The sequence below is a fragment of the Anolis sagrei genome, chromosome 4 (genome assembly GCF_037176765.1).
Source record: "Anolis sagrei isolate rAnoSag1 chromosome 4, rAnoSag1.mat, whole genome shotgun sequence".
NCBI lineage: Eukaryota > Metazoa > Chordata > Lepidosauria > Squamata > Dactyloidae > Anolis > Anolis sagrei.
In genome coordinates, this window is record NC_090024.1 from 150,059,751 (window position 1) to 150,181,646 (window position 121,896).

The 121,896-nt window shown below is 38.9% G+C and overlaps 3 protein-coding genes across 3 annotated transcripts; 1 reads left to right on the plus strand and 2 right to left on the minus strand.

Annotated features, from left to right (window-relative positions):
* Window positions 1-20,790: 20,790 nt before the first annotated feature.
* RPAP2 (RNA polymerase II associated protein 2) lies at window positions 20,791-75,568 on the minus strand. Its single transcript, XM_060773918.2, has 13 exons — window positions 75,476-75,568; window positions 75,085-75,130; window positions 74,498-74,612; window positions 73,423-73,521; window positions 71,624-71,689; window positions 70,558-70,646; window positions 66,279-66,314; window positions 62,633-63,578; window positions 62,145-62,239; window positions 59,608-59,688; window positions 52,639-52,707; window positions 24,459-24,608; window positions 20,791-21,170 (listed from the first exon to the last, which is right to left on the minus strand). Coding segments are annotated over exons 1-13 (1,851 nt in total). The 5' UTR covers window positions 75,534-75,568; the 3' UTR covers window positions 20,791-21,169.
* Window positions 75,569-75,586: 18 nt separating this feature from the next.
* On the plus strand, window positions 75,587-109,772 carry GLMN (glomulin, FKBP associated protein). Its single transcript, XM_060773919.2, has 19 exons — window positions 75,587-75,676; window positions 79,949-80,009; window positions 81,854-81,979; window positions 84,380-84,499; window positions 85,832-85,940; window positions 88,152-88,398; window positions 89,448-89,550; window positions 89,991-90,181; window positions 90,481-90,534; window positions 91,508-91,538; window positions 94,192-94,281; window positions 96,112-96,153; window positions 96,248-96,321; window positions 96,481-96,565; window positions 97,815-97,924; window positions 98,866-98,929; window positions 104,178-104,301; window positions 105,918-106,000; window positions 106,152-109,772. The coding sequence occupies exons 2-19, from the start codon at window positions 79,971-79,973 to the stop codon at window positions 106,236-106,238; spliced, it is 1,779 nt and encodes a 592-aa protein (XP_060629902.2). The 5' UTR covers window positions 75,587-75,676; window positions 79,949-79,970; the 3' UTR covers window positions 106,239-109,772.
* C4H1orf146 (chromosome 4 C1orf146 homolog) lies at window positions 107,988-118,370 on the minus strand. The gene is made up of 5 exons (XM_060773920.2): window positions 116,204-118,370; window positions 114,880-114,973; window positions 113,408-113,576; window positions 109,759-109,837; window positions 107,988-108,164 (listed from the first exon to the last, which is right to left on the minus strand). The coding sequence occupies exons 1-5, from the start codon at window positions 116,270-116,272 to the stop codon at window positions 108,039-108,041; spliced, it is 537 nt and encodes a 178-aa protein (XP_060629903.1). The 5' UTR covers window positions 116,273-118,370; the 3' UTR covers window positions 107,988-108,038.
* Window positions 118,371-121,896: the final 3,526 nt, after the last annotated feature.

Genomic DNA, 121,896 nt, shown 5'->3' on the forward strand with positions numbered 1-121,896 from the left:
AGTGTCCTGGCATTTTTGGGCTCTTGGAATCCAGAAAATTTAAGACATCTACCAATCCCTCTCAAAACCTCCTAAAACCCTTAAAAAGTAAAAAACAAAACAAAATGGCTTATCCAGCTGGCATTTCCCTGCTGCCAGCACTCTCCTGGCAAGTAGAAATGATGTGACAAGAGAAGTGGGGGGAGGATAGCTTCTGCCTCCCTTTGTCTTGGCATGCCATTTCTACATGCCAGAGAAATGCCAGTCGGGTAAAAATCCAACAAATGCTACGTTCAGCTAAGGACAAGAGGGATCCTTTCACCTCTGCAGGTGTCTACCGGATACTGATACCGAGTGCAGCTTAGACCCCTGCTTTTAAATTTATTTGATCTGCAGCAGGGAGTTCCGCAGTTCCTGGGTGCAAAGTTTGGGCCAAACTGATGAAATGTGCCTCAACAGCAAGCTCAACCAGGGACTCAACACTGCCCTATTCTCTCTCTTTTCACTTTCCTACCCAGCCCCAACTTTGTAACAAATCCCCAAATAAAGATTAATGAAATTGCAACTTTTGACTCTCTAGCTTGATACTTTGTGTCTCTTCTTGCCTGAAACTATCCCAGTGCATGAAACTAACCTTTTCCAGGCCGTGGGAGACTGCAGGCCTGCCCGGGATGCCTTCCTGGAGTTCCAGGGAGGCCGAATCTGTGCTCCGCCAAACCGCGGATGCTGGGTCTCCCCTTTGGGGCCCCAGTATCCGTGAGATGGCGGATCGCCTCCATTTTGATGGCATATTTTTCCTAGCTTGATTTTAACACTATCTGCTATCTTGCTTTTTGCATTTCAGGCTTCTGCACCCGGGGAATAACCTTTTGTTTTAAATAATATATTTTACAAAAAACAGCTGATTGTCAAAAAAGCCGATTTTGTTGCTGCCGCGCTGCTGCGCTTCGCCATTTCATCACCTCTGCCAGGCCCTGACCCTGAAGACTTGGTGCGGCTACCCCATTAGGCTCTCGGGGAAGAGCCTGGCCTCGGGGCTCCAGTCCTTGGAGGGAGTTATAGTTTCCCAAGGACCAAAGACCAACTTGACCTTGGCGCTGCGGGAATCCATCCTTTGACTCAGTGGAAATAATCAAACACCTTTTTGTGACTGTTGGACTTTCTTCAAATTTCTTTTTGGCTCCAATGAACTCTTTTTCATATCCGAACTTCCCCAATATGAACTATGGAGTCATGCTTTAATGAAATTAATATTTTAATCAATTTCTCTGGTGGGTGGGTGGAGGGAGGGAGGTTTGATATGAATTTCTTCTGGATTCCTATATCTCCCCATGTTTTTTTCTTGGCACCCAACCCCTCGCTGCTTCCCCATGGGGAGTGGGGAGACTCCTCAGGGCAGCAGTCAGCTATTGAAAGGACCATCAGCGAACACAGAAAACCCCATATCCTGGAACTCTTACATGAACAATAAGACTTGGAATTCCTATTTGATTTCAGAGTTGAGGCCATCAGACTGGAATTTCCTTTGGCAAACTTTTGGGTCATTTCACAATGGGGGCGAGACGACCCTCGGGAGGTTGCCTTCCCAATTTTGTTTACTAGACACTCCTCCCAAGCCTCTCCTTTGTGCCTTATCTGATTGTAACAGGAAGACTCGGATAAGGTGATCAAGGCTCATCAAAAATCGACTCAAGGACAATAGACTGGGCATCTGCAAATACACCGGATTTCTCAGATTCCGGGCCCCTGGGCATCAAACCCATTGATCCCTTCACCAGCCCATTGTTCCCGCTCCGTCCCGCCTCCCTTCTCCTGATTCGCCAGAGCGCTGAGATGGGGGGAGTCTTCCCATTGGCTCCCATGCAGCGGAGGAGCTCCATGATTGGCCCTGACACAGGGTGGGCGCCCGCGCCTCCTCTCAGCTGGAATCGCGTCAGCCAATCACCTGCGAGCCGGGAGGAGCGTGGAGGGCGGGAATTTTGAACTTTCAAACCTGTAAATTCCTATAAAAATGCTTCTGATCTCTGTACTGGGATGCTCTGTAGGCGAATGATTGCTACATTGCATCCTTTTCAGCTGAATCGCTAATAAAACCACCTTGGTGTCTCTTCTTCAACTTTGGTGAGATTTATTCTGAATTTTTAATCTAAATAAAACTGCTGAAATCAGGCTTCTCTGGCTTGCCAAAGTAGCAATCCCTCTTTGGTGGGGTCTTAGGGTCCCTCCTCCTGGGGAAGACCCTCCTAAAGCTTTTATCGGTTTCAATACCATGCAGCTGTGGACAATTCTACATAGGGACCACCAAACAGAGCATTGCCCAAACACATGGAGTGGTAGCATTCCCATAAGCGGTATTCTTGGGAATATGGATCGCCAATCCTTTTTTTAAAAAAAATGTCACTGACAGAAACTGTGCGATAGAAAGATATCAGTACTCGGATGTAGCTGTGTTTTCTCCTTCTGTATTATGCTTTGCTATCACAATACTACTATTGTAAACTTTTATTTTTTTTAAAAAAAATCAAGTGCTGTCAATTTACAATTCAGCATGCACTGACTGCCATGACTGCCAAAAATAATGTTTCAATTACTGTAATTTTAAAGATAACAGAGGGGAAAAGGGACAAATTTTGAACTTGTGATAACAGAGATTGGTAGTTCCTCTTTTGAAGTCTTGCAATGTTTCAAAGCGCCGGGATTTTGAAAATCTTCCCATTTTTAAATAAACGGAGTGGGAAGGGAAAGAGCTTGCCCATGTGATTGTTCTGAACACAGAGAAGCATGGTGGTGGTGGTGGGGGGGGGGGGGTGGGAGTTGTGTGATGAGAGCTGTTAAAAGGAAACAATTTGCTTCAGGATAAAGCGTTACCATTTGCTGTGCTGCCGAGACTATTCCCCCTGCTTCCATCTGCACCAAGAGGTGGGGATGGGACAGAGAGGGAAATAGAGGCGAAGAAAAACATTAGAAAGAGTGAAACCAAAAGGCAATGAAGTGCAAGATGTAAAACTATGGCATTTCTGTCATGGTACGGTTTAAATATAGAAACCTGAAAAATTCTCATACATCTTTAGAGCAGGTTTGAACACAATGAGATAAGATGAAACCAATAGTTGGTTGATTCTCAGATATAGGCAAAGCATGCGGCCATCAATAGATCTACAATCAGCAATAGGAAAGTGAGTGAAATGGTGCTGCTGTGTTAATGTTTACATGAAATGGTTTAAAAAATCCAAACACTTTATCTTTACAATGGGCCCTAGGTATCTGCATGAATGTGGTTCCAAAACCCCCTGTAGATAGCAAAATCTGTGGAGGTGCAAGTTTTATTATATACAGTAGTGTAGGAAAATGGTGTCCCTTGTGTAAAATGGGAAAATCAAGCTTTGCTTTTTGGGATTATAAAAAAACTCAAACTGTGATTGGCTGAATCTATGGATGTAGACTTCATGGAGACGGAAGGTCAATTGTATGTTGGAGACATCTATTCCACTTCCCCTGACCAAGAAATGCCTATATAGAGAGGTTTCTAGCTGCAAAGAAGTAGATTGAGCATGCAAGATATGGGTTCAAGATGCAACTGCCTGGTCAAATTTTATGATTTGCCAGTGCAATGCAAGAGCTTGGTTTTGGTTTAATAATACTCAGATTGGTTCAGCGCCTTATAATCAGCTATCTTGTTTGATTCCCATGCTGGGAGAAAGGTGGAATATATAATCTATATAAATCTATATAAATAAAAATGTAATATTCATTTGTGGGATTAACATAACTCAAAAACCACTGGACAATTTGATACCAAAATTGGACACAATACACCTATCAGCCCAACGAGTGACCATCACTCATAAAAACACAGAAAAACACAGTGGAAGAGACTTAAAAAGCAAAAAAAACCAACATTACAACGCATGCCAAAAACCACATATATACACATATACACAAATATACACACACACATATATATACACAAAACACATATACACAGACTGGGCCACAGCAAGGCATGGCAGGGGGTGGCTAGTCAATAATACAACATAAGAGATTGCTTTCAAAAAAATGAAAGATTGGTTCTATCTATCTGTCAATGGAAATATTTTAATCTATTTGTTCTCTGTTGCTGGCCAAAAATACACTTTCTAAAATGTAGAAAATAAATTGTAATGCCAATAAAACAATCCCTAGTTTTATGAACATTGTTACCAAGCTACTTGCAAAAATTTTGACTCCCATATTAGCCTGAATGCTAGTGGATAGTCCAAACTAGAGTAAATCCATGGCATAAATGCTGCGTCAATATGTAGGTAATTCCCATTGGATCAACAGGCCTATTTTGTCTGGGGCTAACAATTGGATTCATGCCACTGAAAGCTATATCCATGTTGGCACCCCTGTCCAACTTGCATACTCTTATTTTCACCTGTTTTGGGTAGGATTGCCAGAATGAAAACTTGAAAGGATTCTTGTGCCTAGGTGATTTTAGTAGGAGTTGCTCACACTAACAGGTAATAAGCAATACCTACTCAAATTCCTTTGACGCAAACATTAAATGTATGGGATGTGATGCTACTTGTAACCCTGCAAATTGTTCATATTCTCCAACTTCGTACATTCTTTCTTTTCTGTTTTCTCTTCTCCTTTCCTTCTGCCTATCTCTTTCTCTTGTCCAGGTCTTACCTCTCTATTATCTTTCTTCTTGTGTCTCATTATCTGTATAGCTGGCACTTCTCCCTTTGCCCAGAAGCTTCCATGAAGTGACACAGCATGGCCTTTCTGCTTTTCTGTCTTTCTCCCTGCTACATAGGACCTATTACACTTTACACCTCCCACTACTGCAACTCCATAGATTAAAAAAACTCCATGAGGATGGTAGGTGAACAGTGATGATAAGGACACCACAAATGACAATGTTATTTCTGCTCACACAATTTCCAACCTTGTACAACTGGGGTATATGTACCATTCCTGGTAACTGGATAAAACTGGGATCCACAGCAGTGCTCTCTTTCACCCCAGCCAAATTTATTTGTGTAACTTCCTATGAAACAACTGTTAGTTGCATAATATGTTTCTTCCATATCATTCCTGTTGTTGTTGTTGTTGTTGTTGTTGTTGTTGTTATATCACCCCATCTTTCCCTCCAAAATTCAACTCCGTTTTTGAAATCTACGATCTTTTTTTTTAATTGATTTTTAATATTACAAAATCTACGATCTTGATTGTAGATTAATTACTATTTGAGTTTTAATTATATATATACACACAATCCAACTGCATCTCTGTCACAGTTATTAGCCTCAAACTTGCAAATATTACTCCTTAAGCATCAGATTCAGAGAACTGTAAGTACCTGGGGAAAAATGTCTTCACTGAATACCACTAAAGGTAATGTGCAATAAAAACAGTTGGTGTTAATGGCTTGTGGGACAGCTTGCAGAACAGCTTCTACAACGGATTGTGGGGCAACTTGAGCAATAGCTTGTGCAAGTGGAATCAAAGTACTGGATTTGCCTCTTGAGCAAATATTGCAAACACAAGAAGCTTTGCAAAAGCAGAACTAAGCTATTATATGCAACCATATACCTGAAGCTCCAGAAGACAAAAGAGATGCCGTTTACTCTCTCATATCTTCTTCTTCTTCTTCTTCTTTTTTTTTTTTTTGCTGTTGTTGCTTTTCATTTCTTAATCTCATATTATCCAGCTTAAGTCTTAAAACTTCTTACTAGGAAGTAAGATGCACCATGTAGATACAACATTATGCGTGGCTACAACCATGGGCCCTTCCAGACAGGCCCTATATCCCAGGATCAGATCCCAGGTTTTCTGTTTATCCCAAATTATCTGGCAGTGTGGACTCATATAATCTGGTTTAAAGCAGAAATCTTGGGATCAGATCCTGGGATAAAGGGCCTGTTTGGAAGGGGCTTAAGATCTCTGATGCAAACCGATTGAGTGTTCCTTCAAGCAATACAGTTCATTGTAAAAAGGATTATGGTAATTTGGGGAAATTGTTTCCTGGAGTCCAAGGTGTGATGAAGCACCATTCCAAAGAAATTCATGCAGGGTTATAACAGGGCGAAACAGAAAAGGCAGAACAGGTGCACTGTATGTTCTCATAGAGTTGTGTCTCATAATTCATAATTGGGGGTCCGATCTTTGGATAACAGCTTGCTAAACAGAGATTTTTTCCTTTTTATAAAGTACAACTGAATTATCTTTTGTAGAGTCCACGGTAAATAATGCACAACATATTTGTGTAAATGTCAATAATAATAATAATAATAATAATAATAATAATAATATTAAACCATCTCCCCAATGGGGACTTGGAGCGGCTTACATGGGGCCAAGCCCAGACAACATAATACAACAAAATAAAACCAGAGCATAAACAATAAACAACCTCATCAAATTACACTAAAAAATACCAGTCATAAAATAACATTCCAATAAGCACAATCACAATAACAATGGGCGGGCCACATGTACAGGATAAAAACAATTCTAAAACTCTAATGAGATAAAAATAGGAGTAAGTTATCTGCAGGGAACTAGTAAAAACATACATAGTTGTGAAGCTAAACTTCCTGTTTGGAGGGTGTGTGTTCCAGTGGGAAGAGCGTTGAGGGGTGTAGTGGTGTCATATTGTGCACCTACTCACCAAAGGCTCAGCGGAAGAGCCAGGTTTTAAGGTTCTTTTTTAATGTTTCTAGAGAATAGCCAATAGGTGAGGTTCAGAAAAGTTTTTCAGGACACCAACTTTGAGCTAAGGGGACCCTATTTGAGGCTGGGACCCACAGTTTAAGAAACCTGATACTTACAGTTCATATGTTTTTCTACGGCCAGTTTTGGAGCTATTAATGAATAAGAAATCATACCTCTATTAGGAATATGGACAAAAGCATTTCTAAAAAAAGGGTGATATTCCAGAAAGAATTCCTATCTACTCAACCACCCAGGAATATTTATTTTTTCTCAGATTTCAAAGCTTTTCAATCTTAGGACCACAATGTCACATCTGGTGATATTTGGCTTTCTCTTAGGCTACAGTAATACACATACTTGGCTGGATTAAGCATTACTGAATTCACTTGGAAGACTGAATAGATCAATATACCATTGCACCCCAGCACATTATCAGTAGAACTGGGATTGTTATCAGTTATATTAAGCCGGAACAAATGTAGCTGGGATCTTTGCAAGCTCAACTCCAAAAGGAACATCCTTATGAAGAAAGAATTAGCCAACAAGCATGTCTAGACAAGTTAAGAAGGTGGTCTTTGCTAATGCTTGCTGGTGTACCCACAATTTGATGCAAATTGCTTCATACCTAGAGAAAAGGTCAGATAATTTTCCAGTGTTGTGCAGGCATGGTGGCAAATCTTTGTCCTGTATTTTGGTGTTGTGGAAATATTCCTAAACTTGTAATACTACTCAAAATGCTATTCTAAACCTGATTTGGCATACACAGTTCTGATTAATTTGCCTTATCCTACTTTTTGAGATGCTTTTAAAATGTCAATTTTCTCTCCTCCTCCTTGCCCATTCAACAGTGAACTGAGTTCAAAATCAAACTAGCTGGTACTCAGTAAATTAGAAGAAAGGTGTTAGCAGAGTCTTGCTCTTCCTAATAGGTTCAGACAAAAGCAAACAGTTACAGCACTGGGTTGCTGTGGGCTTTTCGGGCCTTATGGCCATGTTCCAGAAGCATTCCCTCCTGATGTTTCAACCACATCTATGGCAGGTATCCTCAGAGGTTGTGAGGTCTGTTGGAAACTAGGCAAGTGGGGTTTATATATGTGTGGAATGTCCAGGGTTGGAGAAAGAACTCTTGTCTGTTTGAGACAATTGTGAATGTTGCAGTTGGCCACCTTGATTAGCATTTAATGGCCTTGCAGCTTTAAAGCTTGGCTGATTTCTGTCAAACAGACCAAATGCTGAAAATAATTAGAAAAGATGGTTCGGGAAGATGGTTCAGGAAGATCCCTAAGGATATATGTGTTTGTGTGTACACACATACACACGCACATGTCTATCTATCTATCTATCTATCTATCTATCTACTTACTTAGCACTTTCAGATTTAGGGATCTTCCTGAAACATCTTTTCCAACAATCGGGGGTGCTTTGAATGCAATATTCCTGCTTCTTCGCAAGGGGTTGGAATGGATGGCCCATGAGGTCTCTTCCAACTCTATGATTCTATGAAATACTGAAAATAGTTGGAAAAGGTGGTTCAGGAAGATCCCTAAGGATATATGGGGATATAGATAGATAGATAGATAGATAGATAGATAGATAGATAGATAGATGATAGTTGATAGATAGATAGATCTCCTTAGTACTTTCTGATTTTGGGATCTCCCTGAATCATATTTTCAACTATTTTCAGTAATTGGTCTATTTGAATTAATATCCATACAGTATAATTTTCACCCCATTATGAAAATATCTGTGTATTGTCGAAGGCTTTCATGGCCGGAATCATTGGGTTGTTGTAGGTTTTTACGGGCTATATGGCCATGTTCTAGAGGTCTCTAGAACATGGCCATATAGCCCGAAAAAACCTACAACAACCCAAAATATCGGTGCTTAAATCCTAGTAAAATCAGTGAGACTTTAATATTTGCACCAGAAAGCAATCATTAGATCTGTTCTCCTTCTTTCATCAACAATCTACTCTTATATTAATGCCATTGAAAATGACCCATGTACTTCCATTTGTGGGTCTGCTAGTGGATTTATTAAGCTGGAGAACATATGACATGTGAGTATGTTGTTGGTCTGCAACTCCCAGAAATCCTAACCAGTATAGTTGTTGATAAGGGATGCTGGGAGTTGCAGTCCAGCAAGAAAAGGACATTCCTTGGTCTTTCATTAGATAGATGGTTTTTAACCTTTTTACCTTGGCTCGGAGAGATTGTTGCCTGCAGGAGCAAAGGGGCATAGATCTCGGTGGTTTTTCATTCCAAACTCTAGGTCATGTTTCCTTCTCTTTTTATTTATTGATTAATGATACTGATGCCTTGTTTTTACATGCGGATCCCAGTTGTCTCCCACCCTAGAGACTGATGACAAGGTTCATTCACAACATTTCAGTCTTTCTAGGGCTGGCCTTGTGCTTCCTCCTCTTTGAACCCACCCTCCGCCATATCTCTCTACATCTGCATTTTGCAAGAGCCAAGCCAACTTGTTCCAGCTCTTGCCCTGTGTCTGACCTACAGTAGACTTCAAATCAAGCTCGGTCATTTGTCGGCTTTTTTGATGTCTTTCATGTTACAGCTAGGGGAGTGTTGTGGTGTTATGTGTAACACTCATCCTGGTTTCCGCTTGACAATTATATTCCATTGCTTTGCACCACATGGGTTTCATCCATTTCTCCAGTGTGTGAAAGCTGCATGGAAAGATTCTAGCAAGCAGGAAAACGGCTTTATATATAACTCGGATCAAGCTATGAACTCCACGGATCTTTCGATTACCCTTAGAAAAAGCTAGATATGCTCTCAGTACGAACACATGCAAAAGCACTGACCCTGTGGCTGTGTCTCCTTTTGCTGCTATTGTTGGTTTCCAGATTAGAAAGGCAACACCGCATGCAGAAGAAAGGTGTGTGATTTCTTCTGGTATATATCCTCAGGATCTAATCAGTGAAGGCAGAAAAGAAGTAGCTGTCAGGTGGTAGAGGGAGAGGAGAATAAAAGGGTTTCAGAGACAGCCCCATCATCCTGCCTTGTGCACCATCTGCTGAATACAGAAACCTAAGACTGGCTAATACAAGCCAGTTCTGTGCGATCAATATTTAATGTCTATTTCAGATGGCACAGCAGAGCTCTTTTCTATGCCGGTTTGTTTATGATATAATGAGTCCCCCACTCTTCGGTGTGGTCTTGGAACAATTTCCTTTTCAGCTCCATTATGATTCAGGAATCACACATAAATATGCTCACACACACAACTCGAAAATTAGGAATAATGTTTAAACAACGTTACCTGAAAGGAGATTTCCCTGTTCTTCGTAACAAAGATACATTTTCAAAACAAACAGGAACTTTTGTCAGTGCAGAGAGCTACATTTTAAAGTTATTTTTCAAAGTTAAGTTTAAAAATAGTCTGGGGACATCTTTAGAGCCATTTGGATGGGATTCGCAGAGGAGGGGATTTAGTACCATTCAGTTATTAAATCCTAAGGGGTTTATTTTCAGGAATGAAAAATGTATGAGCAATGTAATGACTAATACAAAGCATTTCTGTATAAACATTACCACAAATAACTGATATGGAAAACACCAGTCACCTCTTCCAGTGTGTGATTTCTTTTGCATAGGTGAATCACCCAGCCTGAGTGTATTGAGGCATACAGGAGATGTATTGTCGAAGGCTTTCATGGCCAGAATCACTGGGTTGTTGTAGGTTTTTCGAGTTGTATGGCCATGATCTAGAATGCTTCTAGAACATGGCCATATAGCCCGAAAAACCTACAACATACAGGAGATTTTGGAAAGGGTGATTTTGAAGTGATCTGTATATTGAAATATTTTGTATGAGAGGTTATCACCTAGATATAGTGCCAGATTAAATCAAGGTGGTTCTACACAGGCACAAAATGCAGCCTCAAGCTCTGTCATGGAGGAGCTCTGTCAGCCACCTCCATGGTGGGATCTCAGTATTGTTGTTAACTGCCATCAAGTTAACAACCTATGACAACCTTATTAATGGGACCCCCCCCCCCCCGAAGCTACCCTATCAGTAACAGCATAGTGCAGTTTTTGCAGACTCAGTCCATAGCTTCCTTTGTAGATTCTATCCACCTGAAGGTGGTCTTCCTTTTTTTCTGTTGTCCTCCACTTTACGAAGCATTATGATCTTTTCTGGTGAGTCTTGTTTTTTCACAATATTGCCAAAATACAGCAACCTTACTTTATTTATCTCAGTTTCTAAGGAGAATTCAGGCCTGATTTGTTCTAGGGCTCACCTGTCTTTTTAGCAGTCTGTGGTAATCTCATGCACCATATCTCAAATGAGTGAATTTTCTCAGCTGTCAGCTTTTTCCGCTGTCCAGCTTTCACTCCATACATAGAAGTGGGAAACATAATGACATGGGCCATCCTACCTTTAGTAGCCAATGATATATCTTGATACTTCAGGATCTTTTCTAGTTCCTTCATAGCTGCCCTTCTAAGTCTTAGGGCCTGTCCAGACTTGGAAGGTGTGGGATAAATCCACTATTTCCAGTGTTTGGACTACAGTCCAGACACCATTCCCACAGTTTACCAGGCTAAATAAGCCCGGTAAACTGTGGGAATACCCACCCCCTCCTCCAAGCCCCCAGATCCCTTAGAAAAGTAATAAAAACTTACCCGTATTCCATTAGAAGCCTTAGCTGGCTCTCCCGGTGCATAGAAATTGCTCCCCCCCCTCTCCTGGCGCATCATTTCTACACGCCAGGAAAGCTGGCTGAGGCATGTAATGGAGGATGGCAAGTTTTTATTACTTTTCTAAGGGGCCTGGGGCTTGGGAGGAAGGGGATAGGGCCTCCAGATGTTCTCTCGGTCTAGTCCTGAGAGAACGTCTGGACACATACCCCCCCCCCCCCAGAAAGCACGTACTCTCTGAACAGCCTCCCAGAAACATCCGCGTTTTTTTAAATGCGGATGCTTCTGGAATAAAGGCCTGTCTGGATCCGGTCTAAGTCTTCTGATTTACTCTATATGGAAAGAAAAACTTTCCTATCTTCAAATCCCTTCTAATAAGGGACAGCTGGCAAATCTACTGTTTATATCACTAATCAGCAATGGATCCAAAGATCTGACAGGAAGCTCCGCTCTGTATTCCACAAGTACTCTAAGAACAAGGACAGGAGAGAAAGTTTGCTAATGAAACAAACATTCCAGCAACTATACTAGTCCATTGCATTCAGTTCAAAACTGTCTGAAAGAACAACTGAAATGATGAAACTGTTCAGGGAGGAAGCATAAATATTTTGTTATCTTGGAATATTCACACATGAAACATATTGGTGGCATATTATAATTGTATCAAGAACTGGCTGTAAGCGATATATGGGTCATGACTTTGGACCTCATTAGAAGGGGGGGGGGGGAGCGTAGGGGACAGTCTTACACCATTCACTCCCATCTTTTCCCATCTCCAAGGGTGGCCAACCATTCCCCATGCTTACCCCCGTCTTTCATGTGCTTTACTCAGTCTTTCTCTCTCAGGAGTTGATTGACACTCAACTCCTGATAGAGGACTTTGGATTCTGTTTCCATGCATTTCGGATATGGAGCAACACAGAGTCCTACAGGAAGTGCCCATTACGTCATCTGACAGCCTCCGAGGGACTTCCATGGGTCTCTGTTTCTCAAGTGCATAGAAATGGAGCCTGAAGATCATGGAATGAAGTCCTTTGACTGAGAAAAGAAAGAGGATTGGTGAACTGGATGAACCCAACCAGCAACTAGCTTGTGGCAAGTATTGTTCAAGATAATGTTGCTTTTTAATTGGCTTGCATACAAAATGAAACAGCCCTCAGCCCACATCCTATGCCTGTACAGCATACTTTGATGCAGAAAAAGCCATTTCAGGAGTGGTGTGTATGATTCCCCCCCCCCCCCATCTCCTTAGTTATATGTCATCCTAAGATCTAAGATTTTTTGAAAACAGCTTGTCTGTTTCTGCTTGGAAAAGTTTTCACAGTGTACAATCATCCCTCCGTATTCACTGGAGTAGGGGCACTTCTGTGAAAGTGGGAAAACCATGAATTAATAACATGTGACAGCTCTTCTCCGGGAAATCTCTAGGTCCTCTAGCATGACTCTGGTTGACAGTGGTCACACTAGAGGACCTAGGGCCCTTCCACACTGCCCTATATCCCAGAATTACAAGGCAGAAAATCTCACATTATCTGAGTGTGGACTCAGATAACCCAGTTCAAAGGAGATACTGTGGGATTTTCTGCCTTAGGTTGTAATTCAAGGTCACTTCCAAGATTACTGGGGCACACTAACCCTAACCACAGTCCTTTGCCTTGATATTCTGGGACATAGGGCTGTGTGGAAGGGCCCCTAGAGATCCCTTGAGAGAATATTCATATCAAATTCATGAGCAATCAAATTCACAAATATTGAAATATTTATATATGAAGATCTGAAGATCTTAGGGTGACATAGAACTAAGGCCCCTTCCAAACAGCTGTATAAAATCCACATTAAACTGGATTATATGGCAGTGTGGACTCTGATTATTGTGGATTATCTGCCATAATATTCTGGGTTATATTACTGTGTGGAAGGGACCTAAATCAACTTGAATAACTGAAATTGTGTAACAATGAGATGTTTTTTAAAAGTTTCAAAAGACAGGTGCACAATTATTGAAAACCATGTATATACAAGAGATTGTGCAAAATCAATTAGGCCTAAAATCCTTTCATGTATAGTTATATCATCTCTTGATGAGGAAATAACGACAAGATTGATGTCAATGAGATCTCCAAAGGGAGGATACTCATTGGTGGTTTGGTGCACTCACAATCAGCTTTGGCTGTTATCTCAGCTGCAGCCTTTTTTAGAGTTTGAAGATCTAGAGATGATAGTGCATGCATTGGTAACCTCAAAGCTGAACTAAGGCCCCCTTCTACACTGCCCTATATCCCAGGATTTGATCCCAGGTTATTTGACTTAAACTGGATTATATGAGTCTTCACTGCCAGATAATCTGGGAAAAGAAGATAATCTGAGATCAGATTCCAAGATATAGGGGCAGTGTGGAAGGGGCCTTAGTGTGTATTCACACATGTTAAAAATAAAAAAAAAGAACTAAAGCAAAACAACATTCCGATTTAAGGATCATTTATGTTCTCGGTATAGTTTTCAACTGCTTTTGCCACAACCATGTGTAGAATTGTACTATGGGATATCTTAGCTTTCTTAGGCACCTTCTACATTGCCATATAATCCAGATTATCAAAGCAGATAATCATATCATCTGCTTTGAACTGGATTATATGAGTCTACACTACCATATAATCTGGTTCAAAGCAAATAATCTGGATTTTATATGGCTGTGTAGATGGGGCTTTAATTTTTCTCAACCATACTCTGAGTGAATCAGTTCAACTTTCGGCATTGTCAGCAGGTGTGTTTTGTTTGAAGGTTCTGCTTCAACTTGGTTCACGTAAAGGTCATGCATAACCACAACTGAAAGAAGGAAAGAGTAAGAACAGCACTAAGTAATTGGCCTTTCATTTTTAAGAGATACCAAGGCCTTGGGGAATTAAAAATCTACATTTCAAAAAAGACCTTCTGAATTCCGAAATTGACAACAGGCAAAGGTTACATGTGGGGAAAAGTACATAAAATCATATAGATACATGTGTGCCATTGACATGTGTGGCTCTTTATTTTGTTCCAGTTTTGAACTTCTAGTATTTTCACTTGGAGAGACATCTGAAAACACTAGGGAACAGCAGGTACAGAAACTTGGAACAGGATGGGACTAGTAATACAGATTTTTGCATTTTTGCGTTATATATTTATTTATTTACAGTATTTATATTCTGCCCTTCTCACCCCGCAGGGGATTCAGGGAGGGTGACAATGCACATATACATGGTAAACATTCAATGCTATAGACACACAACATATATAGACAGACACTCAGAGGCTATTTAGCTTTCCAGCTTCATTAGGGTATACTTCAAATTCTGGCCACCGGGGGAGCTGTCGCTTCACTATCCACTTGTGACACCAATGGGGTACTTCTTCATTCTTTTGCATGCTGCTGGAGATTCTTATGTCATCATAAATTAGTTAAATTAGCCTCCCCGCATACGTGGTACCTTCATTTCCTACTTGACAGCTGCAAATGTCTTTTGGGCTGCAAAGGTCAACAGCAAGCTAGACAGATGGTCAGGAACTGCGCCACAACCGAGACCTGCAAAAATTCATAGGGCTACACAAAATCTGCAGTAAGCAACATATTAAAGATATGGTAGAACTCTTGTCTCCCCACAGAAACCTCAGTCCTTTTTTGAGTTCCTTATTCTTTTGTTTTTAAGTTTATCTTTTCGAACACTCATCTGAGCTGGAATGTGCTCTCCAGTTAAGCACATAAAGACTATCAGCCACAGCGTGAACACAGTCATGCAAATTCTAAGTAGGTTTATATGCCTTCCATCCTCTACCTACAGTGGCTTCTATTGACTCTCCTTATCTAGTGCAGCTAGGCAGAATTTAGGTCCAGTGTGATGCTAACATTGTTTTGACCTCCTCACAGGGGACTAAAATATTCCATTTTCTGCCTAAGGCAAAGAATCAAGTCATTCAACTGATGGCCCATGGGGAAAGGGCCTTTAACATTGTGCTGTCTTGTCTCTATTGGTTGTTTTTAAATTTTCAATTACGTATAAAATGTAATGGGTAAATCACTTATAATTGATAGTCCAATAACATTTTTACTTTTGTATGATGTATTCTGGCATCCATGATGATGATAATGATTATAACAACGGCTCACTAATTCCTGGATTCTTAGACAGAATCCGAATCAAAGACACTCCAAAACTCCCTGTTGTTACTTTCCTTTCAACATTTGGCAAGTAGAAAAGTTTTGTGCCCAGTAGAGACAAATCTAATTGAATCTGCAGTCCTACAACCACTTCTTGGGTAATAAGCCTTGATTTCAATCGGACCTACTTTTGACAATTTGCCCAACATCATCTGCCTTCTATTCTACTGATCAGACCCAACTCTACCTCCGACAATATTCATTGTTTAACATCCTGCCTGACAAAGAGCTCTGTAGAACTTGAAAGCTTGCCCACTAGTTTCTAAAACCATCCACACTGCCTTGACTCCATCCTATGGACTTTGTAGTTTGTTTGTCAAATAGAGATATTTGCTGCCATTGTTTAGTGGCACCTGATGGTTTCCACACCAGAATCTGTTCTGGATTACAGCCCAAACTTTAAAGGAGCTATTCAAGGAGATAAGATTTTACTTTGAAGAGAAAATTCAGCACCTTGGACAGTCCCTTAAATAGTCACACCAAAATCAGTACCAAATCCAGTGTCTCCCTGACATGGAAGCCATGAACTGCCATTGTTTTTGTCTTTTGACCTCATCAGTAACCACTGCATTATTTAGCAGAAATGCTTTGTACAGGACAGAACTCTTTTAACTATATTTTATACAAAACAGAGAAAAAAGGCACCTTTGGCAGTATGAAAATTCACCTCAACACTCCAAATAAAGACCCACCTTTAATGAAATGGTTCTAACTAGAGTAGCTGCACTAAATCAATTGTTTTAAAGAGAGTAATCAAATAGGAGGATCCTTTTGATTTAATGAATATACATTAATTGGCATTAACGGTAGAATCTGGACCAAAATTATCAACCTATACACCTGTGGTTATAGCAACACTATAAGTTTGATCACAGTTGTTTCTTTCTCCCACCCTGGATATACCACAGATATATAAACCTTGCTTGCCTCGTTTCCAACAGACCTCACAACCTCTAAGAATGCCAGCCATAGATGTGGATGAAACGTCAGGAAAGAATGCTTCTAGAACATGGCCATAAAGCCCAGAAAACTCACAGCAACCTATGTTTTAATGTCCTTAATGTTGTGGGCATTTTTTGCAGGGATAACCAGCTCCGAGCCCCAGGGGAGTGGCGGCATAGAAGTTCAAATAATAATAATAATAATAATAATAATAATAATTATTATTATTATTATTATTATTTATCAGGGGAGGGGAGGCCGGAAGTGCCTTGGGGAGAGGGCTGCCTGGGCAGCCATGACACTACCGAAGTTCCTGGGCTGCGCGGGGGTGGCCTTCAGGCCCCCGCTGGCCCTCTTCCTGCTCACAGTGGTCTCGGAACCGCTCCCCGTCCTCGTCCTCATCGCTGGGAAGGCCATCGAGGGGCTCCTGGCCCTCAGTGATGATGGATGCCCTCCCATCTCCATCCAGCAAATGGCCTACGAAAAAATGAAATGCAAAGATACAGAATGGGGGATGAGGCCTGGCTTGAGAGCAGTACATGTGAAAAAGATCTTGGGGTCCTTGTGGACAACAAGTTAAACATGAACCAACAATGTGATGCGGCAGCTAAAACAGCCAAAGGGATTTTGCCTGCATCAAGAGAAGTCTAGTGTTTAGATCCAGAGAAGTCATGCTCCCCATGCTCTATTCTGCCTTGGTTAGACCACACCTGGAATCACACTGTATCCGATTCTGGGCACCGCAATTCAAGAGATATATTGACAAGCTGAAATGTGTCCAGAGGAGGGCAACTCAAATGATCAAGGGTCTGGAGAACAAGCCCTATGAGGAGTGGCTTCAAGAGCTGGGCATGTTTAGCCTGAAGAAGAGAAGGCTGAGAGGAGACATGATAGCCATGTATAAATATGTGAGAGGGGGTCATAGGGAGGAGGGAGCAAGCTTGTTTTCTGCTGCCTAGGAGTCTAGGCAGATTCTTGGAGTCTAGGCAGAACAATGGCTTCAAACTACAAGAAAAGTGATTCCATCTGAATAGGAAGAACTTTCTGACTGTGAGATTAATTCAGCAGTGGAACACTCTGCCCCAGTGTGGTGGAGGCTCCTTCTTTTAAGCAGAGGTTTTAAGCAGAGGTTGGATGGCCATCTGTCGGGGGTGCTTTGAATGCAATATTCCTGTTTCTTGGCAGAATGGGGTTGGACTGGATGGCCCATGAGGTCTGTTCCAACTCTATGATTCTATGATTCACTCAACTTCAGATCTTAGGTTTCTTTGGCAAAAACTATTTAACTTGAAGACTGGTCTCAGATTGGTTTAAGGCCCCCTTTAGAAAAACCAGGGAGAGGTGATTGCTTGAAAAACCACACCTCTACTGCAATATCTTTTTCAGCATTGCAGGCAAAGGATGTGGGTTGGGGGCTGTTTTGTTTTGTAGGCAGGCTGGTTGAATGACAAAGTTATCTTGAACAATATTTCCTAAAAACTCACGGTTCCTAAATTCCCCACATGCATCCATTTCTTTTGGAAAATGAAGTAGTTTTTCCAAACATTCAGCAGGGTTTTAAAGTGTACACTTTTTGCATGATTATATTACTTTGCCAAAGTAATATATCACTGTATTACTTTGGCAATTTGGTGCTTGCAGAGTGGGGTGACCGATATTTGAATGATTTAATTGTTAACCACTTTTCATAATATTATATAACTTTGATTTCTTTAATCATGTTTTAATGAACACATTATTTAAAAAATCTTATTATCCCCTGATGGTGCAGTGGGTTAAACCGCTGAGCTGCTGAACTTGCTGATCAAAAGGTTGTCAGTTCGATTCTGGGGAGCGGGGTGAGCTCCAACTGTTAGCCTCAACTTCTGCCAACCTAGCAGTTCGAAAACATGCAAATGTGAGTAGATCAATAGGTACCACTTTGGCGGGAAGATAATGGTGCTCCATGCAGTCATGCTGGCCACATGACCTTGGAGGCGTCTACGGACAATACCAGCTCTTCGGCTTAGAAATGGAGATGAGCACCACCCCCAGTCAGACATGACTAGACTTAATGTCAATGAGAAACCTTTACTTTTACCTATTAACATCATTTTTAAAACTTCTAATGCTGAAACAATAATTTACACATTTTAAATTTATGAAATACTCGTGTTTCATCTGTACCTTTTAAGGAATCTCACTGTCAGACGCTTTGAATCCCAGTTTTGGGGGAAAAAGGATATTATTAAATATGTAGAAATATCAATAATGAAACAACTGCCGCAATTGCTATGTCAGCTACATTGATCCTTCTTGACTTTCCAATCTTAGCATATGTGGTGGAAAGTTTAGATACCTGATTGCAACGACCTCACAGCATTAATACAGCATTTGAATATTTATTTTTTAAGAATACTTTCTTTGCATGCCATCTAACAGTGACTGTAACCAAAACTGAAATATAATAAAATTCCTGAACAGCAACAATATATTAGAAATGAATAGAAAAATTAAATATGTGTATTTGGTGGGGAAAATTTAAAAAATGAATAACATCTAAATGGTTTTCCTGCAGTAATGGGACAGAACTGAATCATGGTTGAACTCATGAGAAAATATCTGAACTTACTTTCGTAACAGCCAATTCCTGTTCTTAGGGGAGTCTTGTAACTTTAGTGTTACATGGAGGTCATGGGAGCTCTAGCAGAGAACTGCAGATTTAAAAAATGCCCTTCCCATCTCAGTTTCTTGAAGGCGACAAGGACAAATGGGTATAAACTACACAAAATTTGTAGTGCCCTTAAGAAATGTATTTTGTGGCTGATAAGCATGACAGCTCTCTGGTTTCCCCTTACATCTAGAAGGTATAGATAGAAGCATCTCCCTCTCTGAAATGAACAGATGAAATTTTATTCCCAATTGTTGCTCTTCTACTGTCATCTCCTGAATGTTCTGCTTGCATTTTGAATAATATAGCATCCCTAATGGCTATTGTATATACTTGTGTATGCATAAGTTTCTACACTTCCATGTTGTGGACTCCACATTGTAGCCCCATTTCTTAAGGTTGGCTCTGCATCTCGTGGTGCCAGAGCTCAGTCTGTTCAGAGCTTTCCAAGTCGCTCAGTCTTGTGCCCCCAGGAGGGAGTTTCTTGTCTGGTCTCTGCCACTGATTGAGGTTCCGGGTTTCAGCCTGCCACTTTTGGACTCTGACTTGCTGAGGTGTTCCTGCAGATGTTAGGAAGCTATTCCTTGATTTAAGGCACTGGCTTGCTGTCTGATAATCCAAAAAGAGGATGTGCTGGAGATGTCACTGCTTTGGTCCTTTTATTACTGGCTGCTACTTCCCGGTGGATGTCAGGTGGTACAATACTAGCTAAACAGTATATAATAATAATAATAATAATAATAATAATAATAATAATTTTATTTGTACCCTGCTACCATCTCCCCAAGGGACTAGATGCAGCTTACATGAGGCCAAGCCCACAGTACATCAATAAAACAAAGTCAATAACAAAATAATAAATACAAAACAATAAAATAAATCTCAAAACAAAAATAAATAATAAACAATAACAATAATTCTCCAGTGGTGTAGGTTGTAGACATTCTGTGATAATGCTGCATGTCTCATTAAGAGCGCATACCCCAGTTTAAAGTAGTGAGATGTGTTGCACACTAGGCATGCGTATTCAGCAGCAGAGTAGCAAAGCGTAAGGGCAGATGTCTTCAATGTGTGAATAAAGGACATGAAACTGACCCATAAAGACGCATTATTTTGCATGTCTATAATTCCCCTCAGGGCGATAGACACAAGGTACTATTTAATATTAGGGTTTTAAACCTATGAAATTCACAAGGGATTGCCTCTGATTGGTTATGTATAGGATTGGAGTAAAAGAGACTGCAATGTGAAAGGAATAAGAAATAAAGGTAACGGCCAAATGGTTGGCTAAACTAAAAATCCATGCATTACTCTGCGGGTGAGGACTTGAATCAGTGGTGGAAAGGGCAGGAAGGAAATTTCAGTAAATTATTCAGAGCAACACCTTAACAGTGTGAGCTTTGTAACAACAAAACACACTGCTGCAAGAGGTTGTGGTCTCTTCTTCGGTACAAGTAGTTGAGCAGAGGACAGATGGCTATCTTGCCAGATCTGCTCTCTTGTACCTTGCATTATAGATCTTATGCTGAGCAAGGAGTTGGACTAGAAGACTTCAAATGTCTCCTTCACATCTATGATACACTGAACCTAATCTTGCAAAGTTGAAAATCAACATTATATATTTAGCTCCACAGTTTTCCAAACACTGAGTGATATAATTTTATTACAATTTTATTATGAAAAGCAAAAGATACAGACATATAACCCTTTGACATTCCATTAGTGCAACTTGCTGAAACTACTGGAAAGCGGCTCGATCTTTATCTATACAAGAGAGAAAAGCATTTAATATTCTTGCAGTATGTTAAAGTGATTTTTTTCCATGACAGAACTTCAGTTTGGCTTGATAAATTTCATGATGGATTATTAGCCTCCATTTTCAGAAAACATCTACAGCACTTATTCATAGGAAACAGCTGATAATAGTCCAATGAGTTTTAATTTTTCACCCCGTATCATGTATCAAAATTCAGTTCTCTAGCCACCAATAGTGTCCATTCAATCTTCTTCAGGAGGTCTTGCCTAACATTTTACTCTGCAGGTTAAAAAAAAGAACAAAAGGTTTCATCAGTACTGTACGGCTGTTAATAACAAAGCATATGTTTTTCAATTGAGATGGGAGAAATGGTTTTTCTTTAGCTAAGAAGTAAGATGTTAGCTTATATAGGCTTTTTGGTATTCAATCTACATACTAGGTTACATATAAGGAATTAAAATAAAAAAAAAAGAAAACTCATATATGAAATAAATTGTATAACTTCGTGTTTTCACTAACATAGTAAGTATATGAAAGTCTTATCTAAAGTATTTTACTTACTATTTGAAAGGGAAGTATTCTAATCTTAGCTTTTTACAATCATATGAGTTTTATGCAATAATAATAATAATAATAATAATAATAATAATGTGTTGTCAAAGGCTTTCATGGCTGGAATCACTGGGTTGTTGTAGGTTTTTCGGGCTATATGGCCATGTTCTAGAAGCATTCTTTCCTGACGTTTCGCTTGCATCTATGACAGGCATAGATGCAGGCAAAACATCAGGAGAGAATGCTTCTAGAACATTGCCATACAGCCCGAAAAACCTACAACAACCAAATAATGATAATGATAATAATAATACTTTATGTATACCCCACTGCTATTTCCCAATGGGGCTCTGGGCAGCTCACAAAGCACTCAAAAGTGCAAACACATAAAATACAATAAGTACATAGACAATAACACAAAAGCAGTAACAACCACCATAACATCAGAAAATAACCCTGGTTAAGATCAATAAAATGCAACAATAGCTGCAGATATAAAATAACTGCAATCAATATCAGTCTCATAAAGTGCAAAGCAAAATAATCTCTATGTTCTCAAATATGTTAATGAAAAATGTCTAAATATGGTCAAAGGCTTGTCTAAAAATCGATGTCTTCAATTGTGTATGGAAGACTCAGAGAGTGGGGCTAGCCTATTCTCCCTCGGGAGGGCATTCCAAAGCTTGGGGGGCCACCACTGAGAAGGCCCTCTCTCTTGTCTCCACCAACCGCACTTGGGAAGGAGGTAGGACTGAGAGGAGGGCCTCCCTGGCAGATCTCAGAGCCCACACCAGTTTGTAGAAGGAGATGTGGTCTCAAAGATAGGTTGAACCTGAAGCATATAGGACTTTATAGGTGATAACTTGCACTTTGAATTGAGTCGGCGGCCAGTGGAGCTACAGTATCAGATCACTGCAATTCCTGGTCTTAGTTTTCTTTTCTCAGTAATTTTCATGGGAACTGTATGTGTACTTGACACTACAAATATCTAGTGGGAACCAAACAAGTTGTTTTACTGATCTATATTTTAAAAACAGACAAAAACCCTATGGGGTTTTGCTTGCTTTTAAAAAGCTTGGCAACTCCTGCATTTCTTGCAGCTCAGGATAAGGTGTCTCCACATGTATCATAAAAAATAAATAAAACAAAAATTGAAAGGTCTCAATGAGCTGTACTTTAAATATATCAACCATGGACAAAAAAAGGAAAAGCCTTCCACTCCCCATATTCAACTCACTGGAGATTTTACATCTCTACTAGGGAACTAAGTGAACTGAAGACAATAGGATTTCTACATGAACAGGACTGCCAAACTTCCTTCAGAGGCAATGCAAAAAGCCGTTTGCCCCCAAAAAGATTTTTTTGTGGCAATCTTTGCTACTTCTTCATAGTTTCCTTTTCAATCTACTTTTTTTGGTGGGTTAAATACATGCACGCTGGTCGTATCAATCTTGCTTCATGTGCCTTGCATTCTGAAACCTTTATCACCTCATTCCTCTCCAGTGAATCTCCTTGGGCTTGTCCACATCCTTCCTACGGTGTGGTAACTTGCAACTGTAGATAAAACCTTCTCCAAAGCCCAGCCAGTGCTGGCCAGAGAGATTTCATCTTGAATATAACACTAACTCATTCTAAAGCTCTATATATTTGATTGTGCAAACAAGCTCCTGATAAAGCTAGTAGGCACCTTAAAACACAACTACAACCAAGCATTTTAATGGGGACAGGACACACGTTTAATTGAGAAATACAACTTTCTTGGTAGATGTAGTAATCTTTATCTTTCAGTCACAGCCATTTCCTCAAAATTTCCTCACCTTTCCTCACTCTAATAAAACTGCATCTCTATATGTTAAATGGAAATATTTTGTAGGATTCTGACCTTTCTCTGTTGTCTAGTGTAGCCCACAGAGGTTTTTCTCTAGTAGTGATATGACACCTCGCTTTCCAGATTGATTTGAACCCCACCCTCCTTTTGCATTTGTACTTGCTGGATTGTACAGCAAAATCAATTGTTGGTCAAGATCCAGCATCACTGCATCTGCACTGTGGAATTAATGCACTTTGACACCACTTTAGCCACCATGGCTCAAAGCCATGGAATCGTGGTAGTTGTAGTTTCATGAGGTCATTAGCCTTCTCTGTCAAAGAGTGCTGGTGCCTCACCAAATTACAAATTCCAGGATTCTGTATCATTGCACCATGGCACTTAAAGTGGTGTCAAACTGGATTATTCTACAGTCTAAATGCATGCTTAGTTACAAATGGGGAACTAGATATTGTCTGCTTGAAATCTCATCTTGTTCAATCCAAAGGATAGCTGAGCAGGCCTACTCTCTAAAGCAGTGGTTCTCAACCTGGGGTCCCCAGATGTTTTTGGCCTACAACTCCCAGAAATCCCAGCCAGTTTACCAGCTGTTAGGATTTCTGGGAATTGAAGAACACATTGAGCCAATTATGGTGCCTTTCCAAATCTGCAGTTCTGGACTACGAATTCAGGATGTCAACTACTACCCTTTTGGACTACAACTTCCAGAATAGTACAATTTGAAAGGGCAGTCCAAGCTCCACCCCCATCCATACCCAGAAAACCGACGTTTGTGTGTTTTCACAAAACTAAAGTCAATGCTTTTAGATGCCAATGTTGATTCCTTGGTAGTACATATGATTGCTGAAAGGTATACATCAGTCTTCTCCAACCTAGTGGCTCTCAGTGTTTAAGACGATAACCTCCATAATTTCTGACCAATAGTAACACTTGCTGAAGGTGATGGATGTCTCAGTCCAAAATACCTGGAGAGCTCCTGATTGGAGAAGACAAGTCTATGCATTCTATAAATGATGATCACTCATGGATTTCTTTCTTTAATTACAGTCAGATATGAGTTCTTCAGTCAGAAAACATTTAAATTTTAGCAATATCCTGTTCAAGGTTTTTGTTTTGCTAATAAACCCCATGGCTGGGGATCTTATAGAAAAAAAATAGAAATTGAAATTATACAAAATTGAACTTACCAGTAAGTAAGATAATGAATTTTAAATATTCTTGTCAAGCTTTCTAAGTCTTCATGTTTGAAATGTAATTCTTCAAGCAAAGTAGCTAGGAACTGTGTATATCCTCGACTCTGCTGGCAATTTGCAAAGATAGGGATATGTTCTGACAACCTGAAACAAAATATGCTAAAATAAATACATGCAGGCATATCTATTTGTCATTATCAATAGGAAGTGGAGAGAGGGGTGAAAAGAATTAAAATAGTCACGACGAAATATCAACTATTAAATTATTCCAAAAGTTACTCACAGAAGCAACATCTTTCTATCTCTTTTAGAAGTACTGCAACAGTCAATTATGACTAATCAAATGAAAATGCTATGATAACACATCCAAAGGTAGTTCCAAATATAAGTCAGTGCAAAAAAAAATACACCATGGCTATTTGCTAAAAATGGATATTTAAAACCAAGTTGTCAGTACAGAATGACTTGTGCACGTAGCTATATCATACACAGCTAGTAATTGAAGGGTAGAAACAGCGGGCCCAGATGCACACAAGCATGAACCACAAAAAACATCTTGTGTCACCTTAAATCTCTGCAATTGTTTTCAGCAAGAAACATGTAGGCCAGACACCTGTGCCTGAGCTGACTTTTTCAGAAAGGAAGTCTGGTAAATAGCAGTGGTTACAGATGAAATTCTAGGCTACACTGAAAAAATGAAACATCAAGAAACTAGATGTCAATGCGATCTGCCCAAGAGTTTTGGTTCAGATGACATATTCATCTTACCTCCAGATAAGTTCACCCTATTCCACCTGTATTCATTCAATCACTTTGAATTAATACAGTGATAATTTCTCTTTGAGACAGGACTGAAAAATATACCTCACCCTTGATGTTCTTGGATTCCAACTTTGACAATCACAAGCCTACATGAGAACCGTAGTCCAACATCTCTCTAAGTTTGCCTTATAGGATCCCACTAGCACAATGTATACCTGAGATTTTAAAGAGCTGTTTCCAGAGAAGACTAAAATGGGCCAATTGTATATGGCAGCATGGTAAGTACATACAACACATTCCCTTATTCTTACAGCAACTTTGTAAAAATGTTGACAGCTGATAGCTGACTCAAAGTCATCCCCTGAGTGTGAAGGCTGGGTGAGGAGTTGGACCTAGACTACTAAGGACCTGTCCAATGTTCTAACCACTACAGAACACTAGATTACTTTGCCATACTATTTACCAGCTAAAAATCCTTTAGAGAAAAATATCAAATTTCCAGTGTACACAATTTCGTCATTACAGTTGCTAAGTGAAACACGTACCCTTTTCAGTTTTCAGTTTGAGTCACTTTGGTGATGTACTGTGGTGTGCAGAGCCATACACCAGCTCTTGCTAGCTATATCATGACCACATGATGAATGTGTTGATGTAGAAATGCCCCTTGTAGCTGAGCCAGAAACTCTCAGCTTTCAGAAATCTGGTGAACATCTATATTAGGGATGGGCAACAGTGCCTCTCCAGATGTTTTTGGTCTGCAACTCTGATTAGTGCTAGCAACAATCACCATAGTTTCTATAATACATTACTTCATATTCTGCAGTCTTCAACTTGCATGCCAGTCTTCTTACTGGGACAGAACATCTGGGTCACTGCACCTTCAAATAGATATAATGGTCAATCCATCAGGGTTGACTTTGGGGCTCCTTGTTTATTCCCTGTGTCCTAACCTATGTAACATGTCTAATGAAGAGGTTTGGGGAATTTGAAAGCTTGCCACATTCAAGGCATTTTGATAACTCAGGAAAGGTGTCTCTCAATTCAGAGGCAGACACCTGTGCCTATGTTTTGAATAGGGAGTTCAGCCCATAGAAGTCTTCCTTTGCTTAAGCCACCACCTTCTAGTTAAGTCTCAGCTCATAGAACTAGTGTAGCAGAGCAATGGAGGTACATATGATGGATAAATCACATGACACCTTCATCGAAGCATTAAAGCTCATACCCGCTTCTGTTCTTTACAATTCTCAAATTTAAAACAAAAACAAGGATGTAAAGTGTTCCTGTTCTTTATTTATATCCTGCCTAACAAAAGCAGGAGGGACTCAATCTCGACCCATCACATGTGTGAAATGAAGGCTTTTAATGCACCAAACTTGACTTGTTGTGTGTTATGATTTCTACAAAATGCTTGGACACTTTACCGCAGAGGACTTTCAGATGATTATTTAATTTAAACTTTACCCATTGCCAGCGGGCACATAAAATATGAATCAAACAACTCTCGAGAGCTGCAGATCAATGCGAGCAGTGCGAGTAATCAGAGCAGTGCATTTTCTCAGCTAGTGCTTCCCGTCCTTGAAGCAGGACTAATAAGTGGATTTTAAAGTAAATAAGAAAGTGTGCTATTTGTGACGATTTTGAAGAAGCCACAGCAAAAGGGAAACAGTTAGATACCACCTAGTTCAAGTTTTTATTTTTTGTGAACTCAGGAACACACATCAAAATATGCTGGGCATTTTGGAAAGGACAAGCAGTTTTTTTTTTTCCATTAGTAAATGGCCTTTAAAAAATACCTTAAGACTACAATCTTTAATGTCTGCTGCTGATGACTGGGACGGGTTAATGGTAGTGTACCTCTGGTGTAAGTCTACCACTGAAGTTCTGCTAACACTGTATAATTGTAGGCAAAAGACTACAACTATCCATTTCCCGCCAGAAATGCGCCAGAGATTCCTCAAAGATTAGAGCCCATAGACATTGTGTTGACAGATCAAAATGTTGTGTATCTGCTGGAAATTTTCCTCCCATTGTGACCAATGATGCAGCCATGTTTAAGCAATTGTATCACTGTGATAGCATTTTGCCCCACAAAGCTCCATCATATGGAATCCTAGGATTTGTAGTCTGGTGAGGTACATAGATATCTTTGCCACAAATCAAACACAGAGAAATAGGATTGTTTTCTATCAGATAAGGAACATCTCAGCAAGTGAGAGTCCAAGAGTGGCAGGCTAAAACCCGGAACTTCAATCAGTGGCTGATACCGAATGAGAGACTCCCCCCTTGGCACACAGAAGACTGGGCAACTTGGAAGGCACTGAACAGACTGCACTCTGGCACCACGAGATGAAGAGCCAACCTTAAGAAATGGGGCCACAAAGTGGAGTCCACGACATGCAAGTGTGGAGAAGAGCAAACCACAGACCGTCTATTAAAATGCAGTCTAAGCCCTGCCACATGCAAAACGGAGGACCTTCTTATAGCAACACCAGAGGCACTCCAAGTGGTCAGCTACTGGTCAAAGGACATTTAGTATAATACTAAGTTTTGTAAACTTTTTGTTTTTTAAAAACATTACCAACTGTACCCTCAGTTCACTTCTGATACGATAAATAAATATCGGATAAGTGCTGGCTTTAGCCTATAAAGCCCTAAACGGTTCCGGCCCAGCTTATCTATCCGAATGAATCTCTCCCTATGAATCCACCAGGGACTTGAGATCATCGGAGGAGGCCCTGCTCTCGATCCCACCTGTTTCACAAGCATGTCTGGCGGGGACGAGAGACAGGGCCTCCTCTGTGGTGGCCCCTCGGCTGTGGAATTCCCTGCCCAGGGATATCAGATCGGCACACTCCCTCCTAACCTTTCGAAAAAACCCTGAAAACTTGGCTCTTCGAGCAAGCTTTTGGAGCCTCAGCTTAATCAGATAAACCTGAATTGGAAAATGACCTAGGAATGGCTAAGACGATAGAACAGATGACAGGACGGAACATGATGACATAGTTTTAAAAAATTTATTGTTCACTGTTTTCATGTTTTTAGATGCATTGTAATGTGATGTTTTATTTTTATTGATGTGTGTATTTTGTATATGGCATCGAATTGTGCCGATTGTTCGCCGCCCTGGGTCGCCCTTGGGCTGATATGGGCGGGGTAAAAATGATGTAAATAAATAAATGAATAAATAAGTCTAAGTATCTCAACAAGTATCTGTTGGACCAAGTCATGTACGTTAAACTGGCATCAAACTGCAAACAAAACAAAACAAAACAAAACATTGTATAGTGGGGATAAACTGCAATATCAGGGAAAGTGTAAAATAAAAATCTATTCAATTATGACGGTGGCTCCAATGAATTCCCTTTATCAAGGCCAACAGGAGCAAGATGTCTATAGATAAGATCTTATTGCTCCTCCACCACAGCAATGGCCTCATTGATGACCACAGCTTGAAAATTTATTTTTGGGCAACAACTCCAAGATAATTTATGCTGGCCAGGGAATTCTGGGAATTCTCCAAAATGTAACTCCCCTCCCCCAAATCTTATTGGGAAGGTAAAATGCCAGTGTAAAACTGTATGGGTAGTAGAATAGTATTGTCTTTCTCTCTTCTGTACCTAGACCATTTAAACATGTTTGTTACAGTAGCAATAGTAGATCAATGGCACATTTTGCACAACTGAGTAACATTAATGGAATAAAATTCTCAGCAAACCTCAGCAACTTTGACTACAACCTGTTATTTTTCAATTCAGTCTCTTTTATTTGAAGCCGCCAGCTCACCGTGGGAGAGACAGCAACACCACAGAGGTGTGGTTTTCAAACCTTGTTTTGAGGAAACTTTGGGGTTCTTTAGAAGCCTAACAGGGATTTCTCAATCAGATGACAAGTAACAGCAGACAAAAGTATTTCAACAAACTCTCCTAGTGTAGCAGTTAAGAGTGCTGGTTGAGGGCAAGGATGAATTTCCACTCGGCCCAGAAATTCACCTGGTGGCCACGGTTGCAAACACCTCCTACACGTCTAACCTATTTCATAAAGTTGTTGTACGGATAAGATTTGCAGATTGTAGGAGTGAGAGAGAAGAGCATAAGCTTGCTGCTTTTAGCACTTTGGTGGAGAGGGAAATAAATGAAATTGAAAAAAACACTTTAACACTAATTTATGAACAAACATAATTTTCTTTTAATAAATGTTGTTGTTGTTGTTGTTGTTATTATTATTATTATTATTATTATTATTATTATTATTATTATTATTATTGAGCCAGCATAGTGTAGTACTCTGGGTGTTGGATTACAATTTTGGGAGACCAGAGTTCAAATTCCTACTCAGCCATGGTAACCGTGGGCAAGCCACGTTTTCTCAGCTTAAAAGGAAGGCAGTAGCAAACTTCCTTTGAGTAAATCAGTAGTTCTCAACCTTATGCCAAGACCCCTTAATACAGTTCCTCATGTTGTGGTGACCCCAAACCATAAAATTATTTCTGTTACTACTTCATAACTGTAATTTTGCTACTGTTATGAATTGTAATATAAATATCTGATATGCAGGATGTATTTTCATTCACTGGAACAAATTTGGCACAAATACCCAATAATGCCCAAATTTAAATACTGGTGGGGTTGGGTGGGTGGAGGGAATTGATTTTGTCATTTGAGAGTTGTAGTTGTTGGTATTTATAGTTCACCTACAATCAGAGAGCCTTCTGAACTCCAGCAATGATGGAATTGTTAACCAAACTTGGCACACAGAACTCCCATTACCTACAGAAAATATTGGAAGGGTTGGGTGGACAACGACCTTGAGATTTGGAGTTGTTGTTCACCTACATCCAGAGAGCACTGTGGACTCAAACAATAATGGATCTGTTGGACCCCCATGACCAACAGAAAATACTGTGTTTTCTGATGGTCTTTAGCGACCCCTCTGATGTCCCCTCGCGATCTGCCCAGGGGTCCTGACCCGCAGGTTGAGAAACACTGGATTAAATCTTATCAAGAAAACCCCAGGATAGGGTGGTGGTGGTAGTAGTAGTAGTAGTAGTAATAATAATAATAATAATAATAATAATAATAATAATAATAATAATTTTATTTGTATATCGCTCTGTCTCCCCGAGGGGACTCAGGGCAGTTTCTAGCATAGGTAAAGTATTCAATTACCAACACAAAATCATACAGAAAAACCATTATAAAACATAGACATATTACTATAAATCAGTCATACATATTTTAAATTAAAAGCCAGTTCTTGTACTAATTTCCATTGGGGAAAATTTGACTACCAATGGCCAGAATTTCAGAGTGGGTCTAGACAACTATGAGAGGGCTGGCCTAGGAGAGTGAGTAAAGTGCAAGCAGGGTCCTACCTGATGGTCACGGTGGGACCTGGGGTTATTTATTTCCAAGGTCTGCTGAACAGCTATAGGAGGGCTGTGCCATTGGGGAAGCATAGGGCTGGGGAAGTGGGTAAAGTGCACAGGAGGGTCCTAACTAATGACCAGGGGAGGCCTGGGGCTACCCATTTCCAAGGCCTGCTGAATAGCTATAATAGGGCCTGGCCAGGCCTAATACAGTGAAGTAGCAACAAAGTATAAGGAGGCTGTTATCAGTCAGCACAGATCTGCACATAACAATTTTTTAAAAGTTGAGCATTTCTTACGCAAAATTCTGAAATCTGACATACTTCAAAAGCTAAGCATTTTGGATAAGTACTTATTTTAAACTAGCTGTACCCGCCACACATTGCTGTGGCCAACCTTCTCTCCCTCTTTTTCTCCTTTGTTTCTCTCTCTCCTTCCTTCCTTCCTTCCTTCCTTCCTTCCTTCCTTCCTTCCTTCCCTTTTTTCTTTCCTTCTCTCTCTCCCTCCTTCCTTCCTTCTCTACCTCTTTCCTTCCTTCCTCTCCCTTTTTCTTTCTCTCATTTCTTCCTTCTCTAACTATTCTTGGACTGCAACTCCAAGCAGTCCTCCTGATTAATCTATCTACCTACTATCTATCCCTATCTAATCTGTATATCTTATCAGTCTGGAGGATTGGTTGGAGTTGCAGTCCAGGAATAGGAAATAGGAAATATGTATGGATTGGGATGCTCTCAAAGAAATCCAAGGAGAAGCAAGCTTGCAGCTTGGAAGTAGTACATTTGGAGCATCCTCTTCTCCTAAAATGCCTGGTCTAGGGGATGCTGGGAGCTGTAGTCCAGAAGAGAGTGTGGCTAAGCTATTGTGTATTTTGATTGCCAGGGGGAGTTATTTTTGCGCATGCACTGTAGCATTTTTTTTGGCTTTTTAAGTCTCTTCTGGTGTTTTTCAGTGTTTTTATGAGCGACTAGCCATCCCCTGCCACACGTTGCTGTGGCCCAGTCTGGTGATCTGGAAAATAAAGTAACAGGAAAGTGTTGGTTTCTAATATATGTAATTTCTGTATTGTCATTTAGCTTTTTTGGGTTTTTAAATCTTTTCCGCTGTTTTTTGGGAGGGTTGTATGAGTGCTGGTTGCTCGTTGGTCTGTAAGGGATGTTGTGTCCAAATTTCATGTCAATTTATCCAGTGGTTTTTGAGTTAAGTTAATCCCACAAACAAACATTAAATTTTTATTTATATAGATGAACACTTAAGGTTTATTTATTTTCAATAGAAAAGCAGCCTGCCTATCTCTACTGATTCTCCCCTGAAATGTGTAGCCATAGAGAAGTGCTGGGAATGTTCTAGGACGAAGCCCCAAAAGGAGAACCAAGTGTGCCCCCTGGAGCACTACCTGGATTCCTCATGAACACACAAATGTTCTTCTACAGCAGGCATGGGCAAACTTCGACCCTCCAGGTGTTTTCGACTTGAAGCTTGCCCATGCCTGCTCTACAGACTTGTCAATGCTGAAAAGGCTTCCCTGGAAGGAAGAAAGATTTGGCAGCCACTGTTATGGGCAACATGGGCAGAATGACACTCCAGCTGGCATGCAGAAGCCCTTTGGGAATTACCACTCGTTCCCTTACAATAGTCCACACTTCCTTTGATTGTTTGCCCAAAGTAAGGCAATACCTTAATTTGCCTGAAAGAGACCAACTATGCCTGATACCCAGAGTTCCAAGACTGCATTATATAACCAAAATGTTGCACGGAACAGATTACAGATAAAGAAAGAAAGACCACAGCAGTGCAGCCTCCACCATCCTTTCATTCAGCATATGGTCAGTGGCTCGTCCTAAAACTAAAGAAATGGAAAAGAAAGCTAGAGTGTCAAAAGTACATCAGAATGATAAATCCCTATTAAGCCGGCTACTCCACATATGTTACACAAGGCAAAGACTTGAGTGAAAATTCATGTTCCAACAAGCAATAGCACGGAGCAGGTCTTATACAAGCTATTAAAAGGCATCTGGTTAACAGGAAAGACATTTATAACATCCATCCACATCTTTCTCCCGAGCCAAACCGAAGAAATGAAAAATCCCTAGCTTAGGTTAAAATAGTTTCCCTGTAAGAAAAGAAATGACAATGCAGTAATAAAATACCTTCAAATACTCTGCTACTGGAATATTTTAATTATTTCTAACTGAAAGTTAAATGTGCAAGCTTTTTGCACACAAGCCTTTTAGTCTGACATGAATGTGCTGGCACGTGCGTGAAAGCACACACGTCACATTACTTGTCCAACTCTTGGATTTTAACATTGTTTACTTAAATCATGACTATCATCATCAACAACATCATGCCATGAAAGTCTTTTGAGAAGTTATCTCCAGGGCCAGACTGGCTGCCATAATATGGAGCAGTTACATGGGAGAGATGAAAACTCTTCCAATGGCAAGTCAGAGATTAGATCGGCCAACATGATGACTCAATGAAATGCTAGCCATGTCCAACTGCCCCTTCTTGTGCATTCAGAATAATATGGACAACAAAGTTCAGGACAGAGCCCTTCTCCATTATATCCTCAGCACTTGAGGAGTCCTGTTTGTCCATGTGATTCTGATTTTTCAGAGGGTGCTCAATCACATGGAAAGAGTAGCTTGGAAAACCACTCCAACTCCAAACTCACCAGCATGGTTTCCTCTAGCTCCTAACTCCTTGGTTCCTAGGGTCACTTGACTTCACTGGCTGGGCAATTCTGGGAGTTTTCATTCAAAATGCTTGGTTTTTATAATAATTTTACTACACTATTTGGCACTGAATTTTTCTGGTCCACGACACATTTCCCTACACCTTTTGTTTATGCCATGGTTAGATGTAATCACTGAAACATTTGCATCTCTGTAGGAATGCTATAAACTTCCAGTATTATTAAAACACGGAGAAAGTGAACTTCAACAATTCTGCTAGGTCCATGAATGAACCTTTCCAAGATGCCAGTAAATCTGTGAAGAAGAGGAACTGTCACACTAAATACTAATAGTAGTTTCAGTTTTTCCATGTGGAAAACACATGTTTTGGAGGTTTTGGAGAGTCTTAAGAGTTAAAGAGTGGGGAGACAAATCTTTAGGGGAAGAAGCTAACAAAATAGTGTGGCAAGTGGGCATGCTTGGTGTGTAGCAAATGCTGAATGAATCATTAGAGGGGAGTAGCCTGGAAGAGGGCAAGAAAAAAGCAATATGACTAACATTTTTGGAGGAAACATTTTTGGACTTCACATTGATATGCAAAACAGTGGATAGTAGCGAACCCTCTTGAAATGAAAAACTCAAAAACAAGATAGAAAAAATTAACATAAAAACACAATGGAAGACCTAGATATGACACTTTTAGTTGGATATGGATAAATGATATCCTGGATACCAGTCCCATGGATACAGGTTGTCAAACTGCATTTCTAACTTGTACATTATGAGCTGAATCTGGATTCAATTATCCTTCAAGCACACTCCATGAAAATGAAAGCTAAATTTTGTGCAACCTTTCTTAAAGCCATAGGTTTTCCTTGAAGTTTAATATCTGGAACATAGGAATCAACAATCCATTCCTATGTGTATCTATGGAGAGGAATACCCCATTGATTTAGTGGACCTTACTGCTGGCCAAGTGCCTACAGGATTGCAATCTCAGTCTCCGGCAGTCTTACAAGATGAGATTTGTCAGCAAACATGATGATGTTGGAGAAAACAAAGCTGAATAATTGATGAAATGTGATTATGCAGAAAAATGTTTTCCCCTGGGACATGACATTTAGCAACACATGTCTAAGATATTTAAAAAGCATTAAGAATTCAGTGTCATCCTTAATGCATAAACAGAGAAAAAATCCAACAACAACCTAGACCATGTTTTCCTGCCTAGGGCATTCAATAAATCATTTCCCTAACAACAGTGAAGCAACAGCACAAGGGAAGTTTTAGAAGGGCCACTTACTTAAAATGCACATTTCCATCTGAAATCTGACATCATGGCATTTGTTAGAAGCCTCCCCAGAAGCAGAGTGAAACAGAAACCCCAAATGACCCATTATGCCTTGACTTAATCATGTTAAAAGGATGTAATGAAAAAGATCCTGCACCTTGTTTAATGTTTAAAAGTTCTGCTTTTTCCATGGCACCCTTAAGCCACAGGTAGAAGAGAGCCAGTGCAATGCTACTCTAAATCTATGGCAAAGCTTGGCACATGGTGTCCTGCTTTGATGGCAATGGTCCAAAGAGGACACTACAGAACTGGTAAATGATAGGGAACAGTCAACATACAGCTCAGTCCTGAAAATCCGGCGCCTCAAATGGTCAAGGGGCAATGGGATTTTCAGTTTAGGAGAAAATGAGATAAAGCAGAAAGAATTCACTGTTGAGGAGTCCCACTAAAAGGAGTGGGAATGTAATCTACACAGTAGGATGCAAGGATTAACAAACTGTCCCCCACTGTGCCTTCTCTCTAACTCTATCTCACACACAAACACAGATACACACAAAGATATATGACCAGGACATTAATTGTTGTATGTAGTCAATATTGTTGTAGGATCTAATCCACTTAGGCAGAAAAAAATGAAAAGAAAAGATACAGAATGGGAGATGCCTGGTTCAACAGCAGTATGTGTGAAAAAGATCTTGGAGTCCTCATGGCCAACAAGTTAAATATGAGCCAACAATGTCATGTGGCGGCTAAAAAAGCCAATGGAAATTTGGCCTGCATAAACTGGAATACAGTGTCTAGATCCAGGAGAGTCATGCTACCCCTCTATTCTGCCTTGGTCAGACCACACCTGGAATACTGTGTCCAATTCTGAGCATCTAAATTGAAGGGAGATGTTGATAAGCTGGAATGTGTCCAGAGGAGGGCGACTAAAATGATCAAGGGTCTGGAGAACAAGCCTTGTGAGGAGAAGCTTAAAGAGCTGGGTATGCTTAGCCTGCAGAAGAGAAGGCTGAGAGGAGACACAATTATGGCCATGTATAAATATGCGAGGGGAAGTCATAGGGAGGAGGGAACAAGTTTGTTTTCTGCTGCCCTGGTGACTAGGATGTGGAACAATGGCTTTAAACTACAGGAAAGGACATTCCACCTGAATATTAGGAAGAACTTCCTAACTGTGAGAGCTGTTCAGCAGTGGAACTCTCTGCCCTGGAGTGTGGTGGAGGCTCCTTATTTGAAGGCTTTTAAACAGGGGCTGGAAGGCTATCTGTCGGGGATGCTTTCAATGTGATTTTCCTCCTTGTTGGCAGAGGGTTGGACTGGATAACCCACAAGGTCTCCTCCAATTCTATGATTCTATATTACTGTACACAACTAAATATCACCAAAAAAAAAAAAAATCTCAAGAACTCCATTCCTGTAGTGAATGAACCAAAGGCAAAAGAGTGGGGCCAAAAGTCCTGGCCAAGTCAATACTGTCTGAAGAGAGACTCCTCAACTATTTTGACAAGATGATGATTGATTCGTTTAAAAGCTGGGAAATTCCTGCACAATGTCATAACAGGAGAAGGGGGCATGGTTATCTGAAGAACCCCAGATACAGACTCCAGAGGGGCTGGATTTAAGTTCCATATTGCTGCTGCAAGATGTGAGATGAATACGGCAACATAGTTAGAAGAGCTAATTGGAACGAGGCTTTGCACCTTTCTGTCTCACTTTATCTTTGCACTACAACATGGAGAGTACTTTTGCAAAACCAAGAGCCCACTAACTCACATCTGGAGTTTGTAACACAAGAGAAGGAAATGGGCCCCAATTTGTACCTGATATTTCATACACTAAAAGGTTGCTATTATTATACGTACATTCCAGTGTCAGTTTCACATTCACATTTTCGAACTGCAAACACAAAAAAAGCAAAATGTACTCTCCCTCCATTTGTAATGGAAGCAGCACAGATAAAGGCAAAACTGTATTTATAAAGAACATATAAATCTCAAAGTGGAGCTGGAAAGATGAGATGTCAAATAACGGCATGCCATTTCTTTGTTATACAATATTGCAGGTTATTTACACTTTTGCAAACCTTATAAACAGATGCGGGGTATACACACATACATTAAGTGCTTTAATGGACTAAACTCTCTAGCAAAAGAAAGGAATAATTTCCGGAGTCCAATGAAACTCTCCAGACAGCATCTTCAACTTTTGCACAGAGGGGAAAGTGTAATACAGTAGTTCCTCTCAGGAAATTCTTTAAGACCAAATTTATGTACTATCCACTGTTATAATTCTATTGTGAGTTGCTGAGTTTTATTAATCTGTCTTTTATTTTACCTTGGAGAGTCCAGCACTAAAGTGAGATACATTGCTGTAAAAACCTACATGTAGGTCAAAGTATTTCTTTGATTCATAGTATATACAACATTTAGTTGTTTGGGGGAATACCATGCTGAGTAAACAAACATTATTTTTAAAGACACATCACCACTGAAATATTCAATCCAGTATCAAGAAACAGGTACACTAGGCAGAATTTGTGTTTCTATTGCTACTGACGATACTCCCTCATTTGTACATTTTTGCTATTAGGGGCTATTTTTAAAAGATCCCCTACTCAAAACCTGTGTTTGAGTTTTAAATGCAAGCTTGACAAAACACAGGAAAAAAACTTGTTAAAAGCAAAAAGAGGTGCCTCTAGAGTGAAGATTTTCCATTAGAACACATTAATATTTGATGGATGGACTTGAATTGGACGCATCTAAGTTTCCTACATCAACATGCCACACGTTTTAAAGACAGACCAAATACAAGGCTTTAGCACAACTTAATAATCCCAATCAAACCTATCTTATCTGAACAAAAGATATTTGCACGTTTTCAAAGTGAATATTTGCATCAAATGCTTTAATCCTGGCCTGAAATCAGCAGAGGAGGGAAAAATACCTGGGTTGATTTTTACATCATCTCCCAAATTCAGGTTTCATCAGTAGTAGGACATGCTTGAATTTGCAATGATGGATTTAAGAACAGATTGGCCTACATTTAGATATTCATAATATCTAACATCTATTGTAATAGTGGATCCTCTTAAAGAACAAAAGGACAGAGGACTGGCTTATAGTCCATTTCTAAGTGGCAGCCAAAGCTCCTTTACTTTACAACAAAGATAAATTTGGAACTAGAGCACAGCCTATGATTTATTTAAAATTTCATTGCATTCTTGTATGCTGATGGATTCACACAAAACAGCAGTGCGTTGACACAGGTTCTCTTATCACTTTGATGGACGCAGAAGCTAAATGATTCATATATATATAGCATACAAGTAATACACTTAAATCAATGCTACAAAAAATCAACCCAAGACTAATACTAACCTGCTCCTTGAATCCTGCAAGAAGCTCAACATTAACTTAGCTGACTGCTCCCACTGCTGGCAGCCTCACCCCATGCAGGCTTGTCAAGCTCTGATTTAATCGCACTGTTATTTTCAGAAAGCCTTAAAAACAAAACTGGGCTGTCACTGGGAGAGATATTTATTTTACTTTTCATTTCTGAAGTCAACAGCCCAACTCACAACTGTAAATGATACAATGCCTACTTGCTACATAGAAACCAACTTCTTTGCTAACCAACACTTTCAGTCATCTCTAGATAGTCCAGACAGGGATGTATCAATAATTAGCTATGACAGAAAACTTGAATGGTTTTTATGCATGTCAATGAATGTATCATGTGGAGGTGGTGATATATCCAAGAGTTTTGAGGAAACTTTGGAAAAATAATCTATTTTCCTTATCAATTAAAAAACTGGCAACCTTGTCGTTAGGTTCCTCAGGCCAGAAATGTGTCCCAGTAGGAATAGACAGATGGCAGGTTTTTAAAAGAGCTGGGTAATCTTACTTTTTAAGACAGTAGCCCTCAGAATCCTGTCAGCAAGCAGGACCATGCTTCAAAACTTTTACTACACATCCAATGAGTACAATGTGACCCCCATATCTACGGAGTAAGTTTCCCATCCTCCTTTTCTCTTCTCTGTATTTTGCAGCTTTCAAGTACCTGGTGTGCCTTCCAGAAAACTTTAACATGATACCAAAACTATGAAAAATGCTATTATCCAAATATTTCCAGAATCTGAATTACTGGAGCATAGTTCTTAATGGGCTTTCCGTGGATATGTGAAATTGTGGATAAATAGTGAAGCCAATTATCTTCAATGGCATGAAAGATGGCAGTACCAAGAGAAGGGTATAGCTTGTATGGTAGGTGGTCATAAATCAATAGGTGAAACTATGGATAAGTGAAACCATGTATATCATTTCCACAGATACTGAGGTTGTATGTATATATTCTGGGCTATGTTCCAGCAGTGAATATATACTTTTTCTCCTTCTCCTTTTTTCTTGCTCATTTTTGAATGTTTCAGTTCCCCGTAGGCTGATCTTGCCCAGCTCTTTTTCGTATCCAATGCTCTCAAAATAAAGAACCATGTTGACATCTGGTTTGTGCAGAAATCAGTATTGGATAGGTGCTGTTCTTCCTCACTCGCAGTTACTACAGCATGTTTGACTGGGTTGTGATGGTGTATCTCTTAATTAACTATGAGGTTATTGTTTTTAGGTAAGTGTTAAAATGGAATAGACACCAAATTTACTAGATAAACATCTGTAACGACGGCACAAAGCTGCAAGCAACCAAAGAGGGGCAGGCACATTGACTACACCTGGCCATATCTTCATAAAAGTAAAGGCAGCTCTTTAGTGTCTGTCAGCTGCTGGTTATTCATAGATAACAAATGTAAAGAGCTTACTTCAAAGATGTTGTATCAAGGGAGCGTTGTAATAAAATCCTTTTATCGACAGATAGACAGACAGACGGGGGGAAGGAATTATACAGGAAAAACTTCCTTATACCATTGATATATTGAGAATCAATAAAGCTGGGTAAACAATCAGCACAAGGCATACAAAAACATCCTACAACACATCCGGCCACAAGCCAGAGATTGCTTGTAGATGGCATTATTAGCGATAGGATTCATCAGAGATATTTTAAAAAGAAGGATATCTCTGTCAAGTGATTGTGGTGGCCAATACAATCTTTGAAGGTATGGAGCAAAGTAACTTCTGGGAATGGAAATGTATAGAGGTTGATGTGGTGGAAAGGATTGAGTATTGGTCCTGGACTAAATGTGTGACTTGAAGCTATTGATCGCAACAGGCAAAAAACAATTCAAGAAGGTGTGTAGGAACCACAAAGGCCTTAGTGCAGCCAGCCCAGGGATCAAAGGCGGGGGGAGATAATAGATGTGTAATCTGGTTTATCTTGCCACCTAACATCTTCCGAAAAACAGTGTAAGTCTAAGAAACAAGATAATATTGTGAGGACTTATCCATATTGTGGGGACCTAAAGTAGATGGAGACTAGTTTTCTCTACCAGCAACTAAATGCTTGAGTGCATGATGACATCTGAGCTCTCTTTTTTTCTAGATGATATGTTATCTAGGTCACAGAACAGAACAGAACAGAATAACTTTGTTGTCACTGTACATCATACAATGAAATTAAATGCCATCCTCAATCACATTATATATGTAAAATTAAAAAACAACAACACTCCTCCTGCTACATTCTAATCATTATTGCACAATCCCTAATGCCACCATAACATTCAATATAGTCACAGCTGTAGAATAAAAGCTATCTCTCAGGCTATTTATTCTAGGTTGGAAAAGTTACCATTTTGAACTACATCCCTCAATGTTCTAACCAGTACAGATTTAAAGGCGGCATTGTTCAAGAAAGTGGCCATTTCCAGTTCAATCTACAAGGAGTCCAGCTACAGGACTGGTTATATGACGGAGACAGCTTTGCAAGCTTCAGTGTGATGCCAAAATAATGGATAGCATACAATTCTATTTTCCTTTACATGTATATATGTAAGAACAATAGATATACATGCAAAGGTATCTGGTATTTATGATGGGTTGGATGAAGGTTAATGAACTGAAGCTTAATTTATATATGATAGCCTATAAATCAGTGGTTCCCAACCTTTTATTGACCAGGGACCACTTTGACCAGGGACCACTCTCCAACATTAGTACCAAAAGCATTATGAATCAGTTCTTGGTCAATTTTAGATTCGGTTTGGATCTAAAATTGACCAAGAACTGATTCATAATGCTTTTGGTACTAAACTGATTCATAACTGCTTTGGATAGACCACATCAGCTCTAGTTTCTGATACAGAACATTTGCCATCCAGTAGTTGCCATCTGCTTGCCCACAGAAAATCATATTTAATCATCTAGAGCTGATGTGAGCTATCCAATGCCGTTTTCTGAATTGGCACTCCAAATAAACCCAGAAACAGGCCTAAAAATGAAGACACCAAGGTGTCCCCACCTCCAGACACCACATGGAACACCTCTTCTCAGGAGGAGGGACGGAGGGAGAAGCAGTAGTCAGGAGGCTTGTTGTCGGGCCTTTTGTGGGTAGTAAGCTTCTCCCCTCTCAACATCCTAATTACCTCGGTACTATAAGAGGGTTTCGTGAGACCAATCATTCTCATTGCAATGGTGTTGTAATGGTGAGGCTGTGGACCATATTTTAGTTCTTGGGGTGCATTTTTATAAATAAATATTATTTTCAATTTAATAGCTTAATGTGCTTTTGTATAGGTGGCAGAGCGATAACCTGTGATAAATAAACAGGATAAACAATGTATGTGCCATAAATTTAGGGTTTTCTTAGATAAGGAATTCTCAGATGTGGTTTTGCCAGGTTCTGCCCTTGAAATATTGCCTACAGCACCTGGCACTGGGTGCCTTTGGGATATTTAGGCCAACAAGATAAATTATACACACCACAGTGTTCCATTTTCACTTGAGAGGACTTATCTTGACTTTTCATTACTTTTAATAGTGCTCTGCTTTCTTGTATTATTAAAGTTTAGGAAAGTCAAGATCAGCCCTCTTATGAGGCAGGGCAAAAATACATATGGAACACTATAACTGCTTTTATACAGGGTCTGAAATACCTAGTCTTAAAATGTCAAAACCCAAATGTACGTGGATCTATCACTGCAGAATACAAATGATCTTAAACACTGATTTACAGTACATTTTATTATGTTTAAGTTATCTGTTAAAAAGAGCGAGTTGATTTTATGTCATATCATTATTTTGTTGCATTTCATTATTGTCTTTATTTTTAATATGTTATATTTTTTGCTTCTATGAGAACTCAAAGAGCATACTTGGAGAGCTGGGCAAATAACTTTAGTAATAAATGAAATTATGGAAAACACTTAGGAAAATATGGATTCAGAGAACGAGCAAGCATAAAGCAGGTGAAAGAATGTCAGACTACTCCACTTAGATAAACATTTAGTAAGAACTTGACTTATGAATTTACCCACCTGCACTCAGTTACTATGGAAACTGTGGTCATAAAATTGATCACAGTTTAGTTTAAAACTTGCTAAAACAATAATCTGATTATCTCAATCTCTGTACCAACACCAGGCACCTGGAATGAAGCAGCTGAATAAAGAGATGACTAAGGGGAAAACCTGAATACGCATCAAACTCCCAAATACAATCATTTAAAAACCTCCAACATGAAAAGGTATTGGAAAAGGTAAGCATGTCTTCAGTTCCAAGGAACAAGTGAAGGTGTTTAACACTGGCTACACTGTCAACTTTTTTTTTATTAAATTCAATCAACTACCAAGCTTGCAAACTTTGTGTTTTGTCTGTTTGTTTTGTTCTGTTAGAAATGTAATACAATGGTCTGGTTGCCCCTGACACGATAAATAAATTAATTAAATTCAATATATTAAATACATAAAAACATATAGGATTAATAATATAGAACATATCTAACAAGACCACAAAGCACAGCCAAACACAAATGAAGAGAAAATAAAAGAATTGTGCTATCTAATACAATCCTCCTACTCAGTTACATAAAACAGAACTACTAAACCCACCTCCACACACTCGCATATATCCCACATCTTAAGAAGTTGACTTCCCATTGTCTGGAAAACAGCATATAATTTTATTCTTTAATTTTTCCCTTTCATACCTTACATTCCTATATTAAGCTCGTTCATAATTTCCACAGTTTCTAATTTACACAAGAAACACAAAATTAGTAGACGTTGTAGACATTGTAATTCTAATCCCATCTTTTAAAAAAATAATCAAATTTAATGAAAAGTCAATGATTTTTCAAAACCTGCTATCACCCCCCTCTTTCTCTTAGTAAGATACAGAATGTAAGCGGGTTCCATTCTTACGCAGACTTCTTATTATAGTTTTCTTTCAATAGCTGGATTAAGTTTTCATTTCTACAATGTCTACTAATCTGCTAATCCACACATCTCAGATGGGATCTTTGATTATCTTCCAATATTTGGCTTTGAGTATTTGTGCTGCCGTTACCATATGCTGAGCTAAATTACCGATCTCTTTGGGTGGATCTACACTGCCATACAATGCAGTCTGAACTTAATTGAGATGCATTACATGGGTCTATCCATATAGTAGTAACCTATGGATGTGAGAGTTGGACCATAAGGAAGGCTAAGCTAAAGAAGATAGACGCTTTTGAACTGTGGTGTTGGAGGAAAATTTTAAGAGTGTCTTGGACCACAAGAAGATCAAACCAGTCCATACTCCAGGAAATAAAGCCCAACTGTTCATTGGAGGGAAGGGTATTGAAGGCAAAGATGAAGTACTTTGGCCACATAATAAGAAGACAGGAAAGCTTGGAGAAGATAATGATGTTAGGGAAAATGGAAGGAAAAAGGATGTGGGTCTGACCAAGGGCAAGATGGATGGATGTTATCCTAAAAGTGACTGGCTTGATCTTAAAAGAACTGGGAGAGGCGACAGCCAACAGGGAACTCTGGCTGGGTTGATTCTTGAGGTCAGGAAGAGTTGGAAACGACTTAACAAATAAACAACAAAACATGGATCTACTCTGACCATATCATGCAGTTCGAATTGCATTATTTGACAGTGTAGATCCAGCCTTTTTTAGTGTGTTAAAGTCAAAAAAGGCTAAGAAGAATGTTTCCAGTTTGAGACCAAGTTTTGCTTTCAAAACTTTTTGCGTTCTTGAATCTTCTTAGCTTTATGGCAGTTCCACCACATCTCAAAAAGAAACTCAACTTCCTTGACACATTTTCAACAAATTGTTACTGGCTTCTTTATACAATTTATTTGATGATAGGTACTATCGAACCATCATTTTACAAAAGTTTTCCTCTCAGTTATAACAAATCACATTAGAATATCTTTGATTCACTGTCAACTCTGACTAAATTTCTCAAGGTTTTAGCCAGTATTACTTTGTAGCTTCTCCTGGTATTTTTTGATACACTCCCATTCATGTACTAACAAGGATAAACTGCACTTAGATTCTAAAATCAGACCAAATCAGAGTTTTGCAGTGTAGTTTGGAGATTTGTTAATTCATATTTTGGTCTGCTTACATATCCTGTACTTTATTTAGGGATATTATTTCAATATTGTACAAAAAAGGACTTTCTGCATGTTCTCAGAGAACTGGGCACTTACCACTGTTTATAATAGTTCTATTTATTATAAGACCCTTTGAAGAACCATTCCAAAAACGAAAAGCAAGATACAAATATTGTTATGAACAAATAAATAGCTGTATCCCAAGTTTCATGGAAATATGACAGAGCTTTGGAGAGCACAATGAATGGGCTCAACCTATTCATTTCAGGGACATGTTGGTGTATCTGACTGGAACACTTAAGTAGAATTAACGGGACAGAAATCCTTGAGCAAATGTATGGTGTGTTTTGTTTTTTTTTTTTACCAGGAGAGAGACTGGGTATAAATTAAATAAATAAATGTATGGGTTCACTCATCACCTATACCTACATTAGCCTTTCAAAACAGGGACAGTGTCATTTCTTCTGTATAGCAAAAGGGTATGCTGAAACATCTGCAGACCCAACATTTTTATGGAGGACAATTCAGTGACTTACAAATACAGTACGATAAACCCATTCTAGTCTCTCCTTAATAGAGTCCTTAATCTGGAATTGAGATCACTGAAGTGTTTAGAATCTTTGATGAGTTAAGTTTTCTTGGTAAGTTCGGTAATAAAAATGAACCAAAAGGTTATGGCTAGCTAGCATGTTTTCATTTTAACAGATGGACAGTGCTTCAAATGTTTGTGCTGAATATATATTAAGGTTAGATATTAATAGGAAATAGATACAGTTCCAAGAGCTTTACCCAATCACAGATACAACAAATGCTATATAAATCATCCTGTTGTGATACTTCAAACAGGTTTGTTGAATGAGCATTTGTTCAATGACAAACTTTATGTCTAAATCCTGTTAACACCTCAAGAGAAACACAATGACTTCACTTGGTCTTTCATTCTGGTTACGGTGCAATAACAGTGCACGGCAAAGGGGCAAAAAGGGATTTTTGAAATTACACAAAGCATTGCTTCCTGATTTGCTTTGCCTATACAACACATGTTGCTATATAAAACATGAAACATCAAAGAAGTGGGTAAAGAATACTTCAAACTGTTATTGAAAAAAGTGCTTTCCCTGTGCAGATGATTACATAGGAAATCCTGGAACCAGTTTGAGGCCCAGATGGTGACTGACTACACAAACCACAGATCACTAATGCACATTAAGGGCTTTTATTCATTCACTTTTGTGATCTGGCTAGCTTCAAAGTGCGTCAAATGGTCAGTATAGATGGGACCTAAATCGTCCCACTGAATTCAAACAGCTTGGGTTGAAACATGACTAAGAGTGGATTCAATTGGGAGTGAGTTCATTGCTGTGGGAATAGTAACCTACACTTGCTTTTATAGCAGCTTTGTTCATCTCACCAGGTGCCAAATTTCCGGCAAGGTAAGGCCCAGCACCAGAAGAGCCTCCATCTGACTTGGAACAGATGGATTTAACCCACAGTATCTTTGAGATTTCAATAACACTATGTAACACAATTTTTGCTCATAGATTATAAATGTCATTTCCTAACTGGTTCCCACTTTTCAATAAGTTTGCATAGGACCACATTGGAAGAATGTCAGATACAAATTAATGTCTCTGTTTTTTTAAGCGACATTGTGATTTTTTATTCATCTTTGTGCGATATTTGTGAAGGTGCGATATTTTCATTCAGCAACAATTAAAAAAATCTCTTCGGTCTTTCTATATTTCACGTATGCACCTTCAAATGGAAAACACCCTTTTTACTATTTCTTAAAGTCTTCATTTGTATTGCAGCCGGCCCTCAGGTTCTTTCCCCAATTATTCTATTACAAGAGTAAATAGTGATAAAAGTTTTGCATACTGCTCAATATACCTTGATCTGCAAGACTAATATCAGCTTAAGTGGAACTAGTAAAATGTCATATCAATGCCATCTGGCTGCCTACAAACAACTCATTCATGGAGTTATCCCCAGTTCATTGACAGGTGTTTTAAAAAACTGAAAATTGAAATGATTGCTCTTTATAAACCAAGACTGCAAAATATTTAACTTTTTTTTTTAAGATTTTTAAAAAGATCTTTTTCAACACAAGGGGTACTTGTTTTACAGTTTGTCACTATATAGAAAGCACTTGTATGCAGATCTTTCAGTCTCCGTGTTGCTGGCTCTTGCGAAGCAAACCTCTAGAGTCCGCTTGCCATATGACACATCTTCCTAAAGTGCACATGTCTAGCAATGGCTTTTCAGTAGCCATCATGGACATTGGGAGTTTTAACTGCTGAGTCCCAGCGCTTTACCATGCTACTCCCTGAACATTTGGGAAGTCTCTAAAGCTTTTAAAGAGGGGGAGGAAAACTGTTGCATAGGCTTCGTTGATGAAACTGACCACAGTTCACTGGAACCAGCCTGATCAGATAAATAAAATGAAAGCAGACGTTTCTGGAGATTATCTTGAAAGCTTTCCATTAGACTGTACCAGGGGTATTCCCTAACAACAGCCAAGTGCCCAGGCTGGTGTAGAGTAACCCTTAGCCAATCTCAATACGCATCTCCCAAACATTGTAAGGGTATCTCTACAGCTACTTCATTTGATACTGAGTAAAGATCTTGGGGGGGAAATCTTCTATTTGCCAGAAATGCTTCCTTTATTATTAGATTAATTCTTTTAATACTGCAAAAGAAAGTTGGAAGGACATTCTAAGCACTTATAAGGGAGAAATGCTAACCACTGCCACCAAGTAACAAGAATGATGAACAGACCATCTAGCTACTATATGATGTTGAAAATGTTTTCTAAAGCAGCAGATTGACAGGCTGCATTAAATTTGGAACCAAATATAAACTGGAGAGCATCTGACAGAAAACAAACTTACAAAGTAAGAGATTATACCTGTAACTGCGCTTTTTCCAGTGCCCATCTATGCTGTCATGCAAATGGATGAAAACTCCATTTGTATGAAGCACAGAGACCACTAAGAAGAATCATAAGAGTGGATTATGTCAATGGCAGTCTCCAGTCTTTCAAAAAAGTAATTTTTCTAGGCACTGGATCCAGCTGGTTATCACAATGCTGAGGATGATAAATTCTTTCTACTGTTATTGAGAAAATTGCACTGGCTAATTTGGTGCCATGATCAAGGCATTGGTATAAACCATTCAGAGGCAGAAAATCCAGGAAAAATACAGACCTGTGACCTGTCCAACTTTTGTGATTATGATCCGAGGCCCACTTAATTGTGCCGTATCTATAAAACCCATTTGCAACAACTAAAGCAGTGGTTCCCAACCTTTTTTTTTTTTTTTAATACCAGGGACCACTTGACCAGGGACCACTCTCCAACATTGGTACCAAAAGGGTTACAAATCAGTTTTTGGTCAACTTTAGATTTGGTTTGGTTATTTGGGGTTCTGATTCAGAAAATTGCATTGGATAGACCACATCAGTAGTTGCCATCTGCTCACCCACAGAAGATCATATTTAATAAACCTTGGCACTATGGAAACCACTGAACTAAAGAAACCGTATGGATTACACTGTTGTAAGTACTAGATCATTTCTGATCTTGGAAGCTAAGCAGGTCAGGCCTGGTGAGTAGAGGCATGCCTCAATTAACAAAGCCTCTGTCACAGAAGCTCCCTTGTACGCATTCAGTATATGTTCATATAGCACCTCTTTTTCCTCTTATTCTAACTGGAGAACTTTTTTTTTAGCACTGGAAGGATAGAAAGGTTTCAGCATTGTGTTAGCAGTGAATAACACAAAACTTGAGATGGGAAGAAAGCAGAACTATATTCAGGCCAATCCTATTATGGCTGCATTTGCCTGTCTATGACAAGCAAGATAAACAGCAGCTGCCTTCAGAAGTCTTTACATATATAAACAGCAAACACAGAGAGTAAAGCGGGAAAAGATTCACCTGCTTCATCAATTACACAACACATATCACTACGTTTGGCCACCAAAACGGAAATTATAAGTAACATGGGAGGGTAGTGAAAGAAAAAGCAACATTCCTTGGTACATTTTGGAATAATATTTCAGGTGTTCTCTCAGCAGTTCAAAACGTTTCTGCTTACTTATGCAAATCTTACCTGACCTATACATGTGTGTTTTCAATTAAAAAAACTTGCTGTAACATCTTGAAATGCTCTGTTTTTTTTTGTGAAGCAGGATCACAATCCTATTCTCTCCATATTATTTCTGCCTCTGGTACCAAATTTTTGTTAAGGACATAATGCCCACAAGACATCTAATTTGTTAACTGTAGTACCATATTTACTCGTCTAACGCTCACCTTTATTGGCTAATTTACGTTGCCAAAATTGAGGTGTACATTAGATTCAATGACTCATCAGAATCACACACATAAACCCACATGTGTGAAAAGGCCCAGAGGAATCCGGAACCTCAGAGATTGGACAAGGAGGAGGGGGAGGAAAGGTGAGGCTATTCCCGGTGATGGTGGCAGCCTCACGACAGCATGGTGACTGGAGAAGAGGGAGTGACCAGTTGCTGACCAAGTAAATCATGTCGCTTATCTATGGATCCTGCATCCCAGGTGGCCCTCGGGGTCTCTCGCCCACTCCCCTGGCTCGGTCTTACATGGTTCTCAACTGGCCTCCTTCACAAGGAGTTCTAAACCTCCCCCTTTACAAGATTACCAAATTGTCCTTCCGGATTTGCATGAGTTTATCTTTTATTGTCCCTTCTTCTCTTTCTTCCCTTTTCTTCTCTTCCAAATCTGTGCAATATTCCTTCTCCTTATTTTATCACTTAACAATTTTGAACAGTTTTTTTCTACCCTTAATGGACGTCAACTATATACATATTTAGTTAATTTCATTTGTTAATAGAGTAGTAATATTAGTAAAAAAAATTTAGTAATATGAATGTTAAAGTCAGAATTTTTTTCTTTGCCTTTTACATCACTTCTTTCTTTTATTAAAGAATATGTATAATGATAATTTCCCCCACCCCTAAGTCTCTGATGATACAATAGACTTATTATAAAACTGATTAACATGGCTCTGCAACTCACATATGATATCTTTTTGTGGTCCTCATTTTCCCCTTCTTTCCCCCTTTTTGTGTTGTTTATTTGAGTTTTTTCTGTTCTTTAGAAAACAAAATAAACCTTATTTATTACAAGAAAAAAACAACTCCCCGTTGATTTTGAAGGCCTTGTGAATGATGCCAGTTTGGAACTGCATAAGGCTGGTGAACTCACCAGTTTTGACCTGATGGTGGGGTGTAGACTCCCAAATGGCCTTATTCATGTGTTGTCAAAGGCTTTCACAGCTGGAATCACTGGGTTATTGTGTGGTTTCTGGGCTGCATTGATGTGTTCTGGCAGCATTTTCTCCTGAAATTTCGCCTGCATCTGTGGCTGGCAGCTTCAGAGGTGAAACTTAAGAAGAAAATGCTGCTAGAACACGGTCATACAGCCAGGAAACCTCACAACATCCCAGGCCTCCATGCTGTCATGCTCCCTGATGTGCTATGTGGGCAGATCCATTTCTATAATGTGCACTCTGAAAATTGAGATGATCATTACATTCAATGGCATAATATAACTTGAGTAAATATGGGTACGGCTGTATTTGGGTACTGTAGGTTATACTTCAGAGGAAGACAACGGCAAGTCACTTTTGAATATTCTTTGCTTTTTGTAAAAAAACTATGAAATTGACGTGGGGGTCCTGGTGGTGCAGTGGGTTAAATTGCTAAGCTGCTGAATTTGCTGACCAAAAGGTTGGTGGTACAAATCCAGGGAGTGGGGTAGGCCCAGTTTCTGCCAATCTAGCCGTTCGAAAACCAGCAAATGTGAGTAGATCAACAGGTAGCACTTCTGCGGGAAGGTAAAGGCGCTCCATGCAGTCATGCCAGCCACATGACCTTAGAGGTGTCTATGGACAATGCCAGCTTTTCAGCTTAGAAATGGAGATGAGCACCACCCCTCAGAGTTAGACACAACCAGGCTTAATGTCAAGGGGGAAACATTTACCTTTACCTTATGAAATTAATGCAGTCACAGATGACTTGAAGACACATACGCATGCATACACCTTGAAACAAGTCTGAAAAGTAAGATAGATTAAGGAATAGTGACTAGCACAAGACGGCCCAAAGAACTTCCGCACAAAGCAGCTCTTTGAACCTAGGTCTTTGTAGTTCATTATTTATGATTGCAGAATCTGCCACCAAGGAAAAAACAGAGGTAATACCACCCAATTACAACAGATTCATTGTAACTTGGCAAGTCAGGCTTATGTCAGTCACACGGATTCAAGAGATTGCCTCTAAGTGAGAGCCGCAATTGGATTTAGGTTGAGGTTGTCAATTGGGCAATACAGCCCATTCCTAGTGAGTTTAATGGAAAGGCTTCTTTGGAGGTAGGACGGGAGAGAGAGGTTGGCAAGGTTAAAGCATTTCAGTTTGGAAACATTTACAGTTCATCATCGAGACACACATATTTACTTGCGAACAAAACAGGAACCCTTTTATTAAATGCAAAGACACCACTTGAAAAATTCATAAGATCTGTTTCACACATTAGGAATTCAACCAGAAAAGTGTAGAGTGAAAAAAAATGACAAAAGATTTGTTCTTACAGTTGATAAAAAATTTATACCAAGGCATTCAAGTAAAGTTACTTTCTGTGTTCTGATTTAATGAATCATTTGAGCAGTATCTGGCTGGGGTGACACTGATGTAAGGCTCACTGAAGCCTGCTCTAATGCCTACCGGTATAGCCTTCCTTGGGACAACGAAAGCAGAACAATGTGTCAGACTGAAGCAAGATCAAACTAAGTGCAATTCTGGGGATGCTACAAGGTTGGCCTACAACACGGCCAGGTCTGCGAACCACTGGCAAGCACATTCGCCCGCCTACGGACTCCAATGACCCATCAAGCCCAAAAGAAGGGGAAAAAGCAGCAGTGCGGCAATAAAGAGCCTCGGAAATGAGATTTTTGCAATCTTGTAATTCAAGCTGAAAACTGTACAAAGATTGCTTGATGGTTTCACCTCAACTAAATTGCAGGGTGTGACACTTTTTTTCTCAAAGCCACCAGTGATTCTTTCATTTAAAAAACACAACACGATACAATACAACATGCTAGTAAATAACTAGTGCTCATTTTAAGGTGTTTTACAAAATATTGTTGAATGCTGCACAATCTTTTTTCCTACTGTCATTTAACTTCAAGAGCAAGAACCATGAAAAAAGACGCACAGGTTGTTGTTTTTGTTGATTCGTTCAGTCACTTCTGCCACTTCATGATGCATAGGTTAAATATTCCTTATCTATAATTCTGCTCCCTGGTGGTGCAGTGAGTTAAACCGCTGAGCTGCTGAACTTGCTGACCGAAAGATTGGCGGTTTGAATCTGGGGAGTGAGCTCCTGCTATTAGCCCCAGCTTCTACCAACCTAGCAGTTTGAAAACATACAAATGTGAGTAGATTAATAGGTACTGCTCACACTGTCCACAGATTTGAACCTCCAGTCTTCCAATCAGCAAGTTCTGCAGCCTAGCGGTTTAACCTGCTGTGCCACCGTGGCCCCTACAATGTATCACTAGAACTTGGAATATTTCGTATATCACACCACATTTGCATAGCTATGTGGAGAGCAAAACAAGGGATCCACTATGGAAACATCATTTAGATACTGTTCTACAACTACTGATACACACTGAAGTCTTCAGATTTTGGAATGTTGTGAAACTTTTAATTAAAAATCAATTGTTTTGTCCACAAGAAGGCCCCATCTACACTGATCATTTAATGCAGTTTAAAGCTAGCTTTAAACTGCAGTGGCCAAATAACAAATACGTACAAAGGCTCACAAAAGAAAGCCCTTAATGTGCATCAATGTTGTGTGGTTTGTATAATAATCATCCAAGCCTCAGTCATTCCAGGATTTCCTATACAATCATCTGCACAGTGAAACCACTTTTTTCAATACTGATTTGAAACTCCATTAAATGGTCAGTGTAAATGGGGTCTTAAGTCTCACTAGAGCTTAGCTGCGGAATCCGTCTTGAAAAACCAGGCTTATGTTTGGAATACATGAAGGAAAAGAAAAACAGTGATTTGGAGCACACACAGATTGCTAAATTCAATCTGTCATTACAGATATGGAGTGGGTCAAGGAACTCTTGGGAACATTTTCGATGCTGGCCCACCAGACTGTCTCATTTTAGAAGTAAAGTGCTAACTCAAAGGCAACTGGAGAACACTTACATAACGCAATCAAGATGCTGATATAAATCACACAAGGGAATGCATAATTAAAAAGACACAAACATATAAACAAAATTTCCCTGGATGGCACTAGCTGAAAATGTGTAGTTGAAACCAATTATAGCCCTGTGGCAACACTGCTTTGCAAAAAAATGTGTCAACACTTAGACATGAGCTATTGAAAAAGAGCAAAAGAAATCTCTCCAGATGTGATCATTTACCAATACTATAGATTTTTTAATCATAATTCCACCATTTCTAATTATAAACAGATTGATTGAAAGTTGAAAAAGAAACAAATTCCACCAGAGTACTTACACAGATAACAACACAATGGCAATCAGGGTCCAGACTGGCATTTTGTGAATAATGTTTGTATTTGTTAACCTGGAAAACAAACAAACAGCAAAAACAGCATTAATAGTTTCAGTACTTCTGAAATTGTTAGAGCAGAGTGGGCAAATTTATACCAACATGAGCTTAGTTTTTTTCTATTTGCTTTCCTAATGCATTAAGGGCTTGCCAATACCCACCCACATACACACATGCAAATATGCATATAAAAGGAAACCAACTTCTAAGTTGTCGAAGGCTTTCATGGTCAGGATCACTGGGTTGCTGTATAGCCATATTCCAGAAGCATTCTCTCCTGACGTTTCACCCAACCTATGGCAGACATCCTCGGAGGTTGTGTGGTCTGTTGGAAATTAGGCAAGTGGGGTTTATATATCTGTTGAATGTCCAGGATGGGAGGCTTTGAAGCTGCAAGGCCATTCAATGCTAACCAAGCTGTCCAGTTGCAACATTCACACTTGCCTCAAACAGACAAGAGTTCTTTGTCCCTCCTTGGACATTCAACAGATATATAAACCTGACTTGCCTAGTATCCAACAGACCTTACAACCTCTGAGGATGCCTGCCATATATGTGGGCGAAATGTCAGGAGAGAATGCTTGTAGAACATGGCCATACAGCCTGGAAAAAACACACAGCAATCCAACTTGCAAGTGATTAATAACACCCACCCTTCAAACAGAGAAATCCAAATCACTGTAACCATATAAAATGGTCTAAAAAATTAAATTCTAAGAAAAGCTACTAAATATTGGACATCAATCAGTGATATTTTAAACAAACCTTTTAATACAATTTTCAAACCTAGAAACTCAATGAAACAGTTTTATAAAATACAGTATGGCTCAAACATTTGAATGGTTGGGTTTTTACTGCAATGGAATTGTAGCATATGTTAAGACAATGCGATCAAACCAGTGTTGAGAAAAAAGATCTGAAAATCATGCAATGCTGAAGTTGAAAGGGACCATAATCCAAGCCTCAACTCAAATCTTTCAGATATGCAGGTAGCACAGCTAGTATCTATGAAACATGGTCATCCTTTTAGAGTTAACAACTTTTATTGTAGACCTCACACTTTACATTTCTTCCATTGCTCTTTCAAAAACCATTCTCCCATTTATTAGACTTCATGTCAACCTCAGATTTACTAGATGTACCACATCAATTTGTGCAGCATGAAACAACCTGAAGTCCAAACAGGGATGCAGAACCCCCGCCCTCCCTTCACATAGATTATTATATGTGAGATTAAAATGTAATGTATCTTATTATGGCATTTTTTGGAATCAGCCTTGTGCTAAAAGATACACAAACACAATGAAATGTCTTGTTTATGACAAAATTAGACAGGTATTTGAATACAGCACACAACCCATATTTGTCTAAATGCAGCAGAAGGGGAACAAAACAGAGAAACAATCTGTAGTGCTTAAAGGTAATTTTGACTAACAATTAAGTCACGCTCCAACTTTTCCCACTGGATAAAAAGGTAAAGGTTTCCCCTTGACTAAGTCTAGTTGTGTCTGAATCTGGGTGGTGGTGCTTATCTCCATTTCTAAGCCAAAGGGCTAGTGTTGTCTGTAGACGCCTCCTAGATCATGTGGGCGGCATGACTGCATGAAGCAGAGTTACCTTCCCGCCAAATTGGTACCTATTGATCTACTCACATCTGCATGTTTTCAAATGCCTAGGTTGTCAGAAATTGGGGCTAACAACGGGAGCTCACCCCGTCCTGGATTCCAACTGACTTTCTGGTCAGCAAGTTCAGCAGCTCAGTGGTTTAACTGCGGCCCCTTTTCCCACTGAATACAGAACGATATTCCAATAAACTCCAAACATGGTACATGGAAAAGGATGATTCAATAATAAAATGTGTCCTTAGGAGGTATTTCTAAGTAATCATACTTTACAGTGTACGACATCTAATTTGCATGTGTCATCTGTTCTTATCTCTAACCAATGAGATATAATGTCAGTGAAACAGTGAAAGAAGATAAGGCACAATTTTAAAGGAATAGAAGGATTTTGTATGGAAAGTCATACAGCAAGCATAGTCATTACTTACTAAACTGTTATGCTTTGTGGCTTTGGGAATAGGAGACAAAGAAAAGGCTGAAGGTCTAGACTCAGTACTGATGACAGCGGTAAACACTTAAAGAGGAATCGCCTGATGGAATCATCCTGACAGGCAAATTCATATGTTACCTTCCAGTGAATCTGCCTGGATGAGACACAGTGGAAGAGACAGGTCTGAAATCACTGGGGAGTCCTCTGTCAAAGAGCAGGGGAAAGCAGCTTTTTTCCCAATGCTGTACAAGGAGCCATTATTGATCACAGCTCAGGAAGGCATCATTCTTGTACACAAACGGAGAGATGCAGTTATTTGTGTCAATTAACTCTCATTCAATGTCAGTATTGATTGGCAAGGTCTCAACACTAGTTGTTGCCATCAATATGCTACTTACAACAGAGGTAGCCAGAAGACACTAATAATCTGCTACATGCAACAACACAGAGCAGGCAATGCAGACTCTCCCTAGATTGGAGGAACTGTCAGGGCTTCACGGTTGGAAACCTCTGGCTACACAACTCCTGACTTACCACCGACCCAGTGGCCCCAAAGAAGCCATTTCAGACTGAAGGAAGCAACCTACAGGTGTGAAGCCTTAAATAATACGGAGCAGTGAAAGGGCAGTCACTTTCCCAAACAAGCTGTGTGTCAGTGCTAAGGCCTCAGAAGAGGGGGAAAAAGCTTTCAGAAAAAAAATCAAGAGCAAATCCCATGTAGAAATTGTTCACTACTCCTCTGTCACATCTATTGGTAATAGGACTTCTGAGTAACACTCTCTTTCCTTTGCACAACAACAACAAAAAAAAACAACAACATAGAAAATTAAGATTCCTCCCTTCCCTTTTAGAAGTGACTTTTACTAGTCCATATGTCAAATGACAACACTTAAACATAAGTATTTGTATACTGACAACTCCTGAACACATCTTCACTTTTATCCCAAGGGTGGAAGCAATAGTTATTTGGGATGACAAACCTCCCGTTTGGTTTACCTTATCTGGCTAAATGGACCAGCGTATGAACTGTCCTGAGTCCCTCTACGGAGGTTAGAGAAGAACGGTATATAAAAGTTTTAAATAATGAATAAATATATCAAATAGGTAGTCAACAGGCAAGATGGTTGAAGAAGACTTATTACATACAGTGGTTTTCAACCTGTGGTTCCCCAGATGTTTTGGCCTTGAACTTCCAGAAATCCTAACAGCTGGTAAACTGGCTGGGATTTCTGGGAGTTGTAGGCCAAAACACCGGGGGAACCATAGGCTGAGAACCACTGTATTAAAACTATATACTACAATAGACCCTCAACATTTGCAGGAATTAGGGGCAGTGAAATCAACTCTCAACAAATGTGTAAAAATGCAAATGAAAAAGAAACTCTTTTCAAACCTGGGAGAACACCTATCTAGGAATATTAATGTCACATGTGTCAAATGCAAGGCCTATGGGCCAAATCCAGCCCAGCATGTCATTTTATATGACCCGTGAGATTTTCAATATTATGGCAATGAAGTTACATTTATACAGTCTCACAATTAGAAAGGGTCCTTTGAAGGCAGATGTGGCCCTTGGAGAAAATGAGGTTGATATCCCTGATCTAGGTCTTCCATGGTCAACTTCTCTCAGATGACCTAGAGATTCTTTGAGAGAACGTATCAATCAACTCCATGCAAAAGTTATGCCTGCAAATGTGGAGGGACAACTATATACAGGCAGTCCCTAAGTTACAAACATCTGGCTTCCAAATGATTCACAGATAATAACAAGGGTGAGACAACAGGAATTTATTCTTAGGAAGGGAAAATCACTCTTGGAAGAGTTAACATGGGGAAAAGAGGTCTCCACTGAAGCGTTCTTACCAAGCCTTGTTTCCAGAACAAGCCACATTTTTCAAAATCCAATTATCACAGGTTCGGAAAATGAGGTGAAATCTCCTGAGCAGAGGCATACACCCTTCCCTGTGTGTGTGGGTTCTTTTGAGGTGGTGGTGGTGGTCTTAAACTTAAAAATTGTACCTGTTCCAATTTACATACAAATTCAACTTAAGAACAAATCTACAGAATGTGGGGACTGCCTGTGTAGACAACAACCAATGCTTATGTGGAGAAGGTCCAATAACAAAAATGAAGAATGTTTTTCTTGGTGACACTAAACATTCAAAGCCCAGTGCATACAGTACTACTACTTGGTTTTAAGTAAAGGTGCTTTGTGAATCTGGGGACAAAAATTGCTTGTGCTACCTGTCCCCAGTTGCTAGATAGCATACATAAAACGGATGATATCTCCTGTCCCCTCCGTAGATCCTTCAAAGAGTAGCATTTGAAACAAGCACATCAATAGCATTAGCAATAAATGCTAGCTATCCAGCTTTTTTGATCCACAATTCCATCAGTCCCATTCAGCATCACCAGTGGTATGAAATAGCGGAAACTACCATTTAGAGCACATGGAGGAACAAATTTTCTCCACCTCCCATCATACCTCTCAACATGGCCATTTCTCATCATTTTCCTCCCCACAAAAGCCTTAAACTACCAATGTCTTTTAAATAATCTTGTTATACATAATACCATATTCATTCTGACTTATAATCACTACATCAGGAGCCTGTTGTGGGGCTGATAGGTTCAAGCATAATGAACTACACGAAAGCATGCCTGATGTAAAACATTTTAGCAAGAGAACATTTGGGTGGGTGGGTGATTAAGGAGTTGCTGCTTAACTACAAATCTCTAAGAGCCATCCACAATTCAGGAAGGGATCAAATAGACTACACATTTGAAATATTGAAAGCACAATTCTAGCACACTGTTTCTTAAAGTGTTGATGCTTGAGCCACAGAGTCTCTGGATTGAAATTCCCTCTTGCAAATTTTACGATCCAGTCATGACTGTGATCTCCTTTACATTTAAGAACTCTGTCTCATGATTTGCAATGATAAATATGTTAGATCAATCTACAAAACAATTTCAAGTAAACAAACTGGTATTTTCGCAACACTCCACCTTCAAGGTATGCGTTTTATGAGATATACATTTTATGAGATATGCATTTTTATGCCTTAGAGGCATGTTTGGTATGATTGCAAGACAGTGGGGGCATCTACACTGTAGAATTAATGCAGTTTGACACCACGTTAACTGCTTTGGCTCAATGCTATGAAATCATGGGAAATGTAGGTCCCCCCCCCCCGCATTTTTGTGGGGGTTCTGAGTTCCTATTTGTTAAAATTCTTGCTCCACTCCCAAAAGGGACTTGGGATAGCTTACAAGACACTGCAGTGCAATATACAGGGTTAGTCAAAATGCATAGGCCAATAAGCCATTCAATTGAATGGCTTATTGGCCTATGCATTTTGACTAACCCTGTATAACATAAATGATACATGAGTATAAACCAATATCACATAAAAATTATAAAACAACCACTATCAACACATAAAATAAAATAACACAATTTAAATGCAGAACCATCAGTAGTTAAAACTAGCAGATAGAATACTAAACAGCAATAATAAAAATCACGTTTTTATTTAGCTTGGATTTCTTTGTAATACTGCCCTTCCTCCTCTGCATTAACAGCGCAAACAAATACACAGAGACACTTCACTCATCCAACAAAATGCTCCAGATGACTCTGGAGATTATTTGACATCTCAGTTTTCCTAACAAAAGCTTACAGGCACTGAGGGACTTTGCTTAGAAGGAACTATAACTGTTCTAAAACGTCTCCAGAGAACTGCTTAGTGTATTTCCCAGCAGTGGTGATTGAATAAAATGGTGCACGGACGAGGATGAACTGTAAGCATTTCTTTAAAAACCAATGGAGCTGAAAATGGCTATTGCTGAGTTCACCACATGCTCTCTTATTGCTGTTAATCTTTTTTTTTTTTTTTGGTAACTAAACCAGTCCATATAAAACCACGCTTTTTGTTTCTTGGAATACAGCTTTTCTCAAATTTGGCACCAAAGAAACACTCTTTCTATCCAAATGCAAGAATTTTGCGTTACTGCTCACACTTTGACATTATGTTATTTAGAAAACTGCCATTAAACCTTTCATCTCACATTTGCTTGCATAGCTTCAGGTGACTAGTCTTCACAAAAACTATTGCCCTACATTATTAGAAAAGAGTACAGGAACACAAATTTTAAACTTTTACTGCTGCAAATTCTGAGGCGGAGAGGACTGAATGTAATAAATCTGGTGACTTTTGGATTGATAACTTCCTTCAGGAAATATGAACTTATACGGCAAATGCCATCAACTTGGTGTCCTTCAGAGGTGTTGGACTACCAATCCTATGTGATGAATCATTGTCATATATAGTTTCATGATTTGTGGGTTGCAGAATCTACTAAAGTCTAAGACTGATAGGTCATTACTCTAGTCTAGATCCAGCATGGTGCAGAATGGAGATTCAGATAGAAATCCTTCCTCAGACACAAAAGTTCAGTAATATCTCAAACAAACTATCTAACAGGGTTGCTGTGAAGACAAAACTGAAGATATATGCCATAGAACATGTTAAAATAAATGCCCATGTGATAGGTTCTAAATCAAATCAGTAATTTGCTCCCTAACCTCTTCTGCTGAATTCATTAGTATAGTAGACTAGATACAAAAGAGATTTATCTTAGCATAACATTACTAACAGAAAAGAAGAGGACTGCGATTTGAGCACAAACATATTCACCACTCTCCTTAATTCCAGGAGTTATGTAAGTGCTGTGATATTATCATTTAGCCATAGTTTATAAACCAATTCCAAATCATGGCAACCACAGTTAGCAGACAGTAGCCCTAGCACAATCTCTGCTACATGAAAAGTTAGACCTTTGACAGCCCTTTGCAGTTACCTGAATGTTTTAATAAGTCCCTTAAGTTCCTTGTAGGCATCTCCAAGAGGAATCTGAAGAGGACCCAAAACAGCAGGCAAGCTGAAAAGAGAGTAAACCACGGTGATTTTAATGCAAAATTCCTCTACTTTTTGACATTTCACTTTATGATGTCTTACTCTTTTGATGCTTGCAAATTACAGACAAGTTCTATTAATTTGATAAGGAGAGGTTCTTTCATCAGTTTTCCTTGCCTATGACATTGCTTGTACACACATGCACAGCCTCAAGTATTTTCTACAGAAAGATTCTCCTTGAATCACCTTTGAAGGCATCCAAAACCTGCTTTGTGTTCCTTTGTGGGAGAAAACCAGGATATAAAGATTAATAATAATAATAATAATACCGTATATTCTGGTGTATAAGACTACTTTTTAACCCAACAAAATCTCCTCAAAAGTCAGGGGTCGTCTTATACACGGGAGTCATCTTATATGCTGGGGGTCGTCTTATAGAGCAGGTGCTGAAACTTCCAATGCGGATTGGAGAACCTGTGGTTGCTGCATATTGTGGGGAGAGCTCAAAAATGGCAGTGGCCACGTCCCTTCCATATGCAGCGACTGTATGAAAGCACTAAGGGTGACGCTGTACAAGTATGGTAGAAGAAAATCCATTCATCAGGATTTGTGGACTTAATGCGGTCCCAATGGTGAGGTGAGGGCGCCTCACCAGGAAGGTGTAAGTGAAGGGTGGAGCAAGCTGCAGGCGTCCGGGGCGCCCGGAGTATGGAAAAAAGAGATAGAGTGGCTCTGGGCCCAGAAAAACACACCTCTTTTACCTGTCTGGCCCGCCCTTGTATCCTATTACCATATCTCCTCCCCTGCCTCTCAGGTCTCGCTCCTGAAGACGGCAGTGAAGTGGTGCAGGTGCACATGTGTGAGATCTGAGAGGCAGAGAAGGAGGTACAGTAATAGGAAATTTACATATTGAAATCAAATCTGATGCTTTAAAAAAATTATGTGGTGTGTGTTGGAAGAGGGGTAGTCTTATACAGCGAGTATATCCCAAACTCTATATTTTAACTGGAAAAGTTGGGGGTCGTTTTATATGCCCAGTCATCTTATGTGCCAGAATATACGGTAATAATTTTAGTTTTATTGGTCATTCAAACATAATACACAAGCAGTCCCCAAGCTACAAAGATCTGACTTACAAATGACTCATAATTAAGAACGGGGCTGAGACAACAGGAAGTGAGAGAAATCTACTGCTCAGAAGGGAAAATCACTCTTGAAAGAGTTGTCATAGAGAAAAGATGTCTCCACTGAAGCTTTATCACCAATCCTTGTTTCTCAAACAAGCCAAATTTTTCAAAATCAAAATATGAGAGGGACACAAAATTAGGTGAAATCTTCAGGCCAGGGACACAGACAGCAAAACAAACACCACAGGGGTGTAAACCCTTCCCTATACTATCAAAAGTGTGTGTGTGTGTGTGTGTGTGTGTGTGTATGTACACATACACACACACACTGAGGCTACTGTTACATTTAAAAATGTACCTGTTCTAACTTGCATACAGTACAAACTCAACTTAAGAGAAAACCTACACAACCAGTCCTGTTCATAACTTGGGGACTACCTGTATAGTATGCATTTGCAAACTTAAAAAAGACTTTTCAATTAATTCCATTTTTGTTAGCACCTCAGTCCCTCACACATCAGATAAGTGGAGGTTTCCTGTACTGATAAACTAGAGATAAACCAGAGTAGTATAATGGTCTCAGTGCGGGTCTAGAACTGGGAGGCTAGAGTTTGAATTCCTCCTCAGCCATGAAAACCCAATGGGACTCCTTAGGCATCTCACATAGCAGATCACCTCTGAATAAATTATGCACAGAAAATCCTAGGACAGGATCACCATAAGTCAGAGTGGACTTCAGGACACATAACACCAAAACAGAATTTGGCTCACACTCATCAACAGTATAGGTTAATATGCTGTCAAAGATTTTCATGGCCAGAATCACTGAGTTGCTGTGAGTTTTTTTGGGCTGCATGGCCATGTTCCAGAAACATTCTCTCCTGACATTTTGCCTGCATCTATGGCAGGCATCATCAGAGGTTGTGAGGTCTGCTGGAAACTAGACAAGTAATGTTTATATATCTGTAGAATGTCCAGGGTGGGAGAAAGAACTCTTGTCTGCTAGAGGCAAGTGTGAACGTAGCAATTGGCCATCTTGATTGAATGGCTTTGCAGCTTCAAAGCCTGGCTGGTTGCTGCCTGAGGATGCCTGCCATGGTTGTGGGTGAAACGTCAGGAGAGAATCCTTCTGGAACATGGCCATACAGACCGAAAAACTCACAGCAACCCAGTATAGATTAATTCTTGCCAATTTCACTGGGTTTTAACAAAACCTAAACATTTAGTCCCATGCTTTTAAGAGTGTACAGGCACATTACCTTCTCAATCTCAAGTGTGTGTTCCCAGGTTAGCTGCACCTATGCATTCAATTTGTCTGAAAATACTGGAATAATAACTGTAAGAGGGTACTCACGCCTTTCGCAGCTTTTCAAGTACAATCTGTGTCCGAATCTGCTGCTGAGCTTTAGAATCCACAAGTGGAAAAACTGGAGTCCACTGCTGGCCATCCTACATAATTTAGAAGTAGAAAAAATACAGCTATTATTAAATTATCAGAAGAATATGAAACAAACATGTCTACATCTTTGGACCCCCGTGCTCCTCTGCAACAGAGACCAAAATAAGTGTTCTGGAGGAGTCTAAAGCTGGCACATTACTGTCAAAATGAAGCAAAATAAAGTTTGTATATTGCTTGCCTGTAGATTTTGTATTTTGTTTTGTTTTTATGGATTCACAACTCCACTGGAATTCAACTCCATTGGAAATCCAACTACAGGTCATTCATTGTTTCATGACCCCACTTTTCCTAGTTGTACAGTACTTTATGAATCATTATTTTCATTAAAAAAAAAGTCAAGGGGAGGGGGTTGAAGAGTGAGCGTAACTTTTCAAGATGCTTACTTGATCTTTGCTAGATAGCTGCTCTCCTCCTGACTCCATTGTCAGTTCTTCTTCTGCAACGGTGAGCTTTCCTTGGTAGAACTCCTTGACTTTCAGTTCTAGCTGCGATGTCTCTTCTTTCAGTTTTTCAAAGCTAGGCACAAGTTTGGCTGCTGTCCTGGGGTTCCTGAAAGGCGCAGGCTTGTTCAAAGAGTTCAGATCATCTATTATGCTAGCAGCAGCATTAGTTTCCTCAGAACTATCCAAATCATCCTCATCAAGTTCTTCCTGTTCACGATTGGTTGGTGGAGTCTGCTCCTGTGGCATGCAGGTACCTACAAAGCTGGAGCCATAAAGCAGTTTCAATGTCTCCTCAGTCTTCCATTCACTAAATGTTTGCCTGAGATTTTCTAGCAAACACTCTTTGGCAGCCAGAGAGTCCACAGGGCCTTTTAGCTCAGGGTTGCCAGGCTGCTTTGATTTAGCAAGCAGCCTTTTAAATCGCTCTGTCCCCTTTTGGCTCATACCCAGGAAAACCACCTGCGAACCTTCACAGTTGCTTCCACAGCCATCTGAGGTGGGAACAGTTTCAGGAATTAGACTATATGCAGAAGTATCAGGTTTTCCAGTCTGTGATTGATTAGGAACAATGTGTTTCTCTTCTGGGCCATCCAAAGTGCATTTGCTGAGCTGCTCTGCTGCCTTGTTAACTGGATTTTCAATAGCGATAGGCCCAGACTGGACTCTTTCAGCCGGCTTCTTTTTGAGGATACTCTTTCTGGGTACCTTCAGAGTTTCCTTCTTTGTTCCTTGCAGAATGGAGGAAACAAATTCTTGCTCAGCATCGCTGCTGCCACTCTCACTTTCTGTGCTAGAGTCGACTTGGACAGCCGCTGGGACAGGATTGTCAATGTCTAAAGTTGAAACGCCTTCAGTAACCAGTTTTACTTCCTTCCCAGCACCACCCCTGTTAATAAAAATAAAATGTCCATAAGAAAATGCACACTGTCCATTAGAATGGTAAAATATGCCATAATCTATGTTATTTTTATATAGTTGCAAACTTGCTTTTACTTGCTAATTATATTTATCTGCTGCCCTTCTTCAATTAGTTAAAGGCAGCTTACCATATGTATAACTCTAGAAATTTTAGTCAAAACTTTGACCCCCAAAATGTGGGACAACTCATCCATGAGTCAATGTAAGTACTGGACCTTAACTCTTATTTTAAAAGGTGTTAGGGAAAAATGCCCTAAAATATAGCAGCAGAGCATCCAAAAACAAACAAGATACAAAAGTTGAGAATCAGCTCATTCGCAGGCAAAGTGTGAAGTGCTCTTGGTTGTGGCTGTAAAAATTCAGAGCTTAGGAAGGCAAAGATGCAGAATCCAATCTTTAAAATCACAAAAGGTTTATTTACAATAATAAGAAATAACTGCATTTATTAATAATCAAGAATTGGATCTGAGCTACTCTAACACACATCTCTTCTAAGGTTTCAAAGAGAAGGGGAAAAAACCACCCCAACTACTACATTTCTCTAACACACATAGAGAGAGAGATCTCAAAGCACACAGCACACACTCAGAATGTAAGAAACAGAAGTCAGATTTTTAAAAGGCTTGGAGAAGAAAAGTATCCTTTTTGAACAACCAATCAAGTGAGAGCAGAAACAGAGAGTATAGAAGAAATAGATACATTCCCAACTGTCATACAGGTGACATTGGGAAAGGAAAACCCTTAGTCTAGAACAGTGGTTCTCAAACTGTGGGTCCCTAGGTCTTTTGGTCTACAACTCTCGGAATCCCAGCCAGTTTACTATTTATTTATTTATTTATTTACAGCATTTATATACCGCTTTTCTCACCTCTGTCTATACTAAACTAACTAACTGCTCCTCGTTGAGGACTTGAGACTTGGGCAGTGTGGGGTTGAATTCCAACAAAAGGACCATCTCTTCTCTGAGTAGAGGGGAAAAAGTGAGAGCTTCACCTGTCCTGGGAGAAGCTAAAAGGAGCACTGATCCCTCTACTTTCTCTGCGGTGCTATTGCTTTTTGTCTTTCTGAAGGCCTGGGTAGGGACATTGGGGCATTCCCCTCTTTGTGGAATGACCATCAATGTATCAATGGGTCATATCAAAATCTGTAATTTTGGTCCCCAAATGTGCTCTCAACTTAATCAAGAAGTCAACTGGTACATATGTTGTACATACAGTAGGTAGCTTTCCTCAAACTACAGAAAAGGAGATTCCACCTGAACATTAGAAAGAACTTCCTGACTGTGGGAGCTGTTCAGAAGTGGAACTTTCTGCCCCGGAGTGTGGTGGAGGCTCCTTCTCTGGAGGCTTTTAAGCAGAGGCTGGATGGCCATCTCTCAGGGGCGCTTTGAACGCAATTGTCCTGCTTCTTGGCAGGGGTTTGGACTGGATGGCCCATGAGGTCTCTTCAAACTCTATGATTCTATTATTCTTCCCAACTCCTATCATAACAACCTTGAAGGAGCTGGGGGTGGTAATGGCCGACAAGGAACTCTGGCGTGGACTGGTCCATGAGGTCATGAAGAGTCACCAAATGGCCTGCTACTGGTCGAAGGATATTTAGTATAATGCCAAATTTTAACTTTGTTTGTGTTTTTAAATACATTACAACTGTACCTTCAATTCGCTTCTGACACGATAAAAATGCATAACATCACATACCCATCCCATTAATGTCCCAGGAAGGGGAACATCTCTTCCAAACAGCCTAGCAAGTTGTGAATATTCTCAGTATTAGTGATAACAGCCATGTAAGGTGGCAATTCCGCTCTCGCTTTTAGTTTTGACACTGAAAGAGCTATCCAAGTTTTGAACATTTTGTGGGAAGAGGATTCACCAACATGAACAATCCTTTAAAAGTTCAAACTAAATTGCATAATACAGGATGGTCACTATAGGAACTCTCTTGTTCTATGTTTTCGTGTGCTTTACTCGTGCAGATGGAAGATAACTTCGAATGAAAGACAATAGCAGAGAGGCATACTTGATGTAGAGGCAAATTAGAAGTGTAGAAAATACAAATGTAATATACTACAATATTTTAAGGAAAAGAACACAATAGTTTATACTACACAATTTATACAACAGTACACCACACCAACAAGCATACAACAGATTTATGAAGCAGTCCTATTCTACGCCAGCAAATATTGTGAAATTGATTTTTGTCTTAGTTTTTCCTGAAAGATTCAAGCAGACACAAACAAAAAAGCAACCCACAGATTGCTTTTATTTTACACATAGACAAAAACACAAAAGTGTGAGCCTACTTCTGTAATGTTTTAACTGAGGATGTAAATAAGCTTTCAGCACATATAATTGGTTCCACTTAGATTACAAAGCAAGTCATATATGAAAACTGAGGCACTGAATCCAAGAGCAAACACAGTATTTGTGTCATGTTTCAACAAGTTCAATTACTCTACAGTTCTAGGGGCAGCTGAAAATCATACAGATCAAACAAACTTTTCATCATCACAAAATGAAAAAAACTCCACAAACAATTAAGGCAAACAGATCTTTGTAGCGGCTACAATAACACTAGGTGCACAGGAGAGGAGAACAGCAAATCAAAGACTTTGTTCAACCAGATTGTGGATGCACAAACAAAAGCATCAATTCTACTGTACCTTGCTCCTTCTTTTAGTAATTCGATGTCTGGTGGTCTGGGAAAGATAAAAATAAAATTGATTTAGGAACACAAATGATTGTTGATGACATTGGGGAGTGATTTATATTATACATGCATACAGTTTTATAATTATATAACAGCTCTAAGCTATAGATACAGAAGATGGTAGAGGGAGGGCCTAAATACCTACCATGATCATAAACCATCAAAAACAGGACCTATCCAACATGATTTTTATAACCACTGCACTGTGCAAATGAAAATGGGCATTGCAGGCATCCCCCAAGTAACGGATTAAATAGGTTCTGTATATTTGTTCTTAAGTTGAATTCGTATGTAGGTCAGAACAAGTACATTTTTTAAAGTGTAACTCCAACCAAATATACAAATGCTTTGGATAGCACAGGGAAGGGTTAAACACCCCTGTGGTGTTTGTTTTGCTTTATGTGCCCCTGTTCAGAAGATTTCACCTCACTCTCTCTCCTTGTGATCATTGAATTTTGAAAAAAAATCACTTGTTGCGGAAACAAGGACTGGTTCTAAAGCTTCAGGGGAGACACCTTTTCCCCATGATACTAACTCTTTCAGGAGTGAATTTCCCTTCTGTGGGATAGATTTCTCTAACTTTCTGTTGTCTTACTCCCGTTCTTAACTATGCATTGCTTTTAAGCTGGATGTTTGTAACTCTGGGACTGCCTGTATTCCCATCCATTTACACAAGCAAGAATTTTCAGACTAATACATTCTAGTGAGGTTAAATGGGTCTTTTCTATTATATATAATCCTTCTTTCTCACACAATCTATTTTACTCTGATTTTCAATCTTCATTTTAAAACATTATTCCAACTGTTATTACATTTCAAAAGATTTTCCCACTTGATTTTAAGGTTGGATTCTCTGCATATGTTTTATCTAATACGTTCAACTTTAGTAGCCTTTTGTTCATCAGATAAGGGAGAAATGCCTTGTGAGAAAGTGACACCCAGTGGGGACTTAGTTAGTTGCAAGCTGCTTTTTTTCCTCGGTCAAATAACAGACCTGCCGCAGCACGCACACACATATACGGTAAAGGTAAAGATTTCCCCTGACATTAAATCTAGTTGTGTCTGACTCTGGGTGGTGGTGCTCATCCCCAAGACAAAGAGCTGGCGTTGTCTGTAGATGCCTCCTAGGTCATGTGGCCAGAATAACTGCATGGGGTACCGATACCTTCCTGGAGAAACGGCAGGTATTGATCTACTCACATTTGCATGTTTTTAAACTGCTAGGTTGGCAGAAGCTGGGGCTAACAGTGAGAGCTCACCTCACTCCCTGAACTGCCAACCTATCTATCTATCTATCTATCTATCTATCTATCTATCTATCTATCTGTCACATCTTCTTTTTGACTTGGAAAAATGTGTACCTACTACAAGTTTGTTTCCAGGCAAAGGATCCTAAAGGATACCAATCAAAAGGCACTGCATTGTTTTTGCTTTCTCAATGTTCTATCTTAAAGAGAAAAAGATAAAGAGAAAAACAGTGACGCAAAGCAGTGCAACCCTCTCTTGTAAATGGAAGATGTTGACATCTGGATTGACTGTGAAATATTGTCTTTGGAGGCAGGACAACTATGCAACATAAGCTGTAACTAGAAATGCCCTCAGCACTTATTTTACAAGCAGATGTTTTCAAAGCCCAAATCAGTCTCTTCTCTTTTGGTATTACTGCTAAAATTAGAACTGCGGCCCTAATAAGATTAGGCAAGATAATCCTGCTTTTCAGACAAAAAAAGGACATGAGATGTAGCCTGAGATCCATGCTTTTAAATCAAGCAGGGCCAGCACAGATAAAAGCTGGCTCCCAACTTGTCACTCTTAATAAATGAGAACCTGTTAGAGTGGCTTACAAAAGTAACTTTTTTGGTACTATAATGCCTAGGATTTGCCAGCCAGCATAGTTATGCTGTCTTGGTAATTCTATGGGTATAGTATGAAAAAGTATTTTTCAGGATCAGCTGAAAGGCTTCACTCAGCGTCTTTATTCCTTGGAGCATATTCCTCTCTCATCTCTTTCCTCACAGATTAGAGGTCATCGTCATCTGGGCTGACCTTAATTAAAGCTAACCAGGCTATAAATCTAGTGCAGGAATATGCAATGCAGGAAGGCTGGGGATCACATTTAGGTATCCAGAACATGGGGGCACACTGCTGAATAAAATCCAGCGCTATCTGCTTTGAACTGGAATATATGGCAGTGTGGACTCAGTTCAAAGCAGATAATAAATAAACACATCTGTTTTTTTATATGATTTTGATTGGGAAGAAGGGGATAAAAGAAGGGGCTTGAGGGTTGGCAGATGAGGGACGAGATTTTAAATCAGAACTGGAAGAAGTGAGGGGGATTAAGGTGGGTCGAAAGCATTTGCACATTTGTTTTCCACAGCAAGTCAATGCTTGTCCATGCCAAGTCATGTTAAACAACATCATTGTTTAAAATACCATGGGTCATTCCAAAGGCTTGGCAACACCCTTTTGGATCTAGCAGGCCATATGCAGTCTGTGGGCTGCACCTCACTCACCTACAATCTAAAACCTGAAATGAACCTCAGATACCCCACCAGGCTGAACAGGACAGTCAGAGAAACCATAATGGCAGAGCTGACAAGTTGATGGAGTACACTTATTGCCCTGTATCCCAGGATCTGATGTCAGATTATATGTTTATCCAAGTGGAGACTTATATAATCCAGTTCAAAACAGATAACCTGGGATCAGATCCTGGGATATACGGATAGTGTAGAGGGGGGTCTAAATTACATTCATAGAATCATGGAGTTGGAAGTGACCTCGTGGGCCATCCAATCCAACCCCCTGCCAAGAAGTGGGAAAATTCAATTCAAAGCACCCCCGAGAGATGGCCATCCAGCCTCTGTTTAAAAGCCTCCATAGAAGGAGCCTCCACCACATTCCGGGGCAGAGAGTTCCACTGCTGAACAGCTCTCACAGTCAGGAAGTTCTTCCTAATGTTCAGATGGAATATCCTTTCTTGTAGTTTCATTATTTACTGGTTACATACCACTTTTCTTCCAGTGAAATAAAGGGGGAGCACACTGCTGTGCTTCTCATTTTACCCTCAAAATCACTTAGATCATGCCCCTTCCACATGGCTATATAAAATTCCACATTATCTGGGTTATATGGCAGCATGGACTCAGATAACCCATTTCAAAACATATATTGTGGATTATCTGCTGTGATATCTGTGTTATATGGCTGTGTGGAAGGGCCCTCAGACAGAATTGTGTTTGAGTTGCTGAAGGTCACCCAGCGAATGTCATGTCTTGGTGAGACCTTGAACCTGGATTTTCATTGTCCAGACCCCACATATTAACTACTGCTCTACACTGGCTTTCTTGTATTTGGACATTCCTTGCAAGAGCCACAGTAGCTCACCACTGTCTAACTAATAATGCCATTGTTGGCTGTATCACTACTGTAGAACTAATTTTTTCCTGTAACCCTACGCGTCTTTCCAAAATATTACACTTTACTATAATTTCCTCACCAGAGTTATCTGTACACCATTTTTAAATGCCATGTAATCTTCAACTGATACAGGCAGACTAAAGCATGGGGAAATGAACCCTTCTACCACCAAACTTAGTAGGACAGCTTCTTTTCTTCCAAAGAGACTGAAATGTTCAAACAGCTGTAAAATAAGTCCTTCCCAAAAGAAGGCAGTATATGTTCAGAAGGATTTAAGAGTTAATCTTGATTAGGGCTGCAGTTTTTTGAGAGAGCAGGTGTATCATATTCAGAAGATTCAAGGTCAATAGACTGGCATTTTTCATTTTCAATTGCTGCCCATTTTTACTAGCAACACGGGACACCCTGATCCAGTAAAAAAGCAACTTCATGTGTTCTAAAGAAATAGGACGTCTTCACCTTTTTGAATTTGAGCAAGTCTAGGGCATCAAATTAAATACAAATACCATCACAACTGAAAAACAACACTTCAGCCTTTGTCAAAGAATATCACCTGAAACCAGAAATTGGAAAAGTTTTTTGGGACTATAATTTCCAGAATTTCAGCATGCGTACCAACTATAGCCAAAACACACACAAAAAAAGCCAAAACCAAAAACCTTAAAATAAGGTCTTTTTATGGCCTTGGAAACGACCCCCAAAACATTTTATTTCCCAGTACATATGTACATTGCTTTTTTTCTTCCACTGTGAACAGGAAAGAAAGAGTTTTAAGGATCACTTGTTTTATTACATAAATATTTAATTACCTTTCTTCATCTCGCAGCCACACTGGACTTTGGGAAATTTGACCTTCAAAGTATTTTGATGCTTTGTAACAGAAGTTGCTGCAAAAACACTGCCACACAAAAAAATTGCAAGTGTTATGTCCTCATTTTAACAAAATAGATACAAACATGGTGTGAGCTAAAATCAATCATCCCAGGGCCCTTCTACACAGCCATATAATCCAGAATATCAAAACAGAAAATCCCACAATATCTGTTTTGAACTGGGTTATTTGAGTCCACACTGCCATATATTCCAGTTCAAAGCAGAAAAGGTGGGATTTTATTCAGCTATGTGGAAGGAGCCAAAGTTTTTTTTTGTAATGAAACAAATAATACATTAGATATTAATTTGTAAAGAATGAAAGACCAGTTTCTGAACACAGAAATCCACTAATCATAACAAGAGGAAAGGAAAAAGCTTTTTTTTGTAGGAATAAGCAAATTATTCTAGGTTCAGTATGCACAGTAAATATGAGCCAAATGAGACAACCTGTAGGAAAATATTTTTCCTGAATGTTGTTGGTTTTCTCACAGATACATGACTAGTTGTTGTTTCATCCAGGAACCTCTTGCAGGCTTCCAAACATATTTGATGGGCACTGTGCCTCTCTTTTCCATCTTGTAACTCCATAATGGCTGCTGTAGCCACAAGGAAGTGACGACTGGTTCTAATTTCTCTCTTCCTTTTGTCCATTTCAGTATGTATTTGGAATGCTAGGAAATGTAGTTTCTCTATGGGCTGTGGATGTCACTGGAGACCTTGATTAATGATAATTTACCAGTGTTCCAGGCGCAAGGAGTCTGGATGGCAATTCCACAAACTACAGTGCACTAAGGGCTTTCTTTTGCACACTTTTGCGGGATCTTGTTGTCTGGCTGCTGCGGCTTGAAGCTAACAACATGAAATGGTCAGTCTAGATAGGGCCACAGAGACCATACACATGTCTGCCATTTCATCCCCAGAATCTTTTGAAATCCAGAGCCAATGTCTTGTAACAGTGCAATAATATCAAGTGACAACCATAGGAATAATGTTTAAACATACCTTTCTTTCAGTAATATCATAAACTTTGTTTGTTTTTGTCGAAATTTTGTACTTTTGCTTTGGCACCTTAAAAGACACAAAGACAAACACAGTTTGGCAAATTTGTTAATGCCACCTGAAGCTTTAATTTTAAAAATCCCAAGTTGGCATTGCTTATTATGCCACAACATTATCTTTAACCACATATCTCAAGCTGACAAGAAGCCTGAGAATTTTGATTTACATTGTGAAGATATTTGTATTTTGAGGGGACACAATTTTAGCCCACAAGACCTTAGCCTATAGTTAAAATAGCATTTTTCTAGGTTTACATCTCTTCAGACAGATATAATAATACAATAACAACAACAATAATAATACTTTATTTATAACCTGCCACCATCTCCCATAAGGACTCGGTGCAGCTTACAAAACAGCACATAAAGATGCCATACACAAAATACATCATGCATAAAATAAAATACCTCAACATGAAAACAATAATAGATTACATAAAGCAAGTATATAAATTGGATAAAACAAGCTCTATTAAAATAGAATCAGTTAAAATATCCATGTAATCAATATAGCAGCCCAGCTGAATGCACAGAATGAAGATATAAAGTGCTAAGTGACTGGCAATCAGTTCTGATTACTGTCTAAAAATTATCAAATGCCTACTGGAAAAACAAGTTTTTAACTCTTTCCTAAAGTGCTGAAGTGTAGGGGCTTGTCTAAGATCCCAATAAAATGTGGGGGTCCGGGGAGGGGGGATCTTTAGAGCCGGGGAGCCACTACTGAGAAGGCCCTCTCCCTTGTCCCTTTCTCCATTGCCTTCCTGATTGCCTTTTTTTACAAGATATGACAGCCCTTTCCAAGGAATCCTCCTAAGTTGCATCAACTAAAACTGAATCACCCCTTTTGCTCTTGTGAAATGAGTCAAAGGGCCAGTCTGCAAGAAACAATACATTACAGTGTATTATTATGGATAAGGAGAGCCAATGGACCAGCAAACATGTAGCAAAACATTACAGTGTGTTATTATGTACGATGAGAGCCGATGGACCAGTATGCCTGTAACAATATATTACTGTTAATTATTATGTGCCAGAATATTGGCTTCTTTGGTGCCAAACTCTCCCTCTCCTCCTAGCTTGGCTGCAAGGAGAAAGGAAAGCTTAATCTCATTTTCTAAAGTTTGCCATAGTGCACAAAACCTACAATGTTTAATCTGAGCAATGATTTGTTGAAACTATCTTCTTAATCCTAAATCTGATGTTTGCTAATTTCAGTAAACCACAGTTAAGATTTAACACAATTTTTCCAGGTTAGAGAGAGAACTAAATTATGCAGAGCTTGATTTCCTCTCCTTGATCACATTGGATGAAAGCAGAGGCAGGACAAAGAGGTGGCAAGAACACTACATAGTTTTAACCCATGCCGGGGGCCAATATAGTATATACCAGTGGTTCTCAACCTGTGGGTTCCCAGATGTTTTGGCTTTCAACTTCCAGAAATCCTAACAGCTGGTAAACTGGCTGGGATTACTGGGAGTTGTAGGCCAAAACATCTGAGGACCCACAGGTTGAGAACCACTGGCATATACTATCAGATTCAAAACTGCGGATATCCAGGCTCACATCCTTACTCACAAAGCAACCCTGTAGACATTTTAAATCAGTTTTGAATTTGTAACACAGGAAGATAATGAAAATGGGCGAAAAAAGCAAGTACTGGATAATTTTCAGGAAGAAATGCATTTTAAATTTCAAAAAATTACAGAAAAAGAACCAACACATACACCACTCACAGACTCTTACATTCTGCAGCCTATTTCGACAGATGGGGTAGCCACACAGTTTGACGATAAACCGCTCTTCCACAACATCTTTATAGTGAGAAGGTGTAATGAACTTCCCCTGAAAAGAAATAAACAGATTTGCCTTGAAATGTGGGTTTTCATGGATGAGCAGGGATACAAAGAAGCGGTGTGTAAAACAGTAGAAAGGAAGATTAGGAGGGGAGTCATTTGGGTTCGACAAAACAAGTTCAATTTCTGTTTTGGGAAGAATCTTCATGAAAACAGAATGGGTGGACGGACTCAAAATTGGAAACAAAAACAGAACAGATTTCTCCTGTTTCACACATCTCTAATTTACAAACCTTGGACTACAGTTGTTTTAGTCAATGCTCAAGCCTCTACCTCACGCTGAGTCTCCCTTTGGAATATGTCCTATAGGAAATGGGAAACCTTGCAGTCCTCCAAATGCTGTGAATTAAACTTTTAGAAGCACGAACCAGCCTAGACAATAGTGGGAAATGCTGACAACAGCAGCCCAAGGTCATTGAGAAGAGGACTTCTTAAACTTTTCCACTTGTGACACCTTTTGGCCCAATACAGTTTTACACAGCCCTGGGTAGATAAAACTGGTATAAAAATCAAACATTTCCTTTTGCAGAGTCTGCTGTAAATGCTGCACAACAGATTCATGTACATGTCTAAAACAGCAACTAGGTGACATTCAGAAAATGTTTACATTTGCCAATTTTTTCAGGACCCCCACATTGAGCTATGGGGACCTAGTTTGGAGACCCCAGTTTAAGAAGCAGTGATTGAGAGGGTTATATGATTCCCAGATAATTCACATTATCTGCTTTGAACTGGATTACATGAATCTACACTGCCAGATAATCCAGTTCAAATCAGATAATCTGGATTTTATATGGCAGTGTAGAAGGGGCCATAGACTGCCAAGCTAACACACATCTATGGTGCCTCTCCAAAGATTGATAAACTATCTTTGGAAAGGAACCATTAACTGCATAACAAGCTATAGGAGACCTTGACACATTTAAACTAAATATTTTATATAAATCTGCAACAAGACGACATACACAATTTGTGAGGAATTCTTCAGTGATATCGTCTTCTAAGAGGCGTTCAACCACCTTCAAGGCTTTTCGCTCATGCGCAATCTTCTTTCGAATAGCAGCTTCAAGTGCTGCTTTCCTACAAGGGGAAAAAATAGTGGTGTGACCCACATTTTGGCAATTCATATGAAGTTGCTTAAGAAACAAGTGGGTACGAACAGATCCAGCGCAAAACATTTGATGCCTGAAGCAAAGAACACAATGGCACCCACTTTTCATTTCAAACTGTGCCAGCTGGACTAAAGACCTGCCAGTCTTTAATAGGTTAAACAGGGCAGAATATGTGTCTCAAAGAGAAGGGAATATCAGAAAGTCATGAGAAACATCTAAAAGCCCTCAAATAAAAAGAAATACATTACAATGCATGCGCAAAACCACACACACATATATATAGATACCCAAATACACACACACAAAACACAAATACACAGATTTGGCCACAGCAATGTGTGGCAGGGGACAGCTAGTTGATTCATAAACCTTTTGAAGGATTTACAAAATAGATATAAACACATAATGCAACCAAACAGTTATTCTGAGAGACAGGATACCTTTGTGCAGCATCTTCATTTGTCAGGACACTGGGCTGTTTATTACCTAAGAGGAACAACCAAAAATACAGGGAGATGACAAACCACATGAAATCACATGATCAATTCAAGCTTTTGTAGGAACAGAGTGGGAACCCGCTGTTTGCTTAGGGAGAAACTTGCCCTTATAAAACTACAACTCCCACGATTCCATAGCACTGAGCCCTGGCAGTTCAACTATATTATTCCTACAGTAGTATAGGAATAATCACAGCTATAGAGCATCTCCCATCCCTAGAAAGCCACCCCCTTGGAAGATAGGATTGGTTTCGCCTCCACATATTGAGGAAGGGAGAAGGAACAGTCCATGTGATGAAAAGGGGGGGGGATAGATACAAACAGCTGCGTTTACCCGGGCGCCGGCGCTGCCTCCTGGCCTTGGAGCCGCTGCGGGTCCTCTCTTCCGCCATCGCTGCCGGGAAAGACCTCTAACCCCTCACTGCGCCTGCGTTGTTTGGGAAAGGGGCGTGGCTTCTCCCAAAGGGGCGTGGCCTGAGAATAGTCATGAGGCCGTGCTGGTAGACCGGTCTCTTTGGAAAGAGGGAAGGCGGAGGTAAGAGGAGGGAGTCTTGCTGCAGGTTGGGGTCACAGGCGGGAGGGCGCCAGGGAGGAGGGACAGCCCAGGTCTAAGGCATAGTAGTTTAGGAGGGATTCACTCTTTGTCTTTCGTTTCTAGGGTTCAGAGAGGCTCCCAAGTGAAGCCTGGAAAGGAGTTGCAGCCTTCTTTCACTTCCAAGGCTGGTGCAAGGGGAGTCTCCCTTCTCTGAAATGCTATGGGAGCCTGGGAGTTGTAGTTTGGAGGGAAAAATAAAGACCCTGTGAAACTACAACTCTCAGGATTCCATTGACAGGAAAGGCCTAAGGCCTTGTGAAACTACAATTCCCAGGATTTCTTTGGCAGGGAATGCTAAAGGCCTTGTGAAACTACAACTCCTATGATTCCTTTGACAGGGAAGTCTAAAGGCCTTGTGAAACTACAATTCCTAGGATTCATTTGGCAGGGACGGCCAAAGGCCTTGTGAAACTATAACTCCCAGGATTCATTTAGCAGGGAAAGCCAAAGGCCTTGTGCAACTATAACTCCTAGGATTCCTTTGGCAGGGAAGGCTAAAGGCCTTGTGAAACTATAACTCCCAGGATTCATTTAGCAGGGAATACCAAAGGCCTTGTGCAACTATAACTCCCAGGATTCCTTTGACAGGGAAGGCTAAAGGCCTTGTGAAACTATAACTCATAGGATTCATTTAGCAGGGAAGGCCAAAGGCCTTGTGAAACTATAACTCATAGGATTCCTTTGGCAGGGAAGGCTAAAGGCCTTGTGAAACTATAACTCCCAGGATTCATTTAGCAGGGAAGGCCAAAGGCTTTGCGAAACTACAACTCATAGGATTCATTTTTGCAGGGAAGGCTAAAGGCCTTGTGAAACTACAACTCCCAGGTTTCCATAGCATTGAGCCAGGGCAGTTACAGAGGTATCAAACTGCATTAATTATATAGTGTAGAAGCACCTGGGATGTATAGTCCCCCCCCCCCCCCAATGTACACACTTTTAACAGCTAATAATAGCTATGGAGATTATAGACTATAACGGAAACCTTTACCTTTATGGAGATTATTTGGATGTTAAATATATATGTTTATATTGAAGATGAAATGTTATACTAATTAGCTAAAGTTATAGATTCCATTTTAGAGTACGTTTACTTGTTCCTTGTGTGCCTCCCAATTCGTTTCAGACCTATGGAGAACCATTCACTGGGTTTGTACAGGAAGGTTTGTTCAGAAGTTATTTGCCTTGGTCTTCTGAGGCTGAGAGAGCATGACTTGCCCAAGGTTACCCAGAGGGTTTCTATGGCTGAGTGGGAATACGAACCCCGGTCTCAGAGTCATACTCCAATGCTGAAACCATAGAAGGAGTTCAAATTCATGTGCGAGCGCAGCCATGCAATGACCCCATGGTCAAAGCATAGAGTTGCACATTTCATTTGAGGTTTCACTACTAATTGTGCACCACATTGGAATCTTTGATCTTGTTAAGGATGTACTGGCAGTCCCCGAGTTACAAACATCTGACTTATAGACGACTCCTAGTTAAGAATGGGGGTGAGACAACAGGAAGTGAGAGAAATCTACTCCTAGGAAGGGAAATTCACTCCTGGAAGAGTTAGCATGGGGAAAACGTGTCTCCCCTGAAGCTTTATCACCAGTCCTTGTTTCCACAACAAGTCATATTTTTCACAATCCAATTCTCACAGGGACAGAAAGTGCTGTGAAATCTTCTGAACAGGGGAACAGACAGCAAAAGAAACACCATGGGCGTGTCAACCTTTCCCTATGCTAACCAAAGATAGGTAGATAGATATATATATCTCTGGAGTTGCACTTAATAAAATGTACCTGTTCTGACTTACATACAAATTCAACTTAAGAACAAACCTGCAGAACCTATCTTGTTTGTAACTTGGGGACTGTACACATTTTAATGCACCCTCCCCCTCTGTTATAAGCGGTTAAGGGTGTATACTTTTTATAGTTAAAGAGTAATTGCCCTTGAGCATGTGCAGAGTACTTTTTATCTATGTTGTATGGCAGTGGTTCTCAACCTGTGGGTCCCAGATGTTTTTGCCTCCTAACAGCTGGTAAACTGGGATTTCTGGGAGTTGTACGCCAAAACACCTGAGGACCCACAGGTTGAGGACCAATGTTGTATGGTCTCTGGTAGATTTGAACACTTTTTCAATCTCCTTCTAGCTACATAAATGGTCTTCCTTTAAGGAAACAATTAAAATGTTATTTATTGTGTCAGGAGCAACCAGACATTTGTATTACATTTTTAACAAAACAAGCAGACAAAACAGAAAGTTTGCAAGCTTGGTAGTTGATTAAATGTCCTTTGACCAGTATCTGGCCATTTGGAGTGCCTCTGGTGTTACCGCAAGGAGGTCCTCCATTGTGCTTGTGGCGGGGCTCAGGTTGCATTGCAGCAGGTGGTCAGTGGTTTGCTCTTCTCCACACTCGCATGCCGTGGATTCCACTTTGTAGCCCCATTTCTTAAGGTTGGCTCTGAATCTCGTGGTGCCAGAGCGCAGTCTGTTCAATGCTTTCCATGTTGCCCAGTTTTCTGTGTGCCCAGGGGGGAGTCTCTCATTTGGTATCTGCCATTGATTGAGGTTCTGGGTTGGAGCCTGCCACTTTTGGACTCTCACTTGCTGAGATGTTCCAGCGAGTGTCTCTGTAGATCTTAGAAAACTATTTCTTGATTTAAGTCGTTGACATGCTGACTGATACCCAAACAAAGGATTGGTCCTTTCACTATTGGTTGCTACTTCCCGGCGGATGTCAGGTGGTGCGATACCGGCTAGACAGTGTAATTTTTCCAGTGGTGTAGGGCGCAGACACCCTGTGATAATGCGGCATGTCTCATTAAGAGCCACATCCACTGTTTTAGTGTGGTGAGATGTGTTCCACACTGGGCATGCATACTCAGCAGCAGAGTAGCATAGCGCAAGGGGAGATGTCTTCACTGTGTCTGGTTGTGATCCCCAGCTTGTGCCAGTCAGTTTTCGTATGATATTGTTAATTGACAATTAAAATAATTTTTAAAGAAGGGGTTATGTTAGCCTGTTGTAGCATAACAAGAAGAAAAGCGAGGGAAAGGGTTGGGGGAAATCTAGCCACACTTTTTAAGATTAGTTTTTATTTTAGCATCCGTTTTTGTGGGTCAATGTCTACACAAAAAAGAAAGTTATAAACTAGAAATGTATCTTACAGGTGCTGCCAGATTCCTTTAATGTCCTGTTCAACTCCCTTTCCCCTGTTTTGCACGTTAAAGACCACTTGCTAGAGACTTTTTCTGGCCCCACAAAGCAGATAGCTTCCAAATACTACAATGTGCTCTTTGCTTCGCTTCCTCTTTGCCTGCTCTTACTTGGCTGTAACTTTACTTCTTTCTTGAATGGGATGAGAATAAGAAAATAAAAAATCTCCAAAAGGATTAATATGTAAAAGAAAACAATCTTCATGGTGGTGGGAATTGTAAATGTTGTGTATGTCCTAAAATAAAAAAAATATTAAAAAAATAAATTAATAGAAAGTTTATGTATACATCCTGGCTTTTAAAAGTCAGAGTATTTCAGAGCACTTTATTGCCCCTCAGCAGAACTGCTTCCTATAATATGCTTAATGGCCAGCTGTAAAGCTCTTAACTATACTTAATCAGAAGGTGTCCTTTTTAATTCTCATTAAACTAGGGTTGCCCTTTAAAACATTCTGGTAAATGGCAATGCAACACGTTTAGAGTATCTTGTTGAGTCCCACTTTCTGTTGTATTATAATTCAATAATATTTTGTCATTTAGGATTTTTGCAGTTCCCTTTTGGTACCTAAAGGTTTTGGCACAGATAATATAATCTGTTATTAAAACGATCTAATCCCTATTCTAGGAAATTCTTCACAATATATTTCATAGTACAGATACACATTGTGTAGTGTATAAGTTCATGGACTGGAAGATTTCAAATTTGATTTTAAGAGGTTTCCTTCTCACCATCTCTTGTAGAGTGAAGCGTAATCTTCAAGATACAGCTGAGTGAGGCTTCAAGCATCCTTCACCATTAGCTGTGTTGTTAAGGTTGGTGGGAGGTGAAGTCCAAAATAATTCAAAGGGCTGCAGTTTCTTGACCTGATTGATTCCTAACTTTACTAAATACCCTTTTCATGCTTTGTTCTTATAAGATATCTTAATGATTTAAAAAAAAGGTTCTGCCAGTTTTGCAATATATTTAAAGTGTATCTCATTCAATTCTATTTTAAAAAATTGTAATAGGGCTCTTGCGGATTAACAAAAAATGGCAGAAGAAGAACTTCGAGCCATCATACATAGATGTGTAAGTAACATGTTAAATTGTGTTGGGAATTGCAACCTTCTACAATCCTCCTATACTAGTTATTTGTTATGTATATAGTTATGATTGTTTACTATCTTGACATGCAGTTTTCCTTTAACTCTTATATTGTTTGAGGTTGTAGGAGGGACTGCAGACCATGTGAGCAGATCTGGGACTATTCAGACTGAGACTCCATTTTAGAAGTCATGTTTGCATCAGAAGCAGAAGTGTTTAGAACAGGGGTCCACAAACTTTTTAAACAGAGGGCCAGGTCATAGTCCCTCAAACTGTTGGCGGGCCGGATTATAATTTGAAGAAAACATGAATGAATTCCTATGCACACTGCAAATATCTTATTTATAGTGCAAAAAACATTTAAAAACAATACAGTAATTAAAATGAAGATCAATTTTAACAAATATAAACTTATTAGTATTTCAATGGAAAGTGTGGGCCTGCTTTTGGGTGATGAGATAGGATTGTTGTTGTTATTGTGTGCTTTCAAGTCATACTTAGGTCGATCCAGAGAGAGGACCGGGTAAATGACCTTGGAGGGCCGCATCCAGCCCCCGGGCCTTAGTTTGAAGACCCCTGTTTTAGAAGATAGTACAGTATGCAATTGTCAGTGTTACTGTAAAGACAGTGTCAGTATGCTGCAGTGTATAGTCAGTCTGTATTGAGTCAATGTTCAGTAATGTATTAGATTGAAGAGAGTGTGAGTCTATATGCAGCAAAGAAGAGATTGAAACAGAATGCCTTAGAGAACTTACGGTTTAAACTACCAACCAATAAGAAATGTACCTGTATGTTGAATACATGAAGTTTGTAAGTAAATCAACTATATTTACTTTTAACGAAAACTACTTATTTTTGGTCTCTTGAGAGCATGATGTAAAAGCAACATTTTTTTGGGAGCGTAGATGTTTTTTGGGCCACTGAAATAACACTTCTGAAGGTCTGCTATAAATTTGTTCATTGGCATATCTTTATTCCTAAAAGTTCAGAGAGATAACCAAGTATATCAATCTAACAACTGAGAAGCCTAATTTGCCTTGCATGAATACTAGTGGATATTTACCACTTAGGAGAAGATGCACTCAAATGAGTATTTAACACTTACAAAAAGCTTATGATTATTCCAAATAGTGTGGATGCCAATTGTTCTCCAAAAGGGTCATGCTTCCAAAAGGCTAAGGAGATTCCTGGTTTTCCAAAAGGTTATGGTCTATAAAAGGTCATGCCTTTCCAAAAAACATTGTAACCTAGCAGCAATGTAAGTACTTCTTAATGTATAGGAGAGAGTTATAGAAGATGCTGTTGTAGGAGTCTTTAGAGGTATCAACACGTAAATAAAATCTAAACTTCCATCTCAGTTGTGTTTATTTGGGACTGTTAATATCACTTGCCATTTGCCATGAAAAGTAAGAATATTTAAAAGTTTATTAATAGTCAGTGTTGTTCGTGTTGTTTGCTATGAAATTGACTTCGACTGATGTCAACCCTACGAATAGGAAACCTCTAAGTTTCCCTGACATTAACATCTTTGTCCAGTTCCTGGAAACCCAAGACCTTATTGATTGAATCTATCAACTTGTAGAGTGGTATTCCCCCCTTTTCCTATTGTGCCTCACTTTACTGAGCAATATTGTCTTTACTAATCAGTCCTGTCATTTCATGATATTGGTAGCCATTATTGCATTCTAAAAGGACGAGGAAATCCAAGAGGCAAGCTTCTGGAACTAGTACCATAGCTTTACAGAGCATATTAATACAAAATTGCCATTATTTTTTATAAGATGTTCATGTACACTTCTAAATTGTGATAAAACATTTGTTTTTCATAGCAAATTTTAGACGAAGCAGATTTCAAAGGGGAAGACTTTAATCTCTTCCAAGTTGCAGGGCAGAAGTGCTTGGAAGAAGGGTATATATCTGAAGTACTGGAAGTTGTCCAAAATGAGAAAAATGCGGTAAGTTAAAATTTATTTATTTATTTATTTATTTATTTATTTATTTATAGTATTTATATTCCGCCCTTCTCACCCAGCAGGGCACTCAGGGCACTACATTTCTGCTGTATTCGTTTTAAGCAATTGGGTAACATATTGGTAATACTATAAATCCTTGACTATTTGTCTTCATGTTAGTATTTTTCTGCTGAAGAAAAATACATTTTCATCTACAGTATTCTCTCATGTGCAAATCCACCTAATCCACCTTGCTTATTTCCAAAGAGTTGTATTTCAAAACTGAAAAGATAATCATTCTCCATTTATTGTCCAATGATTAGATCTTTCATCTACTATGAAAGTGTATTTTATACACTTATTTAAATGAGTTCTTTAAAAATTTGGTGAACTTACATTTGTTTCTGTCTATCACATATCCTATATTCTCTGCCTCTCTTTTTTTTCTTCTTTTTCTTGTGTGCATTTATAAACATACTTGAAACATCCAGTAGAAAAACAATAAGTGTAACACGTTTAGCTGTAAAAAACTTATTGGGTCTATATTAACATCTGCCATAGATTGAAAAAATATGCAAACTTTGGAATTTTCTCAAAGTCTTTTGTAGGCCAGGTGGATGGAAGGAAGGGATAGAAAAATCCCTATTAAATTTAATGAGATTTCCTCTTAGATAAGTAATGTTTAGTTTTTCTGGAAGTAAACAGATATATGTATTTTATCTCAGATAGGCACATTTCTCTAAGGTAAACACATATAGCTAAGTCTGAAACAATCACTATAAATGCTGTGCATCATCTACGGTTTTGGAACAAAAATGCAGTTATTGAGTTCATTTCACTTAGATGAATCCCAGATGGACACTTGTGATGCTTAGACCCGTCGCAAACTAGGTTCCTGCGGGAGAAAACCTTGCTAGCACGTCCCTGACGTCACGAGACTCCGCCTCTCGCCCCGCCCCTTTCTCCACCCCTTTCTCCGTGCAAGAGTGGTTTTTCCTTTGCTAGGGCAGCATTGCCAGCGTACTCTCTCAGTTGGCAGAATTCAACTGAGAGAAAATGCGGGCAATGCTGCCCTAGCAAAGGAAAAACCACGCTGGCAAAGAGAAGGGGGCGGAGAAAGGGGCGGGGAGAGAGGCGCAGGCTTATGACGTCAGGGACTTGCTAGCAAGGTTTTCTCCCGCAGGAACCTAGTTTGCGACGGTTCTTAGAAGAGAAAATAGCTGGTCCTCATTACTAAAAAACTGTACTGTTCAAATATCCAGGTGAAAGCCACCAGGGGGAGCCAGAGAGAGAAGGATAGTCCTGGGGGGGGGGGGGGGTTTGCTCCTTTGTACCACAAGGCATCGTGAAGAGTTCCCAAGAACCCAAAAGCATTCAGAATATTTCATGATATTGTAGTTAGTCCTAAGTGTGAGAATCATGGAATTGGAAGAGACCACATGGGCCATGAAGGAAAAGCATAGTCAAAGAACCCAACAACCCTAGCCGACATAGCCAGTAAGGAGGAGTGCTGAGAGTTGCAGTCCAACAACATATAGAGCATGATTCCCACCTGCAGTTGGAGCCTGAATGTTCAGTAGTGTTAGTTTAGAAGTGCACTGGCTATTGAAGTTGGAAACTTAATCCCTACTCAAGTGTCTCTTCAGATTGCAAGTGGAGGGTGATTGAATGCTGCACATATTATATTAATTTCTTCACTTCAAATACTTCTTGAGCCTGTAATTTCAGTATAGTACCAGTTTTCCATGATAATTTATTTTTTATTTGTAGTAAGTCCATATATTAGATGAAGGCTCCATTCTAGAACCCTTTGTATAATGTGGGGGTTTTTTTGGTATATAATCTGGTTATTACAAGAAATAAACCATGTCTTGGGTTTCTGGCCAAAGCACACCAGAGAATCACCCAGAAGGACCTCGCAATACCTGGAGAAGCATTCTGTCTAGGACTCCCATCAGAAGTCTGTGATCAACTTCTGGTAGAGTTTGGACATAGAGTCATTCTGGAGTCCTAGGGAGAACACGTCTCTAGGCACAGCTAGGTTTTTCTGTACAATTCTGTGTTGTTTAGAGTAGTTTGCCTATAACAAAACACATTTAATGAGCTCATGTAATAAGTGGGCCTACTGTATCAGGGAGTGATCTGTTATGTAACACATACACACATATACTGTATCTAATCTGCAGACTTAATACCTATTAGGCCAGTTATGTGTTCAGTTTCTATAAATTTAACAGTAGCTTTGGTTCTTCAGATATATTTTAAAATGTATCTCTAGGCATTGGTATTGGGACAATTTGAATGTAGACTTCAATGCTGTTTTATTGCATATAAGTTTAATGCCTAGATACTTTTAGTATCTAGAAAAACTGGTATTTTTAAAATATATTTTTCTTCCTACAGGTAATTGTTAAAAGCATGGGCTGGAATCTGATTGGACCTTTGATCAGATGCATACTAAAGCACAAGCAAGATGAAATTGAGAGAAAACAATGCCTGACAATGCTAGAAAGGTTAATACAGGTATGTCCCCGGGTCTGTCCGCTTAGGTATCTTAGGGCACTTCTTGTATTTACTCTTTCATTATTACCTTTGATCATTATATGAAAATTAGACATTCTTGGAATTTTTGCCAAAAAAAAATCATGATACAATGACGCAGCAAAAACTTCAGTTCAATATAAGCAGCTTAGTAGCCCTCAGTCTATGAGAGGCCTCAGCGGGAGAAAGGTCTTAGTCTGAGGTAGCCCTCAGTCTGCGAGAGGTCTCTGGGAGATGGGCCTCAGTGTGTTAGTAGGCCTCAGTATGAGAAGGCCACAGTATTAATTTGTCTCAGTGGGAGAAAGGCCTCAGTGTAAGGTAGGCCTCAGTGTGAGTAGGCCTGATGTGAGAAGCTTTGGTGAAAAAAAGCCCCAGGTTGAAGGCCATTGTTTGTGAAGCTTCAGTGTGAAGATTGCTGTGTGTAAAAACTAGTATGTGAAGGTCCTATGTAAGTTTGCTGTGAGAGGAGGCTCTGTGAGAGTGAAACTGTTTATCTTCATGAGAAAGAAGCCTAGCATGGAAGCAAAGAAGGAAGTATAAAGAACTTTGTTCGTGTCATGGAAACCTTATTTTTGTAAATAGTGCAACCATATTATTTTACCATAAAGAAAAGCCTTCTATGGAAGATATAACATATGTGTTTTGTTCTTTTTATTACTTTTAGCTACTGGTGCTGGGTCACGCTGCTGCTAATAAGTTACTCTGCTGTACATTTATGAGGAGGGTCTTTTGTTAATAAGCCCACTCACCCAACAAGCCTTACCCTGAACATCTCCTGTTGGTAGAAATAAAACTTTAAAATCAGAGTTGGTACTTCATGACTGTTTCCAAGCATAGTGCAGGGTTTTTAGTTGTGAATGTGTGTTTTTGAGTGAATCAAAATGTTTGGCAGTGGGCCAACAGGGTTTTGGAAACGTCTTCATCTCTGCTATTCTGAAATGTCACAGTCATATGAATGTTGGCGCTTATTTAAGCAGTCAAATCATGTATATATATTTTTCACTAGCAAAGTTTTCATATTTTCATGAAATGCAAAACAAGCTCTGCTGTTGGAATTTTGGGTGCCATCCAAAAGCTAGTATAACCATTAAGACTTGTTTATTTGTTTTGATGGAATCGAATAAAAATATTTTAAATGAATAAAATAGTAATCCTAATTAGACAAGCAGTAGATTAAAAACAATAGCAATAATTATAATATAAAACATATATGTTTGTCATTATAAATGTGGAGGCATTTAAGATAGACTATAAAAATAAGCAACACAAGTGACTTTGCATTCCCCCCCCCCCCCCCCCCCCGCTTTCTTGCAGCTTTGCAGTCCCAAAGAACTTGTGCTGGGTTTTCTGGAGCAGATTGAACAAGCTTCTCGGGAAAATGTGTCCCAAACTATCTTGATATTGCTTGACCCCCTGCATGAAGGTAATATGTGTTTTGTTTTCTGTATGCTAAAGCAAAACAGTATGAATGATGATATTGGATAAATTGCCACAGAAGATATTATGGAATTGATCTCTTTTTTTACCTGTGATTACATGGTACCATGTAAGTCAGACAAAGGTGGGTTAAATGTGTTGAAGAATTCTTACGTTTTGCACAGGACATCTCTTTGTTGAGGTGTCCTTTCTACCGTTTATTTGTTCAGAGTGGGAAATACGGATTTTGCCCTCTCGCACATACACCTTTATCGTTAGCAACAATCCTGTGAAGTGACTTAAAATGAGAAAGAATTTGTATCATTCTCCTGATGCTTAATTGACTTTGAGGATGTTCTGGTGTCCACACAAAGGGGAGCCTCTAACTTCTTCTGTTTTCCCATTTTGACTTTAAGATACATTGAACATTGTCCCAGAGATTCCCAGATACTGCAGCATATCTTTTTAGGTATGCAGGTAGCCATAAGCAGGACGTATGGAATGGGAAGTCCTCATCCCTCAAAATCCTTTCATCATTATTGTCCTACCGAAGGAAACCAAAAGCTGGGGAAATAATTTTGTATAATCGCATTAATTCAGAGCAGAGTTTCTTTATAACATAGATAACGTCTATCTGGGTGTCAGAGCATTGTGCAAGAGTGTATGTATTTATTTACCTTCAAATTACGTGTTGACTTTGGGTGATTCCCATGAACTTCAAGAGGTTTTCTTAGACAAAGAATACGGTGAGGTGGTTTTGCCAGTTCCTTTCACCAACCAGTGTTGGTTGTGCTTAATTTCCAAGATCAGATGGAATCTGGTGCCTTAGTACCACACTAACAATTTAAGGAGAAGGGAAAACTATAATAAAAAAATAATCTTCCATCTTCCTCAAACATGAGCAGAACAGCTACTCTGGACTCAATATATGAAGGCTTGTTTGGGTGAGGCATAGGTTTCATTTATGGTCGGCAAGGTGCATTCTTGGTGAATGAGTCTGGCTCATGCTATGAGAATGGCTTAATTCTAAGAGTTGCACTGAGAGCTGGATGACGTTTGGATCCTGCCATATCATCTGAGTCACTGAAGTTGGCAGTCAGCACCTATAAGTTTCATTTATGTGAGCTTGAAATGATAGCAGTATATAAACATAGCTGCACAGAGATCCTCTAGGCCAGGGGTTCTCAAACTTTGTCAGCTGCAGAGCCCTTTTTGAAGCAAAGGTTTATTGTGGAGCGTCAAAGAATGTTTATATATTATATTATTTATTATGTATATATATCAGGCATGGGCTGGGCCACTGGCAGATGAATGGAGAGTGTTTGTGTGAACTACTTCACACAGAGCCAAAAAAAGGAAAAGGGAAAGAAAAAGTAAAACAATAATTAAAATGAAGAGCAATTTTAACCAACATAAACCAAAATTTTTAACCAACATAAACCCCCAACAGATGGCCATAAATCTTTTATTTTTGATGTTATGTTATGTTCTTACATGTTTTCAGTAATTGCAATGGTTCTATTTTAAGTTATGTTAATTTGACCTATGTAATTTTTTTGTATTGTTTTACCTGTTACTTGCTGTGAGCCGCCCCGAGTCCCTTCTGGGAGAGGAGGTGGGATATAAATAACAACAACAACAACCTTCTTCTTCTTTTTCTTTTTCTTCTTCTACTTCTTGTTGTTGTTATTATTATTGTTGTTGTTAATTATTATTATTATTATTATTATTATTATCCAGCCTTTGTAATGATAATAATAACAACAGCAACTGTAATAATAGCAGAAACCTCAGGGGGCATCCAGTCCAACCACCTTCTTCCATGCAGGAAAAATACAATCAAAGCATTCCCCAACAAATGACCATCCAGCCTTTGTAAAGAAAGCAGGGAGGAGGGTCTGGGCAGCAGGGGTGAATGGAGGTCTGTGCCCTGGGAGGATGCTGCTGCTGCTGCTGTTTCTAGCACCACAAAACTTTTAATTTCTTTGCATTTCTCGGGAGGAGGAAAGAGGAGGTGATGGGAAGCAGCGTGGTGCTGTGAAGCACAGTTTGAGAACCCCTACTCTAGGCATTTCTTCGGACCAATGGAAAATCTAGTATGCTGCCACCAGAAGTTCTTTCAATAGAGTTTGCTATTACCCATAATTTTCTAACCCTTTTACCTTTTCTGTGGATTAATGTATCTAACCTACTGCCATCTTATTTGTGTTTGCCGCAGTACTTCTGAAGCTTGGTAATAAGAAAGCATATTCAGTCGGTTTGTCGTTGTCGACCATTTTGGACCAGCTCTCACTTCTCCCAGTTCCTTACACAAAACATCAACTAGAACAAGATGAACATGGTCTTTGCCAGTGCTGTACTGCTTTACCATGTTTCGTTAGACCTTTTGTAGATGAGGTTGTCCAACACTTGGAGGACTCATCGAATAGAGGTTGCAAAGAGCTGAAGGAGGAGTTGCTAGCATTGTAAGTATCAACTTGTTTGTCAGCACACTCTGGTCTTGAAATCAGGCTCAAAGGAACAGGCTACAAAGGGGTAACTTGCCACAGCAGTTGTGGGTGGAAGAGCATGTTTCACTCTCTCCCCATTGCTTTTTCTTCTTAAATCATGTGACATCTCAGATATATACAGAATTGTATGGAACACATCTCCCGTAGACATAGGTCAGGCTTTAGCACTGGTGGTTAATCACCAGCTGCAATAAATCTTACCAGTCGAAATATTGGCAGTTCAAAGTCCAGGTCAGAGTGAGCACCCAACCTTCAGCCCAGCTCACTTCCACCTAAGCAATTCGAAAACAGCTGTGAGTAGATAAATTAGTTATCGCTTAAGCACCATAAAAAGGAAATACCAGAAAATGCTGGCTATCAAAGAAAGAAGGAAATCTGTGATGAAGGATTCTTCAACCTAGAAGATGGAGCGACAGCACTCTCTTGTGGCTGTAATTTAGCATAGTCTCCAGGACGCTGAAGTTGGGAAAATGCCTATACAGTGTATATATACTTCTGTCTGTTGTCTGTCCTATCTATTTAATGGCATTGAATGTTTGCCGCATATGTGTTCTGTGATCCGCCCTGAGTCCCCTTTGGGATGAGAAAGGTGGAATATAAATGCTGCTGCAAATAAATATTATAGTGGAAATTTTAAGGTGAAATTGGCAAAGGGATGTCATTTTCCTCTTCTCCCACTCATCAGTAATTTCTTTCTTAGCAGTTTACATTTGCTTTCTCACTACCCACTCAATGTTCCTTTCCATCTGAGGGTGTGCCTATTTTGGATAGTAAATATTTTTCTGGTTTGGGGAGATGCTTGTTATGTTTTTTGTTTTAATTATACACTTTGAGTTGCATTACATCAGTCCCTGAATTCTGAATTCTCTTCTTAGTTTTCCTCATTCAACTAGCTTCATAATGTCAAAGCCTTTCATATATCAAAAGGCTCCTAGATTTGCTTTTCGTATCAGCCCATACCTTGATTTTTTTTCTATAATGGATTCAATCTTCTTGGTTTTCAGTTGCCTGAAAAGCATAAAATATCCCCTGTTGGTGGCAGAGCTTGATCATGTGCCTGAAGAAACAGCTGAGAATCCCTTTAGGCAATTTGCTGCTGATATACTAGTAAGTGTTGCCCTGAGGATTCTCTTTTCCCATCCGCCTGTGCTTTGGTTGTAAAGTGATTTATGGTTAGGCTCAGAATAATGTTGAAAGCATTGGTTTCCTGTCCTGGTTATCAAGATTCATGTGCAGTGTTCTCTAATGTGGTGCTGATTCAGGCAAGGGCTGAGAGCAGCATTTAGTCTCTGAGGTAGAGAGAACCTAGAACTCTAAATGCTACAGATGAGTTCACATTTAATGGTCCACAATCAGCCTATGTGATGAATTGCTCCGAGCTGCTTTATCAGCAGCATTACCTGTAGGTGATTTGTCCATTGCTGTTTTCAAACTACTTGGCAAAATTCTTGTCTATGTATGTTGTGTATATGCACTCACACGCACACATGTAGTTCTATAGAAAAAATGAAAATACCCTAATATTTATTTATTTGTTGTTTTAACAGGACATTTTGCAGGACATTAGAGAACTGTTTTCAAAAGTGTTCTCTCAGCACGATTGTAGAAATGAAATCTGGGATGATGAAGAATTCGCAAAAACAGACAATGAACAGCATGCAGATTCTTTGGCGTGTTTGTCTTACTTGATATTTGTTCAGAACTGCTTTGGCCTTAACTGCTTTCCAGCAGTTTTTGAGTAAGTCTTTTTCTAGTTTTTCTGTTGTGGACTGGAAAGTATCCTCTTAACTACTGAAGTACTGAAAAATCTCTTATGAATGACCCAGAAAAAAATCATAGCAAAAAATGGCTTCCCTTTTGTTAATTATTTACAAATTAATTATTTGGACTGGTAATTTTGTTGGGCTACTAATCTTTCATAGAAGCTAACTTGTGGTCTGTTCTGGCTTGCCATATGCAGAAATGAGTTTAATTTAGTTTGTTGTTTCCCTCTCTTTCCCTCTCTTGCATATATTGATATGTGACTCTCTGTTCCAGCCCATCCTACATTCTGCAGTGCAACATGGTTCACATCAAAGTTCTGTTGAACAAGTAAGTTTATATTCATTCTTGTTATCTTTATTTTGAGTTTTAATCACACCTGTATCCCCGGGCTTAGTTTAAAGAGCAACTTTCTTTGAAAACAATATAGAAAGGCAGAACTAATAGAACTTTGTGCTTTCGGGATTCTCTTGTGTGTGTGTATGTGTGTCAGGAGCAGCTTGAGAAACTGCAAGTCGCTTCTGGTGTGAGAGAATTGGCCATCTTCAAGGATGTTGCCCAAGGGATGGCCAGATGTTTTACCATCTTGTGGGAGGCTTATCTCATGTCCCCACATGAGAAGCTGGAGCTGACAGATAGGAGCTCACCCCGCTTCCCGGATTCGAGCCGCCGACCTTTCGGTCAGCAGTCCTGTTGACACAAGGGTTTGACCCATTGAACCACCAGGGGCTCCTTCACTAGGATAAATTTAGCTTTAAAGCAATGCCATATTTGAGACAGTGAAAGCCTAGCTCTGATGAATATGAGATCAAAATTAGTTCTTTAGACCTATTATTTTAAAGTGGTTATAGTGTTATAGTGGGCTTGGCACCACTATAACACTACATTTTAAGAGGTATGGAAAATGTGATTAAAATATAGTAAAGTTGCATGACCTAGTGGGATATTGGGCAGCTTGGTCAAAACTTTCACTTACTGATTTAGCTTTATTTATTTACTTACTTACATACTTATTTACTTTATTTCTACTCCATCTTTCTCCCAATGGGCACTCAAGGCGACTCATAATTACATGACACAACCCAATATATTAAGCTGCTCTATAAGTGTGGAGAAACAGATCCAATCAGAGAACCTTTGCTGGACATCAGTTTAGAAAGGGAGAGCTAGAACAAATATCACTGATAGAATACAGTGGGGTTGCAAGAGCTTTAGCTCTTGCTGGTAACAAAATATTAATTAGATTTTTTTCTTTCAGAAATTGATGGCTTCTTTATTTATATTTATTTATTTATTTTTGCAGAAAAGAAGAACCTGCTTTATCAAAAGGACTTGTAAGTATAGTTTTTATTCATAATCTATTGTTCCTTATGTACTCAAGAAGCAGAAGGCCAGACTGGCTGGCTGGTTTGTTTGTTTTTGTCTAATAGGGAACACTAAAGCAATTCCCCTGCAAATAGTACTCAGTGGGACTTGCTTCTGAATTAACATGCATGATTGTTCTGCATCATTCAAGCCCCTTCCACACAGCTGAAGAAAATTGCACATTTATCTGCTTTGAACTGGAATATAGGGCAGTGTGGACTTAACCCAGTTCAATGCAGATATTTTTTGCCTTGATATTCTGGGTTACATGGCTGTGTGGAAGACCCCTCAGATATCACATGCTATTATTCCTTTGGCAGTTAAGCACGTGGATTTCAATAAAGTTTATTATTAAAGTCCAATTAAGTGAAGTAAATAAATAAATAAATGCTTTAGACCACACTCCTAGAAAAAAGGTATATTTAAGGATCCTTCCACACAGCCATATGACCCAGAATATCAAGGCAGAAAATCCCACAGTATCTGCTTTGAACTGGATTATCTGAGTCCACACTGCTATATTTTCCAATTCAAAGTAGAAAATGTGGGATTTTCTTCAGCTATGTGGACCTAAGTGGGATCTGATAAATGAAGTTTAAGTCTGTACCATGATTCTCTAACCCACTGTTTCCTTACTGTTTTGTATTCTGATTGATGGTAGTTTTCACAGGCTCCATGTAGAATTTTTTTCTCATCACCTGCTAGCCAATAGTTTTAATCAGGGATTAATCCTATGGCCTTCTGCTTCCAAAACACATGTTCTGCCACTGAGCCACAATCCGCCCCTGCCTAATCCATTAAGCATTGCTGCTAGGCAACCGGGTCTTCTTAATTTAAATGGGGTTTCCTGAAACACTACTCTGGAGATTTCAGTCAGGCATCTCTTGGGTTACATGTAGCCCTTGGGGGTGTCTAGCATGGCCTTCGGTCCCCCACTGACTTCCCATATTCAGAGCACCCCCCTGAACAAGCTGTTTTCCAGCTGAAAAAAAGACCAAACACCTTTTTAATTGGAATAGAGTAGTTCTTTGGGAGACTTTGCCCAAGACAGCCCCCAAACAATCCATAAAGCAACTGAGAACGATGCAACAGCAGCTCCAGTTTTTCAGAGTGACAGGTCTAACAGCTCTGGAATATGCCCAACCTTCAACAACACCAAATAATATGAAAACAATAGGTTTATTTTGACATGATAATGAGCCAAAACTATTTAGCGGTTTTGGCATATTTGGGACAGGCAATGTACAGGCAGATGCTGCCTAATTGTTTCTGATGCAGCAACCTTCCATCCATGACACTTGAATTCAGCACATTTGCTTGTCTCTCTTAGCAAGCCATGGAAAAAATCCATAATTTGCTATTTTGTCATTACCCTGGCTTGTTAGGGAAGCATCATGCCAGAGTGTCAGGTTTGGATGTCACAATAAGCATGGGTGGAAGGCTACAGTTATTTAGCTTCTGTATGCAGTGGCTATATCAGCATGCTCCAATATGTAGCCTTGTTCCCAGGAAATTGCTTTCCTGGTTAGATTTGTTGCTGTTTACAAGTTGATTTAATTTAGCATGCAAAATGCTTGTGTCTAAAATCTTCCTTTCTTGTAAGTCTCAAAGCTTAAGCACAATTGTTTGGAAATGGGTAGTTAACTATTGAGGATTTGACAGATAAATTAGTAGATTATATCCAAATGGCCAAAATGACAAATAGCAGCAGAGGAGGAAATAATGAAGAATTTGTTTAAAAATGGAGATTGGCAATTGCATATCTCGAAAAGACAAAAGTAGATTTGAAGATCGCCATAAAAGGGATTTGGTGAAAGAAGACATGTAGGTAGTTGTGGGTTAGTTATGTGATCCATACGGAGTGGTGTCGGAGGTCATGGGGGCTGGGCTAACGGGTGTGGGGTTAGAGGGACAATAAATGTTAAGGTATAATAAGTGTACAGTCAAAGTTGATTTTTCATATGTTTAAGGAGTGCTGACTGTATACCATTCTGTAAACTTGCATTATCTTTTGTATATCTTTTATTTCTTCTTTTCTGTTTTTTGTTTGTTTGTTTGTTTGTTTGTTTTTCCCTCTGGTGTCGGTTTTGTTTCCTGTGTGCACCATAAACCATTTTTTTTAAAAAAAAGTAAATGGGTAGTACGTATAGTCTATAATCTGCCAGTTGCTCTCATCCTATCAAGCGTGAATAAGTAGTACATTCCAGGATGGGATTACAAAGAAAAGTACATGCAAACTGTATCTCCAAATGGACACCCCATCTGTTACGGTGATAGGCATTTCCCAGGCTGAAATCAGAAAAGGCTTCTTATAAAATGTGAGATTTAACAATAGGGCTAGAAAATAATTCCATTGGTTTATAATTTCTTTCTGAAAGGACCCGTTTTGCATCTCCCGTGATTCATTGCAAAATAAAACTGAACTCATTGCTCTACCCATTTGCAAGTCTTGTGATGCAAATGACTACAAGTGAAAAACATGAATGATCTTAATGCATGCGTATGGAATTTTAGGCACATCCCAGTAACCATCTGTCATTCCAACAAATTGGGTAATGCACCTGTGTGTTCAGTAGATCATGACTAAAATTTATAAATAATCAATTAATTAATAATTTGTAGGCTCTGTTGGAGAATTGTCTGTTGAGGCTGGAAAATGACAGCCTTCACACGGAACACTTGGACTTCAAAGTCTTTGTTGCAACATCTGAGGTAAGGTGATAGAAACAGTAAACCTTTTAGCAGAGATTATGCTATCCCTTCTGTGTTGATTTTTCACAAGTTCTTTGGAAAGAACGTATAGCAGAATTATTATTCAGCATTTTAATGAGACTAATTAAACAAGGGATCCAAACCAGCTCAAATCCCCCTCCCTCTGTGGGCTTTTGTAAATGAATCATTTAGCACATTTTCCATGCTTTGTTCTTTCACTGCAATAGAGAATCCTCCTTGTATCCAGATATTTGCCAGAAGCAAAAATAAAGCTCTTTTTCTAACCATCGGTACAAAATGATTTAAAAAGATCGTTATGTTGTTTCAGTATAAAATGTGAGGAGAGTTTTGAAATATATGAATAGAAGTATAGAATAGAATGAAACACAAACGAACGTTCACATAATTGAAAGAGTTAATTGATGGTTGCAATTCTATATTAGCTACTTAGCTCTGTAACCACATTGAACCAGATATACCATCACTTTTGTTTCCTCTCAGCAACCAAAGATTTGACTTCTGACAAAGCCTGACTTAACTGAACACAGCTCAAGATGGGAATTAGTTGTATTGAAACCCTACTAAAAATTGTGCAGGGCAACATGAGAAGTGTCAGCAAATAACACCATGTAACATTATTTTTGTTCATGGGTTATAAATGTCATTTTCTAATGGGTTCTATCATAAAAAATATGGAAAAGTTTATTAAACTGCAAAAACTTGTTGTCAAAGTTTTTCATGGCCAGAATCACTGGGTTGCTGTGAATTTTCCGGGCTGTTTGGCCATGTTCCAGAAGCATTCTCTCCTGACATTTCGCCCAATGTGGCAGGCATCCTAAGATAGTAAAAACCTGGCTGTGGGACCAAGCCTTTGGGATAGTGCAATAAAGCAATATAAGGAAACCCACTCCGCTGACCAGAGACAGCATGGTGTTCTGAGATGGTTTGTAACCAACTGATTTTAAAGTAGATATAACTGTTTGTAGTGTTTGTGTATAGTTATAGTAATTTAATGTTCTGGCATGGAATGCTTGCTATGTATATATTGTGATCCACCCTGAATTCCCTTCGGGGTGAGAAGGGCAGAATATAAACGCTTCAAATAAATAAGAGATTGTGAGGTTCCACAGTTGTGGGCGAAACATCAGGAGAGAATGCTTCTGGAACATGGCCATACAGCCCAGAAAACCTTTTGCAGGACGTCCTTCAGCACATTTTGCTATAGTTTATCAATGAATATATGATAGAATCTTAACCAATTCAACGTAGTTTGTTGCAACCACAAAAACAAAGTTTCTGGAGTACAACAACTACTTTCAAAGTAAGTGCTGCACAATTAAACAGAAAATAACACTTTTGAACTAGGAACATTTTTTTTCAAATTTGTAATCCATATCTCCAAAGTTTAAACTTGCAAATTAGGAGGGATGACTTATCTCACATATTGCATGTATTGTTTGGAAAGTATGGATAGCAGCTGGTTATGTTTAAAGGGGACTCAATCAGTTACTGATTTTCTTTCCTTCAATACATTTGTTGCAATCATATGGCTGTTTCGGGACCATTATATCTGAGTTGATGTCTGTCACTCACTCCTTAATCCACTTCTCTCTGCCTTTATTGCAGATGGCTTACTTCCCTGACCCCTCCAATATATAATCTAAACAGTAATGTGGCTTAAGGATGGAGTTACAGCTTTTCAGCACTGTTTATTTTTGTGAGTTGGAATTAGTTCCTTTCTTTAAAAAACCCACATTCTATGAATAGAGTTTGTTTTAGCTTGTTTTCTTCAGCTTCAATAATATATATTTTTTCTATTTTTAATGGCAGGATTTGGTAAAAGTTGCTACAATGTGCCCCTTTGAACCCCTGGTATGTAACTGAATTTCGTGTACGTTTTGAGATGGTTGGGTCTGAAGCATACGTTAGTCTCATTCATTCACTCGTTACTTGTATTTCTCTGTAGAGAAAAAAGAGTTTAAAAGTTTTGCAGCTGTGTTTTGACAAATTTGAAGAAGAAGGAAAATACATATTGTTCAGGTATGTCTTAGTGTTGCACAGTTATTGATGAGTAACAAATGCTAAGATTACTATAATTTTCTTTGGTTAACTTCATGTTAGTCTTATTGCAGATGTGTATGAAAATTTGAGTGGATCTGATAAAAATACATAGAGTTTAAAATATCTATTCTGTTGCAGGTGTTTGCTGCAAAGTAGTAATCATTCTGGCATGGAAGCATACATCATTCAGAACATTAAAAATCAGATTGATTTAGCCTTAAAGGTGAGAAGTGTTATTAAGATTTCAAAGGAGAGATGAGGCTCTTTTGCCTTTGTGTGTTCATTTGAAAAAGTTCATGTACACATGCAGCAGCAACTGAATCTGTTTGGCCATCACATATGTATATGTGCTACTTTTTCTCTCCTAGTGCCAATACGACAGATTGCATTAGATGTTCCTTCAAAGGATCTATGTAACATTGATATTGCATGTACAATTGTAAATGCATCTTTCTTGTGGTAAGAAGGAGGTGACTGTGGGGAAAGGCATGCATAGACAATTTATTGTGCTTGCCTTTTCACCCCCAGTCTCTCTTTTGGAGGAATGGGAACAGTAAGGAATATAATTATTACTTAATGCATACCTAATATTGAATTCCTGTGTGCCCTTTAAGGTTTTGGCACTTTTATTTTTAGTAAGCAGCTTTCTGGCCATCATCCTATTGCAAATACTCCCTGGATTCAAACCGCTTGACCGAAAGGTCGGCAGTTCGAATCCGGGGAGTGGGGTGAGCTCCCATCTGTCAGCTCCAGCTTCTCATGCGGGAACATGAGTGAAGCCTCCCACAGGATGGTAAAACATCTGTGCGTCCCCTGGGCAACATCCTTGCAGACAGCCAATTCTCTCACACCAGAAACGACTTGCAGTTTCTCAAGTTGCTCCTGACACGAAAAAAAGTGATGGCGTTAAAAACCAGGAAATGCATACTAACATATCGCAACATGCAGGTGATGTACATGTTGTAAATCTTGTGCCTCCCTTTGCTTGTACAAACACTCTGTGCAACCCTTTCTGACCAGAACTAAGAAGCTTTTGAACACAAATACTTTGAAAAAAGAAACAGAAACCTCTTGAAATATAGCTGCAGGGCCCATGTAACTTCCAATAGATTTATGGAATTGTGCATAATTTATTCCAACTGCTTGGCTTCTTTTGACTTTTCCATTAATCAGAGATGTACCAGAACAAATCTCTACAAACTGATTTTTCAGTAATAATTTAAAGTTTAGAGAGCAGAAAATCAAAGTTGAATGAAATATTGCTCGAACTGAATTGTAGCTAAGTAGAGGAATCAACAACGTAAAACTGCTACTTCAAAAAAAAAAAAAAACCAACAAAATGTGTAGTTTGGAGATAGAATACAAAGAGATAGTCTTAGTTTCTAAATTGATTAGACTGATAGTCATATAACTCCTGACTATACAGTGGAAGCATTCACTAATTGTTTCTTCTACCGCATTCTGCCTTTCAGAAACCAGAAGGCAACAGTTTTTTTCTTGGGCACACACTGATCAAACTACTAGACAAAGTGTTACTTCTTCCAGAAGGAGCTTCAACGGATCTTCTCCAGAACTCAGACAGGTAAAACGATGCAAGAACCTCTGTAGAATTATCTGGTTGAAGTTTTCCCCCTTTCCCTCCCTTGCCATGAGTTGGTATGAGTTGTTTTCTGTTGCTTATGGGTAAATTGGTATATTTATGCAGCATCTATAATTCATGGAGCCCCTTAATAACAATTCTATAATTCAGGGAGCCCCGGTGGTGCAGCAGATTAAACCGTTGAGCTGCTGAACTTGCTGACCAATAGGTCAGTGGTTTGAATCTGGGGAGTGGGGTGAGCTCCCGCTGTTAGCCCCAGCTTCTGCCAACCTAGCAGCTCAAAAACATGCAAGTATGAGTAGATCAATGGGTGCAGCTTCTGCAGGAAGATAATGGCACTCCATGGAGGTGTCTGTGGACAACGCCAGCTCTTCCACTTAAAAATGGAGATGAGCACCAGCCCCCAGAGTCAAACATGTCTAGACTCAATGTCAAGGGGAAACCTTTACTTTACTTTTTATAATTCAGTGAAGTCTCTTTGAGTACAGGGCATTTTGGGGGTGTAAGGAATGAGGTCTGTAAAAATCTCCTGCGGATCACGTGCCCACATCCGGTCTAAATTTGCTTTATTTTGATAGTTGAGTATTTTGTTGGTAATCAAGAAGGTTTAAGTACTTAGCTCTCTTTATACCGATTGTTTTCAGCCAATGGTACCTGTTGTCAGTTGGCTCTTCAGAAAACAATTTGCTGTGTAAGTGGGTAAATCCATTCAGAGTGTTACAGAAGGATGTCAGATGTGGGAACTTTCAGCAAAATTCCTCAAGAAAAAAGAAGTAAAAAAATCTTCCTTTATAGCTCTTCTATAGATTATTTGTGAAATGTATTCATAGCATAAATTGGTTCTGCACTAAGTCCTCCACAGGGCATCCTTCTGTGAATGAAAAATGTTGTGTGTCCTAAATGAATTATTTTTATATTTGCAGGATTATGGCAGCACTAAATCTGCTACGATATTTATTCATTAAGGATAAGGAAGATGAAAATAGAGTAAGTGCAGCTGGATCTTCTTAAAATTGGTAACTGATGTAAAAGGAATGCATGAGAGAAGATATGTTTAACATTACCACTGCTTTGTGAAAAGTAGTGCAAGCATTTTAGGGATTAGTGCAATTTGAAATTAACTGAATCATTTTTAAATCTGACTTTAAAAAAAAGACATATTTTGTCTTCCTGTAGCAAGTATCCAATTCAGAACTTATAATACTAGATAACTTTGTGATTCTTTGTGTGTGTGTGTGTGTGTGTGTGTGTATGTTTGTGTATGTATGTCAGGAGCAACTTAAGAAACTGCAGGTCACTTCTGGTGTGAGAGAATTGGCCGACTGCAAGGATGTTGCCCAGGGAATGCCCAGATATTTCGATGTTTTACCATCCTTGTGGGAGGCTTCTCTCATGTCCCCTCATGGAGAGCTGGAGCTGACAGAGGGAGCTCATCTGCGCTCTCCCCGGATTCGAACATCCGACCTGTCAGTATTCAGTCCTGCCGGCACAAGGGTTTTTTAATCCATTGCGCCATTGGGGGCTCCATTTGTGCTAATTTAATATCAGTGCGTGGTTGTCCTTAATTAATAGTCTAGCTTTTTCATGAAGAAATAATTTGGAGGATTTCTAGATAAGGTTTTTATTTTCCAGTCAACCTTCCTTATTTCCAAAAGCGCCACAGAGGCTCCAAGGCATCATCATGGTTATCAATATGTTTTCTGACTGTTTCTTTTTTTCAAAAAGGAAAAGACAAAATTGGTCCACAATCGCTTTTGACTTAAGACATAGAAACCTTCTAGCTAAGTTTTAATAAATATCCCTCCAGAATGTTCAATCTCTCCCAACAAAGACTATGGGCAATTGGATGTTTCATATCCCACTTCATGTAAGGATGCTCTCTATCTTCATTAGAAATGAAATATTTATAGTAAGTACCAGTTTTCCATTTGTGAAGTCCTTCCACTGTTGCAGTTTCAAAAACAGGCACACAGTACAAAGTAATCCAGTTTGGATATATCTATTTAAACAGCAGCAGGAATGAAAACTCTGTTTGGATTTATACAAATTTGTCTTAATCAATACTTATTAGTTTCCATAACAGAAGAGCTAGTTACTTATATTAAGTCTTTTCCTTCTCAGACCCAGGTATAAGTATTTAAGAGTGAAATCCCAATATTGCCTTTGCAGTATCTTCTCTGAGGATACAGTACTTGACTTATATAAGATTTAAAATCCTGGCTTGTTGTGTCAAGACAATGAGTAGGCTAAATTTAGCCTTGCAAGCAAAGCTCTTGAAACCAGTGATGGAGAAAATGAGAGCAATGGAGCCAGGTCACATCATTATAATTGCTCCTGGTAGATATGCTTTACTGAACTGTCATCTTCAGCTAAATTCTGTTTTGCTAGAAGGTAAATAGCTCTCAGGGCCCTGAAGGCAGCTCAGTTTGGAGAGCTTTATTCCAAACTAGCAAATCATTTACTCTTTTCTCGCAACAAACAGCTTTAACTCTATCTCTCAGCTTAATTAATATATTCTGTGCAGTATTCTGGCATCTCTTCTTTTTTTTACAGGCTTATCTCCCTAACCTGCTTTCCCTGTCCATTGCTTGACACAAATAGACAACTTATGTAATTAATACAGGTTAACTATTTTTAGCCACTGTTTATTAGGCATTTGTTATTGAGAATAAAACTTAATTTGAAAATGTAATTTATCAGCTGAAGTGCAGTCTTGCAGCTGCATCCTACCGTCGTTTATTCAAAAGTAAAACTTATTATTTTTAATGGCATTTTCTCCCACGTAAGCATTTTAGGAATTAGGAATGATCCGGCTTCTGAAATCTCTGAAATGTACCCATATATACTCGAGTATAACCTGACCTGAATATAAGCTGAAGCACCTAATTTTACCACAAAAAGTGGGAAAACCTACTGACTTGTGTATAAGCCGAAGGTGGAAATTACAGCAGCTACTAGTACATTTCAAAAATAAAAATAGATCCCTATAAAATTACATTAATTGAACCATCAGTACATTAAATGTTTTTGAGTATTTACATAAACTGTAATTTAAGATAAGATTGTCCAGCTCTGATTAAATCATTCTGCTAACCTTCTTCAATGTGTTTACATATCCATCCAATAATAATAAAGATAATAAATGTAATAATATCAATGATAGAGCAAAATAATAAATGCAATAATAATAATAATAATGATAATGGAGTAAAATAAATGTAATAATAATAAATATAGTAAAATAATAAATGTAACAATCGCAATAATAAATAGACTAAAATAATAAATGTAATAACAGAGTAAAATAATAAATGTAACAACAACAATAATAATCCAGTAATCACGATAGTTTATTTTAACTATGGTATACATTTTGGGGAAAATGCTGTGTGTACATGAATAAGGAAAAGTGGGAAAGACTGGCTTGGGAAGGGAGTGGGAAAGAAAGACTGGAAATGGGAAAAAGTTGACCTTGACTCGAGTATAAGCCAAGGGGGGCCTTTTCAGGCTAAAAAAGGGCTGAAAAACTCGGCTTATATTTGAGTACATATGGTAAATGTACAGAAGGATTTAGTAAATTTTATTGATTTTAATACAATCTAGAGTGCCCAATTTTAGGTTATTTCTATATCCTGTCTTCCTGAACTTTAGTTAACTTTTGTAAATAAAATTATGAATCTTAATAAATACAATGTAATTTAGTTAATAAAATTCATAGCAAAAACCAGGCTTTTCAATCGGTTTGGAAGTGAACCATTACAATTTTATTTAAAAGTGTACCTTGCTGCAAATATAGATGTAATTACCTGACCTTGGCACACTCCCAGTGATTTGTGAGTTTTTATGTGTGAATTTCCTGCCATCCTTGGAAAGGATGGTGTTACAACACTAGAGACTGCCAGAGCGATGGTATCAGAATACGTGTAGTTTAGATAATAATACAGTGATGTGTAAGCCACTCTACAGTCCCAAGCTTTTAACCAAACTTTCTGGGATCTCTTTTGACTCAATAAATAGTGAGGTGCTGCCATGCAGACTAGTTTATGCTGTAGGGCATGCTTGAGAGCTCGTGCATACACAACAGATTCAAAAATCTGGGTAACCTAGGTGTGTTCGTTCATGGAAATAATTAGTATCCACTTCATTAACTGCTGTCATTTTTCTGATGTTTGAGGTTGGAATAACATGGCATGCTTCAGATGGATGCATAGTGTCTGTGGGAGGATTTGAGCAAAGAGGAGCAGCAAAATTTTGTTCATACAGCAATCACAGGAGCATCTGTAAGGTCGTTACAGTACTTTGAAACTTCTTAAATCCCTAAAACAAAGGGCCTGAAAGAGAGGGATGAGGAAAAATGCTAACCTTTGAGCTCTAGCTTAGTAAGTCACTTATAAAAATTATAACGACAGCTGACTCGCTGTAAAATACATTTTATCTCACTCCTGATAGTGGTTTGTTTGAAGGCAACTTCACAGATTCCATCACTTTCTCATATATTTGATCTGTTGAGGCTTAGGTGTTGTAACTTGTCAGTGAAAATTTGGATTTCAATGATTGTCCACCACCCAACCTTGCTAAAGAAATGGTTATATTTTACTTGACGTAAAATGGCCTTAATGAGGGCAGAACAATACAGATATATTAGCAAGTCCATTTCTTGCTCCTTACCATCAGACCTTATGCAACATGCAATATTAACAATGTCTTTGCAATTTAACAGTCAGTGGCAGTAGCTGCATTTTTAAAGTATTGTGATTGATCCAATCAGTTTTGTATGTGATTGATCCAGCTGCTGCATTTTGATAGATAAATGAGTTGAGATGGTCAAGGAAGCAAATTATTTTTACAATTTTAATAGGCTTGGAATCATGTTATTTCCTCTCTCAGCATACACTGTTTATCAAAGGTTCATTAAGCTTTGAAAAGTGAGTGCAACTTTGGTTTTCTGGCTGCTCCAGTTCTGAGAACAACACTAATCTCCAGAGCACCAGCAATGCCCATGTCAGTGTAGACCAGTGGTTCCCACACTTTGGGCCTCCAGGTGTTTTGGACTTCAGCTCCTACAGTTCCTAACAGCAGGTAAGCTGGCTGGGATTTCTGGGAATTGAAGTCCAAAACATCTGGAGGCCCAAAGGTTGGGAATCACTGGTATAGATGCATGAATTTAATTAACCCAGAAATGGTGGGTTAATAAATGAGACAGAAACTGGTCTCTTTTGATGGCTGTATCTTTAACTGCTCTATAATCCATACAAACAAAAAGGTCATAATAGAGAACTAATATGTCAATAGATGTGTTTTAACTTCAGAACATACACACTTTAAAACCTTTGCTTATATTCTTCAGCCTTTTTGCTAATGGATCATATCCCAACATTTGCTGTGTCTTCAGAGCAGGGCTGCAATTGGCATTTGATACTGTGTGAATGTGATAGAAAGGAATGCAGCAGAGAAGATTCCAAGTACAGACTTGTTCTGAATTATTGGGAGGGTAATCTGTGTACAATCCTAGATTAGTGCTTCCAATTGATAGACTGTTTCAAGAGTAATAATGAAAGATTTAAAGTGTTACAAATGAAAAGTAACTACCATTTGTTTAACCTCAGCAGTAAAGGGAGCAGTAAAGGGAGCCACAGTGGTGCAGTGGGTGAAACCCTTGTGCTGGCTGAACTGCTGGCCTGAAGATTAAAGGTCACCGGTTCAAATCTGCAAGACGGTGAATTCTCGTCTGTCAGCCCCAGCTTCCATGCGGGGACATGAGAGAAGCCTCCCACAGGATGGTAACACATCCAGGCGTCCCCTGGGCAACATCTTTGCAGACAGTAGATTCTCTTACACCAGAAGCGACTTGCAGTATATTTTCAATTAGCTTCTGACTTAATAAAAAGCAGTAAAGAAAGCTAACCTAAAGATACCATTTCTGCAACTTCTATAATGGAACAGCAGAGTTTTTTTAGATTGTACTGTGTTGTTTAGGCTTAGTGGCCCAACAAAAGCTTGGTGAGTTTCCAGTTGTGGTCTAGCTGGAAACATATTTATAAATAAGGCAAATGCTACATTACAATGGCTGGAAGGGCTGCAGGGATCCAACAAATTAAAATGTTGCTTAGAATTACAGGATCTAAACTACTTTCCTTCCTTAAAAGCAACAGATTATGCAATTCAGGCTGGGGGGTTTGTTTGCAGTTACAGACTGCTACAGTACAGATTTGATTTTTTCTTTCTTTTTCATGAGACCTTTGTGTGGAAAGAACTTCACAACATTCAACAGACATTCCTGAAGCCCTTATATACTGCGCTTTTTCTATCAAAACAACACTATAAAGCAGAAATAAAACACCGAAGAGAAAACAAAGGAGGTATTATCCATTATCATTATTTTCATTAATACTATTTGAATTGACAAATGTGTTTTCTGATGCGTTGATAGAAGATGCTATGATGACGATATTTTAGACAAGGTGTTTGGGCTATAAAATATTTGGGGGGGGGGGGGGAAACTCCAGATTACAGGGATGATGTATAAAATTGTCATAGACCACTTTTCCAACAACACAGTATTGTCTGCTATGTCCAAAGATTTTTCCTGAGATCTTCAAATGGAAATATCAAGGCTAAACCTAAGGCCTTACTGCAAAGCAGGTTCTTGGCCACTGAAAACAATAACATCTCTTTTTAAATCACAATAATCAGACATTGTGGCTTTTTCGAACAAAAAAAAATATGGTCGGCCTGTCATATTTGCAGGTTTAACTTTTGCAAATTTGATATGTTCTCTTTGCAAATTTCTTGGTTTTCTGGCACAACTCTATGGTCAACTTATGCCATAGAAGTTGACAATTGAACAATGCTGGAGGATCGAGAAATGTCTAGAGATAACATTTCTTTAAGCATTTGTAGGTTTTCTAATGCAATTCTAATTTCTGATTGATCATAGTTCTCCAGCACAGGTTGTTAAAATATCCACAGGAAAGCGGTGAAAGTGAAGCAGGGTTACCTCTTCTAACAGGTGCAGTGGGATCTCACAGAAATGCAAAATTGGATTTCTAATGTAAATGAAAGGTCAAGCATTAAATCCCACCCCACCCCCCATGAAATACTGGTTCACTGTTATATATAGCATAGTTCTTCAAGAGTTTTTTAAATGCTCTTTATGCGGAGGAAGTGAGTGATGTTCTGACCACTCTATCCTTCTAGTCTCTTATACTGATGATGCTTGTTACATTCATTGAAGAGCATCCCAGAATCTTGAACTCTTTCCTGATTCTGAGGGCTCCCTCACTTGTGCCTATGCCATTATCTTCGTATTTTCAAGGCTTGCGTTCTAAAATGCTTTGCTATTACCCAAAAGTAAAAATAATTGGATGCTGAAAATTGTGCAGCTGCTTGTTGTAAATTCAACTCATGCATTCATCCAAAAAATGAGGTTTTGTTTATTTTTAATGAATCACAGAAGGAAGCTCTTCAGACCCACTGTGGCCACAGCATTTAGTATAAACAGAGGTCTATACATGCACCCAGCAATGTAAATTGGCACAGTCGTTTGATTATTAAGAAATATATGGATAGTCCTTGTAGGCTTGGGCTGCAGATTTCAAATGTGGCACAGAAGAATGAAACAATGTGCTCTCCCTCCCCTCCCCCATATTTCACGTGCATGTAAAACATATGTTGGGACTGTGTACTTAAAATTCTTAGTCTCCTCAGGTTTACACATTCAAAGACAAGAATAGTGCTGCATGGAAAAACCAGAACACCTATATGACTATCCATAAAATGTAGACAAATTCGGGCTCGTGTAGCAGGGCAGCATAATTAGCCTTTGGAGACATATTCATTTCGTTCAATATTGTCTTTGTGGAACCGCTAGGCCTGGCAGATGAAATGGTGTAGAATGAAGTTTCAAAAATGACAGCTAAAATTGCTAAAATTACAGGAAGCAATGTTACCAGATCATTTCATTCTTTCCTGTTAGAGTCTTCCACTTCTGCGGCATCTACATCTATAACGGTAGGCGGGAAAAAGATGTCTAAACTGACATCTCAAATGGAGCTTCAAGTAAGTGATTCAGTTTTGGTGGAACTGTTCAAATATATAAAGACTGATTTTATGTTTCTTTTAGTGAAAGACTTGATTTAGAAATACGTTGTGGGGAGGGGTCGTTGGTAACTGCTTTGTGTATAATTAACATTTTCCCCTAATATTTCAGGTACTTCACTCAGCGCTTGTTACTTTTGATTTAATCGAAAGCATTCTGGCCAGAGTCGAAGAACTCACAGATACTTTTTCCTACTAAATTCCTGGGATCAAATAAAGCACTTTGTCTCCCTTGCTCTAAATTTTCACATCATGCACTGTATTTTATTTCTGACACTGTGATTTAAAAATGTATTTCTGGCACTGTGATTCAAAAATATAAATGTAAAGGTTACATATCCTGAGTGGTGAATGTATAGGCTTCTGAAAAGAAGTCCAAGGAATAGAATGTATTTAAAAACCCTTTGGGTTTAAACTTGTATTTAGCATACCTGTTAAATACACAAACAGTGTGTCTCACTCAGACTTTGCTGAACCAGACTGCATTTTAGTGATCCGAACTATTTTTTTCACAGACAAAACTGCCAGGAGTATGCATAACCAAGGTGTGAAAAGCATAATAAGCTTTGTGTGATGTAGCATAATACATGGAAATCAATGTAACTACAAATGGGAGTGAGAAAATTTTCTGGAAGGTCCACATAGATATTCTAATCTGGGCTCAGATTTCTTGTTACACAAACTAGAGAAAGTGGAGGAAGTAGTCTTTGCTAATCCCATCTGCTCCCTGAAAATCTGTTCCAGATGGTTGTGGGGCCCTTCTGTAGTTTCATGGGACAACAGTACAGGAGAAGGAAGAATGAGTAAAAATGCTTCCATTCACTCCCTTTCTTTTCAATTGGATCCCTTCTGATGGATTTTCCATCAGCTTCATGAGTGAAGAGCCCTTCTGTTCCCAGAATAGTTGGTCTGACCAAATCCTGTAGACTCAAGCTGCAGTGCAGATAAAAGAGCTACAAGGGTTATCCCAGTTTTTAATGCTGAACCTGAATAGTTCAGTATTAAATGGTTCACACCTTGTGTTGGCGCTTTTTATTATCACCACCAGAAAAATGCACCGGTTGTGGAAATTGAAGGTATGGTTGGTTATAAACCCTTAAGCATTTCAGAAAGGAACATCAGACAAAAAATTAAGCATGGTTGAAAAGTTCTATTGCTTTTTATATATCATAACCCCAAGACAAATAAGGGAGCAGTCAGGAATTTCCTCAATAGATGGAATGAAAAAACACAAGAAATCGGCATGTGCATCTGCTGTCATAAGGAGTATATTCCATACTTGTAGTATAGAAACAAGGAATTTATTCTGTTTAGGGAGATACAGTGATAAGTGTGAAACATAACATAGTATATGGCACTGTTCTATTATGTACTAATTTGCCTAAAACCTTTCATTATTCAAGAGTCATGGCAGTAGATGCACTGAAACCAATGTCACATGTCAAGTAACTACTCAGGAAATCTTTACACATGTTTCAGCTGCAAGTATTTTTTTTTCCTTCCTGAAGATGTTTAAACCAAAGTATCTCCATTCTAGACAGCCCCAAATAACAACACTGGGAGATCAAGATCACTGAATTGAGAATACCTCTTGAACAATGTTTATTTTCATTTGTAGGAAGGAGAATTAACATCAACAACTATAGTTATTCTTAGGAAATGATGGCTACATCTCAGTAAACAGTTATTGTACATTTGAAATTACTGGTAGTTCTTCTGTGGTCTTAATAATGATCTTTATCCCACAATATTGAATAAGGATATTAGAGTATCAATTTCTTTCCAAAGTAGTATTTGTCTTTCATATTTTTTGAAAATTGAAAACCAGTCTTCAGTGAACAGTAATATTTTTATGGTTATGCAGGAAATTAAAGTTGAAACAAATCACACACATTTTCCTTCTGAATGCATTTTGTATAAATGTGTTTTCCATTCCAAACTGAGAGTGTATTTTTGTAAATAAACATGGTCAACATTTTGATTAAAACCTTAAGTGGTGTTAATTTAAACTACAATCCAGTTGGCGTTGATGAAGCATTTTCCAAACAGGGCTTTGCTCTACAATTTGTGACTTTGCCATTAGCATTCTGTAGCGAATGTTGTCCAGATGTGGTTTTGAAGTGGTCTTTGCATGAAGAGCAAGAAATAGAAAAGGTTAAGCTAATGGCTTATGAAGACAGCACAAGATAGGAACTGAAAACTGAGTGTTCCCATTACAATGATACTTAAGGAAGTAGATTTGTAAATGACTCATTTGAGGGTAATTGATCAGATTGAAGAATGCATCAGATTTAAGACCTTTATTCTGTAGTTGGCCCCCCATGTTTGTGAATTTGATTAATCACAGATTTGGTTATATTCTAAGAATTGCTACATCTAGCACAACTCTATGGTCAAATTCCACAAGTAGGTGACTATAAAGTCATGCTAGAGAAGCTAGGCATTCCTAGAAATGTCTTTCTCAGGTTTAAAAAAAAGATTAATGGCTTTTCCACTGTCACAAGGTTCCTGTGCCCCTAACCCCCAGGAAAACGTTGGGGGCTTGCTGTATTCTAATTTTATAACATGTTTATCCTTCTCCCATGGAATTAAAAAAACCTCATGCTATTCCTATAGTGGCGACCTCTAGCCCAACCTGTTGAGATATGCAACAGAATTCTCTATGAAAGGGTTTCTGGTTGAAAAACAAAGTCTATTCTAAATATCTAAATACCCAGATCTAGAAAGCATTGGCACACAGACACACACAGATTGAAAATGGAATAGATGCTGCTCAGAATGGACTTGCTAATGGCTAAGAGCCTTTTGATAACCTAAACCAGAATAATGGTTATGCTGACATAGCCACTTTCTTAAGTGGTGGACAGCAAGCCAAGAAGTATGACAGCTGATAGGGAGCTGAAAGATTGACCTCCTTTTCTTTTCTGAGGAGAAGAAAGATGTCTTTCTCTGTTGTTGCCCTACAGCAGTGGTTCCCAACCTTTGGTCCTTCAAGTGTTCTGGACTTCATCTCCCAGAAATCCCAGCCAGCTTGCCAGCTGTTAGGAATTGTGAGAGTTGAAGTCCAAAATACCTGAAACGTCAACAATTGGGAATCAATGCCCTACAGCCATTGTTGCTTTTACTGTGGCCACATTACCTTTGCTGCTATGCTGCTGGCTATGCACCTCCACTGCTGGCAGTGTGAGTACCCTGGTGACTACCATTATCTTCTTACTAAAGATTATTGTTGGCATCAATATATTGTTCCATATAAAAACATAGCTTAAAATACAGTTAGCTTTTTAGGAAATGTGTGGGCAACTACCATCAACCCATCTCCAATTAGCTGTTCTTGATAAAGTGAATGGGAGTTGAACTCTTTATCAATATCCACAGGGCCATAAGTCTGCTTTTAGCTATGTTGACAATGGAAAATGAGACATGCAGATCACAAAACAAGAATGAAAGTATATGTTTATGTGTGTGAACTTTTAAAAACCATATTCTTGCAGAAATAGCATTTCTTTCTGAAGGATATATAGATATATCTATAGTATTGTAAACAATGAATGGTTGTAAAACTGCTGTAGCAGCATTAGGTGCTATCTGGATAGTAATGGACAAGACATTTTCAAAGAAATGTTACATGTGTGGAAGCCTTTATGTTGAAGTGTTAACATAGGCAGAGAGCTATTTTGTACTAATAATTTGATAATAAAATAAATTATTTTACTCACCTTTGCTATAGTCAGCATGAGTTTGACGGCTTCAGCAGTATTGTGGACTGGGATTATCCGTAAATTACTGCCTAAGAACCTAAAGCACCGAAATTCCTCAATTTCAGTCATGCTAGAAACCATATTTATAATTTTACACTGCGATCTCAAATAGTAATATGCTAACATCATTATAATCTGACTGCTGCGTATTTGAATTTTACAAAGCCTGACATTTCTATGTCACTAGAATTGGATTACTACCTCTGGCCTTCCAGAAGTTGCTGAACTCCAACTGCATCCCTCACTATTGCCACAGCTGTCTAAGGGTGATGGGAGTTGGGAGCTAAAAACACTGTTCCCCATCTTTGCCATATGCCTTGTAATCAACTTGATGCAGTGTGGAAGAATAAAACAAAACAGAGGAGACTTTAGATTGATAACTTTATTGTCCCTAGTTGCAGTATATTCCTAGCTGTTTTAAAAAAAGATTTTTTGACACTTCAAAACAGTTCAGGGCAGCAAGATGACCCATCTTCATCTATGCAGAAAAGATTCTCCCTTTGAAATTTCACTATAGCTTACTCTGTTAGCAAGGATACAGTTGTCTAAAAGCTAAACAACAAATTCTCTTTCATACGGAACAGTGCTTACCGTATTTGGATATTTCAAAGTGAAATCAAGCTAGGTCTGACCAAATAAGACTAGAATAGTACACTATACTTCTGTTGGCGTGTCCTAGAATCATGATGACTTTTTGGCCTCATCACACTGTTTTTGGTGGAAGGGACACACCATTAAGTGTGATGATACATTCAAAACAATATGTGCTTTCACCCTAGGTATCTCATTGACCGAAACTATACATTTTAAAATAGAGATGCAGAACAGGAAATAAGAGACTGAGAAACTTTTCATTAGATTTGACAAAGCACTTCACTGCATAAGCAGTAGCCGCTTATGTTCCCTCTCATAGTCTGTCATTTTGTAGCAACTGCCAGTTGGCCAGGGACTTTAACCTAAATTGGTTTTAGCTTCAGCTTTCTGGAAATCAAACATTCCATTACCACAGTTGCTCCTTTGATGCAGAGAGGAAAATAAGTCTGCTTCCAATATCTACCTTGCCATTGGAACGTATGAGCTGTATACATGTTTTCTGATATTCATCTCAACAAAATATTAAACTCGTATTTATTTTACCCACTTTACAAGGGAACATATGAAAATATCTCATAAGAAATTGGAACTGGGTGGTGTTTATTGTTTGCAATCATGTAGTCTAACAAGTGCTGGACAATTATTCTCAAATCATTCCACTAATCCAAAAACATTGAGCCTGCTATGTAAGAAAGTTGATTTAGATTTTGTGCTTTTGAATCTGTCACTTGAAACTATGGTCATATATGATTTTGAATATCTCATCCAAAGTACTGTAGACTCTTAGGGATTAAACTAGAGATCAATTTCATATCATTTTCAGTGGCAGCCCATTTCTAAAACATTTATAGAGACATGAATCTTGGCTTCCAAAAATATAGATTGCAATAGCTGGGCCACAGCACCACACAATACACAGACTCATACATTCTTATCCTGTGTCAATGCTCCAACTATTTTGATTGATGCCTGAACTTGACACCTATCGTTGCTCATGTAAGAGTATACTGTAGGCCAGGGATCCCCAAACTAAGGCCCGCACGCCGGATGCAGCCCTCCAAGGTCATTTACTTGGCTCCCACCCTACACATAAGACGAAGGATCACCTTAAGTTTGAAAAGACTTGAAGGCGCACAACGACAACAATCCTAATTCACTTGACTATCTCATCAACCAAAAGCAGACCCACACTTCCCATTGAGATCCTGGTAAGTTTATGTTGGTTAAAATTGTTCTTCGTTTTGAATATTGCATTGCTCTTTCATTTTTTGCACTGCAAATAAAATATGCAGTATGTGTAGGAATTCGTGTATGTTTGTTTGGTTTTTTTCAAACGGTCTCCCAACAGTCTGAGGGACTGTGACCTGGCCCTCTGCCTAAAAAGTTTGAGAACCCCTGCTTCACACCTTCCATTTATCAGTGCCAGAAAATAAATAGGCACAGCGATCTACACATTATATTACTTTGTGCAAGTATTACTCTATGCAGTTGTATATTTTGGATCCTTCTTATTCTCCCTTGGAATTTCTCCTATGTAATACAATCACTCTCATTACTTTCTCAACTGTGTCTAATTACAAGTGTTCATATTCATTCACTGTATGCTGTGCTTCTCTCTCTGTCTTTGCATCTTTGTAATCTTCCTACTGCTGAAATGTCAATTATAAGTGCCCTAAAATAAGGAAATAATAGACCAAATCTTTGATTTTGTGAAGCCTTAAATGTACTTATTTATTTGCCATATTTATACTCCGCCTTTCTCTAACTCAAGGCGACTTACAATGGCACATATACAGTGTCTCAAAACAACAAATTCACCAAAAATAGTTTAAAATTCCAACATATTAGATATGATTAAAATATACTTCCCAAGTTAACAACACTCCATCCAGAGTTCAAGGTCTAAGGCCATTCCATTTGTGTGTCAATACAATTGTCATGCAAAGGTAGTCCCAGGTAACAGTATACAATGTTATTTTGACCCTTTGAATGAAAATGTAAAGCTGATTTAACCAACCTGTTATACTATTGGGATATGTTGCACCTTGCTAATATTCGTAACATCTCTCTGGGTTCAGATGTGGTGCTACCCATTGTGATCACTTTTTAGTGGGATATGCTTCTTTTTCCTGGCCTGAAGTAAGCATCAAGGAAAAAGCAGAGCTTGAAGGGGCGGCGTGTCACTCTTTGACATGTCTAGTTCATTCTTTTTAGTCTCAGAGAATCTGGCCCCTGGAAACAAAGGAGTTCCACTTGCCTTCTCTATGTGGTTGGCCCCTTAGGAGCACAAGACTGATTTTTTAAATCATAGATCCTATTTGCTGCAGTCATAGGGACACGTCTTATTGAAATCAAGAGGATTTATTTCTAAAACTATTTTATTAGAGGGCTCTAAATCGCATAGTAATTCTTTAAAAGTGAAGATTAAACTGTATTACATTGCACTTAGGAACAGCAAATTTGTTACATTTCTATAATTCCCAGTACAGTATGACCCCTGTATTCATGGGGATATGTTCCTGGATTAAGTAGTTGCGTAAAACTGTGGATAATAACAAAACCTATTATTTTTAATGGGACAAATTATGGGGGAATTGAGTGCAGTGGTTCTCCCAGATGTTTTGGCCTTCAACTCCTAACAGCTGGTAAACTCGCTGGGATTTCTGAGAGTTGTGGGCCAAAACAACTGGGGACCCACAGGTTGAGACCCACTGGAGTAGCGGGTATAGGTTGTACAAGAGCCCCTAAGTGAATTAGTGAAATATGATAATGAAACCAGATATATTGGTTCCACTGATACAAGGGTTGTACCATATTGTCAAAATGGCTACAACTTGCATCACATTGACTGAGGGATCGTTTTCTTAGAAATAACAAGGCAAGGTTATCGCTTATCTAAACTGTTCTCTGAGCTTTAAAAAATAAATTTTGTTTATGATTTAGATGACTGGACAAGTTTCTGTACCCAGTTTCTTTTGGAAATAAAACTATTGATGATTTATTTATTTCCTACCTCTGTTGAACTTTGAACATCACATCCCACTCCTTTGGTCCATGAAGGGCAGCTGACAATAGCAAAAATCCATTCCTATGAATGCTCATGAACTTCTTTATTCTTTCAAAGAAACCTTGTCTCTCTGTGACGAACAAACTTTGAGTATCAGCCAACAAAAATGCAACACCTGGGGGAAAGGACGTTAGTTTATTAAGAAAGTCTCAACCGTTTATTTTTTTAAAATACATAATCAAAATAACAAGTTACATGACTATCCATTGGTTGCCTTCCACAGTACCAAATTTACAGCATGAGGCAGCAGCATTAGCCTGACCAGTAAAGTAGCAGGTCCTGTTGCTATGCCACAAAGTTTGTAAAGCTAGCAACTTGAAATCCCGTATTAAAACTGAACACAGTTTGCAATCCACCTCTCCTAGCATAAATGTACCCTAACTTACTCATTAATGTGAACTTCTGTTATTCATATCAGCTCATGCATATTTAGAGTCCCCTTCAGGGTGAGAAGGGCGGGATATAAATGTCATAAATAAATAAAACAGAACTGTATTTCAACAATGAGTATGAGCATAGTTCTCTAGCTTGATGATAGCAAGCATTACAATATCTTGGTGATAAGAAATGGCAAAGGACCTGTGTCAGATCTGAGACAAGTATGCCATCCATTATGTGGAAAGTAAGGGTTCTGTTGAAATGTATATTATATGACATATTTAATCAACCCAGACGTGTGTGTCCGTCCAAGTCACCTGTCAATTTAGGCAATCCCATGAACTTCATAGTGTTTTCTTAGGCAAAGAATACTAAAAGGTGGTTTTGCAAGTTGGAACAATAGACTAACTTATGTTTATAGATGATGCAAAAGAGCAAAGGTTTTTTTTTTATTTTCACTTTTACTTTGTTGTAAGCTTCATGCCAGTAGTTGAAGGCCATGCCCCTGATCAAGTACTGGGAGACCACAACTCTCTGCCACATACTTCAACTGTGTTTCCACTGTGATTGCTTTGCAATGCACATTGACAGCACTGGAATACCCCCAGTGCTGTCAATGTGCACTGCAAAGCAATCACAGTGGAAGCACAGTTGAAGTATGTGGCAGAGCGATGTTCTCGAAAACAGAACACCTATCACCATCCTGGCTCAGGAGGACAACATGGTGCATGGGAGGTCTTCACAGCCATTGAAGGATCATTGAGGTGTCCTCTGATACCATCAAGCTGTGATTAAGTGGGGGAAATGGGTGTTGTGCATGGAGACATTGGGTAACTCCTTCTTTAACAACTGAAAAAGTACATATCTTGGTACAATGGGAGGTCAAGCCTACATATATCACCAACAAGATTTGGTGCTGCCATGTGGGCTAAAGTAACCCTGTGGGCCAGATGCCATGCAGCCAGGCCCACGAGGTTACTTAAGCCCACATGGTGGCACCAAACACTTATCTTGCTTGGCCATTTTTTTAAATACTGTACCAGAAAGAGAAAAAATAATGGAGCCATCTTCCACTGAATCTGAATAACGAATCCTGTGCTTCTGGTTTTGAAGTGACATGGAAATTTCATGACCCTAAGTGAGTGGTTAAAACACATTGTTAAACAAGTTTATCATTCTGTTTGCCATTATTAAAACAGGTTACCTCACAGTGACAAAGCTATTAGAAACTGTTTGCATAATATGTAATATTTACATAGTCATTAGCAATATTTAAATCCATCTTGATCCAATTATGTGCTACTTTATGTTATAATTCACTTCATATTGGCAAGAATGGCTAATGGTGAAGGAGCATGGGAATTGAAGTCCAAGACAGCTGACCGGTACACAGTTTAATTTAGAGCTTTAACATTTACATTATCAAAATGATTAGTTAGGAATTGCTGTGGTTTTTAACTTTGAATATGTTTGAATGGTTTTTAACTGGGAATTTTAAAATACTGTTTATATTTAATCCTGTTTTAATGTATGCATATTGGTATATTTTAAATTGTATGCTAATGCTTTTATGGTAAGCCGCTTTGAGTCTCCTTCGGGAGAGATAAGGTGAGGTAATAATAATAATAATAATAATAATAATAATAATAATAATAATAGAGTAGTCTCTATTACAGGACAATTTTTTAAAAATACTTTACTTTCCAATTTCTCCAAAGTAAATAACACCTTTAAAAAGAAGCAGTAGCAGCATAATATTACAGGCTTCAGTCTCTTTTCCAATCTTCCTCACTGTCACCTCAAAACCCATGATAGCACGTAGCAACAAATAAGGTACAGTAGAGCTAGAGCCTGAACCATGTGACATTGCTCCTCCATCACCTAATGAGGTCCCCTAAAAATTACACTTGCATTACAAAAGGACAGAGTTTAAGTTAAAACTTCAATGTAACTTAGGTATACTTTCCTTATCGAAAAAAATACTTAATTATTATTAATTTGTTATTTAAGATTAGTTCAAGAGCAGCAGACTGTTTCCAAGAGCTTCCAAGCAGGTACTTCTGGAAGCTCACATTCAAGCCGTAGTGGCCATGGTCACTTCTCCTGTGCTGCTAGAAGTTGGTATTTTGATGCCCAGGGTGAGTAGATAGCCCTATGAGTGTTGGAGGGAAGTGTAAGTAGGCAGTGTGATGTTGGCTGGGAATCAGAAATCTTCTATATTCGGTGGTTACAGAAAAAGCAGCAAGTTAGCTGGTTTGAGTGGAGAATCTCTATTTATTTTCAGTGTCCCAACACCAAATCGTTTTTAACAAGTGGTGACCCAGTTAGAATACCTATTACAGTCATAGGGAAAATTCACAGTACCTGAAGAGAAGAGCTCACAATTACTGTTGTAATCCACCTCATCTTTTCTTGACTACTGCTTTCAGTCATTTTGGCACAGTTGCCGACTTTTCTGTGTTATAGTCCTAGCTACAGTCTTCGAACACTTACAGAAAGACTACCTACTGTGAGAGGAAAATAATAGAAACATAGTTCATATATTATAAACACCACTAATATGGCAAGTCTTTTTTAAATTACTAGAACAATGTTGGAAGAGGAATAAGAAAAGATATAGAGTACAATAGATCAGAACTACTTTAGACTGCAGTTCTTGTTCCTTTGCAGTTCTTTGCACTTTTTTCAGTGAATAAGACCCTCTGAACACAGTGGGACTTGCTTGTGACTAGAAGTGTATGACGTTTGGCTTTTTTCCAGCTTTATTTTATGTTTAATTCTTCAGAACTATTCATTTTTCCATGCTGGCAACTGTCACTCAGAGGACCTTTCAGTTGGCTGTTCCAAGACTGTGAAATTACCTGCTGGAAGAGATCTGATAACTAAATTAACTGTCAAAATTTAAGACACAACTGAAAGCCCATCTCTTCCGGCAGGTCATTTTACCTGCGTACACAGTCAACCCTGAGTCCCCCCTCGGCGGTTGAGAAGAGCGGGGTAGAAGTGCGATAAATAAATAAATAAACAAACAAACACTGTCTATGCTATTGAACAAAACAAGGACTGCATTTTGGAAATATGCCCTTTCTCACTGAATAGGTGCCAGTCTGATCTCGTTAGGTAGAGTTCCAGAGCCGAGGACATAGGCAGGACTCTTGTACATGTTCATGATGCTCACTATAACTTGCAATGTCATTGGAGGGAGGGCCATTGGTGTCTTCTGAACAGTGGGAGCTATAGTTGTTTGTGGAGGCGGGGGCTTGTCTGTGTAAGTGCGCATCCCAGCCACACATACATATTTTCACTTTTATTATGTATATAGATTGAACCTTTTGTTAGCTTGTGTACATGTGGTAATAGCATATTGGACATTTACAGAATTTATGTATATGCTTAAACACAGTCCAGTAAATAACAAAATAAGGGAGCAAACATCAACAAACAAAGGGAAATAAAAGACTAACAGGAAACACTGGACTATGAGGATGGCTAGATGCAGTTTCAATCAGAATCTGGAATATTTAATTTCGGATCAGACTGCCACATTGATTGGATAATGCATTTGTCACCATATGTTTGATGAATTAGGGACATGTATGTGTTTGCTGTAGTGTCTTTTTCTAATGGGCCATCTGCTGTGAAAAGCTTTTCAAATGAGGTTAATGGGCATTGTGATGAAATTGTGATAATTTGGTGGAAACAAGAACGTTTGTGGGTTGTAGAGAAAGTTTTAGTATGTTAAATAGGTTACTAAGTGATCTCTTACATCTCATACATTACAATTCTCTCTTATGTTTCAATTGTTGCCAATATTGAATCAATTAAAAATAATGAGTCGTTTCTCTGATTACTTTGAAACTCTGGGTATCCCTTTTCTAATGCAAAGTAGCTAGAGAGAGCATGCCTTGGTCTAAAATAAGCAGTTATGACCCGTTGGCTTTACTTTCCTGATAGAGTACTGGAATTCTATGTTAATGTGATTAGTGTTAACTGCCTCTATTTGTTTCTAGCCTCCATTTGGGTATGGTTATAGGGACTGCCATGGTGAGCGCTTCAATTACAACTCCCAAATGACAAAATCCATTTTTGAGTGATGGTCACTCCTTGGGTTAGTAGGTGTCTTGTGGCCAAATTTTATGGCAATTTGTCCAGTGGGTTTTGAGTTATGTTAATCCCACAAACGAACATTACATTTTTATTTATATAGATTATTATAGTGTTCACCTGGGGAAAATATTATAATATTTATATTGCTTTATTAACATAAACTCTCAGTCATCTTTGCTTCACAAACTTTGCAAACCAGCTATGGATCGAGACTAAGAAACATCTGGAGACTACTGTAGAAATTCAAGATATTACACAATCGCCCAAGTGAGTCATGTCCTGCATAAAGAATATGTACTACAATGATGCAGATTAAAGGATGTTTAACACCACATCTATAATACTGTTGACCTAGGGCCTGTGGTTCAAGGCGAAGCCTATCCATTTTTTCAGCAAAGGTGAAAAGTGTGCCATTAAGTTAACTGGGCCTAGTTGTTATTTCTCAAGTGTGTGGGAGGCCACATATGCCACCACCTTGAATGTCTTGAAAAAAAAGTGGGAAAATGTCATGTTTCCATCTTTTTTTAAAGTTACGACAGCAACCTGACAGGTAAAAATTTAGCAGGTTGCTCCTGCCAAGGCCTGTCAGGAAAAAAAGTGGCACGTTTCACAGACAGGGTGACAAAAACAGTGACAAAACCCCACTCTCTTGAGCTCAATATAGTACACTCACAATGTGAGATTTCTAATTAACTCCAGTTATTATGAATGTAAAGGCAAGGATGGTTTTCTAATTTATCTCAGTATGGTTTTGCATATACCGGTTTTGACCTTAAGGATGGCTAAAGATGCCGAGAGAGACTTTCCTAATCTATTTACTCCTCTTTCCATTTATCACAGCCTCTTTCCATTTCCTCGAGAGCTGAGGTCACGCCTCAGTCAGTCTTCTCCCGACTGCTGTGCTAACAGATGCCCAACTAATACTGATGGAAGAAAGCTTTTTGGTCTCATTCTGAAAAGACTTGTGTTACCTTTAAGCCTCAGTGCTCCTTAGAAGCCAAGGCCTCTTCCACACAGCCGAATAAAACACCACATTATCTGCTTTGAACTGGAATATGTGGCAGTGTGGACTCAGATAATCCAGTTCAAAGCAGGAATTGTGGGATTTTTTGCCTGGGTTATATGATAACTCAATGGAGGCTGTCACATTTCGGTCACAACACAAGAAAACATGAAAAGACAACAATGCTTTGTAAAGTAACATTGGTGTGGTTTGTATCAGTTTGTGGTTCAGACTAGCCTCTCATTCACACTTCAAAATTATAGCGCTTTGACACCACTTTAACTGACATAGCTCCCTTCAATCAAATCCTGTTCCTCCTTCTTGGGCTCCTCCTTCACAAATACACTTTTTATATTCCTATCTCACCCAGGGTTTTATCATTCGGCCCACCCTATCTGCTTGACTGTTATTATGTTACTAGCTGTCCCCTACCACGCGTTGCTGTGGCCCACATGGGGGTTCTGTGTGGGAGGTTTGGCCCAATTCTATCAGTGGGATTCAGAATGCTCTGTGATTGTAGGTGAACTACAAATCCCAGCAACTACAACTCCCAAATGTCAAGATTCTATTTTCCCCAAAACTCTACCAGTGTTCACATTTGGGCATATTGAGTATTCGTGTAGAGCTTGGTCCAGATCTATCATTGTTTGAGTCCACAGTGGTCTCTGAATGTAGGTGAACTACAACTCCAAAACCAAAGGACAGTACCCACCAAATTCTTCCATTCTTTTCTGTTGGTCATGGGAGAATTGTGTGCCAAGTTTGGTTCAATTCCATCCTTGGTGGGATTAAGAATGCTCTTTGATTGTAGGTGAACTATAAATCCCAGCAACTACAACTCCCAAATGACAAAAATCAATTTTTTTGAGTGAAGGACATACATTGGGTTGTTAGGTGTCTTGTGTCCAAATTTGGTGTCAATTCGTCCAGTGGTTTTTGAGTTCTGTTAATCCCACAAACGAACATTGCATTTTTATTTATATAGATTTTGCTCCATTTATTTTATTTTGTGACTTTATGTACTTTGCTTGGATGTAATTTTTTCTGTTGTTTTGTATTTTATTTTTCTGTATTGTATCTTTGGGCTTGACCTCATGTTAGCCGCCCCGAGTCCCCTTCGGGGAGATGGTGGTGGGGTATAAATAAAGGTTATTATTATTATTATTATTATTATTATTATTATTAGCAATTTGTTGCAATACCAGAGATCTTTGGCAGAGAAGGGTAAATATTCCATATTATTGAACCATGGCATTTAATGTCGTGTCAAACTCAGCCACGGACTCTGGAAGACGACCAGGATTTGAATCTCTGCTTGGCCATAGAAACCCACTGGGACCTCTTCTACACTGCCATATAATCCAGATCATCAAAGTGATAATCCACATTATTTGCTTTGGACTGGATTACACTGCCATATAACCAAGTTCCAAGCAAATAATCTGGATTTTATATGGCGGTGTAGAAGGGGCCTTGGTTAGTGTTGGGTATCATGTGCCTTTACTTGAGCTCAGACAGAACACGTCTTGTCCTTTAGGATTGTCAGGCTGAGAGTATCCCAGATTATTCTACAGGGCCTTTGGTGCTTGACACTGCTTGTTTTAAATTGTTTTAAATCTATTTGAAGGGATACTTCTATTTTTAAAAGCTCTTAAAATTCCAAACATTCAAATACACTCTGTGATTCGTAAAATGTTTCATCGCCTGAGTGGCCTGGTAGGCAATTATTTTAAAAATAATTGTATTTTTTACAATTAAGTATTTTAAGTATATGAAAGTAGGCAAGTATTTTAAAAATATGAATTAATGTAATAAGCCTCTAGATGGATATACTTAATATGGACTATATTACTATTGTGTAGTAGCACTGTTTCTTAGTCTATATGTTCCTGTCTTTTCTGTTTTCATAGTTATCAGACAAAATATTGAGAACTTCAGCTTGCCCTTGAACAGCACATAAGAATGCATCTTTGTTTCCCATTATTCATAACTAGCTGTCTCCTGCCACGCGTTGCTGTGGCCCAGTTTGTGTATATGTGTTTTGGGTATGTATATATGTGTATATGCATATTTGTGTGTATATATATATGTATTTGTGTATATATATGTGGTTTTGTGCATGTGTTGTAATGTTTTCATTTTGCTTTTTGTCTCTTCCGCTGTGTTTTTCAGTGTTTTTGAGTGATGGTCACTCGTTGGCCTGTCCAAATTTTGTGCCAATTTGTCCAGTGGTTTGTGAGCTATGTAAATCCCACAAACTAACATTACATTTTTATTTATATAGATTCTATATTATTATTATTATTATTATTATTATTATTATTTCTATGACCCTCTGCGCATGCTCAGGAACAGTAGCCTAGTTTTGCAGTGCTGGATTTCTAATTATTATTATTATTATATTATCAATGTACTTTTATTATTATTTTTGCTTTTTAAGTCCCTTCTGTTGTGTTTTCCAGTATTTTTATGAGTAATGGTCACTCATTGGCCTGAGAGGTGTATTGTGTCCAAAATTGGTGTTAATTCACCCAGTGGTTTTTGAGTTATGTTAATCCCACAAACGAACATTACATTTTTATTTACATATAGATTGTGAACCTGAACTGATTGTTCAGTTTTGTGTTGTTGTTTTTGTTCAGATTGCAGACAAATTATTTCACAAATCTAACCTGGTATTTAATTATTTCCTTATCTTTAATAAAAAATATAATGATATTTAATTATTTCCTTTAATAATAATAATGTGTGCACGCCTGTGTAATTTACTGTAATATTCTGCCAGATGCCTCAAAATAGGAATGTTTATGTTTTTCATCCAAGCTGAAGAGGTGCATTTCAAGCATACTGAAATTTGATAGCAACATAAATTGATGTACTTGTCTTTATGTGTTACCTTATGTGTTCTTCACAAGATCACTTCCGAAACTATCAGTGTCGACTTTAT

Excerpts from the sequence above, each read along its gene's own strand:
- GLMN (XM_060773919.2), top strand. The coding sequence starts at position 79,971 with ATGGCAGAAGAAGAACTTCGAGCCATCATACATAGATGT. Across the intron at positions 85,941-88,151 it reads GCTTGACCCCCTGCATGAAG|TACTTCTGAAGCTTGGTAAT; the intron begins GTAATATGTGTT and ends TGTTTGCCGCAG. Across the intron at positions 91,539-94,191 it reads CTGCTTTATCAAAAGGACTT|GCTCTGTTGGAGAATTGTCT; the intron begins GTAAGTATAGTT and ends AATAATTTGTAG.
- C4H1orf146 (XM_060773920.2), bottom strand. The coding sequence starts at position 116,272 with ATGACTGAAAGCAGTAGTCAAGAAAAGATGAGGTGGATTACAACAGTA. Across the intron at positions 109,838-113,407 it reads ATGTTCAAAGTTCAACAGAG|GTTCTTAGGCAGTAATTTAC; the intron begins GTAGGAAATAAA and ends TCGGTGCTTTAG. Across the intron at positions 108,165-109,758 it reads TCATGCTGACTATAGCAAAG|ACCACTTCAAAACCACATCT; the intron begins GTGAGTAAAATA and ends CTTCATGCAAAG.
- RPAP2 (XM_060773918.2), bottom strand. The coding sequence starts at position 75,533 with ATGGCGGAAGAGAGGACCCGCAGCGGCTCCAAGGCCAGGAGGCAGCGC. Across the intron at positions 75,131-75,475 it reads GAGGCAGCGCCGGCGCCCGG|GTAATAAACAGCCCAGTGTC; the intron begins GTAAACGCAGCT and ends TGTTCCTCTTAG. Across the intron at positions 24,609-52,638 it reads GCCATTGTGTTGTTATCTGT|GTTGTCAGAACATATCCCTA; the intron begins GTAAGTACTCTG and ends ATTTTGTTTCAG.